This window comes from Panicum hallii, chromosome 5, assembly GCF_002211085.1.
Source record: "Panicum hallii strain FIL2 chromosome 5, PHallii_v3.1, whole genome shotgun sequence".
Classification (NCBI taxonomy): Eukaryota; Viridiplantae; Streptophyta; class Magnoliopsida; order Poales; family Poaceae; genus Panicum; species Panicum hallii.
This window is the reverse complement of record NC_038046.1, coordinates 58,836,360-58,973,603: the sequence shown is the minus strand read 5'-3', so window position 1 is coordinate 58,973,603 and position 137,244 is coordinate 58,836,360. Positions and strand designations below refer to the sequence as shown.

Here is a 137,244-nt window from a genome sequence, read left to right as displayed (position 1 = left end):
GGGATGGTGAACGGAGACTCTTAGTGAGCGCCCTCGTCTTGGTGACTTGGGAGGTGACAATACTCTTTGTGAGTGTCACAACGTGGATTAGGGGTGTGTGCCAACACATCGATACCACGGGAAAAAATCCGGTTGTCCCTTGTCCACTTTACTTTTTCAAGCATTATCTTTCATGCAATTCATTCATGTGCTTGATTTAGGAATCACTAGTTAGCTCTACCTTGCTAGGCTTTATCTCTTTTCATCTTAACTAGCTTGTGTAGGTTGTTTAGTTATCCGGTTGGTGAATTGGAGCCTTTCTAGTTCTTGCATAGGTTAAGGTTGTTTTATCTTGTTTTAGAAATTGAAAAAGGCCTAATTCACCCCCCCTCTTGGTCCATCGATCCTTTCAATTGGTATCAGAGCCAGGTTGCTCATTTGGATCATTAGGCTTCACCGCCTAGAGCTATGGCCAAGATGGGTGATTCGCCGCCTCACTTCGAGGGCAAGAACTTTGCCTATTGGAAAGTTCGCATGGCCGCATACCTTAATGCGATTGCCCCTGAAGTGTGGTTGGCAACTAAAGTCGGGTTCACCGGAGATCCCACCCCCGACCAATTAAAATGGAATGCTAGAGCTAGAAATGCAATTTTCGAAGCTATTAGTGAGGAGGTCTTTGCTAGAGTTAATGGCATGGACCTAGCAAGTGATATTTGGAAGGAGCTCATTGAGATTCATGAAGGTTCCACCAAAGTTCGTGAACAAAAATATCACTTGTTTAGAGCTAAGTATGATTCCTTCAAAATGCTAGCTCATGAAAATTGCAATGATATGTATTCTCGCTTGAATGTCATTGTCAAGGACATTAATGCACTTGAAATATCCAAAATTGACAGTGCATCCATCAATCGCAAGATCCTCATGCTACTCCCGAAGCCCAAGTATAACATTATCAATGCTATGCTTCAAAAGGAGGATCTCGCCACAATGGAAGTTGGAGAACTTGTGGGCGAAATTCGCGCTCATGAAATGAGCATTCTTGGTATGACCGAAGAGCCAACATCAAGCAAGTCGATTGCTCTAAAGACCAAGACAAACAAATCCCGCAAGTTCAAGATGGTCAAACAAGACTCAAGCTCAAGCAATGAAGAAGATGATCCTCATGAGAGCTCATCCGATGTTGAAGATGATGGAGAACTTGCTCTCATGATGAGAAAGTTCACACGCTTGAATGAGAAGATCAATAAGAAGGGCTTCAACTTTGACTCCAAGAAGGGAATGTTCCGGCCAATGGATGTCAAGAACAAGATTTGCTACAATTGTGGCGAAAAAGGACACATCCGTCCAAATTGCCCCAAGCCGGACAAAAGAAGCAAGGACAACAAGAGTAAGCATCGCCATGATTCAAGCGATGATGAAGAAGAGGAGAGGAAGAACAAAAACAAGAGATTTGGGAAGAAGAAGACCCATGACAAGAAGACCAAGCTCTTCCCAAAGAAGAAAGGGCATACCAAGAAAAGTTTCTTGGTGGAGAAACAAGAGTGGGTGACCGATGTCTCATCAAGCGAAGACTCAAGTGATGAAGAAGACATTGTCACCATCGCCCTCACTAATGAAGAACCTTCTCTACCTCCGCCTCCTATGTGCCTCATGGCAAAAGGTAACACCAAGGTATGTGAGGTAGATAGTGAAGATGATAGTGATGAAGAGCTTGATCCTAATGAATTTACTAACCTCATCAATGAGTATACATCCGTCATCAAGAGGGAAAAGGGCAAAGTCAAAACTCTTGAGAGCACTCATGCCAAGTTAGAGCTTGCCCACTCCGACTTACTTAGTAAGTACAATGACTTGCTCAAACGGCACAATGAGTCACTTGTACTTGCTAAGCAAGTTGAAGAGAGCCACAAAAAGCTCAAACAAGAGCATAGGGAGTTGGCTCACAAGTATCAAGAACTTGAATTTGCTTATGAAGTAATTGACCCAAGTCTTGAGAAAGATGTTCATGAAAGGGTCAATGCTTCTACTTCATGTGATGACCTACTCATTGATGCATATGCCACTAATGTTGTGCCCAAGCTTGCCTCTTCTAGGGAAAAGGAATTGATGGATCAAGTGGCAAGCCTCAAGAGTAGTGTGGAGAAACTCTCAAGGGGACAATACATCCACAAGGAGATTCTCTTTAACAATGCCCGTGACTATGGTAAGAGAGGTCTTGGTTCTTTTCCGGAGCCAAACATGGCCACAACTCCTTCTCCGGAGATCAAGACAAGCTTCATCAAGGAAGTTGGCTCATATTGCCAACATTGCCAAGTCACCGGGCACCACACTAGGGAGTGCACTTTACCATCACGTCCTCTTCCTAAATTACCCAAGAATTACTCATCAATGTTCCAAAATAATCATTTTCTCTTGAGTAAAGTGAAGGGCAAGGTGAAGGCCAAGTTCATTGGCAAAATTGCTAAGGAGTCGAAGAAGAAGCTCCCCAAGCAACTTTGGGTCCCAAAACCTCTTGTCACACATGTGCAAGGCCCAAAGCTTGTTTGGGTTCCGAAAACTCAAAAATAAATTCTCATGTGTGTAGGTGAACTACAAAGCCGGTGGAAAACATTGGGTACTTGATAGCGGTTGCTCTCAACATATGACCGGCAATGATAGCATGTTCACCTCACTTGAAGACCCCGGCGATCATGAACATGTCACCTATGGTGATAACTCAAAAGGGAAAGTCTTAGGTTTGGGTAGAATTGCAATTTCAAAAGATTTATCCATTTCAAATGTTTTGTTTGTAGAAGCACTTAGTTTTAACCTCATTTCTATTGCACAATTGTGTGATCTTGGACTAACGTGTGCCTTTGACAAGAATGGTGTTGTAGTGACTCATGAAAAAGACAAGTCATTGGTATTCACGGGGTTTAGGCATGGCAATATCTATTTGGTGGATTTCTCTTCAAAGCAAACAAGCACCATGACTTGCCTCTTCACCAAGTCGTCTCTTGGGTGGCTTTGGCATAGAAGAATTGCTCATATTGGCATGAGCAACCTCAAGAAAGCCCACAAGAGAGGGATGATCACCGGCATAAAGGACGTCATTTTTGACAAGAACAAGCTATGCAAAGCATGTCAAGCCGGGAAGCAAGTTGCAACTCATCATCCTATCAAGACGATGTTGTCTACCTCCAAGCCGCTCGAGCTACTACACATGGATCTCTTTGGTCCAACTTCATACAAAAGCATTGGTGGTAACCTCTATTGTCTAGTAATCGTTGATGATTTTTCACGTTACACTTGGGTCATGTTTCTAGGCGATAAGGGTGAAACTCCGGAAATCTTCAAGTCATTTGCAAGAAAAGCTCAAAGAGAATACAATTCCCCAATCGTGAAGATCCGGAGTGACAACGGCACCGAGTTCAAAAATATGAAAATTGAAGAATGGTGCGATGAAGGAGTCAAACATGAGTTTTCCGCCACCTACACGCCTCAACAAAATGGCGTGGTGGAAAGAAAGAACAAGACACTCATCACCCTAGCAAGAGCAATGTTGGATGATTATGGCACGTCCGAGAAGTTTTGGGCGGAAGCAATCAACACGGCGTGTCATGCATCCAACCGTGTGTATCCTCACCGACTCCTCAAGAAAACTCCATATGAGCTCATCACCGGGAAGAAACCAAATATATCATACTTTCGGGTCTTTGGTTGCAAATGCTTCATTTATAAGAAGAAAAGGCTCGGTAAGTTTGAAAGTAGATGTGATGAAGGTTTCTTTCTTGGTTATGCATCAAACTCCAAAGCATATAGAGTATTCAACCAAACCTCCGGGTTAGTTGAAGAAACATATGATGTGGAGTTTGATGAATCTAATGGCTCCCAAGAGGAGGTTGTTGGCTATGAAAATGTAGGGGATGAAGAGATTGAAGAAGCCTTAAAGAAGATGTCCATTGGGGATATCAAGCCGGAAGAGGTGCATGAAGACAATGATCAAGGGGGAGGAACTTCCTCATCTTTGCCAAACACCTCCACGGCACCCCAAGTGAATGAAGATCAAGATAAAGTTGATCCACTACCCCAAGAAAATGTGTCAACGCCAACACCCCAAGTTCAAGAACAAGAAGAGCAAAATGTTCCACCACAAGCACAAGTCACTCATGATCCACCCCAACAAGCATCCACGCAAATACCGCTAGTGAAGCATGGTCGCATCTCCAAGGATCATCCAATTGGTCAAATCATTGGTAGTCCTTCCAAAGGAGTAAGAACTCGCTCTAAGTATGCTTCATTTTGCGAACATCACTCGTTTGTTTCTTGTATTGAACCCACTAGCATAGAGGAAGCACTTGAGGACTCGGATTGGGTGATGGCCATGCAAGAAGAGTTGAGCAATTTCACCCGCAATGAAGTATGGGTCCTCGAAGCTCCTCCGAAAGATAAGAACATCATCGGCACAAAGTGGGTCTTTCGAAACAAGCAAGATGAGCATGGGGTGGTGGTACGCAACAAAGCAAGACTTGTAGCAAAAGGGTTTTCTCAAGTCGAAGGTTTGGATTTTGGTGAAACTTTTGCTCCGGTCGCAAGACTTGAAGCTATCCGCATTCTACTTGCTTACTCTTCACATCATAATATCAAGTTATATCAAATGGATGTGAAAAGTGCTTTCTTAAATGGCTTTATTAACGAACTTGTTTATGTTGAGCAACCTCCCGGGTTTGTAGACCCGAGGAATCCTAACCATGTTTATAGGTTGCACAAGGCACTCTATGGACTCAAACAAGCACCAAGGGCTTGGTATGAGAGGCTTCGTGACTTCCTAATCATGCAAGGTTTCAAGATCGGGAGGGTGGACACCACCTTGTTCACAAAAGACGTCAACGGGGATCTTTTCATTTGTCAAATTTATGTTGACGATATTATCTTTGGCTCAACTAATGATTTACTAAGCCATGAGTTTGCTACCATGATGTCTAGGGAATTCGAGATGTCCATGATTGGTGAATTGACTTTCTTCCTTGGTTTTCAAGTCAAACAAATGAAGGAAGGGACATTCATCTATCAAGAAAAATATACTAGAGATATCCTAAAGAAGTTCAAGATGGATGAATGTAAGCCAATTAAGACTCCTATGGCTACAAATGGGCATCTCGACTTGGATGTGGACGGTAAACCTGTTGATCAATCCCTCTATCGTTCAATGATAGGGTCTTTGCTTTACCTTACCGCATCTAGGCCCGATATAATGTTTAGCGTGTGCTTATGTGCCCGTTTTCAAGCTAACCCTAAGGAATCACATCTTTCGGCTGTGAATAGGATCCTTCGGTATCTCAAGCACACCCCTAGCATAGGCTTGTGGTACCCCAAAGGCGCTAGCTTAGATCTCTTGGGATACTCGGATTCGGATTTTGCCGGAAGCCGTGTCGATCGTAAGAGTACCTCCGGGGGTTGCCACTTGCTTGGGCGTTCTCTAGTTTCTTGGTCGAGTAAGAAGCAAAATTTCGTGGCTTTGTCCACCGCGGAAGCGGAATATATAGCTGCCGGTGCATGTTGTGCCCAAATTCTATATATGAAGCAAACCCTTTTGGACTTTGGTGTGAAACTAGGAAGAATACCACTCCTTTGTGACAATGAAAGTGCCGTAAAAATTGCCAAGAATCCAGTTCAACACTCTCGCACAAAGCACATTGATATTCGCCATCACTTCTTGCGTGATCACGAAGCCAAGGGGGACATTTCCCTTCAAGGTGTGAGATCTGAGGAGCAATTGGCGGATATTTTCACAAAACCTTTAGACGAGAGTACCTTTGTTAGGCTAAGAAATGAGCTAAATGTGTTAGATGCGGCAAACGTCATGTAAGTTGCCATGTCATATAGAAAAATGCATACATATAGAACACTTGTCTAACCATGGTAAGATAGTGATGAGCAAGGGTTTAGCTAGAGGTGGTGGTCCACTTGTTTTCCTCTAGGCTTGTAGAAAGGCTCATCATGATGAAGCTTTCCGTGGGATCAAACTTGACAAGTAGATCTTAAAATTCTCGCTATGCATTACTTGTCATATAGTTGTGCATCTCATGTTTACCTTTCTTTCGCATGTGTTTGTAATTTGCATCATCACTGCATGCGTAAAGGTCACAAAAGAGATCACTTGATGAAAATGAGACTTGTTTTACGTGCAAGATCTTAATTCATGAGAAGTGAAAAGAGTAAAGTGTTAGGTGCGTTATTGCCTAGTGAGCAATGTCATGGTGAGTTTGAAGTTTTCCTCCTTCAATATTCCTATGACATGGCTCATACATTTTAATTTGGCGCTTTGTCTCTCTTGCGACTTATCCTTGATTTTGAAAAGAAAAACTATTTAAGTTATTAAGCTATCCTATTTTGAGGGGTAAGGTCGCCTATGCAAGTCCATTAAACTTGAGTTTAGTTGAATCTTATAAGTTCATTGGACTTAGCATAGAAAAGTGAGCTGAGAGAGGGTTTTTGGGTTCACCGGTTAAACCGACGTTCAATGGATCTATACCCATCGGTTTAACCGGAGTTACTAAGTGTCAGCCACAGCTCAGTCATTTCAGGCGTTCAACCGGCGTATACAAAATTTGCAGCATCGGATCAACCGATGAACAGAGCACAATTTTGACCTGAAAATCAACTGTTATTTGCATCGTTCAACCAACGAGTTCATTTTTCAGATCATCGGTTCAACCGGCGTACAGATACAGATTTGGCAGTGTTTCTGGTAAACTACACCGACGCAATCAACCGGTGCTCAAAACCTAAGCGTCGGATCAACCGGCGATAAGAAATTCTGCGGGGTCCACATGTCATATGACTTTCTCTCCCACTCGCTACCGCATACTCATCGTCATCGACCCCTCGCCTTCGCCGCTTTCGCGCCCACCGTCGTTGTGCCACACCGCCGCCGCCGCCGCCCGCCGCATTCCCGCGCCGGCCGTCGTCGCACCCGCACACCTTGCGCGCCGCCGCCGCCGACCGCCGCCCGCGCGCAGCCGCATTCTGCACCCGCGCACCTTCCGCGCCGTCCGCCGCCCGCGCCGCCGCCGTCTGCCGCTCGGCCCCAGCCGTGCCCGCGTCTTGCGTTGCTCCACGCGCTCAGCAGTGCCCGAGCACCGCCTGCATTGCGACCGCGCCGCCGCCATTCACCACTAGTGCGGCACCGCGTCTTCTGCCGCACACACTCGCCGCCGCATTACACCGCACTCACGCCGCGCTTCCTTTCGCTTGCCCTAGTTCGCAGCCCCGCGTCGTGTGTGATCGAGATGGGTCGTGACAAGAGGAAGGGGAAGGAGATAGTGGTTGAGGAGCCCGCGCGCAAGCGGACTCGCGCAGCGAGAGAGGCCGAGAGGGCCGAGATGGTGGCTAAGGCCGCCGAGGAGCAGGCATCCGGCCGTGCTCGTCCGTTTGCGATCAGAGATTCGCCCGCCAGGGGCAGAGGCAGAGGCAGAGGCAGAGGGATGGGCAGAGTCCGAGGTGCCAGGGCCACCAGAGCCGTGACAGCAGCAGCAGCAGAGTCTGAGTCAGCGCAGTCACTCTCAGCGGCAGAGTCCGATTCAGATTCAGAGACAGAGCAGTCTGAGCAGTCTCAGGGGCAGGACACACAGCAGTCACCAGCTCTACGACATTCTGGCCGCACTCGGCAGACGTCCCCCGCAGAGGAGACTTCACCTGCGACCGAGCGTCGCACCGGACCTAGGACGCGAGGAGGACACCAGCCACAGGAGCCTCGCAGGTCCACCGCAGCAGCAGCAGCAGCTCGACGAGCCGAGGCCCTAGCGGCCGAGTGCGCAGTGTTCCGCATGGACACTGTCGTGCGTCTGGAGCCAGGTGTGCTGCTCCAGAACTTGACCAAGGCCAATGCGGCGAAGGTCAAGAGGCTCAGGTGGAGTGTGCAGGAGGAGTGGTTCCCGGTGACACGAGACAGCAGGGTCGATCGCAGATTCTGGACGCTTCTTCAGGCCAGTTTCTACGAGACCTATCAGAGGCGGGGCCACAGGATCTTTCCTCACAGAGTTCTTGATTGGGTTTCTTTGAGGACAGCTGCAGGGGGAGCCGATGTTAGGGAACATTTTGATCACTTCAGGGGTCTGCCCAGGTTGCTCTCGATTGAGAGGAACAGGTATATTGAGGACTGGGTCAGAGTCTTTTACGCCACAGCATGGATTGCCCCAGAGCGCAGAGCTGTTCACTTCATGTTTGGGGGGCAGGTGTTTGGTTTGTCCAGAGCGACACTCGCAGGGATTCTAGGAGTTGACTTGGTTGACGTCTCCCTGCACGAGATGGTATATGGTGATGCAGATCCACCGCGCAGAGCCATGATTGGCGGAATAGCACCTTCTCACGAGGCTATCTCACAGTGCTTCCGCCAGCCCTTCCCGGCTTCCTACGCCAGAGTACCGAGCTTGCTGACCCCCGAGGCCTACGCTGTTCACATGGCACTCCGGAGGACGTTGCTCCCGAGGAGTGGCTACCCTGAGGGGTTCACAGGTCTGCAGCAGCTGCTACTGCTTCACATTCTCACTCACGAGCCGTTCGATATTGTTGATTTTATTCTGGCAGAGATTGAGGATGTCATCACTGATGGGATGGGAGTCGTGCGTCAGTTCCCATATGCTCACTGGATCAGTTTTATCTGCTCTATGATTGTGCCAGCTGAGTCACCAGTCAGTGCTGTATACCGGCAGGACGAGGTCCCCTGGTTTCCAGTCTACCGACCGACTGCACCCTCAGACAGGAGGAGAGGGAGACAGGCAGATCGTGCTGCCATGGCACGATTGTCACCCGAGGTACAGGCCCGAGTGGCCCAGGAGGATGAGGCACTGCTTGCCGCAGAGGCACAGCTTCCCGGAGGAGATGATGAGATTCATTGGTCAGACCTAGAGTCAGACTCCTCCGAGGACGAGGAGTATTTCCCTACACCTGCTCCAGCGAGTCATGATCATGAGGCAGGAGGTTCCGGAGACCCAGCTCCAGTGTCAGCTGCTGCAGCTACCACAGTTTCCGAGTCTCAGGTGTCTCAGCCGTCTGAACTCACCGCTCTTTTGCAGCAGCTGGTCACACAGCAGAGGGAGGATCGCCGTGCTCAGGAGGAGGCCAGGAGAGCCCATGAGGCCCAGCTTGCTGAGATTCAGAGGGAGGCCGCCCGAGAGCGAGCCGCTACAGAGGAGCGTTTTGTCGGCCTCATTGACCGAGTATCTCAGAGGACAGACGCTCAGTTTCAGCAGATGCAGCAGGGCATGATGGCGATGTTCGGGATGATTTCACAGTTATATTCTCACACCGGACTCGCCCCTCAGCAGCCAGCACAGTCAGGCCTTCAGGGCGCCGGAGCACCACCACTTGCAGTTACACCTGCTCCGGCCTCCACTGCTCCAGCTTCTTCTGCGACCCCGGAGATCATGTTCTCACTGTCAGCATTACTTGGGTCTGCGAGTCGTCCCCTCTTCTCTCCGCTGCCTGCGACCTCACTCTTCCAGGAGTCACCCTCAGCAGTGCAGTCTGCCGGCCTCCCCGTCGTTCCACAGACACTACCTTCAGGGGGAGGAGGAGAGGTCTCTTTGGTTCAGCAGTCGTCACAGCCGGCAGCATCAGCACTCACTACTTCAGATGTTGACACATCCTCTGCTGAGCCGGCTACTACTTCGACGGACCTTCCTCCAGGCAGCGCCAGCACACGAGCCTCCACGACAGCTACTCCTCCGGTCAGCTCAGCACCTGCCGGCAGCTCAGATCAGCAGCTTCCTTCTGTCACCGAGGATCCTCCGTCTGACGACGACGATGATGATGACCCGGATCGCTTCCTCGCCGTCCCTCGTCACCCGGATCAGTAGCTTTCCTTTTTGTGCTTTGATGCCAAAGGGGGAGAGGGAGTGAGAGTCAGGGGGAGGGTAGCATTAGAGAGAGCTCGATCAGGACTTTGTTGTTTCTTATTGTATTATATATTGTATCATATTTGGTTTTAGTTCATGGATATGTACATTTGTCATTTGAGCATGCTGAGCTTTTGAGACATATCTATGGATTTCGTTTGAGTCTTTGAGCTCTTTGGTTCTTTTCTTTCGAGTTTGCTTGTGTTTATTCGTGCCACATCTTTCTTGCTCTCTTGTTATCTATGTCTGTATTGTCATCAATCACCAAAAAGGGGGAGATTGTAAGCATCTAGGCCCTCAAGGTATGTTTCGGTGATTAATGACAACCATTATTGTGACTAATGAGTTTGTGCAGCTTTACAGATCATTATCGCTCATTTGGTTATATGTCAAAAGAGGCCCCTAATTTTCATTATTCAAAAAGGCGATCTCGGCATTCAACTTAATAATATGTCAAGACTAAGGATCCTTCTAGTCCTAAGTGTCATAAGGCTGAGAAGGACACTTAGGTTAGCATAGGTTTTATAGTTTTGTAGTGATCGCACTATTAAGAGGGGTTTAGGCTTAGTAACTTGAGCATGGACATGGTCATTTGAAAATGGATGCACACAATGGTCACTCAGGTTTCTAGAAGCTCAAATAAGTGGTTCTCAACTTATATCTCAAGAATATTTGGATTTCATTCAAGACTCAAGTCAGAAAAGGCAAAATCAGAAAAATCCTTAACACCGGTTTAACCGACGCCTAAAGTTTTCTATACGTCGGTTAAACGAGGTCAGCAGGTCTGGACAAGTCCATACACCGGTTAAACCGACGTTATTTGAAATTGGACGTCGGTGCAGTTGTCCAGAGACTCGGTTTTCAGTTGATCAGTGGACAACTACACTCACCGGTTAAACCGATGCTATTTGAAATTTGACGTCGGTGCAGTTGTCCAGGGACTTGGTTTTTCAGCTGTTCAATGGACGATTACATTCACCGGTTAAACCGATGCAACGACGGTTAATCTTTCCAAACAGTAACGGCTAGTTTTCAAAAAGGGGAGTTTACATTCACCGGTTAAACCGACGATGACTATTGGAGGGACGTCGGATTAACCGGCGCTACGCAGTTTTCTGGCAGCTTTTTCTCCAACGACTCTATTCGTGTGAGCTGCCCATATATACCCCTCCAATGGGTCATTCTACCACTCTTGACACCAGGCAACATCCAAACACACATACTATAGTCAAGAGCCACCTTGAGCTTCAACATTTCATACACTTGTTCATTCAATCATTCAAGAAGCAAGATTAAGGATTTGAGTAGAGAGAAGCTTGTGTGCATCCATTCTTGGTGATTGGTTCTTGCTCAAGTGAAGGCCTTAGCTTGTTACTCTTGGTGATTGGCATCACCTAGGCGATCTTGGTGATCGAGGTGATTCTCGCGGAGCTTGCCAAGGATTGTGGAAGCCCGGAGAAGAGATTTGTACGTGGCTTGATCTCCACCACACCGGGATGGTGAACGGAGACTCTTAGTGAGCGCCCTCGTCTTGGTGACTTGGGAGGTGACAATACTCTTTGTGAGTGTCACAACGTGGATTAGGGGTGTGTGCCAACACATCGATACCACGGGAAAAAATCCGGTTGTCCCTTGTCCACTTTACTTTTTCAAGCATTATCTTTCATGCAATTCATTCATGTGCTTGATTTAGGAATCACTAGTTAGCTCTACCTTGCTAGGCTTTATCTCTTTTCATCTTAACTAGCTTGTGTAGGTTGTTTAGTTATCCGGTTGGTGAATTGGAGCCTTTCTAGTTCTTGCATAGGTTAAAGTTGTTTTATCTTGTTTTAGAAATTGAAAAAGGCCCAATTCACCCCCCCTCTTGGTCCATCGATCCTTTCAGCAGCAGCAATGAATGAGGGGGGTGAGAGGGTATAAATACCCCACCCTCCTCAAGTGACCGTTATGTGTATTTCTGAGGGGTACCGGATCATCCGGCCTATAGTCGGATCATCCGACCCAGCACTCACTTTAAGCATGAAAAGCTCTCCAGAATTCCTAGGGCCGGATCATCCGGCCAAGGGTCGGATCATCCGACAGGTAACAGAAGGTTTCAGGCTTATAGGTCGGATCATCCGACCCAGGGCAGAGGGGAACAGCCAGGCAGACCGGATCATCCGGCCTGGGGCAGAGGATATTTGCTGGCAGGCCGGATCATCCGGCCTAGGGCCAGATCATCCGACCCAGATGAATTTGGAAGGAAGGTTTTCTCAACAAAGAATTTTATCTCAAATTGAAGCACTTTGACAACCTGGATCAATCGACAGCATCCCCCTTTGTAGTACGGTGGTCCTATACTCAAATTCAAAATGAAAATCTGAATTAAATCACCAATGAACTCCACCACCATACATATTTGAATTAGGGACCTTCTTTTCATCTTCTTCTCAATTCTTTCATTTTATTCCTGCACACAACTTCATCAAAGCATCATATCCCAAATTGTGATTGTCAAGAATCACCAAAATCAATTAGTGGCCTAGATGCACTTTCATCCGTTGTATTGGAGTGAGACAGGTGAAAGTCAGCTGTTCGGGCCTGAGATCATTAAAGAGGCTGAAAGACAGGTACAGATTGTTCGTGAGAACTTGAAGGTGGCTCAGTCGAGGCAGAAAAGCTATGCAAATACTCGACGACGAGAGTTGACCTTTGAGGAAGGAGACTATGTGTATCTGAAGGTGTCGCCTATCAGAGGTTTGCGCAGATTCAAGGTCCAAGGGAAGCTGTCGCCTCGTTACATTGGTCCGTTCAAGATCCTAGAACGGAAAGGCGAGGTGGCTTACCAACTAGAGTTACCTGCACGGTTGTTAGACGTTCACACTGTGTTCCATATCTCATAGTTGAAGAAATGTTTGAGGGTACCCGAGGAGCAGTTGCCACTGGAGGAACTGGATGTGCAGGAGGACTTGACTTATGAGGAGCACCCGGAGTAAGAGAATACGGATGTGCAGGGTTCAGTGGAGTCACCATGCAGAGGATGAGGCTACTTGGGAACGAGAGGACGAGTTACAGGCAGAATTTCCCCATCTCTTTACTAGCCCAATCGAATCTCGAGGACGAGATTCCTTTTAAGGGGAGTAGGTTTGTAGCACCCTAAATTTCAAACCAGCAGTTTAAAATAAACTTGGTTAGATGTTATTTAGAAATCACAATATTTAATTCAAATTCTTTTGAATTTAGAATGGTTTCATTACATTATTTTGTTCTGTTTATATTGACTGGTGTACTGTTTTTTATTATTTGCACTTGTTTGCTTGTATGTGCTTGTGTACGACGATAGACGATACGTAGTTTGAGGGTCCACAAGAGCCGAGCTTTGAAGAATTTCCTGAGCAGCAGTAGTTTGCTAACGAAGGCAAGTGGTCCTTGAACATGTTTCAGTCCTATTAATATTACAATTACACCTTTACTTTATATACATGCATGTGTCGAAAATATGATGGATCCCAAATTAAGGACATGCCTAGTTTCAATTGAACTTCCTTGATTAAACCTGGGTATTTATATTCATGTTGTAGCTACGCTAATCGCTTCTACATAGATTTTGGTGGGATAACCTGGATATCATGATAATGTTTTATTTATATTCTAGAATATTGATTGGTGATAAATGAGATTATTTAAATTAATTGGAACATGGAGAACCACCCAGGAAAACAGTGCAACCACAATACTATATGGCTCTGGTCTTGGCTAATTAATTAGAAACCTTAGCTTGTAAAGGTCTTACCGAAAGGGCAAGAGGGGAGTGCGTTGATGGGGTATAGCTCGGTCCTCTTGAGGTGTAGATATGATCCTGGGTAAGGCGTCTTCCTCATTAGGGAGGGTTATGACCACTGCGGCCTGAAACCTTAGCGGACCAATGCAAGTTAGGGAATCTTTGTAAAGCCCTCGTAGTGAATCCCTGCCACTCACCTTGGAAGTGTTTAAGGGCCTTGCGAACCCGGGCATCAAGGGAAACACGAGTTGTGGGTAAAGTGTACAACCTCTGCATAGTGAAAACTGATATATCAGCCGTGCTCATAGTTAAGAGCGGCTTGGACCCTCACATGATGATTAAACTTAAAGATGATCTAAATCGCTGGTTCTGTTTATTTATCTCTGTGTTGTGGATTGATTCACCTCAGATAGTTTATTTAAGGGTTGGTATATACTTATACTTAGCTAATGCTTGCCTAATTAAAACTTGACCAACTAAAAATGCGTATCGCAGTCAAACCATGTCAACTTTTCCTTGATCATAGCCTTGCATGTCATATAATTTACTTCACTTGCTGAGTACCAACCATAAGTGTACTCACACTTGCTTTATTAAAAACAATACTGCTCAGACCAAGATAATTGCCCGATGTTTCCCGAAGATATTGAAGAATACTAGGCGTATGTCTCCCAGTCAACTGCCTGTGAAGTTGAAGTCCGCTGCTATTCATCGACGTTTACTTATTCGCTTAAGCTTAAGACTGTCGGTCATGTAATAAAGTACTATTATACTCTATTTCGTTAATGCATTGTTTCGGATATTCGCTTGTGACGTCTACTGTATGTGCGGAACTTGATCCTGGCGCACATATGGGATGCATTCGTTTACCTTTTATAAACCGGGTGTGACAAAAGACCATATTGCCCTTTTGAAGTGAGCATAGACCCTTCTCAGTTCTCACCCGTGCGTCCGTCCGCTCCCCTGATTCCCCATCAAAACCCTAGATCGAGTCAGGGGCTAGGCGGCGCGGCACCCCTGCGCGGCCCCCGCGTGACGAGCGGGGGCGCACGCGCGACCCCCGCGCGGTGGCCGGCGGCGCAAGTGTGGCTCCCCCCTCCCCCGCCCCCCACGACATGGGCCAAGCAGCGCGGCACCCCTGCGCGGCCCACGCGCGACGGGCGGCGGTGCAGGCACGGCTATAGATGTCCAAACGTGCCGCACGACACTACATGGCACGGGCACGGCACTATCTGGCACGACACAACTAGGCACTAAGCCTTAGTCGTGCCGTGCCGGTGCCGGCACTATGTGCTGGTCACCTGGCCCAGGCACGACACTAGGCATTTAGCCGTGCCGTGCCGGCCCGGCGGCACGTGCAGTACGCAGTGATAGTGCCGGCCCAAGCACTACAAGCAAAAATAGGCTCAAACATCCCAGAATAGAAAGAACACTTCAAATTTTTCATTCAAACATAATTTTTTCACAACACAATGGCAGATAGAATAGATACAACACATCAGCACAAGAAAAAATAGACAAAATAGATAGACACACAAATTTTCCAAGTTTGAGCTAGTGCAGAGCGGCCAAAGAGCTCTTCCTGCCCCGGAAGCAAGTCCTCTTCGTCATCCCCGACCCCCACCATCATCCGAATCTCCTCGTTGATGGAGTGCTCGATGTTGTCCTCATCCTCCATCACCGGCTTTTGATTCCTCACGGACCTGAGAAACAAAGGAAGAAGATTGGATCAGTAAGACAGAAAGAAAGGAAACAAGAAAAGAAGAACGAGTAGCACCGGTGAGGTAGACAATAATGCTTACCCTGAGATCTGGAGCACCGGATTCGTCGGCGAGGTAGACGACGACGCACTAGGCTAGGGTTAGGGTTAGGGTTTGGGACGAATTCGAGGAGGCCGGAGATGGGTGAGGTGGATGAGACTAGGAGAGGAAGAATTCGTGCGGTAGTGCCGTGCCAGGGTGCAGGCCAACAGCGGCGGCGCGGCGCAGGTTCGTCGGCCGGACCACGGAGCCGATCTAGATCGGTCACCCGAGGAAGAGGACTATAGGAGATAGGGGGAGTCAAGGAGGAGAGGCGCAAGTGCAAGGGTGGAGCACAGGATGATGACCATCGGCGGCTGGCGGCGGAGATCCAGCGACCGGAGTCGGTAGAGGCGAAAGGCAGGGAGGCGACGGGCCGAGGTGTCTGGGGCAGAGAGGGCAAGCGGGCAAGATGCGAGTGGCGGCCAGGCGGGGTAGAGGAGTGGATTAGAGTTAGGGTTTGGGAGGGGCCGGCGACGGGCGCGGCTTATATATGCAAGCTCCTTGGGGTGGGCCGTTAGCAGGCCGAGACCGTGCCAGGCCCGTGCCGGCCTGTTAGCCGTGTCGTGCCCGTGCCGACATTGTGGGCCGGTGTTTCGGCCCATGCATGACACGGTGGCCGTGCCGGGCTGGCACGGGCACAATATGGGTTGTGTCAGGCCGTGTTTGGGCCGTGCTTTTTCGTGTCGTGCCCAGTGCGGCCTATTTGACACAGCCCGTTTGGCCATCTATAGGCACGGCACCCCCGCGCGGCCCCTGCGCGGCAGCTTGTGTTTTTTTATCGCTTCCTTAGTTTCTTTTGAACAATATGTATGCATGCTCCTTATATAATGTTTCAAATGGATGGATGTATCTGGATATGTGATGTGTGTGGACAACTTGAAATGGATGTATCTGGACCTATGATGTGTGCGGACAGCTAGGTATTATATATGTTTGAACCTATTGTGTGAACCTTATCAAGTAAGTGCTTGTCTGGTTGTTAATTTATATTTCAACTATTCTGTCATTTTGATGTATTGCAAGCATGATTTTGCCTGATCGTTAATTTATACCTGATTAAGCATGGTAAACAGCAAAAATCATGCCGAAATTATTATCAGATCGACAAAACAAGAGCCCCAAAAGATGATTGAATTATAAATACGTAAACCAACCTGCTGATTTTTTCTTTAAATTTCAGGGGCAAAATGGTCTTTTCATGCCCAATTTAACACCACGAACAGTTAAAACACACAGTAATACCAGATAGGGAATCAAATTTGGATTTAGGATTAAATAGGGAAGAAAAAAGTTTTGAGAGCCAAGGAAGGAATAAGCAACTTTCGTAGTGTCATGTAAGGAATTTTCTCAATAATAAAGCTGCCGCCTTTCCATGCTCGCTGCTCTAGTTGACGCGCCATTTCGCAGCACACACAGCAGCTGAAATCATGGATGCAATGCAAGAGCAGCTGTTTACTTGTGGCCCAGGTCCACTGATTTGCAAACAACCACTACTGACTAGGACAGATCATATCATAGGTGGTCTACGAGTGGTGTGAACTAGTGCCCTCAAACCAAAAGGAATGCCCTTGCAAGGTATGAGTGAATAGACCAGGGGGGACAAATTGAAACACATGACGAAAAGCACAACCCTGTTGGAGACGAACTGCACACAGCAACCCTGACTGTGTGGACTCGTTGCACATGGGATGGACCAGATCAAAAACAATGTCAACAAACACCCAACAGATGACAGATCCACCTCCCTCTACAGGTAGGAGGGACCCCCCACTACCGTTGCCATGCTCATACAACAACAACCAGCGTCAGCGACAGGACATCACTGAAATCAGTGGTTCAAAACAGTAACTCCACCAAAACTAAGGTCCTACATGGTCATTGCTTTATAACAAAGGTTTTTTTTTAAAAAAAAGACCTTATCAGGGATTCCAACACTTCAGTGTGTATTTTTACAACAGGCTGAACCGCAGACCTCACTCTGCCTGCATCTCTACGGGCAAGGGGATTGACGAGCAGCAATGGTAGTACCCGCTTTCGTCAAAATTGAACCTCTGAGAGAGATGGACCTCAGGAATGTGGTATTCGCCCCACTCCTCTTTCCCGTATTTCCTGAATATATCCCGGGCGTCAAAAGAATCGTTCCACCGGTTCCGTTTCTTGCTGCAGTCAGAACAAGACAGACACAATGTAAGTGAATGGTACAGCATTACCGAAGTCAAAGGTCCAACACAAAAGGTTTTTGCTTTCACCTCTTTCTGTGCCGCACGTTCATTATGGTCGCGTGCAACTGCAATAGCAAAGGGACAAGACTATGATTAGCTCAACAAAAAAGGAGTCATACTGTATAATGGTGTATTCAGTTTAAGTATGAATTATTTATGCAAATGCAAGCACAATGAAATACAAACAGGCATACCAAAAAAAAGTAATATATATGTACTGCCAAGTACTATACATTGCCAAAAATGAAAATCTGAAGAATAAAATGAAACTACTTAACCATCTAATTACATACCTTCAATTCTTGTCTCGCATCCCTTTCGAGGACTAGGCCTGACTTGACAAAGGCATCAATTATGACTTCTGATGAAGTGCAAGTTAGTCAAGAGAAACATATGCATAAGATGGTTTGATTGATCATAGCAATGAAGTAAAAAAGGAATACAGACAATGACATCTAACAGTAAACACACAGATTGCTTCTTACAAAAATCTAAATGATTAACAGTAAATAGACACTCTGCTTAAATAGTTATCACTTCATCAGAAGATCCAAAGGATACTGCAAGCACGTGCTAGGCGTCCTTCCCCACCAACTTCCAACACTGGAGCATATACCACCCGGGCCTTCGCTGGAGAGCCTTTCATGCATGTCTGAATTTCAGTGAAACTTTGAATCGTCAAAAAAAGGCTGTGGGAAAACTACCAAAAATATCTTGAACTAAGGGCAAGTATCATAGCACTCTGTCATGAAGTTTCCCTATGGCAAAACTGAAAGAGAATACTGTGAGCTGTGAAAAGGTGTCCAGAAATGAATGTGGTGTTCTTTAGCTCAGATTCTCAACTCAAATTTTATTCTTCCAGTAATGCATAAATAAGCTTCCAGTGCTGATAAGTGATAACATGAGAGTTTTTCATGCATGTCTGATTTTAATTGAAACTTTAAGTCATCACAAAATCTGTTGTAAAGACTAGAAGCAAGCAACAAATGTCCCTTTGGTATTTAGCTCAGATTCTTGACTCTCTTTTTTTTGTTCCAAGTATTCATGTACAATTAAGTTAGGAGTGCTGATAGCCTGAATATTCAAGAATCATATACTTTCAGATCCAAAGGAGACTCACCAGGCCTCTAAGCTGTATGGAGATAGGTCGGTTTTCCAAAGCTTCATTTACTTGGCTAGATATTGACTGCATCCAGGAAATAGTGCTTTAAATTTCTTACTGTTGTGCCAGCCATACATTCCTTACTACAGTTCAGTGGATCATTGCAATACCTGGAGCACATCCGAAGCCTTAGCTATACGATCCTTGTTCCACAACTTCAACATAACAATAGTAAGGTGAAATGTTTTGGGTTTGATAAATATTGACTTGTCAATGCCAAAATCTACAGGCGACAAATAAGTATTAACTCAAAGCCTGAAGGGAACATAAAATTGTAACTTGGAAATGCATAGAACAACAGGAATAATTATGTTTAAAATGCTAATAACAAGGACAGGAAAATTTCTAGAGATTTCATCTGAGGTAATGTTTTGTGCTCATGGGACATCCGAAGTTCCAAACTAAGCAACAGCATAAGTTCTAAACATGCATCTTTTAGGTAGAGACAACACACCATTACATAAAAGCATTGAAGTTCCATAGCAAAGTTGTCGGTATTAACTCTAGGAATAACTCCAACAAGGAATGCAAGGCAATTATGTAAACTAGAAAAGCTTTTAAACCTGATCCGGAGCCTTTGCTATCAATGTTCACTTCAACAGACTTTTCTTGAACTTGAAGGTTGATGGAAACACTTGAGCCATCTGCTTGCTTGTGGTCATGATACATTTCATCAATAGAACCTTCACTTCGGCTCTCATCTTTATCACTTTCTTCATTACAAGTAGAAGCCCCAAGTATTGAGCTCTGGAAGTAGTTGAGCTTGTCAACAAGATCGGGGTGGATAGCCAATGGAAGTGATATGAAATGGGAGTAGTCCAGCATTCGACTTTGGACAGCCTGAAACATAGGAGAAGCACAGAGTAATCATGATGACCCAGTAAATAAACAAGATCAGGAAATGAGAAAACAAGTAGTTGCAGACTTGAAGTCACAGCTGGTGCACAGTAGCAATTTTAAGTTGGTTTGATAATTCACTATGTACAGAGCCGTGTTAGTTTCACACTAAGCTTTGGTACATTATGGACTTAGCGTAGCATTAAGCTTCTATACTTAATGATGGACAGTATGGATAAGAACAAGGTTGTCAATATCAAAAACTTCACATTTAAAACCAAACATAGCACATTACTATTCCCCTCATTATTGTAAAAAAGATAAATTAACATGACAAATGATTCAATGAGCAATGCAAACATATGCTAACCATCTATTGAAGTAGTACATTGGATATCTACCTCTTCAAGAACATTTGCAATCATCTGCGTTGCTTTTCTAATACTTTCAGAACTTGTACCTTCAAGGACTGAAAAATATTCCATGAATCATTATATAGTACCTTCAATTAGATCAGGAAATAACTAGAAGCTTATTATACCAAAACCAATTTTAAATAGAAGCATGAGCATATATATACCAACAGAAGTCTCGTCCTTTGATGATGGGAAGATAATTTTCACTCCAGTATCCTCTTCAATCTTCTTCTGCATAGACCCACTACATACCAGATAATACACATTAAGATCATAAATAAAGTCCAAGCATTATCCGCAGGGTACACATGTGAAACAGATCAAGAGAACAATACCCCTTTCCCTTCACAAAGCGCATCAAAGGAACATCTACCTGAAACAGAACGACTGAATCTATTAATACTGTTCAGATACTGTAAAGCAAGGTAGAGAGAAAAAAAAACTAAAAGTGGTTAGTGAAAAAATCAGGTTACTTAAACGCATCTGAATGGCATACCTCAATAGAGGAGGAATACGTCTCAGAGAAATTGGACCCATCAAGATCTTTATTAAAGCCTGATACCTCCAAATTGTCTTCTATGACTACTTTAGTTGAACTGGATTCCAAACTTAAATTATTTTTTGACAATGATGCATCGTTGGTGGTAACTTCAATAACAACATTAGTAGCTCCATCCAACACCAGATTATCACTAGAAGTTATGCGGTCTTCTACAACTTGTCTGCTTCCAGAATTTGATGTCTCATTAACAGCATCTGCATCATGTGGTATTATAAGATAGTTCAGAAATCAGAAATGGCACAAATGTACCACACACACTAGAAGGTTAAAAGGGATAGGAACCAAAGTAATACAAGAAATTAATGATAGGTTATAAGGGAAAACAAAGGGCTATAAGAAAGGTACCATCTTCAGTAACAAGGGAAATTAGCTTTCAAAACTACTTTTGAAGTTTTATGCATCAACAACAATTACTTATTACTTATCAGAAAGGACGGTTAGGAGCATTGCCAATGGATTGGGATCTTAAAGGCGATGTCATAACAGAAAGCCATGGAAGTTGAGTACATTGAAAGTAAATAGTGTCACTTCAGACTAGCAGGTAAGCAATGTTATTCAAGAATTGCATTAATTTGCTGAAACCATTTATGTGATATTACTTCCTATTAATTTCAGTAACTTAATATTTATCCTCAACAGCTTAAAAATGTGCCAACAATCTAGGAAATTACTTGTGTGAATAATTACGGATACCATTTTAAGATGAGAAAGCATCCTTTCAACTTTCAAGAACAGAATTTCCTGGATTCCTACCAAATCCAGATAGACTTAAACATTTACCCTACCCTATCACCAATGCCCAACATGTCAGTATCACAAACTTTTAACTGGTTCCTGCACGCTATGGTCTTTCTTGTTTTAACTACTACACAATATTTACTTTTGTTCTTGATTTTTCTTTTCTCAAGGTGAACCCTCCATAAATTCTGTAAACTATTCATGCCCTTCCCAAATATAGGAAAATGGAAATCCAAAGAATACAGCTTCTGAAGTTACATAATTTAAGCTCTGTATTATTAAAAAGGACATAAAGGGGCAGATGGAGCTCTCGCACCTTTCTGGGGAACTGCTTCTGTTGAGATTGGCCTCCATCTCTGCACAGGAGACTTTCTTTTCTTGTGTTTTGCCAGATTACCTGATCCTCCTTGTGCCCCTTCCATCACAAATGATGCCAACTTATTTTGACCTACTGATCCCTGCAATGTACAAAGAACTGATTTAGCGAAACATCACATTGTTGGATATAGTTCTGAAGCATAAAGTGAGAAAAATATGAAGGACGAGAACTTGTGGCCAGAGCATATAAACCACCAAAGGATAAGGTGAGGTGCTAGAACAATCCAGTGCAGAGACACAAGATTTTTCAGGTGGTTGCTGTGTAGGTAGGCACTCATAATTCTGCTACTTAAACTGGCATGCCCAACAAATCCACTGCCAACCCAACCCCAAGTAAACAGTCTGGCAGCAGTGAAATCGTCACTGTCTGCTCGGAACAACAGATTACAGCCATGACGAGTGTCAGCGAGACCTCGCTATTACAAAACCGGTACAGAAATTAAAAAGAAAAGAAATTGGAAGCGGAGCGGTTAACCTGGTGGAAGTAACGAAGCGGCGGTCCGGCGGCGCAGGGAATTAGAGGCCGAGTAAGCCGACTAGCCCTAACGCAGAACAAAAGAAGAGAAAAGAGAAATCAAACCGTGGAGATTCTAACTGAAGGTGATTTGAGCTTTGGCCGGTAGTACGGGAGGGAACAAGAATGCGTCGGGGAGGAAGGGAGAGGGAGAGAGGGGAGGGGGCGTACCTTGCGAGCAGAGACCTACAGGCGAACATGGATGGGAGGAGTCGAGCCGTGAAAAGATTTGGGCGAGCTTGATACGGGCGGACGGACACGCGGTTGGATTGGGCGCGGCGGCGAGGCGATGTGCTGGTACTCCGGTTAACCGGTGCACGCGGGTAGGAGGGTGAGATTGGGTCATTGGAAGATAGACCGGTGCGAGCAGAGGTCGCCACGGCGGCAGGTGCTTGTTGGCTGCTCCGGCGCCGGCGTGGAAAATATTTACAATATGCCCCCTTATTTGGATCGCGATCCAAAGTAGGGGTGTTTTTGTAAAATATTGGATCGCAATTTTTCAAGAAATCCCTGATTTTGATCGCGATCCAATCTAGGGGTCCTTTTGTAAAAGTTGGGATCGGGTATTTTCATTAAGGCCCCTGTTTCGGATCGCGATTGTTTTGGGGGTGTTTTTGTAAAGTTTCTAACCGTATATTTGCGTAAAGCTCCCTGGATCGGACTGTTCCGCCTCCGGCACCGACGGCGGCCGCCGGCCCCAGGTAACGTCCGGAAGTGCGGAAGTGCATAGGCTCTTCCCTATCAAACTACCACGAGAGCTTCACTCCTCTGGTCTGCTTCGTCAGCAAGCCGCGCAGGCACAGGCATCGAAGCCGCACGCTTGAGCAGTTGAGCTCACGCGGCCGGACAATGGCGACCTGGCAATCTCGTCTCCTCCTAGAAACACGGCAGAATACGCGACCATCGGTGTCTGTTCTTTGGAGTCAGTCCACATCCGCGCGCGAGTCCGGGGCCGCGACCCGCGATGGTGGCTGTTGCTGAGAGGCGCAAGACACAGCCTTTTCTCTCTAGGAAATGGATCTTCTTTTTACTGGAAGCTAGGCCGAGGGGAGGAATGTCCTATATACGGCGAAGTGTTCTGAAGCGTCTGCAACTTTTGAAGGATGGTTTGATTTGGAGGGTTGTTAATGGCAAGATAATTAATATTTGGAAGGATCCATGGATTCCCCGAGGGGATACAAGAAGGGTCATCACGCCAAAAGGTGCCTCCATCCTCCAGAAAGTTGAAGAGTTGATTAATCCGGTCACTGAAGATTGGGATGAACAGCTAGTGCGAGATACATTCTATGAAGAAGATGCGAATATCATATTGTCACTACCGATCTCTGTTGGGACAGAAGATTTCTTGGCTTGGCACCCAGATCCTAATGCTAAATTTTCTGTTAAATCTGCGTATGTTCTAGGAACAAAGAGGAGGGATCACCAAAATAGCCGTGACACATCCACCTCATATGTAGAAGGAAGGGATTTTGATTGGAGCAAAATATGGAAATTGAATGTGCAAAACAAAATCAAAATGTTTGTCCGGCGGATGGCTCATAATGCTTTGCAGGTGAAATTAAACATTGCAAGAAGAGGCGTGGATCTTGACACGCGGTGTCCGATGTGCCTAAGGTCTGATGAAGATTCAGATCATCTATTTTTTAAGTGTAAGGCGGTAAAGTTGTGCTGGCGCTTGTTGAATATGGAGGACATAAGAATCATGCTGAAGGCAGAAAATTCACCCAAGATAGTGTTGGAGAAAATTTGGGGTTTTAACACACATAACCAATGTAAAATAATTTTATTTATGTGGTGTTGGTGGTCTGCACGTAATAAGACAAACTCAGGTGAAAGAAAGAAGTCTGCTCATGAAGTGATTAATGACTTTTATTTCCATTTTCAGGTGTGGAGAGATACAACACACATGAGGAAGGCTTTAACCTCAAATAGCAAGCCAAAATGGAAAGTCCCACGAGAAGATGTTTACAAGATCAATTGTGATGGAGCTTTTATCCTCTGGATAAATAAAGCTGGATGGGGTTTTGTCATTAGAGATCACACTGGCATGGCGATAGCTGCTGGTGCCGGCTCAGCTAATTTCCTAATGAGAGCTTGTTTGAAAGGTATGGAGTGTGCTGCTGGTTTAAGAATGAGGCGTATTATTTTGGAGACTGATACAGGTTTTGTGGTCAAGGTTTTATCTGCTCCAGGGGTGGACAGATCTATCTTAGGCACATTATTAGATGATATCAAGGCTTTAATGTATGAGGAATTCTCTGAATGTATTATATTTCATATATCCCGAGATTGTAATACAGTGGCTGATGCTCTAGCGGCTATGGGCTTAAAGTGTATGAACGGTCCTTTGCTGTGGCAAAGCTGTATACCAGAGTTTGTAACTTTGTTGGTGTCTGGTGATAAGCCTGACTAATGGAACTTGTTATCCATTTCAAAAAAAAAAATGGATCTTCTTCTTCTTCCTCCCGCCGTGTGTTAGCCGACACTACAATTGGAGAAATTTTGAGTTAAAACTTGGATCTTCTTTGTTTGCAAGGCTGAATTCCACACGGAATCGAGCTGTTTTCTCCGTAAATGAAGGAGAAAAAGAAATCAGTCCAGATTTCTTGGCTAGTTGGCTTTATCAGACTAGATTGAAGTTCCAATTTCTGCGATTAGCAGACAAATTTACAGCACAAACATTTCCCACAACCCACGATTCTGCCTCGTCGATCGATATTTACAAGGCGTTGTTCATGCTATCACGGCGGACCAGCATCTCCGTGATGCCCTGAACCCACTTGTGCTGATCATACTTGTTCCTGCACTCGAACTCGATCACCCTTTCAACCGTCCTGATCCCAAAGTATCCTCGCTTATGACTCCCATCCTCGAGCTCCCTGCCTGCCCATGCCGGTATCTCAGAGCAAACATCGAGGACCACACCTGGAATGCAGCGTCATAGACCTGACAATGAGTTGGATACATGTTAAGAGTGACAGATAAATCTGCTAAATGTTTGTAATCTTACACTTTTTTGTTTTGATGAATGTGCCAGCCATATGTGCACTCTGCATCTTGAGAACCACCTGCAAAAAAAAAAAAATCATGTCGTGTTTGGTCGGCATCAGCATCCATTGATCGATCCATGGTGGCAAAGAGCACTGTCTTTTTTGTCAGCGCTGAACCTCTGTTCGTACTACCTGGAAGCTGGAGTTGATGTACACGGTGACGAGCTTCCAGTGGAGGATGCCCTGCCTGGTGCGTTTGAGAAGCTCGCCGCCCCTGGACACGAAGACCAGCGGCGAGATGTCTCTCTCCGGCTCCCTGCCGTCGCCGGGCAAAGCCGTTGCCTGGATCTCCTTGTGGAGCCTCGCCCTCAGCATTGCAGCCCCGCGCAAAGCTGCAAACAACAATGCCATCATGTCTGATGCGAGATGTCTCGCTCAAACTCTGCCATAATATGCTCAGTTTTGGGGGTCGTCGTGCGTACCCGTTGCCGCGCCGGCGGTGAGCGCCATGACGTCGCCGCTGGTCTGCGTGTTCACGGCCGAGTGGATGGCGGCCAGGATCTGGTCGTGGCTGGCGCCGATCGCCTGCGCCATCTCCACGCAGTGCGACGCCACCAGCGCGGCCGCGGACGCCACGGCCGCCGCGGTCTTGGTGGCGTTGCTCGCGCCCCCGTTCTTGGGCCGCTGCTCCGGCGGGGGCGCCGAGAAGACCGCGCCGGCCACCAGCGCCGCAACCGCCGCGGCCACCCCTGCCACGGACGTCGCCGCGTACGCCTGCGCGTTGCGGGACCGGGCCTCGGCGCGCTTCTTCTCCCGCTGCTCCTTGATCCACGCGCCCACCGTCTTCCCCCTCCCCGCGGCGGCACGAAGCAGCTGCAGAAGCAAGCGGCGAACGAGTAAGAACACGGCGGTTCAAATTCACCTTCGGACTCCAACAGGACGCATGCAGTCGTGTTCCGCACCTTGACGTCCAGGTTGGCCCTGGGAGAGACGGGCGGGCTCATCACGCCGCCGGCTTCACCGGCCTGCGCCGCCGGGGCAGCCATCGCCGCGTCTGCTCTCTGCAGCAGACACCCATATATAAGAGCATGTTTACGTCCGTGCAAGATCGCCGATCATTTGATCGGATATGTGGCCGTTACCTGATGGCGGTGATCACTCTCGAGTGGTGGTGTTGGCCTCTGCTCCGTCGTAGTGACCGCAGCAGGAGAATCGGAAGCGGCCTTGCCGCAGCTGAGGACCTTGAGGGCCTTGGAGATCTCCGCTGCTGACAGGCTCCAGGACCTTGCTAGGAACTCCATCGTCTCCGTCGGGGTCTCCGGTGCCCGGACCGACGTCGGAGCCCACTCGTCGGCCGGGCTGCCTTCTTCCTCGATGCCCTCGAGCCTCGGAAGCTGCGCATTGTGGTCAGTGCATTGCTCCATCGCCTGACAAGAATCGAAGGTTAATTGGTGCTGAATCGCTGATTTAAAAAACTAAATTACTTGCATGTACAAACTAGAAGATTTGTGTCAGTCTGAAGGTTATAGCTTTACAGTAGAAACCAGTAAAGCAAGAAGGATGTGAGAGCAGGAGAGTTACATGAATGTTAGCACGTACACACGCTTATTGAGAGGATGTCAGAGAGGGATCCTGTAGACTGAGAATCTGAGATTCTTGTTTGATGCTAGGATGGGGCTCAATGACATGGACTCTTCTCCTGTCGGAGGAATCAGTTGAAGACAAGTACAGAGCACCACGGAGGAGGAAGTTGCTGTCAGGTTTGTCCTATTTATGCTTAGGAATGATGCATCTAGCAGGTGCGAGCTAGTTCTATATTCTTCTACAGTTACATCCTGGCTTTCTGCAGCTAATGCCTATTTAATTATCTCCACAGTCCTTATCATCAATAAACAATGATTTTCAAATCCATTTGCTCTTCCACTCAAGTCTAATCAAATGGCATTTCTTCGACTCCCAAGGCCTCCCATAAAAAGAGCTCAAAATTCGCTTTTCAAAGTAAAACGGCGTAGTGGCCAGCATCTTTATGCGCCGTGCACTTCCATGGAGCCTATGGAGTCTGGTGCGTGCCTTTGGATTTAGGAACTGATCAGTCTTGTTTCACTCTTACAGGTTCAATCGAGCAAGACAGTATGATCGTGCAGCGTTCGGTACGGAGGCGAATGAAGCCTCTCTGACAGGACAGTGACAGAACTACGACTAAACCAGTTTGATTCTGGAGGCGTTTGCAGTGTTGGCATCTGAAAGACTTAACTCGAGTTACTGAACCCATGAACTATTGAATTTTTTCTCTCGAAAGCCTAGAACTGCACATCATTATATTAACAAGAAAGAAGGGGTACCCCTAAAGGGTTAAAGATATGAAGGGACTGTAACACTCCCTAGAAGTACAAATTGTCTCTCTCTCTCTTAAAGAAAAAACACCAAGACCAGAACTAGACCATGGACTATTGAACTGAACATCATTCTCAATGAGGAATAGAGCAGAGGAAGAGAAACATGTTCAATTTTCAGGCAGAGCGTGATCATTAGATGCGAGATGATTTATAGTGTTCATCATATACTATGCAATGTAATTGGGTGATGATGTGGTTACGTGCGCGTGATCTGAATCATTTGGTCAGCAACGAAACAAAGTGCAGCACTACTGTCCATGCCATGGGATCTAGAAGTACTTGAGAGCGACAAAGTGTTTGGCATCAACTTGTGAGCAAATTGAATCACAGGAAAGGAAACCAACAGCAAGGGAATATGCCTTGCCATTAGCATTAGCATCCTGATGAAGCTGGTGATTAAAGTGACTCTCTTTCGCATTTTCATCAGATATCCTGACGGGGCTTATCTCTCCTTTGTCTGCTTTAATGGTCCGTATGATTGGGTGCTTACGGAAAGAGAATGATTCAGGGGTTACCCCTTTTCATGTTGGAGAGAATGATGCGACCTGCAATCCGTGTTTCCCGCAGCTCGTGCGAAGAATTTTTGCAATCTCATTGTGCATTTGAGACACGAAACTGAGGATCAACATTGTAAAATAAAAAGATCTGGTATGATCGTGCAAGAAGAATCGTTCTCCTTCATTCTGTTATTTTATTTATTACCATGGCTGGTAAGACAAAGGTCGATTAATCTCGGAGAACAAAGGATATATCAGTTTTTTTGTTTCAATTTTGCAGGTACATTCGAACGAGATCTTCTGGTACCATCTCAAAAATGAAAACGTCCAGAGCTGTTCTGCTATTGTCCCTGTTCTTCTTTCCTTTTCCATAATTTCTTCATTAGCCCGTACATGTTTCTTCTCCAAGCTAAAGCTTCTCGAACAGAACAGAAAGCAAAGTGAGCGATATTGTTTGCTGATGCCCCCACACATCATGATGTACATATATATCGAGCTTGTCCTTATTAGTGCTTAGTGACATCAAGATGAAGAGGCATAAGGCAAAAACTTGTTTCCTATTAGTAAGTTTTTGTTGGCTTTCCCTAGAAAATATAACCCCAAGCAATTGACAAGCTTTGTTTTGCTTTGCTTACTTTTCCCCCTCCTGCATGCCAAAAGAAATACTAGATGCTTGAGAAAGCAAGAATCTCATCATCGCCGTTCGTGCAGGGAAAGAAAGTGCTGTTCGTTCGCTCGACAAGACCCAAAATTTTGGGGGCACCAACTCCCAGTGCCCAACCAAAGCAACCTTACCGATGCCTTAAGTACAGTACAGAGGGCACTAATTAGCATAGGAAAGCTGCGTTTTTTTAATCCAGCAAAGGATATGCATAGACGGATGCAACTTATTATAAAACATGACATGGTAGAAAGATAACAGGCAGTAAAGGAAATGGCGGAACAGCATAGATACACAGTGCTATCTGGCGGCCAGTAGCACCAACCTTACAAAATTCAAATGATAACCTTGCACCAACATAATCAGCGAAGGGTTGGGGGATAACACTGTACTCATCAGTAGCTAAACTTTCTAGGGTCTTCCCTTTACTATGAATGAATAATACGGCAGGAGAACTGCCCATCCAGTAAGTAAGAGAGCAGCAGAGTTCAAAATTTTGGGAGATCACATACCTCATGGCCTCTCCCAGCTTTCAACCAGGTCGCATCTTAATTTACACGATCAAGTCAATAGATGAACCTATCAGGCAGTGTGCAAATGAAGGAAGAGTGCACATACAAACTGACTGGATCTTGTCAGGAGAAGGTAATAAGCAATCGACAATTCAACATTGCTTGATGCAGCACATAGCGCTGGCCGCAAGGCATTCAAGAGAAGCACTTGATAAATTACATTGGAACAGAAGTCCCCAGATGCGTGTTCTTAAATTTATTTTCCTTACAATGCATCAGCTCGTTTTCAACTTTGCAATCACTACCAATCACAAATATACACCAAAAATTATTCGGAACACACATCGTAACAATAAAACTACTGGACATCGAATATGTTACATAGCACTAGAAGGAACTTTACTCCATACCTATGGTTGTCGGGATGGATGATACAAAACTACAACCAGGCACGTAACACTGTCATGACAACTCCCATGGCTCGACATTGCCAGTACAACGGTGACATGGAAACCTGTAGAACCAGAAAATTCATTATCTATCAATAGTCAAGTTTTCTGCAAGCGAACTGGTGCAAATGTGGAGTTTGTTGGACCATGGAATAGGAAAGGATAATCAAAGCTTTGAAATGATAAAAGATAATAGCAATATTGCAGAAAGAATGGTAGAGGTTCTGTTATGATTGTAGCAAATATTTGGCCCTACATGTTGCCGAATGTACCCAATATTTTAGCTAAAGAGGAGGTGTTTATGTCAAAGAGAAGGACAAACAAACTGACTGGAAGTCCCTCCAAAGATAAAAAATTAGTTATTAGTTCTGATAAAAATATATTCCATAAAACTAGACGCTTTAACAAAAGCCAAGTTATCCAAAGCCTTCACAAGAAGGGTAGTGTCAGAAACATTGCCAGAGAAAGACTGATAAGAAACTGTAGCACCTTCCATGACTCGACTTACTACATCTCCATTCATACCTTTTATTTTAAAAAATATGTCTACTTGAACGATTCCACATCGAACTGATGACATCAGAAGATATACAGCTGATTTCCACGGCGTGATAGCATCAATCTGCAATAAATATGAAACACATATATAAGCAAGACGACACTTCATTTGTAGAGTAAAATTCGTGAAGATAAATTTTCACCAATTGTGCATCACCTGCTAAAGATGCGTAAGTCCCAATGTAGATAGATTCAACTTAAGAATGGCATACTATCCCCTGTTCAGTTGAGCCTCTGCAGTACCTAATGCTAAAACATTTCAGATGACAAAGCTAACTTCAATAAATAATCATGTTGCAACATGTGCAATTTAATTGACAGCAGAAAAGTGCACAAATCCAGATCATCGTTATTTGCAATATGCTCAAACCATACATCTATTAACATGTAACCAATTTACAAGGTATCCAGGACTACGACAATGAAATGTTTAAGCAGTTGGACTGCCCAAGCATTAATCACAACAGCGAGCAAACCTTCCATAATTAGCAGGCATCATCATCATCAAATGCATCAGTAGCCACCTCACTAACACACATTAAACATCAAGTCTACATTGACTGTTCGATACTTGACTCTGAACCACCTCGAAGGAACAGGGGCATCCTCTAACTCTTTGCATTTCCTCTTTGCTCCACCAGATATGATCTATATAGGAAAATGAATTCATTAAGGATGCTAGAAGTAAGAACAATAGACAAATACAATCATTGGACTAATCTTACAGATTTAACTGTCACTTTGCCGGTGCATTGCGCTGGAATGTAGGAGGCCAGCTGTTAGATGAGCCAGTTATGTTTACAAAACCCTGAGTATGGTGAACAGCATCAAATTGTCCTTTTTGTCTTGAATCACCATCATCTTTCCACAGGGAACTAGGAAGTGGGACAGACGTCATCTGCACTTTTCCATCATCCACATCTTGTCTCTGAAATGGTCAACCATCTTATTAGATATCATAGAACTGCTGAAGGAACCAAAGTTATAATAGGAGGAAACCCTCGTTAGCATGAAACGAGCTGTTCTTCAAGAAGGGCAAAGTCATTTTCCTCAAACAGAGTTATCATAAAGCACTGTCATTTTTCTATATATGATACTAATTCAGGGGAGACAAACTCAAATTGCACTCTCATGTTGCTAACTCAGCACAAAAGTTGAACAGGAAACTCCAACAAGAAAAGAAGACCAATCAGATTCAAACTTTTTGTTCCTATCCAGTACTAGTTAATAGGAAACCAAAAAGGTACTGCAGAAGAATTGGACCTTGGGAAAGTAAATGCATTCGATGTTCTTGGTCACAAGAAGAAAGTAGGCATGTTAAACTGATCTGTAGAACTTACAAGTTTCACAGTATGCTGCATGCTGGAATTCCAATCTTTATCGGTTGCCTGTTTGCCTCGAGATTCTGCAGCTTGCCATGTTGGATGGCTTGTCTCTACATGCTCCCGGGCTTCACTATGAAAAATACCATTTACACCTGTTAACCATAAAGCCACCAATATATATCAAACTATAACCAAACTTTAGCAAAGATGAAGTACGATTCCTAATGTTCTAATCTGATGTACTACAACCAGATTTAAAAGTAATACAAGTAGAAGTTGGATCCCAAACATAAATGTCATATATAGATGGTGGATAAACCATGACATTTTTTTTTTGGCATAGAAGCCAAAATACCTCTTGTCCAACTATATATCAGCTAATAAGCTCAATCTACACTGCAACAAAATAATAATGAAATTATAGAGTTCTATCAAGGCATATGGTCTATCCCATCAATCATCTACCAATACTATAATACACTGCAAAAATAAATAAAATAACTAGAAAATACAAGATAACATTCCAGTCCATCTAACCAATCAAGTCTGCATCCTAATAACAGACTGAAACAGTGAACAGACATGAAAATTTGGTCGGTCATCTTAATCATCTCTCACTCCTATGGATACAGCAACAATAACATAACCAACCCAAACAGTAACCAAACTACAAGATTTGATTTATCTCATCAAATCATCTCTAACTCCTAAGAAATGCTGAAATAATAAATAAAATGACAGACAATTCTGTGTAAGATATTTTGTTGACCTCAGTAATCACCATCCACGCCATGAAATGATGATCACACATGTACTAATATGTAGCTGAGTACCAAAAGGTGCATAGCCTCTATTACCTGCTTGTTTCTGTACATCTTCTTGAATTGGTCGAGCTGGCGCCCCAGGACTTCGCTGCAAGTAGAAGAGAATTTGTTAAGCAGCCATCATAGTTGCACTTGCATCATCGCCCAAATTAGTAACTGTCACGAGCGGCCAAAGGTTTTGTGGAATGCTTCCTAAATAAAATTATTGGCTAAACCCTTTTCTGGACAAGAAAGTTCTACACAATATAAAATTGGATTTTTCAGGCGCAAACAAAACTAAGGTAAATGTTTTATAAAGCAGAGTTGCAGACATATGGGCATAAAAAGTGAATGCCATATTTAGCCCAGCAACAGTCTTGCTCTTAACAAAACATCACCACAAGAGATAACTGGAGCTTTATTACTTCGAGAAGATGGTTCAGGGATTGTTTTACGATTTTGCAGAATACATTCAATTCTAGAAGTTATATAACAACTAACAGAGTCAACCACATGGAATAACTCTAGAATACAACAGCACGAGCACATGCCTGAAGTTGCAACGTTATAGAGGTATAAACAATAGTCACCATCAGCCCCATCACCCCAAAGGAAAAAGACGCACAGAAAGAAATCAGGCATACCTTTTGTTTTTGGCCTTGTTTGTATTTCAAAACTGTCCAGTCAAAGACATAATCAAATTCGTATCCTGTTGAAAAGTGAGTAAAATGTTGGTTTTAGAACAACAGGAGAATAACAAACCTAGAGATACCATGCATAGTATTACTTATTAATCAGGGGAATACCTTGGCGGGTAAACAAGTCACGAAAAAGTCGCTTCACAAATGCATAGTCAGGTCGCTGATCAAATGTCAATGAATGGCAGTAATGGAAGTAAGATGCGAATTCGACGGGACAGGATTTGCACAAGACCTGACCACAAATTTTCTTGATCAGCAATAAATACAGACATACACACACCAAAAAAAGGTCTAATACGATTATGGGATAACCTCGATAGGAGTTGATATCTTTTTCTCACATATTTTGTCATACTTCTGTGTCTTTGTTGCAGCTTTTAGTCCCTGCCAAGGAAGGCTTCACACAGCAATATATAACAGAGTAGTTAAGAGTTAGCAACTTATCATGAATTGGTGTCAAAGATGTTGACACTTGGAAAGTATGAAAGCTCTGATTTTGGACCTAACATAAACGAAGGTGGACATCAAGCTCTAGTACCTACATGTGTGTCACATAGGTGAACAGTTCGGTAACCTTGGAAGTAGAACTTCAGTGGAATATGTGCATTTGCATAAATATGTTACAAAAAAAAAATGGACAAGTGCCTCAGATTAGAATATGTAACTCGCATATTTTAAGGGTAGTTCTTAGAAGATACGCTTTCTACACCACAACCCTTCTCAAATAGTTGTCAACTGTTAGTGCTAACCTATTTTTATTGAAAGTGATATGCAGTTTTATGAAATTAAGTTGCCAAAGTTGCTAGTTGTAAAAGCAGGCTAATAGAGTTTTCTGGTACCCATTTTTCAGATACCGCACCACATTGCACCCACCGTCTAACACACTTCCAAAAAAAAAAAGCAACATCACAGCATGTGCTACTGCACAGCATAAAAGATAAACTTACCTTCCTCGGAGAAAATACAAAAGGACATAGCCAAGAGATTCCAAATCATCCCTGCGGCTTTGTTCTGCCAATAAAATCAAACAATAATTGTCAAAATTGAATTCAGATGGTGATACACAGGTATTCAGAAAGTTACAACTTACCAATTCCAAGGTGGGTGTTGCAACTTGCATAGCGTGCTGTGCCAGTCAAGTTCTTATTTTCTCTACAGAAAAACGGCTTAGCAAGCAAAGCTCACAGATGAACAAGATTAGCTAAATGCCTAAACCATTCAGGAAAATAGATAAAATGCGCTCTTGTAAATATAATCGTACCTGTAAGGAATATGACGATTCGTCGTAGAATCCCGGTATCTTTTGGCAAGCCCAAAATCAATTATGTATACCTGATAACCACAAGTGGAGTTGTTGGTAAGCCAGTTCAGTACATTGGCATCCTAATTGGGAACTTGGATGACATCACAGCCAGCACCTGATTTGCTTTCCGACCAAGACCCATCAGAAAGTTGTCAGGTTTTATATCTCTGTGTAAGTACCCTTTGGAATGCATAAACTCGATTCTTGTAATCTGCCGCAATTGTTTATCAAAAAGTTGCTCTAGTCAATACAGAGAGGTGATTTTGTGGAACTAGTGAACAATGTAAATAATCAACAATGAGAATATGAGATGGAAGCAAGGTTTGAAAGTCTGCAGACATATTATTGAAAACAATTTACCAAGTCTGATTTCTAAGCATTCTAAATTCTTTTGCAATGTCCACTTATCATGCATGAGATGCTGCACGGAAATGAAAAGGCATTGCCTAGTTTTTAATTACCATCTGATCAGCCAGCAATAGGACAGTCTTGAGTGTGAATTTCCTGCCGCAATAGACGAGGAGGTCCTCCAAACTTGGTCCCAGCAGGTCAATGACGAGAACATTTTCTTCCCCGTCCACGCCGCACCACTTGACGTTTGCAATGCCACCTGGGTTCCAGAACATTCCTCCTGTAAGCTCATGATGTCTTATCTTCAAAAGAAAACTATTGCAGAGTGGTATGACGGCACATACTTCCTCCTTGGAGAGTGTTGTAGAGCTTTGCCTCGTAAAACAACTGGGGGTGCTTCGTCTTGCTGCTCTCCTGTAGGGAGGTGGTTGCCAAGGTTAGTTTCTCCAGTGCGTCAGTCCAATTATATGAGCCACGTAAGAATTAAGTCTTTAAAAGAAACAAGGCAGCAGGCAGCAGGATGGTAGCTATTACTTAACACGCAAGTACTAGGTGTATGTACTTGCGGCTCTCAGCCCTGCTGTCCTAATCATAGCATTTGCGGAAGGAGCAGCCACAATTTGGCTATGAGAGAGCTTAATCATGGCCAACAACCACCAGAACGTTGAAAATCAGTCAAACACTATCATCACAGCAAAACTAAAAAGAAAAATACATAGAGCGATGGGAGCGTTTGGAGCGAAATCATTGGTTGCATTTTTGGTGAAAATAATCCTCTGTTCTGATGAAGAGAAGTAGGAACATCATGGGACATTTGAACAGAGCACTCAGTCATCGTAATCCACCCGACGAGAATGAATCCTCCGCTCAACGGGCCAACACGTCAGAGCAAGCCACTGAATCGCGGCAGGGAAACGAAACGAATAGAAGAGGAGGCAAGTGAGGAGATAATCGAAGGGACTCACAATCTTGACGGCGACGATCTCGTAGGTGTCGATGTGCGTGGCTGAAACAGGGGGGCAAGACCAACAGCATCATCGGCGCGGTGGGGCACAGTGATAATTAATCAATATAAGCAAACGCTGAAACGCGGGAGGAATTCGGAATTGGGAGCGGAATCGGCTCACCGAGGTAGATCTCGCCGAAGGAGCCGCAGCCGATCTTCCGCCCGAGCCTGAACTTGCCGCCGACGATGCGGTCCATGCGCGAGGCGAAATCGCTTCCGCGGGCTATTGGTTGGATGCCTGGGCTGTTCCGGGTTCCTTGGCGGCGACGTCGCCGCTGCAGCAGCGGGCGCGGGTGGTGGGGTTTTGCTTGCAGCGGCGCCGAAGCCGAGTGGGGACTGGGGAAGGGAAGACACCTCTTCGAGCCTAATAAGCTGAGGTGGCACTCTGGGCGGGGCCCGCACGAATTCCTCGTGTGTGGCCGCCGATTCCGTGTCGGTGGAGGGATTCATGGACATGGGCTGCGCTATTCTCGGTGGGCTGGCCTGGGCCTTGCGAACTCGGGACGTGAATTCAGCCCCAACATGGATGGACAAAGCACGAAACCAAGCAGATGGCAAACAAAACTAGTCATTCTCCCATCAGAAAAAAAAAATGCAACAGGTTTCCGCTTGGAAAAAAAATGCATGACTCAATTAAAATGCTCTGACATTTCTTAATTTACATAGCAGGTCAGGCAATAGGCTAGCTAATTAGTAATCTGTAGCAGGCTCTGCTCTCCTCCGATCCTCCGTCATTTCCCACAGTGGTAGCTAGGTGCTGCATGATGCTTCGCCCATGCGCATCTGACCAAACTGTGTTTCAGATCGTCGCTCAGCCTATGTAGTAGTACATAGGACCAACCCCCCAACCCAGAACAAATTAAGCTAACTAAATCGCTGCAGGCAGAGGCAGCAGCAGCTGCTTAATGAGCTGCTACAATCTGAGCTCCAGGTCGAGCTCCTCCGCGCTGCCGTGGCTGGACCTGGACCCGTCGCTCGCGCTGCTCATCAAGCAGTACTGCTGCAGCGGCGGCTGCCCCAGCCTGTGGCCGGAGGAATCCCTGACGCCGTGCGCGAACAGCGACGGCGGCGGCGGGCTCGACCCGTACGGCAGGTGGTGGTGGCCGTCGTAGTACTGCTGCACCCGCACGGGCACGATGCCCCGCTCCGTCTCCTCGAAGCAGTTCTGGATGAAAGTTGAATGATCATCAGACACGGGTAGCCAATAAGAGAGATGCGCGCGGGGCGTTGTCTGTCAGGTGCGTGCGTACCGTGAAGTAGGGCTGGAACGAGGAGGCGCCGGCGGGCACCGGAGCGGCGAACGGCGCCTGCTGCGCAGCCGTGGCGGCCGGGTGCAGGCCTCCGCCGGCTGAGCGGTAGGCGGCCATCATCTGGTTGTGGAGTCGGATCTTCTCGAGCTGCGCGACGCCCAGGCCGCGCTGCGGCTGCCTGTTGGCCTTGTGTTCCGCCGCCGCCTGCTTCTTGGCCCCGCGCCTCCCCGCCGGGCGGCTGCCCTCCATGCACATCTCGCCGCCGGGGAAGCTGCTGCCCATCAACCGTACCAGCCAGCCAGCAAGGCCGCGCGCGGTGGGTGGGTGTGTATGTGTTATGTTAATAATCTGAACGGCAGATAGCGACTGGTTGCGCAGTGGTTATATAGAGGCGCGAGGCACGGCCTAAACTAGGGGGCCGGAGGGAGCGGATCTGCCTTTGCTAGCTGTACGGGATCCGGAGAAAGATTGAGGGCGATCTGGCTCCCGGTTTTCTATGCATGCTTGCCACCTTCGTCGTCCTCCAGCGCCAGGCCACCTTCCAAGAAGGATCCGATGGCTCGCTAGCTAGCCCCCGTTCGTTTCGGCGGATTAGTTTTGCTAGGTACATGGACACGGTGTATATCTAGATGTATAGCAAAATCTATGATTGTTTCTTGCAAGCTGGAGGGAGGATCGGAATAGGATAAGGGGCCACGCATCCCGTGCGCGCGTCCTAATTAATAAATCCTTAGCAAAACGCCCCACGCATGTCGCGCGCCTGGCAATTTGCACGATGGTACGAGCACTGGCACACCAGCGTGGCATGGATCGTGGATCCATTAATTAATTACTGCATGCATTGGTTCGTTCGTTGATCCCATCACGCATCATACAAAAATGCTACTTGGCGTACAGCATGCAGGAGCTGGCCATCATGCATGGCCATAAACAAAGCCGGGAGCAGGGAGAGGGGGAGAGGGGAATCGCATCAAGATCCTACGGGCTGTGCTGATGACTTGTTGTAGATACGCGCGCGGCCTGCAATGTGCTTGGGGTTTTGCAGCCATCACAAGCTAGCATCGATCCATCAGACTTGGATGGAGAAGCAAGTTTTCGACGGGTCCGGGGTTCAAATGGCATCGGCGCACGCGCCTAGTTGCTAACTCCCATGCTGTCGCAACTTGCCGGTTTGTCAGATAGATCCGGGCCGGGGTGATCATCGCCGTGCAGTGAGATCTGCGCAGATCGCAGCTGATATGATCTGCGCGGGTTTTTCAAACATCAGGCGTTGTGCGGCTCCAGATGTGATCTTTCTGGGAGTGAGAGCTAGGCAACTAGGCCCGTTAGCTCGCTGTGATATATAAGCGCTTGTTAATCGCGTCCACCACTGCACCTCTCGTGATCAACTGGGTTGGATTCTTAAGCAAGGAAGTTGGGTTAGTTGGAGCTCAACCAGAATGTTGAGAAATTGGATTCGAGAATCAGCTCCATCGTAGATCTACCCAGCTCAAAGATTGCGGCATCTGCATATCTTTTATCTGTTGAGCAGCTCATCTCGTCGCCTACAGGTTGGAGTAGAAGGAAAATCTAGCTTGAAATGTGGGTACCGTAGCACCTTGGAGAATGGGGATACAACGCCTGAATCTCGTGTGACTAGCTCGACAAAATTAAGGTTCGCGTGAATTATCTATGTATTTTTCCCTTTGAATGCCGTCACTTTGTCGCCACTGCTCTTACTGGAACAAAATTAAGGCCGGAGGCCGGAGCTCTATGCTTGTCATGCCTTCTAAAATTGTGATGTAAACAAGAGAGAACAGTGTTATAAAAAAAAAGGAAATCAACCGGGTGCTCAGCCATGTACTCGTAACGGGTGGCCTAGCTAACATATTATCACTACTGGAACATTCGGCGCGCCCTATCATTTCAACGATCAAATATAAGTATTAGATAGCTAAATTTGTATAGGTGAAAGGAGTCAATGAAAGGCAACAATCACTTGTTCTATCTATTTCAGATGATAGATGCATTTACACAAAAAATCAATCACGAAATCATAGCATCAGTAATACTTGTTCTATCCATTAGGAGTCTTGTTCGGCATCTCAATCATAAAACACCCGATGAACAAACTATCTATCGTCAAACACCTATTGCCGAATATAAAGTGGGCATATACCTGGACAACAAATACCAGGTGACTGCGTCCCTTGAGGTTTAGGACTCCGGCGTGCTGGGAGCAGCACGGTCTTCCGACCGTCGATCATCTAGCTGATGTTGCCGTTGGCCACCGCCGTCGTCACCCACCACGGTCCTGACGAGCGCCCTCAAGAAGTAGAGCAAAGGGATGATGGGTGGTGCTAGCTCGAGCGGTGACGGGTGGCACGACGACCTGTTCCTAAGCGTGGCACCCTCCGTTGCCCACAATGAATCTGCGCAGCGATATAAATTCGAGTGATGGGAAAGAGTAGAAAGAGAGAGCAGCCGGGCGACAGGGAAACGGAGGAGAAGGCGATGGACGGGAAGAGATAAAGTGGGGCCTACCACATGCCTCCTGACGTGCAGGCCAGCAGCTGCAGCCCCGCCCTTCCTAGGGGACTTCTATTCTTAGCCTCCACGATTGGCTGCTATGCTATCACAGAGCATGTGTCCCGCCACTATTGCATGCACATCCCATGTACTGCAGGAGCAACTAGTGTCTAAAATATAAATATTATTTGAAAATAAATAACAATTTTCAACAGAAAAAAATGTTCCGAATGTATTCCATAAAAAATAGAAGTTGGTTCGAAAATAAAAAGTTTTCCAGAACAAGATATAATATTTCAAAAATAAAGTTATTTTGAAACAAATAAAAACGTTCGCCCTCAAATAGAGGTGAGCGTGCATGCGTATATATGAGCGTCTGTACTTTGTTTCGAGAAAAGGAAAAATATTAGTCAGGAAATTGATAATTAGTTCCTTGCTCAAGAGTCAATATTGATAAAAATAGGCAAGTGTGGTCTAGTTTTAAAGATCTCAATATAAGAAATGCAATGGTGCAATCGAAATTTAATTTGGATAACTGGTTTGTGAAATAGAGTATTTTTTTTGTTTGGACGTATGAGGTGCATGGGTGAGCTGCAGCAAATCCCTCTCCAACGCTCTCTCGCGGCCACCCTCACGCGCTGATGGATATGTGTCCATTTCTATCCCGTGAAGGGTGGTGAGGAGAGGAAAACCAGAGCATTTTTTAATCACTCCGATGCAAAGCCAGGTTCTTAACAGATTTACATAGCATAACCCGCCCATTAATTGACTTAACCGCCTACTGGGCTGAGTACAAGGTGTTCAATACCACCTCATGATAGCCCATCAGTTTGCTATCCACTTATTACTTTACAACTAAAATTAGTCATTCATGATTCTATTTGAAAGAGCTTCTGATAATGTTTATTTAATTTGCATTGGTGCTCCGTGAACATAAATGTATTAAAATCACAAGGCTTATTATCGTACAATTATTACTAGGTTAGGTGACCAGATGAGCGCATTGACATGTGAATTGAAAACAATTGCTTCTGAGCGAGGTCTAAAACATTATAGACAAATAAACCCAATGTTTCCAGAGACGATGGGAGCTCCCAAGCAAAGGAGGCTGCTACAAGGCTCATCTTCCCCCGTTGGTGCACTATCTATAACCATCATCCTCTTCAGATCCACACTAAAAAGGTGCTGGTTTAGGATGGGTTACTAGGGTAGACGAGCGCAAGCACAAGCCTCTCCTACGGCAACCCAGTGGCGGTGTAGCTCTGATCTTTCTAGATGAGGACGACGAAGGGCACCTCAAAGTCCATTGTCCATCTTCCGGCGTGCAGATCATGGAGCGTCCACAGTTTGATTACCGGTCATGATGAGGTGCGTCTTGTTATCGCTACTAACCGTAGCTTCCTGCAACAAAGATTGACGCAACGATCCTTCACGAGACCTTGGCGACGGCGCTGCTCATTGCCCTTCGCTAGCATGAAGTAGGATGAGTTACTATTGACATCCTAATTTAATGTTGATTGACTCGTAGACTGCAAATCGATCTATGCACACTACTCAGGGTACATGAGACATCGAGAATGATCTTATGTGTTGATATCTTCATTTCATAAGCACTTCTTAATCGCATCCAACACCTCGCGGGATCAAACTGGGTTGTTGAGGTGGACCTCATCAACTGGAATCTTGAGAGATGGATTCGAGAATCATCTCGGAAGACAGGGTAGATCAACCTCAAACTTTATTTCCACATTTTGCATAGGAGGGACATGGCCTAGTCGAACGCATTCAGATCAAGCCCAATACCATGGCAAGATGCATTGACACATTTAAGTGATCACTCATAGCATGTCCAGATCTGAATATAAACTACTTCCTCCATTCAAAATTACAGATCATTTTGATATCATATATTACATACCGTATATACATATATATATATATATATATATATATATATATATATATATATATATATATATATATATATATATATATCTTGATATTTTTAATATTTTTTATGAATTTTTTTGTGCCATACATATAATTTTCAAAATTAGTCTAATCTGACAAAACTGTAATTTCAAAACTGTAAAGACACATGTGTATTTTTTAAAAAAAACAAAACGGATTCATCTTCATTTGTTCTATCACTATAAAAAGGTCATACGACTGTTTGAAACTAACGCTCCTAAATACTTGATGGGCATTATATCAGCAACTCTAGCCTGCAACGCAACACATAAATGGTTAAACCCTTCCAGTACATGAAACATCCTTGCGGCGTTGATGTGATGGTTAAACCCAGATGGCTGCCCGAAAAAGATTCGGTGTGGCCGTCGGGTTGCGAGTGGTTTTCAAGAGCGGGGGGCCACTGACGAGCGGTGGCTCCCTCATCTCCGAGTCCTTCTCGGGACTGGCTTGAAGGTGCAGTACTGTGCGGGAGTACTCTTCGTTGAAGTCCGAGTAGATGTCGAAAACGGGGCCCCCCGGCCAGCGGTGGCGCCCACATCCTTGATCTTGAGCAGGAGATCCAAATCCTCCTCCAAGTTGGAGAGGGATTTAGAACGTGTGGTCTCTTCAGATCGGTTTGAATCCGACCCAACTAGATCTGGTGCGTCACGAGTAGAAGTCGCGTTGAAAACGGATATCTTTTCGATCTGCTGGGCGAGATCAGGAAGCAACAGATCGTCGAGGTTGTCGATGAACTCGTTGAGATCGTTGTTTGGAGTTGATGAAGAGGCTTGATGAAGAGGCCTCCGGTTCCTTGGAGTTGGCTAGGTGGCTCTTAAAGCCACCCAAACTGTTGGCGACGCAGATCCAAGAGCCGAAGATGAAAGTTGTGCTCTCGTCGAGCACAGCGCTGGTGAAGTTAAAGGATGCCATCGAATTCTCCGGTGGATGCTCGATGAACACCCCTACCTAGCGCGCCAGCTGTCGGTGTTTTACTGCCACGCCCACCGAGTGATACCCCCAAGGTGGTGAGTTCGTAGGTAGGGTGTCGCTGAAATCAGGAACTCGAAGGTGCAAAGGAACATAACACAGGTTCGTGCGCCGAGAGCGTAATACCATACGTCCTGTGTGGTTTGTATTGTCTTTGATGGTGATTGTCCCCGAGGGGGGTCCCTGTCACCCTTATATAGTCTAGGGGGATAGGTTTACATGGAAGTCCTAGTTAGGTACAAGCGCAGGAGTCCTACCCGAGTACTTCTCGGGTAGTTTCCTACCGTGTCCGGCTAGTTTTGAGTAGTCATACTACACTATGAGTAGTTACAAGGGCGTCGCATCCCGTATCTTAAGAGAAGTATGCCACGTGTACAGTCCCGTGTATCCGGATCTGACAAGCTATATAATGACTCGAAAGAGAAATTAGGAACCCATTAGGTAAAACATGTTGTATTGGTAGGAAAGGATAATATTACCTAGCTATTAAGAGTTTATGTGTGGCTTAATGTCCTGATATTCATATAGGTGGCCTACATGATGAAAATATCGAAATGGAACGGCCGAACAGGGTCAGGAGACAAGGAAGGGGAACCCCAAGGGAGATATTTCATGAAGCACGGAATACTAACTTTCAAGGGAGATATTTCATCAATAAAGTTTGAAATATCTCCTCCGCAGCTGATCTATTTGCTGCTGCGTTTTGGGTTTCCACGTGAATATGTGATTTATTTTAATTTTATTACTTTTTTGGTGTCTGAACAAGAGCAATGTTGTTCAGATTTCAGCTGATCTATTTTATTACTTTTTTGGTGTCTGAAAAAAAAATAAGATCACTGTTGGAGGAAGAGATATTTCCTACGCACAATTTTTTTTGGAAGTTCCTAATCAAGGGTTATTGGAACTAAATTTATTAGGTACTCTTGGAGATGCTCTAACAACCCATTAAAGCCCCCAGCTTACGGCCCAAACAGCAAGAGGCGAGACTCAGGCAGAACCGCAGAAGGAAAGAAGCAGGTGCTTGGTACGTGGTGCTGCCGACAGTGGAGGGAGGTTCATCCCTGGCCCTGCGTGGTATCTTTTTTTTGTTGTTCATATTTCATTATATTTTTTCTACTATAATCTTTGTAATAGTATATTCAACATTTTGGTCAAACTAATTTAACCATTTTAAAAAACTAATTCAACACTTTAGAAAAACTAATTCAATATTTTTTAAAAATGTTGAAATAGTATATTACAAATGTTTAAATGATATATTGAAAATGCCGAACAAGTATTTTGAAATGTTGAAATGCTAAAATAAAAAAATAAAAAATATCATATTGGATCTCATTTCGTGGCATTAGTTCCAACGAATATAATGGTTCGGACGGATTTTAAATTAGATGAATGATTTAATTAAAAGAAAAGATCAATTGAAGTTCGAAATTGATTTAGCTTCCCGTCCTCTATCTCTAATCTCATCGCGACACGTGTCCGCCCTATGGGATAGCTTCCCACCCCCGCGCGCTGCTAGCTTGCTGCTGTCGTATGCTGCTCGGAGCGATCCTTACCGTTGACAAGGATGGTACGAATCTTAAACAGTGGAAGAAGAAGGTACGTAGCTTAAAAATGTAAGCGGAAGATGTATAGGATTTCCGCTGTCGTGAGGCCGGCGTCGAGCCAAAAAGAGAAAGCCTGGTTGTAGAAAGGCTGGAAAGCCTGATGAGCCCAGCCGCCTCTTGGGAAGAACAACTTCAGAGGCCCGGCCTGGTTCATCCTTGGCAATTGGTCGTCCGATGTTGTGAGTGACGAGTGTGCACAGTCAGTGCAAGCCGGAATGATGACGCGTCCTATCTGCCCCGACAAAGGTTCTTTTTATATTTTTGGTTGCTTCTCCTTTTGCTCAACTCTACTAATTCCATCCACCGCCATCATCACCATCACCATCACCGTCATGATCATCGTCGTCGTCGTCGTCATCATCCACGCAAATGAATGGCCCACACTACTACTGGTACTAGCAGTTGCAGTTGAGAATGGCCGGCCGGCCTGGATAGCAATGGAGGGAATGTTGCTGCTGGCTGCAAGAGAGAAGAAGAGAGGAATCTCGATCTGACGCGTGCATCCGACGCTTGCTTTGCTTCATTATCCTGCTTTGACCGACCGAGCGACCATACAGCAGCCCAGACTGGCGTGTGGATATATACATCGTATCCATCGATGGAGATGTGGCGTCGTCATATGGAAACTTATTAGCTTTGAAATTTATGAGCTCTGAGATCGATATTTTTTACATTAATATAGATGGGTAATTTATTAAATAAAAACTAGTTTTAAACCGGCCATACGTTTCTGCGTCCGCACGGTGCCTGCATCTGCCCACGACCCACCAATTCATTCCTCTCCCATCCTCTCTCTCACCCCATCCCTCTTCACCTCCCCTATCGGCCCTCCACCGCCCCTAGCCACCTCCCGCGCCGCCCCTCCCCCGCCCCGTCGTGCCTCCCCTCCCGCATTGCCCCTCCCTTGCCGCGCCTCCCCTCCCCGCCTCCCTTCCATTGTGGCGTGCAGGGCTGCGGCGGCGGCGTGCGGCGTGAGGGGCTGCAACGGCGGACGAGGCTTCCACACCTCCTAAGCCCCACCCTCCTTGCTGGATTTGGCCATACGCAACTCCGCACCAAGAGGAGTGGCAGTAGTGCTCGCGCAACTATGCTGAGCTCTACCGAGAGAGCTTTCTATCTTTCTAAGGAGAAAGAAAGGAGCTCAATGACCATGGTGGCTAATGAGATCTCCACACCACCGGCCCTTACGAAAGGGTGAGGGCCTCTCCTCTTCATCCCGTGGCCCTACTTAGCACTCCCCGTTAGATTTCCTATGGATGCTCTCCAATCTCCATCATCGAGGTGAGAGGCTAGAGATCTATAGCTAGGCAATTTAGTATATGCGTGCCAAGCATTTTATATCAAATTTACAAGCAATTTTTATATCCAATATGATTCTCCTCCCATGATTTTAGCATGAAGCATTAATATACTAAACTTTGAGTTATTTTCAACGTGTCAGCATGCTTATTAGCTTCCTAGTTTATTTGTACATTTGATTTTTGCCACCTCATTAGAAACTGACAAAGCGATTAGTGTCTGATTGGTTTCAGTTACCTCATTCAGAACTGACAAAACAAATATTTTTAGGTGAGATTGACAATCTGCATTAGTTAGGATTTTTTTTAACAAACGCAGGAGAGCTGTGTGTCATTTCATTAAAGAGAAAAAACAATACAACAAGGGGGAATAACAAATGTCCCCCCTCAACACAAGGCCAGTCAGGGCAGAGCCATGACTAGGCCAAACACACCCCAGCTACTTAGTACAACACTGGCAGCACTACTAGGGATGACCAAGAAACTATTCTACAGATAGGTGCGGTGAGAGCAGGCCCCTAAGGGCAGAAGCTCCAGCCCAGCACCAAGCGCTACCTTCCTTAAAAACAGCCACCACAACACTTTGAACACAAGGCCTGACCCCTGCAAACACACACAGATTACGATGTTTCCATATTTCCTAAGCGACCAATATGATTAGGGAGTTGAAACCTTTTCTAGAACTTTTTTCAATATTTTTTAAACCCTGGCACCACCAGCTTGAAAAACGGAAGCTTCCAGGTTGAGGAGCCAAAGCATCCAGGCCCATCCTAATAAGGATTAAGGTCCAAACTTGGCGGGCAAAAACACATGAGATGAGTATGTGTTGGATGGTTTCATCTGCTTGATCACAAAGAGGACAAGTTGCTGGGTGAGACAACCCTCTCTTGGCCAATCTATCTGCTGTCCAGACCTTGTTTTTAAGCGCCAACCAGATAAAGAATTTGCACCTCAAAGGAGCCCATGTCTTCCAAATCCTCTTCCATGGGGCAAAGGTTATAGATCCTGTGAAGAATGCCTGATATGCAGACTTACTGGAGTAGTTGCCCAGATTAGAGAGTCTCCATACATGTTGATCAGCCGTGTCAGGGCGAATCTCCACTTCTTCAATCAGATTCCAGAGGTGGAGATATTATACTAGCACTTGAAAAGTCAGGGCTCCTTTAATATCTGAAACCCATTTGTGGTCAGCAAGTCCTTGTGCAACTGTCCTTTGTTTAGAGACCCTTTTGGAGATCAAATTGATTAGATTAGGGCAGTGTTCAGCAATAGTCTTTCCTTGCAGCCAACGGTCAGACCAAAATTTTATCGATTCTCCATTGCTAAGCACTAACACAACAGCAAACTGGAATAGGGCCTTTGCATTCTGGTGAACCTGAATAGGGAGACCAGCCCAAGGTCTTGATGCATCTATTTTTTGGAGCCACAGCCAACGGATCCGTAAGGCCCAACTCAAGATTTCGAGGTTGAGAATGCCTAAGCCACCAAATTTGAACGGTCGCTGTATAGTTTCCCATGAAACAAGACAGTTTTCACCATTTGCATTGTCCTGCCCTTTCCATAAGAAACCCCTTCTTTTCTTATCAATTGCCTTTAGAACCCATTTTGGAAGATCCAATGCAACCATGAGATAGATAGGGATAGAGGACAACACAGATTTGACCAAAACAAGGCGTCCAGCTCTACTCAATAGTGTGGCTTTCCAACCTGGAAGTTTATTAGCCACTTTATCAATTAGTGGTAGGAAGTCGGTTTTGGTGAGCTTATGGACTGAAAGAGGAAGCCCAAGATAGCTGCAGGGGAAATTTTTCATTTTGCAAGGCAGCAAGTCCTCGATGGTGGCCAAATCTTGATCTCCACAATGAATAGGAGTGACTGAACTTTTAGAGATATTGGTTTTCAGACCTGAAGCGTGCCCAAAAATGTCCTGCATGCTGATGATAGTTGATATATCTTGAGTAGATGGCCGGAGAAACAATATCACATCATCAGCATAAAAGGAGATACGATGTTTTGCTTGTTGACATGCGATTGGCTGCAATAGTCGTACCCTCTCAACATATTTGCACATAGCATTTAGAGCTTCCATCGCTAGGATGAACAACATGGGGGACAAAGGATCTCCCTGCCGAAGACCCCTATGATGAAAAATAAAATCTCCAGGTTCTCCATTGATTAAAATCCTAGTGGAGGAGGTGGACAATAAAAGGCTAATTAGATTGCACCATGCTCAACCAAAACCCAAGTGTTGTAGCAGTTCAAGCAAGAAGGACCAAGACACAGAATCAAAGGCCTTAGAGATATCCAACTTCAAGAGAATGTGAGGTTTTTTTTTGTGATGTAAGGCTCTAGCCAGCTGCTGGACCATCAAAAAATTATCCTAAATGCTCCTTCCTTTGACAAAAGCGCTTTGATTGATAGAGACAAATTCAATAAGGCCGGGGGGCATACCTGACCAGTTAGGATTTAAACAGCAAAGGACATGTGACATGTATGAATTGGTAAAATATTATACAGAAATCAAAAGTGCCGAAGTTTGAGCCTTTTAGTGCATTGTACACATGCACATTATCTCGCTTGGGCTATCTACTTATTTTCCCAAACTGTGAAAAAAATAATTTAAATCATAGTTAGCCTTATTGAATTTGTCCACTGATGCACATGATATTGTTTAAAGTTGATTTTCTGCTACAAAAATATCATCCATAGTTTACAAACTCCATAATTATTTCAGCAGCAAATTTATTAGCAATTGATATTGAGTTTCTTTGTCTTGTTTTGTCCTTATATTTGCTTATTTGAATTTTTTTCAGATCAGCAATAAGGTAGTGTAGGTGATTAAGCACAACCATTCAGGGGATTTTTCCGATTTGGTAAGTCGAGTTTTCTTTGTTTAAAATTGTGAAAGAAGCATAAGATATTAGACATTATAGTTTACACACTCCATAATTATTTTAGCATCTCAACAAACTTATTAGCAAATGATACTGAATTTCTTTGTCTTGTTTTGTCCTTATATTTGCTTGTTTTGAATTTTTTAGGATCAGCAATAACATAGTGTAGTTGATTAAGCACAACCATTTAGGGGATTTTGCCAATTTAGTAAGTCGAGTTTTCTTTGTTTGAAATTGTGAAAGAAGTATCAGATATTAGACGTTATTAGGATTGGGATCACATATTAGACCACATCACTCCTTGCTGATTCTTCATACCGTTTATTGATTATTCAGTAACAATTTAGAAATTCGGTGTAGGTACTAATATTGTATTTATTAGGCAATAACATAGTTTATTGATTAACCATTTGGTTTACTGGAATTCATTTGTAGGTTGCCTATGCTAAAGCAACAAGCACATTGTGCATTTTAGTCTAGCATTGTGTGGTATGGAAAATATTATCACTAATGATATGATATGTAGTAAATATTTGTGAAAAGCACTAACTCTGCATAATATACAGGTGAACCTAATCGTAGTAGTTTTGTTATGTGTTTTGATCTTGGTGAAGTTGTTTTGGTGCGGACAAGCCCACCATTTTGCTATATCTTTGTCTTAGAGCTATGCTGGTGTAACTAGTCCAATTTTTCAAAAACAATTCAGTAGGCAATAATATGGTTCTGATTATACAATTTTATAGTTACGACACGACTAGGCAAAACAATGTACTTTGTTACGCAAAATTAGGGTTGTAGCTAGGCATTAATATGGGAGAGAATTAGGAAATATTATGGTTCTAGATTATACAAATCAATATATACTTAACTATGCAATAAATTACTTAGAATGGACATCTTAAATGTTAACTGATATCATTAAAATACTCACTAAATGTTAATCTAAATGCTTACATCATACACCAGGATGCTAAGAGAGGGAGAATCCTAGGCTACATCCCATCAGCGCACATCGACTCCAACGATGACTGCAGATTGGCTCTATTTTAAAGGGCCATCTTTATGTTCACCAATCTTGCTTGAAATTGTAATGGGCAAAGTATCGTTATTAGTTAGGTAAAGTATTTTAGCATTTGGTGAATTGCCTTCATCCTAGTAGAATGAAGATCTAGCTTGTGCTATAAAGCCAGGCTCAGCAGAAGATCCAGCATTGATGATTTTTTATTTTTGGGAGGGTCTCCGTTGATTATTAGGATACACAAGCTAGTTCTTCACCTTAGTCCAACTTATTTTTTTGCTATACAAACTGATTTTATCTTCTTTTTCTTATTGTATGACAGGTCAAAAAAGGAGCTCATCAATTATGCAAGTACGAAGTATAATATGCATTTGTGATAATATGCTTGTGAAATGCCTGTGTAGTTCCATGAATAAACATGCCGTTCAGTTTTGCTTGTGATGTTGTATTATTGGATTTAGCATAAGATGGAGGTAAATCTGTTTTTCTATAATTGTTATTATATACCCTAATTTTAGCATATTAGGTTGATGTATTTGAACACGAGGCGATCTGGATTTTTATTTTTTTCTTCGTGGGCCGTTCAGTTTGTGCACCCCTTCGAAAAAAGTATATTAGGAGACAAAACCTGCCTGCTGGATCACTACAGTAAAAAAAGAAAGCACCTTTATTTTTCTAATCATTGTATTTCCTAAAACGGTGTGGTCGTACGATCATCCAACCATATTTTAGTTGCCTTCAATTTATTATAGGGTATAGATTGTGGTTACTTTATGTTATTTTTAATAATGGTAGAGGTGTATATAATCTAGATGCAAAATTAAGAAAATAGAAGTATATAAGGCAAAGACAAATAATGCATAATTTAGCGTCCCTTTGACATGCAGCAGACTCATTAAATTATGATATGCTGTATGCACTTATTAATCCATTCTCCGATGTTAGTAGTTGACTAGTATGCTGTCGATCGGAGAAGCCCCTTAATGATATTGATGCATGGGTGGATTCCATCAGTGGCTGCTAGCTGGGGTTTGGCGGCGAATGCATAATTGAGCTAGCCACAAGCTAGGTTCCTTACATTATATTCCGGCCCATATCATGGCAAATAAATAAACTTGCACTGGGGCCCAAATCCTGATAATCTTGTGCCAGATAGCCAGATGATGTCTCTGTCGATCTTTTGCACGCAATTAATGATGCTAACCGCCTGCTGCAATTGCTAAACAGTAGTAGTAGACGTCAATATCTACCAGCAGGATCGCCACGGGAAACTTAGCAACCTAGAGCATCTTCATCCGTCTCTATTTCCACAATAAACTAACAATATTAGAAAAAAAATATACTCAAGCAGTTCCCAAAACCTCTCTTTTAGTTGTATTAGGATAACATTATTGGGGAACTGTAAAAGTATCTTTTTCAATAATCTATAAATATTTTATTAGAAAACTACTGGAGATGCTCTTACTATTTTTTTTAACAGAGCAACTTACTACTTGGATGTAGGCCAAGAAAGAAAGATTTCACATGCAATTCGTACAGGACCACCCCTTGATTTGTATAGACTCAGATCTGTCCATGCATGTAAAATTGTCTGTAAAATCTCTGCGTTCCAAACAATAAAACTGGATGCTCGCTCAAAGATTCATCATATATCTTTGTCGCTTGCGAGCTACTACTCCCTCCGTTTGAAATTAAATTAGTAATCAGCAAACATAGAGAGATGGGGAAGAAAGAGAAAACAGAGAGAAGATAGGCGAAGGTAACATGTGAGCCCCACACGTCAGGTCCACGTCGACGCACAGTTAGCAGCCACACAGGTGGTTTAACAGATGTAACGGTGATTTGGACCTCACGTAAAATGATTAGCAAGTTTAGGGATGGCAGGTCTGCAGTTTAGGAGTTTAGGGATATGATTGACACTCCGTAACAAGTTTAAGGATTTATGATGCATTTTACTCTATAATGATTAATAATTTAGGAGGGAGTAGAAATTAGAGACTTAAAGTGGGGCTTTTATTTGTACAAGATTGAGATGATCTTGTAAAACCGATCGAAAGCGGACAGCAAGGATGGATGGGAGCAAATCCATCCAGGAATCAGCTTTATTTCACCTAAAGCGGCTTTCACCTAAAGTACAATCGACCGCTGCACCCAATAAAGAGGCGCCAAATGGTTGATTGTATCTGTCGATAGCATATATAGCAGCTCTTCTCTCTCGTCGATCCATCGATGATCGATTGCCTTCTGACTTGACAAGAAAGTAAAAATCATTGCTCCACCTGCAACTGCACGTACGCACCTCATCAACAAGCAAAAAAAAAAATCTACTTAACAACCATGCATAACAAAAGTCGACCATGCATGCATGAGTCAAACGGCACATAACAGTTATATGTATTCCATTCTATTATTTTAACAGATTGATGATCATCTTTATCTATTTTTTTTAAAAAAAATATAAATTAAATCACCCTACAATCTTAGAACAAAATTAAATAGTAGGTCATATATATGAGACACGCAACGAACTTAACACGGTAACATATCCTCCGATCCCACTGAGAGTAAATCCAAAGGACATGGATAGGGATATATTCGGAAATAAGCCAAGGTAGTAGTTGTCTTCACTGATACTAGCTAGCAATCAACTGTACTTAGTTTATTTTATTGTAGTTGAAAGTTAGCATAAGCACCAATTAACAAATAGCACCCTCTGCACAAACCACTCCTTTTAGCCTGAAATCGTGTGTCACACAACGTACCTTTCCGCCACCACTTTTTATTGATAAAGCAAAAGTGGGGGCATGGGGAGAAAAAGGGTAAAATAAGCATACTAGAAAAACAAAGACAGAATTGCAAGGCAAAGTTCAGAAACAAAGGAGTAGTGTAGAAAAAGGAACCAGGGGAATACAAAACAAAAGCTGTTGTTTTCTCTCTCTAGAGACCCCATCTCTAGAAAGAGAAAGCAGGAGGAGGAGGACAAGCAAAGCTACCGGCCGGCCAGACCCTAAAGATTGACCTGATCGAGATTGCATAATAAGAGAATTTGCAGCAAGATATGGCTGCTGGATCCTAGAGGTTCTGTTTGTGTGCTCAAGCCAAGCATGATGGGTGGAGGGGAATTCAAGAGCTCTTTGCTGCAGCAGATGATGTGGAGTGGTGGTACAGACAGCAAGAATATGATGAGTAGTTTGATGCCTTGTGCCGAGGAGCAAGAAGCCTCCAACAAGATACCTCCCTGCTTATCTTCTTCTTCTTCCGTGCTCCTCCCCCAGCACCTCCTTCAAATCTCTTCTGGTCAGCTGCCTCCTGAGGTGAACAGCACTACAACTTCTCTGGCAACCAGCAGTGATCTGCATGATGGGCGGGAGAGCAACATGCCGGAGTCATGGAGCCAGCTGCTTCTGTAAACACCTATCTCTGCTATCTCCACCCTTCTTCTCTCGGTTCTCTTAATTTGTTTGGTTCTGTCATGGCAGCATACTATGGGAGTCTTTGATTCATGCAAATTTGTATAAATTTGTGCTAATTTGTATAAATTTGCAGTGGGAGATTAGTTGGAGATCATGAGAGATACAGCGCTGCCACAGCTCTACTGTCCAAAAGATTAGAGGAAGCCGGACCTATGCCTCAGGCTGCAGCAGCAGCTTACAATCTCTATGGCCATGGTGGTGGTGAGGAGATCCAGCAGACATCGGGGACCAATAAATCTCAGGTGAGCCAGCAGACGCTCTTGGCGTCCTCTCCTAGGTCATGCATCACCACAAGCCTCGGCAGCAACAGGCTAGACTTCTCAAACAGCACATCAGTGCAGGCACCGGAGGTGAAGAATCATCACTCTGATAACTCTTCTGAGGTAAGCGGTAAAATTCCTCATAAGAAAATTATTAATTAATTGCGTCTGGAGCGAGTGCACATATTAAGTTCATTTTCTCTTTGATAAAAAGCCATATATATGCGCCCCTTGGAGAAAATTGCTTCTGTCTGTTTGCTGGGTATATGCATGTGTAAGGTCTACCTTAATTCTGAAACTCATGTTCCAAATAAAGTTTTCATGATTCTTGGATCTTGCTTCATGATCTTTCTGCGAAGGGTGTAATAAGATCCACTTCGTACAAGGCGTGCATGCTTCATGTTAATTTTTGCATAATAATGTTCGATGTGCAACTGACTCCATGATTGATATTGCTGTGTATTCATTTGGTCTTTATTTTTTAAAAAAATGTTTCAGGGCAACAGCACTGCAAGTGGTTCAGCTCCAAAGAAGGCTAGGGTTCAAACCTCTTCTTCAGCACAATCTACTCTTAAGGTTTCTTCATCTGTCTGGAGTGTATATATTTGCCCATCATTTGTTCATGCAATCTTGGAATCCGGCTCTGAGGCTCTCACTACTGATGATGACCTCCTCTAGCTTAGACATATACACAGCCATGTGAACCTTATGTTGATCAAATATGCTCCAAAGAAGTCAGCAATAATCATGCATGCCAGGTTTCATGTAAAAAGCAGCACGCAGCAACAGTTAACCATAGATTCACTCTCTTCAAGGAAGTATAAACATATACGAATTAACAACGATTTACCAAGTACATTATCCATTGTGTTTTCACATTTTTTTGGTAAAAAAAAGCGTGATGACATACACACAAGTAATGGGATATATATAATCCTTTGTTTGTTTCAGGTAAGAAAGGAGAGGCTTGGGGATAGGATAACAGCGCTTCACCAGATCGTATCCCCATTTGGCAAGGTACAGCAGCTTACTAATTAGCCACATCAATAGTACACCATAGTAGTACAAGCCAGGTAAAGCTGCATGCATGTTGAGAGAGAGAAATGCATGCAACTTAAAAGTAGAAGAGCTCTCTGTAGTAGCTAGCTATACCTCGTCAGTCAGACATGCGTGTCTTGTCCTAGCAGATGGTTTTAACGGTTCTGCAAATGTGGTTTTGCCCATGCTCCGTCCTGTTTTGTTTTCAGCTGCAGCCTGCAGCTTCTCTTTCACTTTATTAGGAGCAGTGTGATCAGTGAAAGTAAAATGAATCCCTGACATGCATACGTGTTCCTTTCTGCAGACTGACACTGCCTCCGTACTACAGGAGACTATTTGCTACATTAGGTTCCTCCTGAGTCAAATTGAGGTCCAATTCCTTTCGTTAATCATATCTATTTATAGTTCTCTTCATCATATTCAGTTCTCAAAATGTCATCAGATCAGCTTTTGCAGATGCTCAGTATGACGCGGTAACCCTAAAGTATGCACCCGAAAGTAGGAGATTTCAATGAATCAAGTTCATGATCTAGCCAAACCTCATATATAGTAAACTTAGAGGGTATTTAGTTTCGGAGGCAAAAACTTTACCCCTATCATATCAAAGAGAATCTTATTATTTAGGAGCATTAAATAAAATCTAATTATAAAATTAATTGCAGAACCCCTAGGCTAATTCGCAAGATAAATCTAATGAGGCATATTAATCCATGACTAGCGGTTGGTTACTGTAGCATCACTGTAGCAAATCATGGATTAATTAGTCTCATTAAATTCGTCTCACGAATTAGCACCCATCCGTGCAAAAAAATTTGTAAAAAAAATTATTTAATACTTCTAAATAGTAAAATTCTCTTTAATGTGACAGGACTAAACTTTAGCCCTCCAGAACCAAACGGAGCCTTAACTAGCATTTTAAGAACAAATGTGCTGTTTGTTAATAAGTTAGCATAACTTAATAATCATGTTTTTTCATGCATGCAATTACACAATTTAGTAATTACTTGAAGTACTAAGTAATTTTCTCAATGGGGATTTATAAATATATCAATAAAATTTGAGCAGAATTAGGACTGTTGGTAATGTACCGTCCAATGCATGGGGGCAGGAAAATTTACGTGTACATGCTGTAACTAAATAAGAGTGGCCTGAGTGAGATGCGAGCACAAGTGGGGGAAAAAACAAAGGAGCGGGGACGACGTGTGGGGCCGGGTGTAAGAGCACGCCGTTAAAGTGTGTGCATGTATGCATGGCTGCTTGCAGTACATCGCGTGCTGTCGTGTTCTGCCGTGTGTTTCATTCAGGCACTATGCGACATGCGTGCATGTCTCTCTCTTCTTCTTCTTCCTCCTCTCTTGTTTGTGTCTCATGCTCATGACAAGGTAATATGGTATTGCAGGCTCTCAGCTTCCCCTACTTGGGAGGCCATGGCAACGGGAACTCCATGCAACAACACACCGTAGCTACTGTGAGTCCTCTCTCTCTCTCTCTCTCTCTCTCTCTCTCTCTCTCTCTCTCTCTCTCTCTCTCTCACACACACACACACACACATTGTATAGGCGGTACGTCGTACGTGTGCAGGAGCTAGCTAGCTAGGCACGTGCAAAGGTGTCCTTAAAATCAAAATTTTGACATACGCACTTTGATCAACTACTTTAGCTTCCTGCAGAGATGATAGGGTTAGAAAAGATAGCTTTAGCAAAGCCAGGCACTGTATGTTCAGATCATGAGATAAGTAGTGTGGGGGAATTTTGAAGCTTTTTAGAGCGTCCTCTCTGTAAGAGTACCATGCATTAGTTTGTTTGGAAATGGAACTCGCTCCCATCTGACTCCAAAAGGGGGCTGATTCGTATATATTATATTAGATATTATTATTATTATTATTACCAACTAGACACAATCAGGTAGCCTACAATGCTACATTAGGCATCTCTAAACCTTGAGCAGGCGTGTCAGAGCTGCATTCCAACACTATATATATTTATATATATATATATGCAGTAAGTTTCGCCATTTCATTTCCTGAAAAAAAATAACAGATCGAATTGACACCGCACGTTTTATTAGAAGGAATATAATTATGGAAACTTTATACTAGCTAGTAGATACATACATAACGACTCTTTTATATATTTAATTCTAAAGTGACACCTGCAAAGTGAATGGATGGTAAGGGACCAACTTCACTGAAATTGATGCATGTACTACTAGCATACAGGTCAGAAAGAGTAACTATATTAGTAATTGTAGATCCCTAAGTGAGCAAGCTAAGTGCATATGATGATTATATATATATATATATGTATAGTGTTTTGTTACAACGTATATGAGTGTATTTTGTACAAAAAAAATGCACCCATCTTTTCAGTTGCGACTGTGGCCGTTCTAGTTGCAACTGGACACAATCCAGTTGCAACCAGAACCAGCTGAGAGGGTAGGTTCAGTGCTAGCATAACAGTTGCAACCGGATCGGTTTGAGTTGCAATCGGTCCGCATCCAGTTGCAACCGGTTCGTGCCCAGTTGCAACCGGTTTGCGTCCACGGGTCGGTTTGAGTTGCAACTGGTTACAGTTGCAATTGATATATATTGATGCATAACTTGCTATATATAGCTGACTATTAGTTGTTGCCAATTAAAGTGACACTGAGCTCATCGATCGATCGCATGCATGCGGGGACAAGTATGGCTGGCCGGGGCCGAGCCCCAGCTTATTAGCCGCTGCAGATCATCAGAGCGCCCGCATGTGATTCAATGATAGTATATTCCACGTCCGTCAGATGGTTTCGGCTCACCTTTTTGCACGCCTATCGTACGTGCAATGCAAGCTGACAGGTCGATATGCAGCCAGCCGTAAGCTGCACCGCATGCTCTCGCTCGCTGAGGTTGTGGGACCGGCGCCACTTGCAGAGAGAGAGAGAGGGAGAGTACTGCTGAATCAATACTGCTACTTGTACTAGTGATTAAGTTTTCTCACAATATCTGCGTGCTGACGTGCACGGTTAGTTGCGCATACATATGCAGTTGCTAAACCATAGCACTAGCAATGGTATGGTAGAAACTAACTGATGCCTCGACCAAGCGGGTAAATTTTTATTTGTAAAAGTCTACCATTACTATGCATAGTTTTCCTTTTTTTTTAAGCCCAACTTGGTACTCAGGGCCTGTTTGGATCTGCAAAGGCTAATTGTTAGTTGGCTAATGGCTAGAACTAATTATTAGAATGGATGTTTGGATACGTGGGCTAATTTAAAGTTAGCTGGAGTCCTGGCAAAAGTCCATTTGCCCTTAGTTTTGAGGATGTGTGTGTCCTGGCAAAAGGATTTTCTTTTTCCTGAACATATGGTAAGCAATCAAAGAGGTGAAACAGGTTTATTTTTACCACGTGGAATTTTATTGTGATGTAATATCATGTGAAGGATTTGTAGTCTTGGTCTCTTCTCTCTTGGATATACATGCATATATACTATATTCTGCCCGGGCGGTGCATGCAGGAGGAGGTAAATGGCGGCGGCGGTGACGATGAGGGCTCCAGCAAGGATTTGAGGAGCAGAGGGCTGTGCCTGGTGCCGGTGTCCTGCACGTCGCACCTCGCCGGCGACGACAGCGGCGCCTCCGACTTCTGGGCGGTGGCCGCGGCGCCACCACCTCCGCCGCCGCTCGGCGGCATCATCTGGCGATAGGGGACGACCATGCATGCATATGCATCGATCTCCATTTCATGCATATATATATATATATACCGCGTAGATATTATATATTACTTTCTTTCTGCTCGCTGGTGTCCGGCCGGTTGCTACTTGCTAGCTTCATCTCTAGCTAGCTACCATGAGTTGTTAGTATTCACCATGGACTACAATGGAGCTAGCTAGCGAGCAGCTACCAGCTGGCTGTATCGTTGATGATGATGGAGCACGAGCACATATCATCAGGAGCCGTCATTCTGTCGCATGCATCAGCTAGTAGGATGATTGCTCTTGATGCTATGATGCATATATACCTTTAATTCTTGAGAGATATTTTATATAGTACATATAATGTGTATATGTGTGGGCTGTTACACGACTATGTCCCTGCTATGTACCCTTTAATGATATATAATATGTACGCATCGAGGAATTAATTTTTATACTATTTAATTTATTCTCTGTGCAGCATCGCCTTTTAATCTTGGTGTTTAAGTTTTCGATCGGCTGACCACCCGGGTTTAAGTTTTCGATTCGGCACGAATGCTCGCATTTTTCTAAATTTATTCCAGAATTTAACCGGTACCATTATATTATTTTAGTTCAGTGGTAGACGACGTTTCTATTAACAGCGAAGCGTCCGTGGTGATTTCGTCTACATCTGTACTGTACTGTGTTTCGTAAAAGAAAAAAAATATACCCGCACTTGTTAGGCGTTGTGAGATACCAGCATATACACGAAGGCATAGCCCCCGCGAATGCTCAGGGTCGTGCGCGCGAGTGCCAGAAGCGTTGGCCGCCTCCAATTTTTAGCAGCCCATTGGTGATTGCCATTGCATGACTCTCGATAGCTAGCGTTCGAGACGAGTAGGTCACATCGTGTATGTGTTAGTTATGATCCGGTGGTGATGAGAAAACACGAGATCTGTGAGATCACATCATGCTTACTTCCTCATAAACAGCAAGCTTACACTAGCTAACAACCTCTTGCTTTCACCAAAATATGTATACATTGCGCCACGACTCACACGAGCGCGTTATTCTATTGATTGCAACTAGCAAAGACAACCAGTTGACGCTGGGAGGCCGGATTATTATTCATTCGTTGCTGGCCTGGCCTGCTACTTGGATTGGAGCAACAACCTAGCTGCGTGCTGCTGCTGCTAGCCACTCCGGTCAGATCGCGATCGGCAGCGAGACATGGCAGCTGCTGCTCTAGTCGTCATCGTTCGGCCGCATCAGGCCGTGGCTATGGTGATGGTCATAATAACCATGGCCACACGCTGCTGGCCATGGCGGCGACGCCGGCGGCGGGGTTCATCTCGACCAAGACGTGGCGCGCCGTCCGGCGGGCGAACCGGCTGGGCGGCCCCTTCGTGGGGCTGGTCTGGTGGTGCCCAACGCCTACGAAATGGACCCCGTCCTCAAATCCCCCAGCTTCAAGCCCGCCAGCGATGGCATCCCCCGCCCCCCCCCCCCCCCCCCCCACCCACACACATCCTGGACGTCCAAGGTAGCTTATTAGCTAGCAGGTTTCCAGTTGCATGCATCTCCGTTCATTCCATGCATGCCGTACGTCCATGCATCTCCTCTAATTTCATCCGATCATCAATTCGTTGCATTGCATGCATGCCAGGGCGAAGGTTTCGGTTCGGAACCATCGGAGGCCAACGCGTCGTCATGGTCATGACAGGGCTCAGCATGCTCAACGCCGGGCTCACCACCCAGCTGCTGCTCTGTGCACTGGGGCATCGCCGGCAACGCCAACGAGGACCTCCAGATCGGCGACGTCACCATCCCCCAGCACTGGGCCCACCTCTCCCTCTGGAACTGGCAGCGCCACGGCCACGGCCCGGCGAACGAGCTCCAGCTCGAGGCCGCCGGCGACTACACCAGGCAGTTCGGCTTCCTCAACTTCTCCAACTACACCGTCGTCGGGCACGGGTCGTCCGCGACGAACACGCTCAACAGCATATGGTACCAGCCGGAGGAGATCTTCCCCGCCTCCGGCACGACGGCCGGAGCAGCGCCAGCACGCATTCTGGGTCCCCGTCAGCAAGCGCTGCTACGACCTCGCCGGGAAGCTCGAGGGCCTGGAGCTGCCGGCGTGCCTGCCCCGCCCGCCCAAGGTGGCGCGGGTGCCCAGGGGCTGCAGCGCCAACGTGTACACCGACGACGCCAGCTACCGGCAGTTCCTCCGGGCCCATTTCGGGTGCACCCCCGTGGAGATGGAGAGCGCCGCGTGGCGCTGGTGGCGCACCAGCTGGGCGTGCCCTTCCTCACCATCCGCTCGCTCTCCGACCTGGCCGGCGGCGGATCCTCGCTCAGCAACGAGGCCGCCACGTTCCTCGCCATCGCGGCGCAGAACGCCGTGGACGTCATGCTCAAGTTCGTGCCCCTCCTCGCCGCCGCCGGCGAGAACGCCCGCCTGCTGCCCGAGGACGTGTAATAATTGAGGCGAGGCAGACACGTACCGATCGACTGGTGTCACCTGTCACGTCATGGATTCGGAAAATATTTGGGAGCTTTTCTGTTGCTGTGAACTTGAGTTTCGTCGGTGGAATAAAAACTGGTCGTTTCAACTGCGATGCTGCAAAGGCGGTAAGTGTGCTATGTTTCCCAAAAAAAAAAGATTGTGTGCTGGATTTGGCTGGGCACTAGGCACACATTGTTCTGGGCTTTCGTGGAAGGCCTAGTTCAACGAGACATGGGCCAAGTGCAGCTGACCTGCCCAACCGGCCTGATTCTCCTCAATCCTAGGCCTCTTTGCTTATCTTGGCCAGGACCAGGTAACTGGCCCAAGATACTTTGAAGCAGACCAAGTCACAGGTCCAAGAAGATGATTAGATTAATTAACGCTGATGTTTAAACTACTTGGTTTTATCCTATACAAAATTTAAATCCTTAATGAAACTTGGAGCTAGAGTTGTGCCAAGCAAACATCAAAGCATGAGACACATCAAGTTCAACTAGAGACCCATAATCCAATCAATCTGCAACATCCACTGTTACAATCTTATGTCAGCCAAAACATTGTGGCATCGCCATGAGTAGCAGCTGATGGACTAACCAGGACCTAACCACTACGAAGAAAAGCGCCATCAGAATTTCAGAACCCCTTATTAACAGTTCCGCAAGTGGAGACTGTAAACTAGCCCTGGAACAAGTCTTCTATGCTATACCAGAATCGTGCCTCTAGCTCAGGCCTGAGCGCCAAGTTCCAACAGCAGGGTGTGATTGACAGCGTCGGCTCCAGAGCCAGTAAACTGGATGGGTCCTGTGTTAAGAGAAAGATCGTCATATTAGGTCGTTGTTAGCTCAGTCGTTGACGAGTGTGTTTGTCATCTGGCAAGAACTCAGTGCTGCATACCAGGGCTGATGTAGCGGTTCTTCAGGCCCCATTCATCTCGCACGGATGCAAATTTTTTAAATGGAGCTCCTGAATTTCATGGTACAGGAATTCAGAAATTGATATGAGTTAATTCTGGGGGCATCGTTAACAATGAGATATAAAGGTAAATTACTAAAAGCTTTTCCTGTACTCTGTATTGGCCATATGGTCAATCTTTTCGAGTAATGCAATAGGTGGGGCTCCACACATCCCGACATTCTCAAAAAAATTAATATAAAGTAAGTTACTGCGTACCGTCAAGTTCCACCATTGCTTTCTTGATCACTGGCTTGAATTTGCCTATGTGTTTTTTTTAGAAAACGTGCGATTGAGCAGGCCGAAGTTAGAGATAGAAGAATAAATGCTTCAAGCAATTAATGAACTATCGAAACAATGCATTGTAACCAAAGATACAAAGTAAAATATGGTAAAGGCAATGATATCAAATCATTGTACCATACCTACCAAAAATTCTTCAAGTTCAAATAAATAATCAGAATTTTTTTTTCGACTTTTCCAAAGAAACTTGACATAACATAAAAGAAAAGGTAAAGAGAGCATGATGGCTGCCGAAAATTACCGTGTCTCCTCTCAACATCCATCAGTGATGTCAATGCAGTCCCACCGACAGTCCATTCGGCCACAGGGGCAGCAAGATTACCAACCTGAGTTGACAAAACAAAGGTACATATATACCATTACAAATTATAAAAAAACAAAGCGGTGAAGCAGATAATCACCATCATATACTTTGCATACGGCAGTTGTCAGACTATTATGTACTATCATAGAAAATGAGATGAGGCCAAACATGTGAGAGGATTTGAACCTTTCACTATGTATGACCACAGACACATAAAAAATTTAGCACAATATAAAAACCAGAAATTAATCAAACAATATCTTATGAAGTTAAATTAACATACTGAAGATATAAGGCCTGTCTTCCCAGACTGGAGAAGAGCCCCTGCACCATAACCTAACGCATAGCAATAGCTGGCATCAAAATTAGTTGGAAGGCCACACCTTCCTTCGTATCTGAAAAATGACGTTGAGAAGATCATTAGATGATGTTTCACTTTATATCTTGTACATGAAACCAGAGTCAATTATTTTAAAACAGATACAGGAATGTAGACTCACCCAAAGAAGTGGGATTGGCCAATAAAGGTGCCCTTGTACTTTCCTTCTGCTTTTCTTTTCTCTAATTCTGTTTCAACCATTGCGATCAGCATTTTTTCTGTTTCAATTTTGGCAACCTGAAAAAAAATATGGATGTCACGAACAGATTTCAGGATAAAAGGAGCACTGTCAGTTTGCAAGGTATTGTGTGGTAAACTGAAAAAATGTCTTACTTGAACATTTCCATGTGGATCTCTTTCCAGCAAAAGCTGCTCCTGGATGGATGGGGGTAAAAATTCAAATAATTTCTTGGATTCTGGTTCAAGTTTGTTTTTCCAGACACCCGCTTCATCAACAGTATCATGTGCCAGTATTTCATTTAACTCTGCAATAAGTTTCTGAACCTGGAAAAACGAAGGGAAAATACAATTAATAGGGTAAAGAATGAAGAATTATGCGCAATGCAGAAAAACAGGTACAGTCAAGTCTCAGAGATCAAGGAGATCTCTGTAGCCTAACTGAACACAGAGGTGTCCTTTTGCATAAAGATTTAGTGACTATTGAGGGCTAGTTTATAACCTCTGGGATGAAATCAATTAGGCCCTCTGGTATAAGGATGACACCGTAGTTGTAACCAAGTTCGGCACGCTTACAGACAATATCAGTCATGTAGTCTGTAACATTTTTTAGGGTCTGCTTCTTTTCGGCAACCTGGATGAAGGTGAAAATAATTTTTTTTTTGTGCATCAAACAGCAGCAACATATCGAAAATAGAAAAACAGTCCATTGCAATCATTTCCATAAATAAATGAACCTGCTTACATTATTTAATCAGCTGTTTCAATATAATTCATAGACAAGTGCCTTTAGAATATAACATAGAAACATAGATAGAGAAGTTTGAGCAGAAGAAAATATATAAAAGTAATGTATGAGGGATGGTAACTGAAGTTTTGTTAGGAACCAAACAAATGCCTGTTGCTGAATGGTATAGGAATAACATGTTAACTTTAGGTACACCATCCATGTGATTCTCACTGTACATAGTCACAGCTAAGCTATAAACAGGCACTGAATAACCTAGAAATAGGAAACAAATGCATCACAAATAAATCTCCAAAAGAAGAGTATTGACCTCTTCACCAATAAGAGCGATGTTTGGGTGTGTTTGTAAGGCACACTCCAGAGTAATGTGAGAAGCAGCACGTCCCATAAGTCTTACAACTGCAATAAGGTATCAAGCAATTGTTAATGTGGTTAATCGCAATTGGTTAGCAAACAGACATTTAGTAATGCAGTTATGCAAGTTAACTATCCTTGGAAAGAGAGATGGTTCTGATTTTGTTTCTGCTGTAGTCTATGAATAGAAAGTAATGGCTCAAAAGTGGCTTAGTGACACTTTAGAAAAAAATATCCTTAGCTAGATCCTAATAAACCTTAAGGTCGTAACATACAATCCATGTATCATGGATGACTAATCTACTAATCTGTAGCAGCTAATTAATGAGGTAGATAATACAAACAAATATTGTTTATGTTTATGCAAGCGGTTCCTTTTATTAGGAAATAAAAGCAGTCCAAATGTGCAAAAATTTTATAACAAAACCATATAAGTGTAGAAGCTTACAGTGGTAGTATTTCCCTGATGATCGTGCGTCAGTCATCACATTTCCAATCATTTCAGAGTAAATCTGCAAAACATAATATACCATTCACATGACATGTCTGTTAGCGCTCCGTGTTTTAAATCAATGTCAAAAAGCGAGTGTAGAAAGGTTGCTTATGACATTCTGTAACTTAAAAAGGATTGCAGAATCTGATACTAACTACAAAAACTTGTGTATAAAAAAAAAACATGGTACCTTGCAAGCAGTGTCAAATCCAAAACTTGTTGGGACCTCCTTGCATTTTAGATCTCCATCAATAGTCTTGGGACACCCAATAACACGAGTCTTTAGGTTCTTTGACCTACATAAAGATGCTTTTGACTAAGCAAGAGTCTCATTTTTATTAACTTTACTTGCCAAGAAGCAGACATGACTGCATGCTAGTAGTTGTATGTTAATTACACAATTGTCATAAACAATACCGTCAGCACATAATAATTCAGTGTGGCATTGTATAAGAAAAAATGGGCACAAAATATTTTAATTTTGAAGCCTAAGTACAAAGCTTGTTTCATAGCAATAAAATGATAAACAAAGAACATTATTGTGAATGCATGGGGAAGCAAAATGATTTGCATTCTTAGAAACCAACCTGAAGTATTCAGCAATAAGGCATGCATTAGTATTTGAATCATCACCTCCAATAACAACAAGTCCATCCAACTCAAGTTTGTTGGCTGTATCTTCAGCTTGCTTAAACTAGACAATCCCAAGATCGATGTTTAATGTAGCGACGAGCAGGGTGATATTTTGACCACAGTTGAGAAATAGTTCAGTATACAAAGAAAAAAAAAGGTAGTTCACAATCATATATAAGCAAGACGAAACATGGAAATGAAGGAGAGCATACCTGCTCTGGTGTTTCAATCTTGTCCCTCCCACTGCAGATCATATCAAATCCACCCTGTTGGAAATAGAAGAAAACTACTCTTAGCTCGTGGTAGCATTGAGGTGAGATCATTAAGAAAGTGTGGATATATAACCTGGTTTCTGTAGGGGTAGACAAAATCGGTGTTGAGTTCGACGTACTTGCACTTCATCACCCCTGCTGGGCCTCCCTTGAATCCATACATCGTGCTTCCCTTTGCACGATGCTGCAAGAAATCTAAACCGGCAGACACACTATATTAGCGAGAGGGTATCATGCATAATAACTGCACATGCTTACACTTGATCATTCTTAAGCCACTTTAGATAGCTAGCTCTGTCGTCAATGGTAGGATCAAAGAGCTAGCTAGCCCTCACCGAAGATACCGCAGATGACATTGTGTCCACCGGGTGCCTGTCCGCCGGAGAGAACCACCCCGACCTTGAGCGGCTTCCCCTCCACAGCCTCCTTGCCCGGCACCAGCGCCGCCGACGGCTGCCCGAACAGGTTGGGGAAAAGCTTCGCGATCTCATCTGCGCGAAGGGATCAGATCAGATCAAAACCGAAGGTAATAAGGCAGAATCGTAACGAGCCCGATGGATCGGATGACCGAGGAGCGAGGCGAGATCAAGGGGGCCGGGGTGCAGTGCAGGTCGTCGACCGTTATATTACCTGGGTTTCCAGTAGCCGAGCTGGGCGGCCCGTCGACGAGGGAGAATTGGGAGCTGAGGACGGAGGGGAGCTGGAGCGCGTGATGGAGGCGACTCGTCTGCACCTCGCTGTAAACGGACGCCAGCCTCCCCGGTGATGGGCCGTTCGCCGCCGCCATTGTCTGATCTTCCTTCGTCTTGGATTGGTGGTCGAGTCGATGCGGGAGAAGGGGAGGTGGGGCGTCCGTGGCGGGGGGATTCTATGCGATGGTACGGTGCACCCACCACTAGATCTATCCGCCACGCGTCCGCGCAAACCGCAGGTTCCGTCGCGGGGGCTGCATGCGTCCAGAGGTGGTAGAAGGTCCTACATTTTATCATATCATAGATAATGTAAGAGCTGGAGGGCTGGACTTTAGATTCCTTACCACGCTGTAAACATGATGCGTTGGTATTCCTACATTTTATTTAATTTTAAGAGTTGAATGAATTGCGAAGAAAATAGTAGAGCTATGATCCATTACCACCCTACGGCATGTCTACCTGTCTTACAATTAGTCTGGCTAAACAAACAGCATTGCATCCCTCCAAATCAAATCATCTTCTTTTCAAACCGTACAGGTGAAAGCTCTGGTAATCCTGTAGCACATCGGGACTGAGAGCAGGGGGGATGAATCAGACGAAGAGGAGCGGTCCTGACTCTTTCGATCTCGGGGCTGTAGCTGGAACAGCAGGCTGCAGGCGAGGGGAACAGAAGGGAGCAGCCAAGAGCAGGACAAGCTAGCTGTGCTAATCAGACCCCTAGAGACACCACATCGAACCTAGCTAGTACCAGTTGGGGTTGCATGTCGTGTCGACGAGCAATTTCAGAGGCGGAACGTTGACAAGGATACGTCACAAATTTTGCTTCATTATATAAAGGGTGTGTTCGATTTCCTCCCCTTTAAAGTTTAGACCCGTCACATCAAAGAGAATCTTGCTATTTAGAAGTATTAAATAAAATCTGTTTATAAAATTTTTTGCACAGATAGGTGCTAATTCACGAGACAAATTTAATGAGCCTAATTAATCCATAATTTGCCACAGCGGTGCTACAGTAATCATCCGCTAATCATGGACTAATATACCTCATTAGATTCGTCTCGCGAATTAGCCCTGGGGTTCTGCAATTAGTTTTGTAATTAGACTTTATTAAATACTTCTAAATGATAAAATTCTTTTTGATGTGACACCTCTAAACTTTAGAAAACGAACACACCCAAAATTTACCATTCGCTTGGCCTTTAGCTTTTGTTTGGGAAGCCTTGCTCTATTGCCAAGTGCTGACGATCACCCAAATCTACCCTCGGCCCCTTGAAAGATTCTTTTCTTTTTCCTATCTAGTCTAGAATTAAAAAAGCAAGTGCAATGTATGAATCCCAATCCTCATGATCATGGACACAGTTACAGGATTTGACTTGCTCATCACCGCCATGGCGATCGAGCTGCTCCCCGTCCGTCTCTCTCCACGCGTCACGCCGCCGCGTTGCCGGCCGTTGCCGGCCGGGAACCCGGTCAGTCTCCTCTCCCGCCCTAGTTTAAACCCGGCAGAGCATAAAATGCCCGTCCTACCCCCAGCGGCCACCAGTCTCCCGTGCCTATTTCGGTCATTTTGCGCCTCGCGTGGCACCGCTTGCCAAGTCCAACCGACGCACCAAGATGCTCAAAACAAACCCGTCCCCGTCGCCGTGCGCCCGCAGTCGCAGCCAGCAGTGATCGCTCGCCGCGGGGGCGCGCAGCGCGATGGCCGGCCCGGCGCCGACGTACTCTGCAATCATCGCGCACACCGCCGCGTTCCTCGCCGAGCTCGTCGCCGACCCGCTCCTCCGGCGCCACCTCCTGTCGGCCGCGGCGGCCTCGGACGGCGCCGGCGGGCAGCAGCAGCACCCGGCGGCCACGCTCCAGGCGCTGTCCCTCGTGTCGGACGCGCTCGACACCGCCGCCTCGGCCTCGCCGTCCCCGTCGTCACTCCGCGCCGCGGAGCGCCTGCTGCAGTCGCTCCCGACCGCCACGCCGCTCTCCTGCCTCCTCCTCGCGCTGGCGTGCGCCGCGCGCCGCCGCGGCGGGGCGCCGGCCGCGGCCGCTGTGCTCGACCTCTTCGCGCTGGACCCCGCGCTGGCGCGCCACGAGCTCGCGCCCGCGGCCTTCGAGGCGCTCTTCGCGCCGCGGCTCCTCCCCGTCATGCGCCACTTCGCCGCGCGCCGCGCCTCCGCCACCGCTGCGGCCGCGGCCGCGGCCGCGGGGAACGGGGACGAGGACAGCAGGTCCGACGAGGCAACGGCGCTGTCGGCGATGCGGGTCCTGTCGATGATGAGCGGCGCCCAGGCGCAGGAGATGAGGGCGCTGGAGCGGGAGTACGAGATGGTGCTCGACGCCAACTGCAGAGCGTACGCGCTCTACCTCAGGAAGATCCTCGAGGCCGGCGAGGCGTCGACGGTGTCGTCACCACCGCATCCTCCTGAGCTCGTGTTCGGCGTCGGAGCCGACGAGGACGATCGCGGCGACGACGAGGACGCGCCGGACAACGACGAGTCTGCCAGCTCGCAGAACGGCTTCCGGTACAATGTAATAACGCGACACGCTCCGTTCTTCTCAAGAGTGCTAGTAAATCAGGTCTTCCTTCTCATTGCCGGTGAATTTTGATTTGCAGCCGATGTGGGCGGAGACGGAGGAGCAGGGCGATCTTTACCCGCGGCGGCAGGGCAGCGTCAAGGGCCGGAGGGACCTCATGAGGCCGCCGAGCCTGTACCCGCAGCGCGTGCCGCCACACCTCATCGTGCAGCAGCAGCAGCGGTCGCCGCCTGTGGGCAGAGGAAGCCCGGTGTCAAGGCTCCGAGCGGAGCACTCGCAGTCGCCGGCGGCGCCCTCAGACGACAGCATGGAGGAGTCTTCCTCCGAGCTCGGCGCCGGCAAAGAGGTGCGTGCTCTGTAACTTAGCTAATGTGTTTGGTCCATGCATGCTCGCGTCAGTCAACATACAATTAATCCAGAAAAGATTAGCATCTCAGTTCATGATTAGAAACGCATGCCTTTTTTTTAACGAAATTTAAAAGAATAGGGAAGAATAAGAAGGAAGTGTCTTTAAAAAAAAAGAATGAGGAGGAAATGACTGCCAGCTTGCCAGGTACCAGAGTGAAATTATGCTGCGGTAATTCTCGTACTTCCTCCGTCCAAAATACAAGTCCTTTTAGAGGTATACAATAGTGTCATTTTGCGACCTAAATATACATTTTAGTGATGGAAAACCGTATAACAGTCGTTTTTACCGAATTGTATAGGCAATTATTAAATACACTAACTACGTGTAGCTAAATATTCCATCGGGTCACAAATAGTCTATGCTTTGACCTAGATCTGGTCAAACATTTGAACCTTTGATCATCAAAAGCTATCGAAATATTTAGTTTAAAAACATACAAGTATACGTGTAGGTTTGTTTAAAAAACACCCTCTCATAATTCCAACAATTTATGAGGGAGTATCACAATGTTAGGTATATATTTTTGTACATGTGGGGATGCATGTGTATAAGAAAGTCCCAAGATGACAATAACACTAGCTTATTCAGTTCTAGGTTACTCCCTCCGTTCCGTTCCAAATTTTATATATATATATATTATGTCTAGGTAATAAATTTAAAACGAATGGAGTAGCAACGTATTACGAAGCTGCCATTTGCGGCAAGGCTTTCTTACTGGAAGCTGAAATCTCTGGACAGTCTTGGAGCATATGTGGCTGAATTAGTCAATCGGAACATGCGTTCAGAATGAAATTAGGATAATCGGCCTCATGGGAAAGGACACGTCCATTTGGTTTCTCTGGCTGATCAAACCAATGCCGAGCCTGAGGACAGCATGCTTCCAGAGACGTTTTGAGTTACCAATGCCGTTGCCTTGTCTCTTAGGAAAAGCGCGCGGCGTCGCCACCGTCGTCCGAGCCACGCCCGCACGCCGACGACGCCCTGCTGTCTCCGGACCCCGCGAGGTAAGCCGCCCGCCGCCCATAAGCCTCGCATTGTCTTCCCTCCCTCCATCCCTGACATCACGCGGCGCAACACGATCGATTTCCATACAGCTCCCCGGCGCGCGGCGACGCCGACCCGCCGCAGCCGCTGCCGACGCCCAAGGACTTCGTGTGCCCCATCACCAGCCAGGTGTTCGACGACCCCGTCACGCTCGAGACCGGGCAGACCTACGAGCGCCGCGCCATCCAGGAGTGGCTCCACCGCGGCAACGCCACCTGCCCCATCACCCGCCAGCGCCTCCACGGCGCGCACCTGCCCAAGACCAACTACGTCCTCAAGCGCCTCATCGCCGCCTGGCGCGACCAGAGCCAGCAGCACCCTTCCACGCCGACGGCCCCGGCCGCGGGGACCATGGACAGCCCCGCGCCGCCGTTCAAGACCAGCTCGCCGTCCCCGGACACCAGCGCCAGCCACGCCAGCGCGCCCTCGCCCACCAGCGTCATCGCGCAGGCCACCCTCGAGACCGCCGTCGGCGAGCTCCGCGCCGCCGTGTCCTGCCTCTGCACGTCCGAGGACCTGGCCGAGTCCGAGAAGTCGGTGCTCAAGATCGACCGCCTCTGGCGGGAGGCCGGCGCCGAGCAGGCCGTCCTCGCCGCGCTCGCCAGGCCCGCCGTCATCAACGGCTTCGTGGAGATCCTCTTCAACTCGGTGAGCGCGCAGGTGCTGCAGGTCGCCGTCTTCCTCCTCGCCGAGCTCGCCTCCCGGGACGACGCCGTCGTGCAGACGCTCACCAGGGTGGACTCCGACGTCGACTGCCTGGTGGCCCTGTTCAAGAAGGGCCTGGTGGAGGCCGTGGTGCTCATCTGCCTCCTGTCGCCCACGCCGGAGCAGCTCGTCGAGATGGACATGGCCGAGGCCCTCGTGTCCACCATCCGGCGCGGCGACGAGGACCCGCTCAAGATGTGCATCAAGCCCAAGGCCGCCTCGGTGATCCTCCTCAGCCAGGTCCTCATCGAGGGCGGCACGGACAGCTCCACGTCGCCGGTGCCGAGGTCCGCGCTCCTGTCAGAGAGGTTCATACGGAGCGTCGCCGCGAGCCTGGAAGCCGGGCAGGTGGAGGAGAGGCTGGCCGCCATGCGCATCCTGCTCCGGTGCATCTGGGAGGACGGTCACTGCCGGAGCAGCATCGCCGAGAAGTCATCGCTGGGCGCCGTCCTCGACGCCTTCCACGCCGTCGGCGACGCGGACAAGTTCGACATCGTGCGCTTCCTCTACGAGCTGCTCAAGCTGAAAAAGTCCGTACTCCCTTAATTACATTGAAGAATTAGTAACTCAATGTGCTCATTTGTCGCCGGTTCCATCGTTCTTCAGGCGATCGGCGGCGGAGCGTGTTCTCCGGGCTATCAAGGACGGCGGCTCCTTCAGCATGATGCACACGCTTCTCGTGCACCTGCAGTCCGCGCCGCCGGAGCACAGCCCTGTCGTTGCAGGACTACTTCTTCAGCTCGATCTGTTGGTTAGCACGACTCTGAAACTTGTTCGACTAGTTCAGAAATCTGAACACCCCAACAAGTTCTGATGAACAGCGCTTTCATTTTCCATGGCACTGGCACAGTTGGAGCCGAGGAAGCTAAGCATGTACCGAGAGGAAGCGGTGGACTGCCTCATCCAGTGCCTGAAGAACGCCGACTTCCCTCGGAGCCAGCTCCTCGCCGCCGAGACCATCATGTGCCTCCCGGGGAAGTTCTCGTCGTCGGGGCGGCCGCTCGCCCGATCGACGCTGCTGAAGCTGGCCAGGGTGAAAGAGAGGCACCGGCAGTCGCAGGATCTGAGCGTCGTTCGTGCCGACGGCGGCGAAGACGAAATGGTAGGCGACGCTGATACGCACGCTCACTGAATTTTCAAGCATGTCTGAAGTGAACGAACTCTGCGCAGGAAGAAGAGAAGGCCGCCTCTGAATGGGAGAGGAAGACGGCGTACGCGCTGGTGAGCCACGAGTTCGGGCTGGTGTTCGAGGCCCTGTCGGAGTGCCTCAAGAGCAAGAACGCCGAGCTGTTCACGACGAGCCTCGTGTGCGCCACATGGCTCGTGTACATGCTCTCCCTCCTCCCCGACACCGGCGTGCTCGGGGCGGCCAGGGTCTGCCTGCTACGGCAGTTCGTGATCGTCCTCCGGTCCGCCAAGCACGGCAGCGACAGGGTCCTCGCCATGGTGGCGCTGAGGAGCTTCATGAACGACCGGGGTTGGTTGATGACCATGCATTTTTTTTCTCTTTCTTGTGCACACAAACTATGGTGAATGTTACCATTTCTCTGATCCTCCAAACGAACAAATTTTCAGAGGGGATGCACGACATCACGACGTACATCAAGGACGTGCTCAAGACCCTGAGGGAGCTGAAGAAATCGTCCGGCCTCGCATTCGAGATGCTCAAGCTGCTATCAGACGGCCAGGAATCCAGCGTTGTAATGCTCAGCTTTCTATCAAAGTACCAAGTGCATTTTCATTTTTTTTTTCTGCGCAACCTTCAGATTTACTGAAAGAACATTCTTTCCATTGCAGGACATGTGGAACCATAAGGAGATCAACCTTGTGGACTGCAGCTCAAATGGTGAAGTAACATCAATTGTTTACCTGAAGAACCACATATTCTCTGGCCACTCTGATGGAACACTGAAGGTTTCTCTTTCGAAATTCCCAATTCATAGCTTATCAAAACCTCTTTGCAGTTTCTGAATTCGTCAAACTGTTCCACAGGTCTGGGAGGGAAGTGAAAACATCCTTCGCCTTGTGCACGAGGCCCAAGAACACACGAAAGCAATCACCAGCTTGTCAGTCCTGCACTCGGAGGAGAAGTTCTACAGTGGATCATTGGACAGGACAATTAGAGTATGTTTCTTGCAGGAGTCTTCAGGAGATAGTGTCATACAGGATAGGATGGACTCAATTCAGAGTATGACCCGTGACCCTTTCCGGTGCAGGTGTGGCAGTTCCGGGATGGCGTCCTCCGGTGCGTGGAGATCCATGACACGAGAGACCCCGTGCAGAACCTTGCCGTCGCCAACGCCATGGCCTGCTTCGTGCCGCAAGGCGCAGGCGTTAAGGTGACCGACAAGATCCTTCAGTTTCAGTAGTAGCTGCTGCCACTCTAGAACATGGAGACATGTTCAGAACTTCAGAATGCTGAACGCCCTGCGCTTTGTTGTGTCCTTCCTTCCAGTTGCTCAGCTGGAACGGCGGCTCCAAGCTCCTGAATCCCAGCAAGTACGTGAGGTCCATGGCGCTGGTGCACGGCAAGCTTTTCTGCGGCTGCAACGACAGCAGCATTCAGGTATCTGATGGACATGGACTGCTGCTGAAATCTTCAGAAACCTGAATCTGAATGTGATCTATGATGACAGGAAATCGACCTGGCGAGTGGCACGCTGGGCGTAATCCAGTCCGGCAACAAGAGGATCCTGGGCAAGGCGAACCCTATATACTCCCTACAAGTTCATGACGGATTGCTGTACACCGGAAGCACTCCATCTATGGACGGCGCGTCAGTCAAGGTATTATACTACTGAAACGAACGAACTGAACAATTGCGTGAACTCAATCCTCAGTTTCTGACGGCTGCTGCGGCATGCAGGTGTGGAACTGCGCCAACTACAACCTCGTCGGCTCGATGCCGTCGTCGATGGAGGCGCGGTCGCTGGTGGTCAGCGCGGACCTCATCTACCTTGGCTCCAGGAACGGCGCCGTGGAGATCTGGTCCAGGGAGAAGCTCACCAGGATCGGCACGCTGCAGGCGGGCGGCCCTAGCTGCCGCGTCCAGTGCATGGCCGTCGACGGCGATGGCGACGTCCTTGTCGTCGGGACATCGGACGGCAGGATTCAGGTCACATGCTGCTTCTCTGATTTCTGCTGAAAGGGTTGCCAAGATCTGAACTTCTTATGTACGGCATCTCAGTACTCACGTTGGGATTTCACTTCTTATTGCAGGCGTGGGGATTGACTTGAGCAGATGCAGAGGAGGCATAGAGTCGTCAAGGAATGGTGAATAAAATGTGGAAATATGAGTGGCGTAATGCTGTTTGTTCTATTTCTTTTTTATCCTGGCACGATCTTGCAAGATCTGTAAAGTGTAAATATCGATCAAGTTCATAGTACTGAACTTGTGATTGTTTCATTCATCACGGTCAGCTGCTCACAGAGTCAATGCCATGCTTGCCGGAGCCTGTGGAGAAGAAGAGCAAAGATTGACTTGCTCGCCACCACTGACCGATCACAAATCAAATCCATCCGCCTCATTAGATCAGAAACCCGAGAGCAAAAAAGAAAACATTTCATGGCGGAGGTAGCAGCTAGCCGCACCAGAGACGCGCACGGTTACGGGAGGAGCCGCCGCCGCCGGGACCGCCTACCTGAGTTCATGCGAATCGGGCGTCTTGCTGCCGGATCAGAGCAGAGGAGTGGAGATCTCGTGATAGGGAGGGGCCAAGCGAAGGATTGCTTTTGCGATTCCAGTTGAAAGGGAACGTGGGGAGAACGGCGGCGACAGCGATCGCCGGTGGACGGGTCGGAGCTGAAGCCGTACGAGAGCGCAGGGGGCTAGCCGAAAATACATATTGCAAAATTTACAAACGGACCCCTAATTTGGATCGCGACTACTAATCGCGATCCGAATCAGGGGGGTTTCCGAAACATATTCGATCAGGTATTTGCATAAAGCCCCTGGTTTGGAGGGGGTATTTTGTAAATATCCTTGGGCTGCCGCCGGAGCAGCGGGCTCGTCTCCGGCGACCTCCGCTGGCCCCAGGGTCATCCATTCCGGGATCCCCCGTCGAGATTCTCTGCCTAGCCGGTGCCCCTGTTCCCCGCACCTTCGCCACTCGTGCTCCCTGCTGCGGTGATCCTCCTCAGTCAGATCCTCGTCGACGGCGGCACGGGCAGCTCCATGTCGCCGGTGCCGAGCTCCGCGCTGCTGTCAGAGAGGTTCATACGGAGAGTCGCCGCGAGCCTGGAAGCCGAGCAGGTGGACGAGAGGCTGGCCGCCATGCGCATCCTGCTCCGGTGCATCTGGGAGGACCGCCACTGCCGGAGAGCTGCGTCACCAGAGAAGTCGTCCCTGGGCGCCGTCCTCGACGCCTTCCACGCCGTCGGCGACGCGGACAAGTTCGACATCGGTGTCGCACTCTGCATAATAAGCCGGTCATTTATCCCGTTTTCACTTTTCAGAGTGTGAAAACCAGAGCGCGGCAAATTCCTGGAACCGTAAAACTTGTCATTTTCAATCGATTCCACAATGAAACTGCAACTTTCATTGATAGTTCGTTACAAAAATATGATTTACGGGCTAACGAGTGGGAAATCTTTCTCCTGTTCTACAAATCAAATATTTCATTTATCCTGGAAAAAAAAACATGTACTGTCTGGAACCATTGTCATGAGCGTAGTATTGCTTTCGACCGTTTTCATCCTTGACGGCCATTGGGATCTTGGTCCACGGTTCACCACAACGAGAGCCCAGCACAGCTAGCCATTGCAGCAGAGAGCAACAACAATGCACAAGAACAGAGCTACAACAATGCACAAGAACAGAGCTAACTTGTTTGGCCCCCAAGGCAGAAAAAAATCCAACATAATTGCCGGAGAAATCAAGAGACCAGACATATCTCCTGTGTAAGTTGTAACACCAATCAATCTATGTAACTGTAACTCACCCGGCAGTTTCCTTGAGCCGAGCTCACAGCTGCTAGTTTAGTAACTCAACACCCGTTTCAGGGTCAGGCAGAGATGATAGATGAGGCGTCAGATCTTGCTCCGAGACCCTCTAGGCCTGGACGCTGTCATCCACTGCCTCCCGATCGCCACCAGCTCGCCGGACTCCTTCTTCCGGATCTCCACCGTCACCGCCGTCATCCTCCCTTTTTGCTCCACCACCCTGCCGTCCATCTCAACTTCCTCCTGGACATTTTGGACACGTTTTTATTCAGTCAGTCCTTACGAACATATACATTTCTGAAAGTTTTCAGAATGTATGCAGCCGTCAGATATCTGGCACAAAGGTCAGTGTCGTATCTGACTATGCATATATTCAGAATAGAGATTTGGCACCTAACCTATCTAGACTTTGGAAAAAAAACGAGAACAAATAAAAGCTTGCTGAGTCACTACTAACAGAAAATGATTCTGGAATGCTCAGTTTGGGCCCTGCTGAGTCAGAATATGTTCTCAAAGTATAATGTGCTGCAACTACAAATGTTTCTGTCTTAACTTTGATTTTATGCTTTTGAGAATCTCCCTTTCAGGGAAACATAACCAGTACCCTATTGTTCTGGGGTAACACGGTTGCTTCTGGGAACAAACTTCAGAAAGAAGCATGTCTGCAGGTGACAGAATGGACACTTTGCATTCTAGAGCTGAAAAATAGCCAAAAGTTGCCTGGGCAGAGTGGCTACAAATAAAACTAGGCACCATTGGTCAAGAATCGTCAGGAAAGGTCTCTTGCCCAACCCCTAGATGAAAAAATGCTGAAGGAAATAGAAAAGGTGCCCAACAGTCTGCCCCATCTTTCCAAAGCAAAGCACATCATCAGGAAAGAAAATATTTTTGCTAACCAAATGCTCGGTGCTCAGCTTTAGTTGAAGGAGCAGAGCAGCAGGCGATTGACTTCCTCGCCATTTACGAATCAGGGACCGGAGAGGAAAAAGGAAACATTTCTTGGAGGAGGTAGCATCCACCGTCGCGGCACCAGAGACGCGCACAGTTGCAGCACCGGCATAGACGGAGGCCGCATAGGCTGCCCTGTTCCGGGAGGAGACGCCGCCGCCGGGACCTGGGACTGCCTGCCTATGCTCATGCGAATCGCGCGTCTCGCTGCGAATCTCGTGATAGGGAGGGGCCCCAGCGACGGATGGATTCTGCGCTTCCGGCTAGAAGGGAACGTGGGTAGGACGGCGGCGGCGGCGGCCACCGGTGGACGGGTCGCAGCCGAACCCGTACGAGTCAGGGGTCTAGCCGAAAATGTATATTGAAAGATCTAGAAATGCACCCCTAATCTGGATCGCGACTATTAATCGCGATCCATATTAGGGGGTTTTCCGAAAAATACTCGACCAGGTATTTACATAAACACCCCTAGTTTGGATCGCGATTAATAATCGCGATCAAAACCAGGGAGCATTTTGTAAATATTTTGGGGCGGCCCCGGAGCAGCGGGATCGTCTCCGGCGACCTCCGCTAGCATAGCATGTCGATTCTCGAGGAGGAAAGAGGAAATCGGAGGGATCAGAGATGGTAGGTAGGGAACGCACATGGAGCTTGGCCGGTGCGAAGTAGGAGATGTCGTAGTGGACGGAGACCTTGATGATACCCTCGACGGACATGATGGCGGCGGCGCAGACGTCGTCCGTCGCCGCGGCGATAGCGCCCGTGTGCCAGTTCCCCTCCGCGTCCTGCACCCACGCGCCACGAGCGGGGGATTGCGCCATTTATTTTACGAAGGCGAAAGCAGAAAGAAAAAAGAGTAAACCACCGGCGGGGCAAAGGAACTCACGGTGAGGTGCGCCGGCACGCGGAGCGAGCAGACGGCGCGGCCCCGCTCGGCGAGGGACACGCGCACGCCGGAGAGCGGCAGCGCGTTGAAGGCCCGGTCGGGGCCGCCCTCCACCGTGGCGCCGGCGTCCTCCAGCCATCTGCGGGCGGCGTCCGCCATCCATGCGTCGGAGCCCATGGTGGGGATCGGTGGCGGTGGGCTCTGACGGCACGACGAGGCTACCTGCCTCTGCCTAGTTTGACTGGACGGGGCTTGCTCAGCGTCAGCGCTGTCTGCCTCGCCGAGCTTCCCTTTTTAATACTCCGTCGTGTCAGTAGTGCCACCGCCATCGCGTGGGCGGCTTTCTGAAACTCTGAGAAGCTGACTCTTGAGTTGCAGCTTCAGCTTCATGCTCTGCTCTACCAGCAGCTGAGCTTCTCACTACGCTACTCATGACTCACCAGCCATCAGTATTCAGTACAGGCTACTCTTCCCTCTCCCCTACCGCCGTGGATTCGACGCCTGCTGGTACTACTACTGTCTGTCATCAGTTCACCACCAGTCCACCAGGTTGCTACTTGTCTACCACAGGCTGCTTCACTCGGGTCTGAATGTCCTTCCCAACCACGGGGGAACCTGCATGCCCCTACTCTTGACAAGAGCAGCCTCCAAGAATATTTGCACCTTCAGACAAACACGGTGAACGGAATCAAACAGCTGAGAAGCATAACTTATCCAATGTTCGGCCATTCCCTTCTTTTAAGACTTTACCACAGCAATTTGATGCTTTACAACACTCACACTCACAGCCACAGACACGATCACACAACCAGTTGATCTAGCTTAAACATCGCACAACCACAGCAACATTTAACGGTGTACAACCCCACTATGGTACTTACAAAACAGGCAAAAACATTCTATGGCCACAACCTTTAATGTTCCTCTTGTACACAACAAAATAAGTTTATTGGGGGGTTTCCCACAGCGACCTGATATCAGCTCTTCGCCTACTATACATTCACCTGGCAATGGTGTCTGTTGCTTCTCCATCCAGTAAGCAGCGAATCCAGACCTGCACGCACAGTCTCACGAAAGTAAGAAAATATTCGTTTTTTTTTTCATCACCTGGCAAAACAAAAGGGGGAGGGAGGGAGGGAGGGAGGGAGCATCTTTTACCTTGCAAAAGTTTCGGCAAAACCTTCCTCTACCAATGACAATCCGCTTGACATTGACAAGGTCAAAGTATGAAACTAAATGTCCTCAGCTATCCACACCCCTCTAGCCTCAAAGGTTTATCATATACTCATTCTTGTCACTAATTACTGTAAAATCAGCTGGGTTTCTGTTAGTCTGACAGATATCCTTTTTGACGAGCTTATCCAGCGGATGAACCGACTTCCCAGTGCCACCAGTCCAAGGTTGAGTTACACCATACCTTGGCAATGGACGTTCTGGATTCGCAACAGAGGTAACAGAACCCAATTGCAGGGCATTCCATCCTGCTGAGAACATTCCAGAGTTCAAGGTCTCATAATTTCCTTTTCCGTTTATATCAAATGATGATGTCCCTTTAGACACACCTAGTCTGTACCCAGACTGTGTCCCACAGTTCTCAGACCAGTTCGCAATGTCCTTCTGCAGCAATGAACCAAGCACGCCAACTCGAGGATGAGGGCGCAAAGGTCTGTGAAAATTTTTCTCAACCTGATGCCGTGCCAAGTCTTGCAGCCTCAATGGAACCTTTTCAGTTAGGTGACTTCCATATGATGTGCTGGGTGATACATTGTAGTGATTATGCTGCGCATACTGTGAACCGAGATTTTGTGTTTCGAGTTCCATCTGGCGCCTGCTAGCTCTTTGATAGCCTGTGAAGCCTCGTGCAGTTGATGAATCCATCAGTCCCAGAAGATGTGTGGCAGCCATGGGCTCCTTTGGGTAAAGGCCTGACTGTCCAGCAATACTTTGATCGTACAGCCTACCAACCTCCATTGCTAATGCTGTGCTTGGAACACTTCTTGGATGGACCTGGTTAACTGCTTCCTTTGTGTACTGGTCTACAGCCGCAGTTACTGGCTGGTGAGTTGCATAGTCATTAGAAGCTCCATACACAGGAATTGGAGTAGGATCAACTTCTCGAACTCTATTTCTGAATTGAAATCCATATGTTGGTGTTGGTGAATTCCTTGAAGCTGTCTTGAAAGAATCCCACATTAACTTCTTTTCCCTCTTATTACTCCAGCTCTGAGTGGGTACTTCAGCAATATGTTGATGATGTGAAAATATTGGTGAGGTACACGCAATGGTGACTTCTTCATCCCTGCAGAAATGAGTCTGTTGTTCCTGCGTACACTCTAAAATGTCTGGGACGCGTAGCTTTGGAGGGTACACATTGAAAGACCCTGTAATGGGTAATGCATGAACCTGTAACGAATTCTGCATATGTGGTTCCGGACGATGACCGTTGGGAATCTCGGTGCTGGATGCTGCATGACCCTGTGATGACTTCTGTGTATGTAAATCCTGCAGATGCACAGTGGCAGCCACAGTGCTGGATGATGCACTACCCTGTAAAGATTTCCTCTTACTTTCTGATGCCAAAGACTTCTGGAAATTAGTGTCAAGCACTGTTGATGCATCAATGGGACCGTCCTTGGCGGAAATTTCAGCACAATCAACTTCAGCTATCTTAGGTTGAGTATGACGGTTTTCCAAAGAATCAGTATCAGTCATCAGCTGTCTCGCATGCTGATTTCTGGCAAGAAGTTCAACAATGTCCATGGGGATGTCATCTATCACATTCTGTTTCTCATGCGCCTTCAGCCTTCGTTTCTTCTTATTCTTGGGTATATTCTGCTTGTGGAAAGCAGACCCAGGGATCTGACGCTTACCAAGAGAAACCTGAGGCAATGAATAAAATAAATGTGAATATTTCATAATATCCACGAATCCAGAACAGTATAAGAGGGAACAATATTTCCAGAGCAGTAGGATAAATTTTCAGTATGGATTTTCCATTGCTTGCACCAGTAAAATATATCATACTAGTTTACAAAGAGAGTGCAGGTCATTTTGAATTCACTAATTTACTCGCTAACCATCCCAAACAAACTATTTGTCAGGAAAAAAAATGGTTAGTTCAAATAGCACACAGGCAAAGTGGCGTGGGCCCAGATGCCATAAAACAATTCCAGTGGTGTACACAGAACTAGTATAGATGGCATGCGAGCAAAGTGGTACTCACAAATGCCACAAAAACGAAGGCTATACTGGACAAAGTTTGCCTACTCAGGTCAGCAAAACTAGGTAAAGCAGGTAAAAATAATGCAATTATCTAATTACATATTATGTAACAATTCTAAAGAATTTTTCTTCCTTCTGATAAATTTCAGTTCATCTACTTACATAGAAGAAATGCCTAAAAATTGAGAATGAAGAATAAAGTCAAGAACATATCTGAAAGCAAGAAATTATTCTTGATCGTACCTTTGCCAGACATCTCTGCACAGTGCCTTCAGACTCCATTCGACGCAAATCATCTGTCCTGAGCATGCTTCTCTTTATAGAACTGTTCTCAGTGTTATCATCACAGGAAGTGGCAGGTAAAAGTACTTTCCTCTTTAGCAAAATCGTTGATTTTCCGTTTGACAAGAACCTCTGTTTCAAGTTCTCTGATTCATTTTGGCACAGGTCATCTGCCTTCTGCATATTTTGCTCCAGGCTATTTTTCTGTGTGTTTTCATTCCCATGATTGGCACTGGTAGTAGATAGAACCTTTTCCTGTGCCAGGTCACCAACTGGTAGAGAACCATCCTGCATGTCACTGGAAGCAGGTATATCTGGATTAGAGTTTGAAACAGCAGAAGAATCACAATTCTTGTGCCCTGAGCCCCTTTTCTCTTTTCTAACTTTCTTATGAGTTTTTCTCAGCCAGTTCATTAGAGAAGATCCATCATCAACGTTGTCTGCTCCTCTGAGTTTTGCCTTGTTTTTGACAGCCATTGATTGGAATTCACACACTTTCTGATTGCTAACAGGAGTGTCATCATCCTTTCCAACCTCAAGTGGCATTTTGCTTTTATGACTCTCACAGATATCACCAGTTTTTACATGGTCAGTTTCAATGGCATCTGCACAACCCCCAATCTGACTGTCGATGAGTTCCGATATTAGCCTGGTCTTTTTTGGCTTTCTTTGAGAAAATTTGAGATCTGAAATATCAGCCAAGCCAGTGGATTTGTTCTTTTTCTTCTTACCATCGGATCCAACATTTCTTTTTAGAGCTGCTCTTCGTGGACCCTGGTTGCGAACTTGGTTGCTTTTTTGCCCAGATAATTGTTTAGAGCCTTCGTGACCAGATATTGATTTATGAACACTGGACTCGTTGCAGTCAACATCAGGAACATCTTGAACTGTTCTGTTTTCATCTTCATTTGGCCCTTCACACGGTTTTGGACTGCATTGACTCTGTGTGCCATTTCCTTCTTTGCTTGATATCATCTGAGGAACATCAGGCAAATCAGTAACATCCATGGACACAGCATTCAAGATATTTTCCGGTACATCAAGATTATTGGGGGAGCCCTGCAAATCTGAGGATATAGCATCATATTAGCTTATTGTATACAAAGAAAAGTAATAGTAGTTAGGAATTCACTGAGCACAGCCATACCTTGTGTGGCTGGAACACTTTTTTCGACGAATGTGTCTGGAACACTTTTTTCAGTGGATGTGGCTGGAACATTCTCTGCAGTAACTGCTTTGTTGTCAGAAGGAGAACTGCATTTCGAATTGCATTCTTGGACACTCTTTGAAACAGTTGACTGATCAGCATCATTCCCTTGAGATGATTGTTGTGTGCCAGAAAACAGTCTTCTGGAACCAACATTATATGGCAAAGTTTGAATAATTGAAATGGAGCAACCATCTCCATCCTGCTGCATAGAAACAGTTTCAGATGTAGTTCTGTGACCTGAATTTTTTACTCTATCCAAGCAACTTGAGCAATTCCATCGTTGATACTTTGCCACCAAAAGTGGGGATGAGTTGTTATGGTGTTCATCATATTGTTGCTGGTTACGGAAAATCTGAAGAGACCGCAGTTTTGGATCCTTCTTCTGACGCAGAGCAACATACCCCCTGCCAAAAGTATAAATCATCAATAAAACTCATGATATATGCATATATAAAACAACAATCGTTTGTGATAAGAAGGGGATATAACAGCTTCAAAATCCAATAGCACTACTCTATTAAAAGCTGCGCAAAGGCAGTCTCACTCATGGCTTGAACACAAATCCTGTAGTCCAAAAAAGGGCCCTTATTAACATGCACATTTGTGAGGCAAGCAAGACACTAGAAAGTATCCTATACTGTTATGCTAGTAACCAATGCAAACATGCATAAAAGATAAGAGAATTTTCCCATAAACCAAACATGCATATCCTCTCATTTTCTGAGTGTCTAATACATAAAGAATGAAACATTGACATTCATTTCTACTTGGCCGGTATTAAACTGAACAGAGGACTCATAAAGCTAGAATCATCAAATATAATGCGAGACATGTGCTGCACTGTCTACTAAAGCAACATTTTACAGTCTGTTCTGACTTCTGAATAAATCTCAAACTAACAAGTGAACAATATGCTGCTGCATTTGGTAACTTCAATCGAAGGAAAACTAGCACTCTTAGTAAACATACTGCATTGCTACAACTCAATTCTTAACAAAAAAAAAGCTTTTAAAAAAATCATGGCAGGACTAACCACTTAGGGCTAAGAATTGCCCTATTTACGCTGTTAGCCTGTTAGAACTGTGAGTTCAATCTACATCAATTTGACAAGGGGTATTAGAGTTAAATCCAGCTGGGAAAACTCTCCAAGAGAGAGAGAGAGAAAGATGTTGGCCCAAATGGATTTTCATTAACTCTCTCAAAGAGGCCCAAAGGGCAGTCTTAATACATATATAGACTCCAAACAACTAGACCCTTAATACCCTTACTAGACTCTTAAGACACCTTAAGACACCGATACAAACATATTCCAGTGAATATGCTATAACATGACACAGACTTAAATAGAAAAGTGGTGCTTTAACATGGGCATCAGCCTTCTTCTATCAAAAGAAAAGAAGGCAGATCGTTTAATCCTTCTCATTCGACAACAGATGAAACGCTGAACACCTAATATAAATGGACACACCATTGTGTGTGTCCCACTCTCTCTATGTGATGCGTGCGTGTGTGTGTTGTGGTGGGTGGGTGGCAAAAGCAATATGCGTAGCTAAGACACAATACATGCATATGGTAAATGAAGATAGACACAAGGAAAATCAAAATAAATAACATAAACTATGTGCATCCAAATCAATGGATCTACTGACAAATCGAACCAAATGTTCCTATGGATATTGATCAGTGTGTAACCGTGTCCATGTATATGAACCAAATGTTCCTAATGGATGATTAACTTTGCTCAGCCATAAACAGTGCTGTACTGCTAGAGATGCATGGCATGCCAGTCAATGAAAGAAATGCAGGCATCTGAATATAGAAAAGATTACCTCATGGAGAAATGGTCACATTCGAGCTCTGTTGGTCTGTCATCAGGTTCAGCCACTGTAGGTAGACGCCCTAGCTCCTCCACTGCTTCATTTCCAATAGTCTGAGCAACAGCTTCCATTGCTACAACTTTGTCACGTCAGTTCTGTGATGTTGGAACAAAACGAAACACCAGGCACATTCCTGCACAAACAGCAAGCATTGCATGACCTGTCATACATATCTTGGTTCACCGAGACTGCAGAAAGATATAACTGATACAAACATGTACAGGAAGAAGGAAACAGCACGTCAAACTGTATACAACCCAACATAACACAGACTGTATATGTATCTTCGTCCATGGGATATAGCACAGCATAACGAACCATGTATATATACATCCCAACAAAGGAAAGAAATGAATGCAACCAAGATCTCAGATTAATTCATTCCCAAACTGTAAAACTAAACAAACAAAGTTAATTAGCCAGTAAGGCAGAGATAGATATATGTGATTAACTTCCATGCATGGCTATGCAAACAAAATTGCCCTCTCCATATTAACTCTGACACGGTAGCCCACTCCCATCTGCAAGAATCCACGCAAGGCCCGCATTTTTCGCGACATGAAATATAGGCAGCCACGGCTTCCATGCGGGCGCAATAAGCTACGGCTCGGGTCCCAAAGAGGGCCCACACACAGGCACAGCTGGCCCCTGGCAAAGCCGAAGCCCCCCACACGAAGCAAAGCGAGCGACTGACCGGGCAAGCAAGGGAAACAGTAGCACAGCGACGGCGCGGACCCCGAAGCTTTGCAGGGAACGCACCACTGATCGGACCTAACGAGCGCGTCGCGAGATCCATGAAATGATAGCTGCCGAACCTGACGAAAGTTGCGACCTTTTTCTCCGCCGGATCGGCGGATAGGCGACGGAGGAGCAGATCTCCGTCGCGAGAAAAACTTGCTGGACCACCCACCAAACCCCCATGCGCGCATAGGAAGAACAGATCTTTCTCCGCGGAATCGATAACCCAGGAACGGACGAGCGTAATCGACCAGAAAAGAGGTTAGCTGGAGCGAGAAAAGGTATAATTTTTTTTTCTCATCGGAGTAATAAATCTACCGCAACTAGTATTAGTACCTACTGGACTGCAGCCGAAGAAACCGATGCGATTTGGTACGAGAAAGGGCCACCGAGATTTGGGGACGAAACGATGGAAACTCCGCCGAAAAAAAAACCCAAACGGATCGAGGAAAATGGGAGCAGACGGATCAAATCAAACCAAACCAGGAAGGGGAAAACGAAAGCAAGCGAAGAAAAGGACAGCAATCACCGCTGCGACGTACCCGATGTTGCACGGCAGGAGGCGTCGCGAGCGCCGGCGACCAGATCGCGGCGAGGCTGGGGCGGAGGAGGCGGCTCCCGGTCGACGCGGTGGCGGCTCCGGCCGGAATTTGGGGGTGGGGAGAGGGGAAAGGCGTAAGCTTTAGGGTTTTCTGGGGGGGGGGGGGGGGGGAGGGAGACAGGGAGGAGGGGGGAGAGAGAAGGGATGAGAAAAAGAAATGCGGGAGGGGGATGGTAATCAACTGCGGAGGGCTGCTGGTGTGGACATCGATATTTCTGCCCTTGGGAGGTGTGCGGCCGGCGCCCCACGCCGCCACGTCAGCGGCTGCCCATGCTGCAGGGTTGAGATAAAATCAGGGCTAGTCTACTGTGATCAACAGCGCCGGTTGCTGCTGTAAATGTTAATAACCGTGGAAATATATAGAACCAAAGAAAATTTCTTTTTTGAAATAAAAAACCGAAGCAGATTTTCTACATATGCTTTCAAACACATAGGCTACCGTGACCGTTCATTTTGTATCGAACGGTTAGATGGATCATGGGTAGGTAGACGACGACTCAGGGGTAGTAGGTGAGAGAAGCAACGGCTATTTCCATCCTAAATTCGAAATCGTTTGAACTTAGAGTATACATGGTATTTATCACGTGTTCGTATGAGTTGGTGAAACAATCACTATTTTTTTTAAAAAAACAATAGGAAACTCATAAAGATGTATGATGTAATGCGCTGGACACAAACCAAGTGATATAATGCAAGTTTTGATGTTTACGGTTTGCACACAACCGACAAACAGCTATAATACCATATTGATTGTGTGGTTTTTTATCTGGACAAAGCTGGAAAAGTATTTGTTAACCACATCGACCGTGTGGTTTATTGTCTGGATGCAGCTGGCAAACAACCTATCGATTGTGTGGTTTCTTATATGGACACTATCGATCATGTGGTTTCTTATATGGACACTGCTGGCAGATAGCTCATTGGTCGCGTGGTTTCTTATCTGGATACTGTTGGTAAACAGTTCATTGACCGCATGGTTTCTTATCTGGACATTATTGTTGGCAAACGACTATTTTACCACATCAACCACGTGGTTTCTTATCTAGACATAGTTGGCAACATTAGCTGTGTGGTTTCTTATCTTGACACAAGTGACTAACAGCTGCTATACCACATCGACTGCGTGGTTTTTTATTTGATACCCTAGCAAGCTCATGATTGGACGACCCAGCCGGCGAACATCGCATCAACCTTGTGGTTTCTCATCAGGACACAATTGGTGATATATGGGTTAGATCTAGACCAAATGTATAATTGTACGCTAGAAAAGCCTTATGGTACGGTTCACCCACTCGATCCAACTTGCAGATGACACACTTAGAGAGGCCTTATAATTTGAAATTATAGATGACATAGACCGACCGATCAAGCAAGGAAGTTTTTAAACCAACTATCTCCTTCCATGTCTTATTGTGTTAAATTTAGATTGTTATAGTTAGATAAATGTTAATCCAAGCTATTTCCACCCTAAATTTGAAATTGCTTGAATCCAAGGCATACATAAATATTTATCATTGTGATCATATGCGTTGGTGATATGGTCATTTTTTTTTGAAACTATAGGTAACTCTTAAAAATATGTATGACGCAAAGAGCCGCTAGATCCAAACCAAGTGGCATTATAGAAGTTTCGTGTTCTATTATTATGACACGACTATTCTACCATGCTGACCTAAATTTGAAATCGCTTGGACCAAGGACATACATGTATTTATCATGTTATCATGCAAGTTGGTGAAACAATCATATCACTATATTTTTGAAACTCATAAAGATGTATGACACAATAGAAGCTATGTGGTTTATTACCTGGATACAAGCTTTGTGGTTTATTACCTGGATACATGTGGAGACAGCTATTCTACCACAGTGACCTCATGGTTTTCATGTTTTTCTCCTCATCGTGCCGAAGTCATAGGCAATCTATTAATGTTATTCCTCATCATGCATACCTCAATTTTATCATGCATCGATAAGGTGGATATCAATATTACGTGTTGTGAAACATTGGGGAAAGATCAAGCTTGATACTCATTATTTATTTCAGTATATATATATGGCTTATGTTGCCTAGTAGATAAATAATAAATAAAGAAAAATCTGACAAAGTTACCAAATAATAACTCACTTTAACACAAATTCTTTCCCTGACGAAAAATAGTATTCCATATGAAAGGGAAAGGTATACATGGAGTGAAGTTTTTAAGACCGCATCATGTCAAAGTTCCTAGCACACTATGCATGGACGCACGCAATCGTATGTGCGTGGCGGCACAGGCGATATCACAGAAATCGAGAGCGCAGAGAATCTAGGAGCAGAAATGGGTGGGGGAGAGGCGCATCAGATGCCACACCACCCAATCCATCCTCCATCCATACACACCCATCGCACTATCTTTTCTTTACTCCATCCACGCAGCAGCAGGCACGCCCACACGCCACACATGACCACCCTACGCCACGCTACGCAGACCAAAAGGAAACCCTAACCCTAACCCTAACCGCTAACCACAGTGGGTTAACCGGACGCAACCATGGCTAACCTGAGGAGGTGGGGCCGGCAAATGAAAGTGCCGTGCCCTGTGGGGCTTTGGAGCACTCAAAGGAGTCGGGACTGTGTCAAGCAAAAGGACAAAATAATGGTGGTGGTTTGCTGCTGTGCTGTGATGGCTTTATGTTTTTTTTTCTAAGGTATTGCAAGGCGCACAACACCGGTGCACCAAGGAGATATACTAGCAACATGCACCACACCACCACATTAATTAATAGAAAGCAAAATTACCCTGCAAAAAATATTAGCAGAAGCCAAAAGGAGGAAGGAATTAACAATGAGAAACATATATATAGTCTTTACTTTTTCCAGGTCCACCAAAATTTCAAAATATATATTATACCAACAAAAAACAGTTAGGGTTAACGGATTTTGGATTTGGTAGATGAGTTTGTGGTTGGGGCTTTACCTAAATTAAGCCGTTTCGAGCGATTTATATGTCATTGAGGGAAATCGGGTGAGGGCGCCTGACCAATATCTCATCAATGATGGGTTAGCTGGCAGCAATAATAGGTTGTTGGATCTAAGGTTGGATCTTCCAAATAAAGATTAATAGAAACTCAAAATAATTTAATTTTTTGTATCAATCTGCAAACATGGAAAGTTTAGGTTTAGGTGTGAATTTATCTAAATATAGTGGCTTTAGCGTATCATTGAGGAGGCATGCAGCTGGCTTGGCGCTGGATGATGTTGGTGATGACCGGTATTGATAGATACGACAATACAGGTGGAGGACAACCGGTTAAAGAAAAAAAGAGGTGCATAGGAGCGTCATTACGAGTTTGGAGCATCGATGAGAGGCGACGCATCAGGTGACGTGGGTGGCGGCGGTGTTGGAAGAGAGGTCTAAATAGACAAGAAATTTAAAGAAGGAAGTTAGAGGATAGAGAAGGAGGCCTTTAGTTAAATGAAATGAGTTTCTCCGGACGGCTAGATTTAGATCCAACCACTAAAAGGGGATTATATGCAACCAAAAAATTAGATAGAAACAAAATAAATTTTACTCCCTCCGTTCCAAATTCTAGTTTGTTTTGGCAAATCTAGCTAGATATATATAATTTTTGCTATGTATCTAGACATAGACATAGTGTATATCTAAATGCGTAGCAAAATTTATGTATCTAGATTTGCCAAAACGATCTACAATTTGGAATGGAGGGTTTGCCAACAAGGTCGTATTATATGTAAGGAGTAATAGACCGCTTTATAAGAATAATGACCTCCCTAGCTAGTTTCTGGTGGTAATTCAAGATGAAAACCAACATCATCTTGAATAGAGAAAAGTAAGGTCCGGGTTTTCTTTTCTGCAAAAGGAATATCAGATTGTTTGAACAATATTTTCAATTCATTCGAGTTTTCTAGCTTCTGTTTTAAAACTTGAAGTGTTTTTTCTAACCAGCTAAACCAAAGTAGGCGCACTCCTATAGTTAAGCAATTTTCACTCTTCCCCCATGTATCCCTTTGTCGCGCACACAGCCTATATATTCACCCCCCCCCCCCCCCCCACCCCCTTATCTCATGCGTCCACACACCTGGTTTAATTTCCCCACTGCTGTGGTGCGGCTGCTGGATCCTATCCATGACACAACTACTCCAGGCAAGGTATATTTTGAACGAAGGCCCTGTTCTTTTCCGAAACCTGCCTTTCTACTTTTCATCTTTACCCTTTTTGGCTTAGTTGATACATGCGTACTCTCTGTTCAGGGCTATCGTAGCCATTAAGGATCCAAAACTGATTCCCTTAATCAATGGTATTGTCATCCATGTTAGGATCGGAATAATGCAACGATTCATGCATGTGTACTATGATCATTTTTAGCATGCATGCTGCAACTAACATATATACTACTTGCTTGGTTTGACATATCATATCTACATGTTACATTGTTGTTTCACCGATTTATTAGCAAGGATCCATTTCCACCACAGGTTCATACATAATTTTCTTTTCTACTACTGATGCGCATCTCTAAATTTTTTTTATTTTTTTTCTGTAAGAATGGACATATGTATAATATGTAACCATATCACTCTTGTGCTGTTATGCCAGTATTTAACTAGCTACTCCGTTCCAAATTATTAGTAAGTTAAAATTTTGTAACTTTGACCAAAGTTGTAGAGAAAATGTACCAACATCTACACAATAAAATTAGTTTCATTAAATCCACCATAAATATGTCTTAAAAGTGCATTTATATGGTGTTAATATAGTGCATTTAATGCTGTAGATGTTGATGCATTAGTGCATTTAATATATAGCATAAACCTAATAATATAAGTATTCTTTATATAAAACAAAGGAACAAAGTCGACTATCGTTTTGGAATTGCACAACATATACATCTTCCTGCAGGCTCTATCACTACGTCAACGCTGCCAAGTTGTGTTGTCATCATATTGATCTTTTATAACGGCATATATATATAATTAAGTAGCTATATTGCGTCACACTGCAGACTGTACTACTCAGTGGACACACATTCCCGTCGGACACTAGTTGTACAGTACATCAATTCATGCTAGTTAGACTGTCTCCAGCGGGGAACTGTAGAGGGTTCTGTACTCTATATATAGAGGAAGATTCCGTTCTCTATTGCTTCAGCAGTGTTCTCTAAATGGTCCTCTAAAATAAAGAACGCTACAGGTTTCCTCTATATATAGAGATTCTCTCTCCTCTTCTCTATTTTTCTTTACGTTTCAAACACTGAATTAAATAAAAATAAAATATGTCCATAGTGTTTGAGGTATGATAAATACGTACGTACAAAAATTTGAAATAAAATACGTTTCTAATATAGGGTTTAATGTATAGAGAACGAGATTTAGAGAACGTTGTTGGAGAGAAATGAGATATAGAGGAGAGAATCTTGTAGAGAATTCTGTAAATGAAGGATGTAGAGGATGGGATTTGGAGGATATCGCTGGAGACAGCCTTAGTTGCGACCAGTTGTGGAGTCCAAGCCCAAGTTTTTGCTACCATATATATACCTAAATAGAACTGTGATGAAGTTTCATCCATATATAGGTACGTACAATGTCTGGTACGTAAAGCATTACTCTAGTCCCTTGCTGGAAAAACCTAGGAATCAAATAACTGCGACGTCCCATCGATAAGACTGGGGAAAATAGAATAGGGTTCTCAGATCTTAGCTGGAGTTATTCGTGGACCCAAAGATTAGCGTCGAGACAAGAATGATCTAGAACCACACAGCTGTTTAGAGAAAAAATGTAAGATTACATATGTAATTAATAAGAGTTGCTCAGCACGAATACTTGGTCACTGGCTCACTGCTAGGTAGTATATAGCAAATAAAGTAAGGATGACAAAAGTTAAATATGCCAGAGAGAGAGAGAGAGGGGTTGATGCAAGCTGGAGTAATAATTTAGAGTCTCATTTGACGTCATGATAAGAACTAATTATATGGTCAAGGAAGGTATCATGGTTCGCACACGCTTAATTATATAAGCCGCAGGCCATGCAATTAAGCAAATTATTAAGTAGCAAACGCTTAGCTGCAGCCGGCCGGCCAGACGCATGACGTTAGCTGGTCTGAGCCAGCAGGCAGCAGGAGCAGGTGATGGGTATTGGTTTTTGTTTGGTCCATGGGCAGGCATACACGCAGATATTTTCAGTGTGTGTACTTGGGAATCTAGCCTAGCTGCTACTCCTTTCATCCCAAATTACAATTCATTTTACTTTATTAGATATATAGGTTTTATTATGTATCTAGACATAATGTATATATATCTAGATGTATAGTAGAATATATGTATCTTAAAAGTTAAAATAAATTGTAATTTAGGATGGAGGTAGTAGCATGCGTATATGTCAGGCCGGGAAGAAAAGTATAGGAACATGAGCTAGGAATCATCTCTTTCTCATGTATAGCCAAAACTATGCTAGCGACGAAGCTTTGTGTCGAGTATATTAACCTGTCCTTTTCGCTGTAATGTTCCCATCTCATCTAGTAACCAGTAAGCTAATTTCGTTGCCGAGCGAGTCACAATTTTGGGGTTCAATTAAGTTGCGCCAAATTGAAATCACATGCTGTGCAATCGAAAAGGTGAGATGAACAACTTGTTAGCTAGCTAGATAGATGAACAACTCTCTACTGCATGCATGCATGCATGATAAAGATTTAATTTGATTCACGATGCATCCTGGAGATGATGCGATGCGACCTAGCTACTTAAAATTAAACTTTTTTCAATACGGTGAGGTTTAAAACTAGCTAGGATTAATATTCTAGTTGTGAGAACTATAAACCACAAGCATTACGGAGCGATGAAAGCATTAGTTTGGGGGTAAACCGTACCCTAGGTTTCTGTATGAACACATGCCAGCCAGCTGGCACCAGCAAGGCTACAACATTTCCATTTAGGTCGGCGTGTCAAGCGCGCGTTTCATTCATTTCATTTCGTCATATATAATTCAATGCGGGTATAATAGCTAGTTCATGCATCCATTCGGTGATTTCGGTCTACAGCTCTTGAATTGATGCGTGTGATTTGGACATGGTCTATGTATAAGGTAAAACTTTCACCAACAATTTGTACCCAAAATATGAATTTAGAAAAGAATGTTAATTAAATGATTTTTTTAAAATACTCGTCATGATAAATCTGGCAACAGTTATCATAAATTGTTGGTCCACGTAATTTTTCATATATGAATAGCCAAAATTTAGAAAAGTTTGATGAAAGAGAACATATACTAAGAATGATGTGTATTCAAATCAAAGGGGTAGTAATACCGTCGGTTCCGAAAATGGCCGGCAGCTAATCTTACTCGAAATGTGTATCGTGCGTCGTGATTGGAGGTGGACTAGCACATAATGACTCAAGATTTATACTTGTTCAGGCAAATATGCCCTACGTCCAGTTGGGGGTTGGCCGGATGTATTGCTTCAGTCCAGGTGCTCGTGAGAGTTGGGGAGTTATAAGCTTGCGAGTGGAGGGTGAATCTCTTGGATCCCGGTCTGATCCCCTTTCTAGACGGCTGACCCTCCCTTTTATAGTTAAGGGGGTCCTCCTTACAGGGGGACTAAGTGTATAGAAAGAGGGATAGAGAGAGAGAGAGAGTTTCTTACCCGTTGATCGGGGTCGTCAACTCTATCAGCCGGAATCCTCGGGTGGCCACCGTCCAGGTCCTATATCACGGATTGGCCATCTTGTTCTATTCCTGTGCGTCGTACTTCGCCAGCCGGAGGGGTAGGCGTGCGCTGATAAGCGCAATATGGCAGTCACGCTCCATCCTCAATGTTACGTCATCATTCCGCCATGATGGAGGTGTGCCCGCCGCATCGTGATGATGTCGTTGTGTTCCATCCATTCATAAGGACGGTCAGGTGAAACAGTACCTCCCCGCTGTGGCAGGGAGGGGCACTGCAACCCCGTGGGGGGAGTGGTTGGGTTGTACGGCAAGTTGACTCCGGCGCCACACTTGCTCCCGGAGCCCGCTAGTACGCAGGGTCCGGCTGTCCTCGGCCTCGCCAGTTGGGGATAGCGACACGCGTAAGGTGGAGCCTAGTCAGGGGACCTCAGTCGGAGCCGTGGTACACATCCAGTCCCCGATCATCTCCTACGTTAGGAACGCAAGTTATGCTTTTCCCGACCAGCCGGTCGATTAGGATCATGGGCCTGGGCGGCATAGACGAAGCCGCGGCCCGGGAAGATGGACGTTCGTTCTGGATGCTGTATTTAGACTAGTTTGAATGTCAGCGGGAGGCAGGTCCGCTAGGGACCCCAGATCCCTGGACCGTCAAATACTTATGTAGAGGGGAAGATAACCCAAGTGGTCACTAGGCCAGTCATCCAAATAGGCAGACGACCTAGGTTTGAATCCCTGTAATAACATCCTTGTGCGCTAGAATTTCGAGAGCATCGGGAGCGGAAGGAGACCCAGAGGTTAGCTGCTCCAGCTTTACAGTAAGCAACCTAGGTTCGAATCTCGTCAGACGCGCTTTCGCTAGAGTGGAGGGCGGTCTGGCCGGTGGCAACCCGGTGCCTAGCGTCCGATGATGCGTGGAGAATTTCGAGAGCATGCATTAGCCAAGCATATCATAGCTTAGAGGGAAATTGGTTCAGGTACAGCTGGCTGCGTCGTCGACGTCGTGCCGGTACATTTACATTTCTAAAAAGGGATAGAGGGGCCGGGTTGGCTTGCTCATACTCCCTTTATTTTGACGTAGAATATGCAATGCAGGAACAAAATCAAACCATAAAGATAGTTCTTCCTTTCAGATAGTATATATACTACTTTCATATGAAATATTGCATCTTGTAGGCAAATTGCTGGTTTCAAATTAAATGTGGGAGGTTTTTGATAAACCTTGAAGGTTCAACTGACCACATCCAACTGACATTTCTCCGGTCACACTAGCGAATTTTTTAGCCTGTGGTGTTCATTTTTCGATTGCTGAGTGCTAGTCAAAAAACCAGAAAATTAAAAATTGTCACACCTTACTGGAAGAAATATGAATCCAAAAATCTGTAGCCGTATGCAAAGGTGAAATTCTAAATCGTTAGAATGAAACTTTGGCCAACACAATCACTTCAATAATATTTCATTTTTGTGATATAAAATTATAATCGTAAGTAAGTTTTAATATGAATCTAAGATTATCAATCAATTTCGTGTCATGTATTAATAGAGCAATTATCTCTTAAAAAATTATCCAAACCAAATGAAATATGCATCAACTAATCTCAAACATACTTGTACTCTATAGCATCGTCACGTGCTACACACTTTAATTCCTCAATAGGAAACTCATTAATCTTGAAGAAGAAGAAGAAGAAGAAAAAAAAGAGCCCCTGGACGTGGTCGTTGCTGAGTCTTAAGGCCTTGTCCAACGGCAGGTGCTGTCGCTCTCTCTCGCTGAGGTGGCGGAGAGAGGAACGACGGAAATCCTTGCGCTAGCTCTTGGTGCACTTTCCCAGACGCGGAGTGTGGCAGCGTGCAAACCAAGAAGCGCATGAATTCGCTTTTGTTTTGTGTTTTGTATTGTTTTTCGGTTCCACGTCCGCTGACGAAATCGTCAACAAGACAGGCTCAGTAGTCGGTGCACTGCAACGGGGCAGTCACCGTGCTCGTGCCATCCTGCACCCACCAGTGCCCACTGCCATGTGCGGCCTATCCTTCCCAAGAGAAACGTACGTGTAAATAACCACAACATGGACGCCTCACCTTGACACGATGCACAGGAACACAATACGGACCCATGCACCGCTCACAAACATGAACACCAACTCACACTTTAAGAATGTATCATGGACGAAGTACATCGCAATCGACAAGCTAGCATACATCACCAGACACTGAATAAATAGCCACATTAATAAAATAATACCAATTTATAAATGATGGTGCATTTTTACTCTTTTCTATTTTAAAAATCATACATTAAAAAAGAGAGATAATATTCCCCTCGAATACAGCAAAAAAAAAAAGAGTACGTACTGCACTGCACACCTCTTTATTGAATCATCATCATTTACCAGCGCTTCCTCTTCAGCGTGAACGGTACGTGCACATGGTATAATGAATCCAATGGAATCAATATATGATCACAGCGTGAAAAGAAAAACCAAAAGCTTATACATTCAAATAATGTTACAAGTGTATGATCATCAAACATGAGAAAATCGCAAAAATAGGGGAGACAATAGATTAGACCGCCCGCGCTCTCGCTCATTCTCTCATGAAGCTTTCTTCGTCTTGGCAATGCTAAGTAGGTCCCCAAAAAGCTTGTCTTCAGGCTTTGTCGGCCGCATAGGTTGCCCCGTGGAGGGTGCAGGGGAGGGTGCCGTCTGGTAGGACGAGCTCATCCCCATGTACGAGTTGTCCTGCACTGAGAGGCCATACATCCTCTGAGACAGGTCGTTCGCACCAGGGTACCCATACATTCCCGACGTTCCCTGGTTGTAGTAGTGTGCAGCAGCCACCGCGGGATGCTGCATGTACCCCGCCAACCGGCCACCATACATGGGTTGCTGTTGAGCCATTGCTCCGTACTGTGCCCCTGGCATCTGTTGTGGGTGCATCATGGCTGGCTGCGATCCGCCATACATTTGTGGATGTTGCATGCCGGGGAATTGCATGCCTGGCATAGAGGCTGGAGGTAGCAAACCAAACTGCTGGTTCCCGAAGCCTGGCTGCATCTGTGCTACGGCAGCTTGGCCAGGTTGCATCGCTCGAGACAATGTGACTCCTTGTTGGTTGTTGTACATTGGCTGGTTTTGTGGGACTCCAATGTGGTTCATCTGTGGTTGCTGCATGCTGCCGATCTGGCCTGCTGGCAGAGCCGGTAGAGGTTGCATACCTGCCCCCAAGTGGCCATTTGGCAATTCATTGCTTGCTGCTGACTGAGCTTCCCAAGGAGGTGGTGGAAGGGATCCACTTTGATCATCTACAAAATTTGGATGCGATAGTTGTGTTTTCTTCAGACGGAACAAAGATGAAATACAATATGGGGAGGAACAGATATGATACAGAAAAAAAAAGGAAAAGGTCTGCATGACTTGCCATACCATAGCTCTGTGCTTGCTGTGGTGGGGGTGCCAAAGGACTGGCAACTTGACCATTCCAACCAGAACTCGTGTTATTAAACTGGGGTGCCTGCTCGTAAGATGTCCCAGCATTCACAGCACCCCCGTTTGGATAGAGCGGTGCTGCCTGCTGAGGCTGTTGTGACTGTAAAGGATGCTGCGCTGGAGTATTGTATGGCTGTGATCCAGGAATAGTGGAGTTTGAACTGAGACCAAAGGGATCGGCTGGATGAGCGTTGCTGTTAACAGTGTTGTTTTGTGAAAATGTGTCGACAATTGCTAGTGCATTTTGATTTGATGGAGTAGAGTCAGCAAGAGGATCAGTGACTGGAACAAGTGCAAGCGGATTTTCTGCTGTAGTAGGGGTATCATCCCAGCTGAGAAGATCAATGCCAAGATCAGATTTTGGTGCAGAGGTTGCTGTGCCATTTGACACTGGTGGCGCTGGAAGCGCTAATTGCTCAAAAGGAGATTGGTCACTTGTACTGTTACAAGATAATGCAAAGAGAGGGTAGTAATTAGAGCAGTCATATGGAAAAACTAATAAAATAGCAAGAAAACAAAACTATGGAATTTGCCAATACTAGCATGATTAGTTCAGAACATAGAATGCCTAGCTATGAAGGTTATTGAATCAAAAAATGAGCCAACACTAGTTTGAACTTGCTTTCAGCATTTATGCACAAAATCACACAGCACGTGTAAACATTATGAAGAATTAAGAATTTGCAGATGTGATAGGAGCAAACCTTTGATTTGGCTCATTTTTGGAATCTTGGCTTGTGGGGTCCTCAATATCAATGAGTCCTTTTTCTTTTTCTTTGTCTTTGTTAGCGTCCTGGTTGGCAGAGTCCTCAGTATCAACAAGTGCTTGCAGAGATTTTGGTTTTTTCTCCACTCTAACTGCAATGCCTGCTGCTATTGCATCATGCTTCGCAAGAACACGCTGCAAATCATCATTCAGTGCAAGCCCCTGCGACATAAGTTCCTCGTCCCTGCAGAATGTGGCAAGCAACATTCTAGTATAAGCACAATTGTTGTCTGGTGTATACACATGATGTTGCTCGTTGGACCAAGAAACCATGATGGTTTTAGAAATGTCATTCACTGCCATAAGATATACTGCAAATTCAGAGAAAAGTCCACTCACGTGGAAGTATTAACTAGCTGCACCACTCTCTGCTTGTAAGTGCGACATTGATCCACAAGCTCCACAATTACCTCCTGCCTTAGTCCCTGTGCATAGCATGTTAAAAATATAATCAATAAGCCTTAACAGATCAGAGGAGATTGATAGGCATATAGCTGGGGCATTATTGGTTGAGTACAGCATAAATATTGGAAGTAAACCATGCAATTGTATTTTTAATTAGAGATCACTGTTTTACTTCTACATGGAATTTTCATTCATACCACAGTTGAGGGACACTTTTCATCTATACAATATGGCTAGTCAATGCCATGTGGAGTCAGGTCCAACAAGTTAACTGAGACAGGGTGGTGTTATAAGTAAAAAGAAAATATTCCTACTTCTGTTTAGTACAATCTATATGGTAAAAGTGATTAGCTAAAGTACAAGAGCGCCCAACATTAAGATAGGCATGCTACAATTATTTTATATGCTTCAGTACCAGCCCTACCACATTACCTATAAACTCTGTGCTTCAGTATGTCAAGTGAGATCCAATAAATAAAAATGCAAATGTTCCAAAGTGGTAATCTTTAAGACTAAGCTGGTTGGCACATATTTCTAAAAACAAAGCAAGATGGAAAATTCCTTTATATATACAAACACAGAAGCAATTATCATATTTTTTCCCTCGAACACGCAGGATAGTGGCACCATCAGTATACTAAGAAGAGAAACAATAAATTATAATGACATGCTCCACCGTTGGTTGTAACTTTACACAGGAAAGAAGTCATTTTTCTGTAGGGCAAGCATCAATTAAAAAAGGAGGCATGCTTAGGGTACTCTGGTACCTCTCTGTTTCCTGGGTCTAAAGCATTCAGCATCTCTGCTAGCACATCCATGATACCACGAGCATTCTGAATCTCTGACATGCTGCAAATATAAGCATTCATTCAGTATAAAATACAAATGCATTCAAAAGAACAGGATGCATTATTCTCATGGAAATTTGTGAGCCATTGGAAATTTGCTGCTTTGCTCATGCTGTATCCCAAACTCACTACTTGTGTCATTGTGTCTATGCAACTGGAATATGTGTGTGTGCCAATTGCCGCCCAGCGGACTTTATGTGTGCACCACCACGCAGTGGCACACAAATAAACAAGTCTGGCATACACACAAACATGCATATTCTCAAGAAGTCAAGATGTCCACTAGACACACTACTAGAGGGGAAAAGACTAGGTATGGTGTCTTGCGATCAGATTATGCCAAGAAGATTATCTGGTTATACCGAAATGATACCCTCTTTTAATGATCTACTACTATTAACAGTTTCTAGTTTTTTACATGAAAGATCATTCTATATGAGCACATGAAAAGTCAATGATAAGTCAAAATAACAAGTACATACTAGAAAAAGATGATAATAATAGCAGGCAGTTTGCTAGATTTCATTCAGCTTTACCTCAATCAGACCACAATCTCAGTAAAAAAATATTTAGCAAAAGAATTTTATAAAAACATTTATCCAAATCTAGTATGCATTGTGGAACCATTATTTGGGTTAGATTAAGAGAGAATAGCGAACCATATCAATTGCGAAGCTCTTTAAGTGAAAGAAGAGAATGAATAGAAAAAGACCTACCAACGCAGAAAATGAAAAGTGAAAGTAAAAGAGCATACCTCAAAGCAGGAAAGTCATTGGCAGCAGAAGATTCAGCTTCATCTTGTTGATCAGGACTACGCATATTCCTTGCTGCTTGAGACTGACCATTAAACAAAGGTGCAGGTTTCTCGGATCTCTTGGGAAATTCAGCTCCAGCTCGCTGCAAGGCAAAAATATAAGATCATAATCGTGTCAAATACACCACAGACCAATTGAGTCAAGTGAAGGTTTTGAACCGGTAAATAGAATCAGGCTTCAAAAACATACCACCAACTCATGGTACACCGCATAGTATTGCGGATATCTTGCACGTGGTCCCCCAAAAGCTTCCTGCCATGTATCTATTAGCACCAATACCTTCTCTTTGACACGAGGATCAGACTGTAACATGAAAAGAAAATGCCATCAGAAGTTGTGGATCATTAGAATAATTATTGTAGTTTTTAGTGGATCATTAGAATAACTATTATAGTTTTACAAGCATGAAGCACACTGAACCTTCTTCTTCACAATCTTCACCATCTCATGCAATATATCTCTCTCTGCAACATGCATGTGGAGTATATCACCACAGTTCTTGATAACAGTTTCCAACAGCTGAAACAGAGAAATATTATCAGAAAGATAATGATGATATTTTGCAACACATACTGCAAAAGGTAGTCCTGCACCAGCTAGATATCCTGGATCTCCAGAAACCATAAATAAATAACAGATTTCTTTAATTTGAAACAATAAAAATAATTGGGCATTGATTATTTATTGGTGGATTGAACAAGGAAATCAAAATGTACAAGTTAGAACTGAATAAAATTAACAGGGTTCAAAGGCAAGAAAAAATAGTGCAACCATGTTCAGCAAGATCTTCACTATGCTTAATTATGCTGATGGTATTGCAGGATGCATGAGTATGTGATTACATGAGAGTAACTGGATAGCCATGAAACACAGGACAAAGGCTGGAAATATAAAGTGCAACATAACTGAACACAGAAGAAAAATGCAAATGTATGACAGCAGAGAAACAGGGGTTTGATTTTATGGAAGCAGCATATAAAAACAAAATATCTTAAAATAACAGTTACCAATAGCCCAGTGCACTTTGGAGTAGATGACAAGGTGAAGATAGACTTACGGTCAGAGCAAGGAGTTGGACTTTTGGATTTTTGTGCCCAATTCGTTTTTTTAGCGCCTTCACAACATCTTTTGATTGCCTGTTATAGAAAAGGATATGAAGCATCAATAACTAACTGATAGTAAAATGACGACAGAAATAAATGAAATATATTCTTCTAATGAGAAAAAAAATGTACATGTATGTAAGCTAAAATCCTACATGCCAACAGATTATTTGTTCTTGTCCCGTGCATTATTTGATACCAAGTAACAGTAGTTGACTACGAAGCAAATAAAACAAATTACGCTCATATGTCTAAACCGCTTGGCAGCAGATTCGTATTTCGGACCGAACAATTTGACTTCTCCAGGATCCCCAATGGTTTCCTGGCTAGCGACAATCACTAGATAATTACTGAAACTTCGCTCATTGTAAAAATGGCATTGTGGTTCGTTTTCCTGCCAATACATGACCAGTAGACGAGGGATAACAACGAGTCAATTTATATACCGGTCTGGCAAATCAAAGCAATTACATACATAGGACAAAGAATGAAGCATCAAGGAGCAGCGACAGGCAATTCTCCAATTATCATTGAACCATGACACAGGAGAAACTCCTCTAACCGTCTCCTCGGGGGGTGGAATCAGAACGGTAACTGATCGTAGAATTAAACCAGATTCAGCGCTCGCAACCCATGATCCTGGCAGGTAGCTGGCCTATTTCGATGAAAACCGAAGCATTCAGCAGTCTGGCATCATCCCGCTCAAATTAACCTGCCACCATTTCCGGAATCACGCCGTTTGACGACATAAATTCACATTTCACGACGAAACCAGGTCCACGGCACCGAATCTGGCAGGGCAGCACCGAATCCTCGGCCGCGACGGGCGGAATCTGGGTGGGGATCGGGGTGAGAGAAGAGAGACGGGAGCGGGGGTTACCCGGGGTCGCGGTTGCAGATGTCGCAGATCTCCATGTTCTTGGCCCAGTCCGGGCCGATGAGCATGTCGCTGGTGGCCCGGTCCACCATGGAGCCCGCCATGGCGGGGGCGGCCCTGGCTCCGACGGTGGCGTTGGCGGGTGGCAGCAGCGGCCGCTGGCCGGGTCGGCGGTAGCGGCTCCCTGCCCTGGAGGCTGCCGGGAACCACCACCGCAGCAGCAGCAGCAGGACCAGATTGGGCGCGTTCCTTTCGTGGGTGGTGGGCGGGGCGGCCCGCCCCTTTTTTACCCTGCTTTTGTTTTATTTTTTTTCCTTCTTTTCTTTTTTTTTTGCCCCCCTTTTCTTCTCCCTTCTGTTTCTACGCGTGTGACGGAGAAGGAACGTGGTGTGATGCCAGCGCTAGCTTTGAAGAAGGCTGGCCAACCCAACAAACAAACTGTGCTGATGAGAAAGGGGGGCGATGCACATGCCTGGTCGTCCAGCTCAGCTTGCTCGGCCTGAGCTGAGCTCCATGGAATCTTCTGCTTGCAGTTGGTTGCAGAGGAGCCATGGAGCCGAGAGATGCTGCGTATCCTTGAAGAACTGGAGGAGAGCCCAACCACCAGCGAAATGGACCCAGTCCGCGAAATCTCTCATCACGGCCCACGCGGCCTGCACCGCGAGCCCGCAAAAACCCCAAACAAAGGAAAACCCAACGCTCCCCTCTCCTCCCTCCCTTCCCCGCGCCGCAGCCGCCGCACTCCCCGAACCCTAACCCCCCCCCCCCTCCCTCCCCCCACCATGGCGGCCGCCTACGACCGGGAGGACGGCCTGGCGCCGGCGCCTCCGCCGCACGCGGCGGACGCCTACGACCCCAACTACGTCCCGGACTCCGTCAAGACCTTCGTCGTGCACCTCTACCGCCACATCCGCGACAAGAACGTCTACGAGATCCACCAGATGTACGAGGGCGGCTTCCAGCGCCTCTCCGACCGCCTCTTCCGCGACGCGCCCTGGCCCTCCGCGGAGGCCGTCGCCCCCTACTGCGACGGCGACCACGTCTTCCTCCTCCTCTACAGGGAGCTCTGGTACCGCCACGCCCACGCGCGCCTCTCCCCGCTCACGGCCGCCCACCGCGCCGAGTCCTGGACCAACTACTGCGACCTCTTCAGCGTCGTGCTCCACGGCGTCGTCAACATGCAGCTGCCCAACCAGTGGCTGTGGGACATGGTCGACGAGTTCGTATACCAGTTCCAGAGCTTCTGCCAGTACCGCGCCAAGCTCAAGAACAAGACGGAGGACGAGCTGCAGCAGCTCAAGCAGTTTGACAAGGTCACACTTCTTCTTGTTTGCAATTCTATTGTTTGTGTCACACTTTCTTTCTTTCTTGCCCCTGACAGACGAATGCGTGCTTAATGATGCTGAAATGAAATGTGCAGGCGTGGAATGTGTATGGTGTCCTCAACTACCTCCAGGCGCTGGTCGAGAAGTCCATGATCACGCAGATCCTCGAGAGGGAGAAGGAGGGCCTCGAGCAGTTCACCGCCACCGACGGCTATGATTACGAGGGAGGGAGCAATGTGCTCAAGGTGCTCGGCTACTACAGTATGATTGGCCTGCTCAGGATACACTGCCTCCTCGGGGATTACCACACTGGGCTCAAGTGCCTCGCACCCATTGACCTCAACCAGCAAGGGGTCTACACCATTGTCATTGGCAGCCACATCTCCACCATCTACCACTACGGCTTCGCAAACCTTATGATGCGCAGGTGCACAAACTCTGCTTGCCTCACCATTCTTGATCCATGGGTACTTGTAAACCTAGTGCAGTGAGTTGGGCATATTACTTGCTATCCTTGCTGCAAATGCTGAGCATCCTTGTTGGTTCATTTTGGTCTAACTTTATATATATATATATATATATATGTTTTACAAATACAAATTGGTAGGTGTGCTGAGGATTATCTGAGGGATGATTAGATATTTATCTTGAACATAATTTTTTGGTTGAAACATTCACTTGTCCGTTCAGATGAGCCTTACCAAATTCATTTTTTGTGCATTTACGCCTAATACCAGGGGTTTGGTTTAGCATATGATTAGGTTGCAAAATTTTGGATATTGTACAACTCTTTCAGTAGTCTTATATGCTGTTCTTAGGGATAACATCATCGGCTAATTTTGTTCTTGTGCCTTACTAGCTAAGCAATGCTAAATGCTCTATGGCCGTAGCTACCAGGTAGGCAACTGGGCATTTGAATCATTTCATTTAACTGGATCCAATATTTCAACACTCATTCTTGTATTGGGAAGCCAAAATCTGCATTCCTTTTTGCTGCTCTATGATGAAATTGTCCAAGTTTTGAGTTCTCTTAGCTGATATACAATGTTTCTTGATAAATCTAGGTATGTTGATGCCACACGTGAATTCAACAAAATTCTGCTGTATATCCTCAAGTACAAGCAGTACCACCAGAAGTCTCCTCAATATGATCAGATACTAAAGAAAAACGAGCAGATGTATGCATTGTTGGCAATTTGCCTGTCTTTGTGCCCACAGAACAAGCTTATAGATGAAAATGTTAGCACCCAACTGAAAGAAAAGTATAATGACAAGATGACAAAGATGCAGAGGTACGATGATGAAGCATATGCTGCCTATGATGAACTATTCTCGTATGCTTGCCCCAAGTTCATTACTCCATCACCACCAGTTCTGGATCAGCCGCTTACAAACTATAACCAGGTACTGATTCTGGTCAAAATGTATTACTGTAATTCTTGCCTTGGGAGTATATTTTAGCTTTAGGGCGTTTCTGGTTCTTTGGTGCACATATACTTTAGCCGCATGGCCTACTTGAGTTGTTACATCATATTAGTTTTCTTGAATGAGATGCAAGCTCTTGGCCCCCTTTTACTGTTATTATTACTACTTAAACACTATTACTACCTAGTCTTTTCTATGCTCTGACCTGGTATTTGTCTGGTTTCATCTAACCTGATGGCACTGATAGACTTTGTTGTTGTCTTTGACAGGATGCATATCGTCTTCAGTTGAAGCTATTCCTCTATGAAGTAAAGCAGCAGCAGTTGCTTTCTGGGATACGGAGTTATCTGAAACTATATTCAACAATAACCATTGGTAAACTTGCCCAATACATGGAAGTGGACGAGGCAACACTAAGGTCTGTATGATCAGTAATTTACACTTCTGTTTACTGATTCTTTTTGGTGATTTGTGCGTGATGAATTAGCTCAAATGTTTGGACAGGTCAATCCTGATGACATACAAGCACAAAATGCATGCAGTTGACAGTGATGGCAAGATAGTATCCAGTGCAGACTTTGATTTCTATATTGTTGAGGTAATGCTTTATAATGTTTGTTTTTGCCCCTGCCACTTGTTTATGTACTTGGTGTACCACTGTTAATTTGTGGACGTTTTGTCTTCAGAATTCTAACCTTGGTGTGGTACTAAATCGTTTTTCTTTTTGGCGATCAAATCTGCACCAAGTGACTAATTATTTGTGCTGGTACATTTAGCTGCTGCGAGCTTTTCCCATGGGGATGGCTTGAATGTAACCTTTTGTGATGTAACTTGTTTGTGCACGATCTTGTAACCTCGTTTGTCTGCACCTAATAAAAGTGCAAACCTCTTGTTGGCATATGTACAGCACATAATACTATACAAATTTGTATGACTAATTACTTCACTGTTTTCATGGTGCAGGATGTTATTCATGTTGTGGAGTCCAAATCTACAAAGAGTCATGGTGATTACTTTTTGCGACAAATTTTGAAGGTATTGGCCCATCCCAGTTTGTCAAATTTAACCTCTAACAGACCTACCCTCTGTTCCCATTTTTTGAATGTTTTATTTTGTTGCTGACATATGATCTGATTTCTATGTCCACAGTTTGAGGAAATGATTGGTGAACTGGAGAAAGTACAGTTTGACTGAGCCTTGTAGTGATCATGGAGGGAAATGTCATTGCTTCCTTTTTGCTAATATAGGAAAAGGCGTTTATGATGGCTGGTATTAGCGAGTTATGTTTGTGCCTTTTGTACTCCATGTGACTTAGTTGAGACCTGGTCATTTTGTACTTTCTTTTTTTGCTGAAATCTACTTTGCATCTCGTCCAGGCTCTATTAGTTGAATTGTGATACTTATATGGGTATTCCATTGCCTGGATGTGCATATCAACATGCAAGAATGATCTCGTTGTTGATTACTTTATTATTGAGAAGCTATAGACCCCCTAGCGTGGACGAAACGTCCAGGACTCGAGGTTCAATTTGTGTCTGGCCTGCATCTGTTTGCAAAATGAAATCCTGACTTGGTGTCAGTGCGCACGATCAGGCTAGCATGGATGCAACTGACGTCATTACGCGTCAGATCCTGACTTGACTAAGCCTGGGCAGTGCACAAAAAGGGTACTGTTTGATCACTAGGGTTCGGTCAGATCAACTTTGGTGCCGTGATACGCAAAAAAGAAATTGCAGACAAATTTGCCAGTATTGCTCATGATGCAATATGAAACTTTGAATTTTTTTTATTACAAAGTACAAAATCTTCCGAACACAGGTGCATTTGGGTATGAAGGTACATGGAAATATTTGTGACCTCCCGGTATACAAAACAAAATTGGTTAAATAACTGAATGTAAATAGATATGCACACAGGCGGAGTATACCAGGACAGCACTGACTGGTTCTGTGGTTCAGGTTGGCCTGGGCTCTGGAGCCTGCACCTGCATGTGCGATGTGAAGATTGAAGTGCCAAGAAACGCCTCCAATGCAAACTACCACTATTAACCAATAGCAAATTAAAATTGAATGATACATAAGTTAACAGTCCACTGATACTGCCGCCTTTGGGAAGCTAGTTTCCGGGCTGAGACTGTACGCTGAAGTAACGGTAACAACTGACAATACACAGTAACGAATGAGAACAATGAGCTCTAGGAACATGCATGTACATACGGCTAATGTATTATTGGGACATATCTGGTGTATCTCTCACAAGTCTACCTATCGAAAACTTCTCAGGTTTGGGGAGGAAAGAATCGGTGAGCTAACGGATCTTCCGAGACAGCTGCCAAGTCTCTTATCTGCTGCCTTTGCAGGTGTGGAATATTCGTCGAAATCCAGGACTCGCGCCTCGGCCTGCAATATTAACTGGAATTAGAATGTTTGATCTTTAAAGATAAAGCAATATCATACTGATAGTTGCTCCCACACTATGACTTGAAATTGCTAAACATAGTTGTGACAGGATAATTCAGACAAATAGCTATGCACATTAATTTATGGGGAATCAATATTATATCATATTGATAGCTGCAATCACAGCTCCCATACTATGATAAAAAAAAATTGCTATACATACTAGTGATAGTTATGCAAAGAATCACTGAAAATTGACGAGGTTAGGCCATTGTTTCCTAGAGAGATTGTTCATGATAGTCAATTTACTATTAAGCAGTTGATGATTACGCACCATGATTTTGGTCTGTGATTTTCTTGTCCCTGGCTCCTTGTCATCTCTATTCTCCTTGTTTTCTTTATCAGAGATTCTGCTGCCGCTTGCTAGCACCTCACAGGCCTCCACTGCAGCAGCAGCACTTTGCTTACTTATCTGCTTCACTAATCCTAACGCGTCATAAGTTCTGTCTGCTGGGCTGACAAAACCCTGGGTGGAGCATATGGGCACAAATAAATATGTTAACCAAAACAAACAAACAGAACAAGCAGTATTCACTAGTTGCAAGTGCTGACAGTGTGAGTAATTAATCACAAAAGACACTTCTCTTGCACAATTCAAAACTAATAAACATGGTAACTCTTAGGAATTACTTCAAGGTTGAACTAAACCCTAGAGATAATCCCCCTATCAAATCAAGCCCTTAGAATCAGTAACATGGTCCACCAGATTATATGCTGATTGCAAAAAGTTTTTCTATTTATGGCACAAAACGCCTGTACGAAAATAAAAGTAAAGAAATTAAGAATGAATTTTACCTGAAAGTGCATGTGCATATCTATATACCAAGGAGACTTCCATGCAGAAGGAGATTCCAGTCCTCTTTTGACACCTGGGGTATCAGCCAATCTAGCAAAAGCAGCAATTCAGAATAAAGTTTGACAATAAGAACAAATGGCCAAAAGGCAGTGTTCTTCAGACTTCAATGGTAGTGCATCTCTATACCTGTACTGTCCTAAATGAAGTTTTCACTAGAAACAAATGACTTACGGAAAAAAAAAAAGAACAGAACGCCAGAAGGCAGTGTTCTTCGATATTTGAAATAATTCCATTACATGGGTCAGTAGCTAAATGACCCATGATAACTTTTGACAACTATGAAAGCTATCACGGAGTCTTCTGATTTCCTAAATAGAATTGACACCATTTTTCTCCACTAATGGACAAAACTAAACACAATCAATTTCTTAATCTTTTCCATGACCCGATTTCTTATTAAGGGGGGACTTTGCAACTCTACAAAGTATGCAAGGTAATAATTCATCACATTGACGCTTTCTAGCAAGCAAACGAGGGAATCATCATTCACTAATTGCTAACTGTTGTGAAGCCTGCTACAACTTAGTTTTCACATATTCTGAAGCCCGAACTGATTAACTAACAAAAGAAACAGATAATTAAACAAGTGAGACCTGTGGGGCATCTTACAAGTTCACATATTCATAATCCGCATTGATGCATGGTGATGACTTCTCAACAACTAGTTCCGCAGGCTTTGGTTTTGAACTAACTGCTTCCTTGCAGAATGACAAAGATTCAGGCTTTGCACCATGATCAGCGGCAGTGATGTCATTGCAGTTGTGCTCAACAAGAATACCGACAGGTTGCTGCATTAAACAATATCAGTAAGAAGAAAATCAAGTGCAAAAGTTATTTAGCTAGTTGGGATGCCATCAAGATTCATTTCTGAAGGCCCCATTGCAGTTGGAACTCAGAAATTATATGGCTGCTATATTTTTCTTCTAAAGGAGTATAGTACTACAAACTGGCTAGGTACCATCAAAGAATTTGTTTAAATGTACTTACTAAATTGTCTGGCAGATCAGTGTTAGGATTGGCGACATTTAGTGAGGAACATTGTTGCCCTCCTTGTTCGTTTCCTCCATTTTGCGGATCTCTGGCCTGTTCAGGTGCTCCATTGAAATTTTCCTTCTCATCTAGATGTTTAAAAGAAGAATATTGTTCAGCACACGCAGCTGATTCAGGAGCAGTTGCTTCATCTTTGGTTGCATTCATGGAACATGTGGCTGCAATCATATAGGAGATGTCTGTCATCTCCTTTGCAATCCCAGATTTCTTCTCAATTCTTTTATCTGGAGTAGGAGATAATAGACCTCTCTGTCTTTTCTTCATTATTGATGGTGCGCATGGGAAGCTTTCGGCAGCACTCTTTAGCACACCTGGGCTTTCATCATGTGTCGGGGATCCCCATAATCTTAAAGGAGTGGGGACATTCATGGTTGACCTCATCCACTGCCGAATCCCAAGGGGACTAAATTCTTGCATATCAGCAGAGGTTACAAGATCGCAACTGATAAATGGGACATCCAAACCTGGGAACCGAGGAGGTTCATAAAATAGAGCTCCCTCACCCTTCTTTTCATCTGGCACAGTATCCATGTCTTTCGGTAACCGTTCTTTCGCTGTACTGGCCACAGGTTCTTCGGCATCTGTCGACTGTTGGCTCCTGCAGTTTGTAATGCTCTCAGTCATTGTGAAAGCCCCAGGTCTGTCATCGCTGCTCCCAGGTTTAGCAGATTGCTCAGCATCACAAAAAGAATTGTTTGAGCATGTGATCATCTCTGCTTCAGAATCTGGCATTTCTATTGGCTCAGATCTATTTTCGGGTGCATCAGGTAAACTATGTAAACATATAGAAGAGGGAGATATTGTCTCCAGTGTACTCTGTTCGTACACAGTTTCCATCACACTGGACGGATTTGATGTGTGTAATGGGTACGGCTGTGCCAAAAAGTTGGTGTCCGTTTCAGAAGTATCTGGCAGTTGATTTAGTCCTGAAGAAGAATCACCATCAATTGTATCTCCTGAAATTAATATTTGCAAGGACACATCTTTCCAAAGTTCAGATTTCAGACTATCAGCATCAGAGATTAAATGCAGTGTCTGCTCAGCTTCAGAAACACTTGATAGCACAGAGACAGGCATTTCCTGCACAACACCATATGGTACCATGGACTTTTCTTGATTTGATGTGCTACAAAGAGTTTGGTCATCTGCAAACACAGAATTACCTGACCCTTCATTTACATCCATCTGCAGGTCCGTTCTTTGAGAAAAAGATGAAGAAAGATGGTGATGTCCATCAGGCAAAGCAGATCCTACAGCCTCTATGGAAGTATAGCATGCCCCCTGACACATGGAAGAGTGAGAGTCGTGTGCTTCTCCCTTGTTGGCATCTACGTTTACTTGTAATTCACAGTTCAAGGCTACATTAGTGTTATGAGCATTGCAACCACTATCTCCATTGTTCTGTAAGTTCATAGCAGATAAAGAGTTGCATTGTGCAGGGCATTCGATCACTGGGAGGCACGGGGCTTGTGAAAGCAAGCCAGAAGATATGTATGAATCAACTTTTTTCTTTACTGAACTGTTCCAATGATTTTTTATCGCATTATCCGTCCTGTAGGGGAAATAGAAATTACTGATTCAATGATTTTGGTAGTCTAGAATAGTTCATTTCCTAACAATGAGAATTATTATGCAATAGTAACATATATCTCAATTACATTTGGCTGTAAACAGTGAGTGGACACTTGTGTTATCAAAATGGCAGGAAAGCGTAAACAGATCATAATATGTATGCCATTTATCAGAGATAAAACAGCTTCCTTGGCTGATATTAAGGAAAACATATAGTTACCTTCCAGGTAAAAACTTCGTCAGTTCAGCCCATTTATTTCCATACATCCGATGAGCATGAATGAGAGTAATCTCCTCTTCTTGCGTCCATGCCTCCTTGTTTATGGCTGGATTAAGATGATTGTGCCACCTGAATCATACAAGGTAGTCAACTACAGTTATCAGCATCAATTAAGGTATTCGGATACATATTTAGAATACCAAAAATCGAGTGAGTTTACAAAGGCATATTGTATAATGCCTAGACCTCAGTTAGTTAACAAGACATGCTCGCAATATCAAAAGCTGATATTGCTAATTACTGCACTTTTACACACTTTTGAATGTTAATATTTAATAATGCTACTACTGCAGCTAGCACCAATACTCCTGTGCAAAAGCAAAACTCCATGAACTAACATTTGCAGTTCATTTATTTAATATGAAGTTTTATACTATGGTTGTGAAGGGAAAAATCTTTACTTAGATACAAGCTTAATGAAACTTGAAGTAAACAAGAAACTTCCTGTGACATACCGTTCCCGGCATTGCTTTCCTATGCGCCCAGGCAAAGCTTGAGCAATGGTCGACCATTTCTTTGGCCCATATTTGTTTACCATCTGAACTATGATTTCATCTTCCTATAAACAGAAATACAACAGATAAATGTTAATAGATCGTGTTGAAACAGTGATCATGAGACACCTAATCAACAACAACAACAACCAATTCCCTTTTGTCACAAAGAAAGTTGGGCCGTCTAATGATTCATCAATAGTAATAGAAATAAAGCCAATGTAAAAGAAATCAAAGAGGGTGCTTACTTCTTTCGACCATGGCCCTTTGACCAATTCAGGATTTAGAACCTTTTGCCACCTGTGCAAACATTGTACATCGGTTCTGTCTGGAAAACATTCCGCTGGAAAAGTAGAAGGCATTTTGTCAAGGCTGGGACTTTGGACAAGAGGCAGCAAGGGGTTCTTGTTTTCAGAAACAGAAGAACGAATGGTAGAGAGCATAAGTTAATGAAGCAAGGCAATGCTCTCTTTTGCATGAATATATAGAAGTAAGATTTGAAGAATACGCAGCTTGGTACATGTCGCCCATTGCGCTAGATAATAGGATAAACATAGTGACATATCACAGTGTTGAGAATCATTGGAGAACAGTCAGATTGAAATGCATTAAATCTCCTGAATAACTACAATGCAACTACCAAACTGTTCCTGTGACAAGCATTATTCTGAATGTTCCCTAATGATAAAGCATGTTTTGTAACCAGAAAGCAAACATGAACAGAAGAACAGGAAAGTTAAAAGGAAATTAAAATCATGGTAGAAAATGCAGTTCTACAGAGAGATCAAAGCATCACACAGATGCACATGGATATTGTAGAATGGCCAGCTTGCTGACAACTAGTGTCCGTCTAATCTAAAAATTGTCTGATTCTAACCTGCTGCCTACACTTTGGCTTACTGTTTCTCTGAAGAGCCAAAGAGATAGAAGTTCGATAGTGCAAATGAAGAAATAACATTACATGACAGATTTTTTACGAAAATGAGTTGAGCAAATTTAATACTTTGTCTTGAGCATATAGCATGGTCCATAGAATGTACCTATTTTTTTCCAGTTTTTTCCTTGGTATGTCTGAACTGCGCGGGACAATATAGCATCCTACATTTTAATAGAAAACACACACAATATTAGATTCAAAAAATTAACCAAGAAAAAAAATTGTACACACAGCCATTGAGGGTTGTATGGCATACCTCTTCAGGTGTCCAATTTCCTTTGGTAGAACGCCGAGTCGGACCAGTGGTCCTCCTAAAGATAAAGGGGCAGATAGCCACAAGGAAATTTAGTACAATATACTGTCCATGCTTATATGGAAAAGTTTCCGAATCTTTTACCCGTTGAGTGACCGTTGCCTCTGTGGCTCATGGCTGTTTTCCCCTTCGCGAGGAGCTGGCGGAAGTCCAGGATCCTCTCCACCCTTCTTTGCGACTTTTGCTTTGTCACTTGCCATGATTACTGCAAGAACATTGCATTTAGAATGAAATAATTTATCATCATATTGTGGATTATCAAATAATCTCTAGGAAGGAAAGAACAATCCGAAGCAAAATCACCTCAGGCATCATGAATCTAATCCCTCATTTTAACAACACACAACCCACCCACAACCTTCCCAATAGCATTGCAACCACTATCTCCGTGCAACCGTGGCCAAAGATGATGATGACCACGAGCTGATGCATCCTCTACCGCCCCAAGAGCATTACAACCACTAATCAAACGCGCAGCCTTGACCGTGATAATCCAGAGGCACATCGCCTCAAGATCCTTATCTCTCATTTCAACAACCCACCCATCCCCTTCCTTGAAGCATGCTGCCTTCACCAACCATGCCGGCCACTCGCTGATACACGGTGGCTTACTGATGGCTCCAAGCCAGCACTGAGACACTAAGGCAAAGAAGTTCTTGATTCAGATTCCGCCCAAATCTCAACCAAGCGCGACTACGGAAAAAGGAACCTCCAGGTTCTCCGAGCTCTAAGCCACGAGATCTCGCCTCTCCGTCCAATCCACCTCCACCACCCACATCTCATACCAGTATTTCAAAGATCGCAACAAGAAAAGACTCACTTGAGAAACTCTCATCATCACCGGATTCCCCCAGAGTACAGATACACAACAAAATAAGGGGGATCCCACGAGTCCGCAATCATAGGATGAATTCGCGACTGCCCCGAGCCGAAAAGTCCCTAGTTTCCCCAACTCATCCACCAAATTCATCCTAGTAAAACCGAAAACGCTGGGAGATCTCATCTCACCGAGTCACCGTGCCTCCGTGACCGACGCGAGCAGCGAGCACCTCCGGCGACCGAGCCGCGCCGCATCCAATCCCGCGCCCGCGCGCGTCTCCTTGGCCGCTCCAACCTCGCCGCGAGAGAGCCAACGGAGAGGGAGAGATGCCGACGCCTTCGTCTCGTCTCACGTCCGCCTCGGAGGTTTCAAATTTGGGGAGGATGCTTCGAAATCAACCCTACTGCCGCTGGACATGTTGGGTGGGCGGGTGCTCTCAAGTGAGTGACGGGGAAGGGGACGGGGTGGGAGATGGACGGTGGGAGATGGTTACCGGCGGGAGCGGCCGCATCTGGGCCGTCCGTGCCGCTGACTCGCGTGCCGCGTCAGCAATATTTGAATGCCAACGGGTGGGATACCGGCTGGGACGGGTGTCAAGCGTGAATTTAACGGGCGTTACCGGTTCTTTTGGTTTTTGGAATCTGGAAACGGCGGTATTTATGCGCTGTAAAGGGTATTAATAAACCAAAAAATGTAGAGAAATTAAAATGAAAAGCTAGTATGTCAATGTAAATTTATGTGTTTTGATATGGTTTAAAAAATTAGTTAATAAATGTATACTTTGTGTTTTTATCTGCATTTTTCTACTGGTAAGAGAGATATGTAGCACCTTAAAGAAGCTAAATGGATTTTCAGTTATATTTTTTTATCAATGCAAGTCAAATTCATATATTGTACATCCATTAGATTGGCATAAAAATGAATGCCGGTATAGTCTTTTGTTTTTTCTTTTCTCCTGTGGGTAATAAGTTGTTGGCTAATATGTCCGTAGATAAATCACCCTCTAAGTCACACATGATTGGCTCTGAGTAGAGAAAAAAATAAGTATCATATAAATAGATGGATGCTAACTATTCTCTGCGGAGAATTCGTTTTCATAGAGATAATGTGGAAAAAAAAAGGCTTGATGTTTATAGGCATGCAACTTTGATTATATATGAACTACAAAAAAAATTTACCACAAGGTAGAAAGCAATCTAGGCGATGAATTGAGATGTTGCGTTTGTAAGGGTAAAGGATTGCATGTGCATCAATTCAGTGGTAACGTTTTTTTAACTCCATGCATGTAGTGGTAGCGTTAAATTTTAACTCCATGCATTTGGTAGCACCTTTTTTTCACAACAGTAGCGCATACGCATCGGTGGTGACAGATCATGGTGCGCTCTTTTCATAATCCAATCTGACCTTTTAGTTCAAAATTGTATAATAAAATTAGGATCCGGCTCTTAGATTAATATCTAGGCTAAAATTTAAGATCCTTTATCACCTCTATCACTACAAGGTTCATGATTTTTGTCTAGAGTTGTTTCAAGTGAATGGCTGACGGTTGATCAGTCATCATTACATGCACTAGGAGGCAGTTTGTCGTGAATTCACTGCTACAAAAATGAGCTTTTGTCCCTTTAGTTAGTACCGGTTAAATTTTCATCCGGTTCTAAAGTTGTTCCGGAGCTATTTCAGTATCAGGTTCAAATTTGAAAGCCCCCAGAGCTATTTTAGTATCAGGCAAAGACACCAGCCGGAACTAAATTTCGTATTTTAGTACCAGGTGGTGTTTTGGCTCGGTACTAAAATGGTGCGGCCATTTAGTACCGTTCAATGACACCATCCGGTACTAAATGGTGGCATTTAGTACCATCTGCTATCTTGGTCTAGTATTGGTTCTCCACGGGTTACTTCAAAAGAAATGCATCTCCCACCCGGTTACATGCGATGCATAGGTGAGATGGTAAGAAAGCTATGCGCGAGGTTAGAGGTCGTGGGTTTGAATTCTCACGACCGCGCACACACATTTACACATGAAAAATTCGCGTTACTTATGACTTGTTTCGTAATATTTTTTTTTCATTTTTCCTAAGCTGAACGCGTTTAGTACGGATCATAAACGGTCCTCCATTTAGTCCTGTACCGGTCGGCTTGACCAGTACTAATCATATCATATGCCTTTCGCCCGGTACTTAATGCTTGCAAGCTTGCTCTCAGCAATAGCTCTTGAGATTCTTAATTACCCTCGGCCATTAGACAAGATTGGTACTTAGATATGAATAACCGTCGGCCACTTACGTATAACACTCAGCTTATGGTTGGAATTCTATAGTTGTGTATGTGCATGTGCATGGGATCTTGATCGTCCTGGTGACCGAAGATAGCAATTCATGGTGCATGGAGCACGATCTTAGTAGCTAGGGACAGATATATTGAAGACCGGTACATCAATCTATCAGTACAGGACCATGTGTGGTGTACGTACATGGGAGGCTCGTGATCTGATCGGGATAGATATAGCCGCGCGCAGGATGCGTATGTATAGATATGCTCTGAGATTCGGTACTAAGGTCGAGGGGTGTTTGGTTTGGTTACAGAGACCCAAGTTTAGTCGTTGTCATATCAAATCTTCGGATGCTAACTAGAAGGACTAAATATAAGGTAATTATAAAACTAATTACATAGAGAAAGGCTAATTCACGAGACAAATAATTAAACTAAATTAATTCATCATTAGCACATATTTACTATAGCACCATATTGTCAAAATCATGGACTAATCAAGCTTAATAGATCTGTCTCGCAAATTAGTCTTAATTTGTACAATTAGTTTTGTAATTAGTCGATATTTAATACTTGTCCAAGAGAAGGGGAACTCCTTTCGTCGGTAACTATTGCCTATCTAACACTGGAGTGAAGCGGAACGTTCAACGGGAAACCGTGTGGTCGGTTATCCAATTCTCCTCCTTTCTTCTGTTTCGACGAAGAAAACATTTAGGTATCGGTAATGAGATTTCCCACTATGATTTGAAGAAAAAGATAGATTCTATTCTATAATACCCACAAATAATATATAGAATTAATAAAAAATCGATGTGATAGAGATTAAAGTTTAATCCCTCTAATCAAACATCCCCTGAGAGAGAGACAGACGTTGTTGCTCTTAATTCATGCACGGCTGCTGCCTGCTGGTGGTCCGGATCGGAGTACTGTCCTGTCTGTGCATGCAGCAGAGCAGCAGTGCCCGCATCAGGTCGTCCATCCATCCCCTTCAGTATGATCAACTAGTACCATTTCCCGCGCTAATAGCGCGGATGCAATAAGTTTTCAACCACAACAAATCAACATCATTTGTTTCACAACGCGATGTTTGCTTGTGAAGACGACTCGCTCCTTCTTTCTTCTCTGTTTTAGGTATTTTCTTTCAAACCCTGTTACACTTGATGAACATTGTGCTGAAGACACTTGTTGTCCATACACCTAATGTTGCCATGAGCCAAGAATCTCACCTGCAGTGCCTAATTTGCATGGCCATTTTATTGGCTGTTTTGTTATTATTATGTCGATCACATGTGTGTCAAACCGTCTATATACCCCGGCTATTTTATTGATCCCTAGCTACCACCGTCTGGACACCTAACTTGTGATCTCTCCATCCTAGATCATCTTACCGACCTCAATCAGTTCGTTGTGCCCTCTTTTGCTCCATTGAACAATTTCCTTGGTTCTAGACTCTGGAGGAGATTAAGCCCCGTCCTTGTCCAATGTTGTGCTCACTAACACACCTCTCTCTAAATTTAGCGCTGATTTGAGGGTAGAGGTCACGCTGACCCTTCCTGTCCTAGTCCGCTCATATTTACAACATCATGTATGCCATTCTACTTTACACCCAGTCCGCCTCTTCTCCCTTCGTGTCCTTGCTCATAAGGCGACGACAATATATATACATATATAGAGAGAGAGGGGGATATAAGGGTACACGTATAGTAAGTTTATATAAAATGGGTGGAAACACATATAAGGGGAGGGGAAAAAAATCTTCAAGCAGAAATCCTGCCAACCAGCAGAAGTGTTTGGTTTGGTTTGATCAAACGGAGGAGATGGAATGGAAAAGAAAAAGCTTGTGGTATTTACTAATCATATTTAGCATGGACTCTTTGCTCGTGTCGTAATTTTTCTTATATTTTAATTCTAAAAATTAACTATTTACCAATCGAATTTGATAGGGATTCTTTGACATGGACTCTTTAGGCTAGTTTAGACCATTAGATCTTCACAAAATTCGACAGTGTAAATCCTTCTTTTTTAGATTGATATGAGAATTTCTAGATCATCTCAGCAAACGTGATGATTTCTTTTAACACTCTTTTATTAATATAATAAAAGAAACGATCATAATCCGCCCGCCCTAATACAACGAAGTTGAGATCGTGCAAGTATTACACTCTTATGCCCGAAGAAACCCGGAGCCTCCCAAGCCATCAAATTACTGTGCACAAATGAGGGTGCGCCACGTGCCTCCAAGGCAGTCGGCGGTGTCCAGTTAGGAAATCGAGTGCAGCGTACAGTGACACATGCCCTCTGCCGTGTCCCCAACGGTGAAACCGAGCCAGAGGTAGAAAAAGAAACATGTGCCTCCTCGCCTCCTCCGTCAAAGTCCACCTCGTGCACTGCCTCATGAAACGTCCGTGGCTTTTGCTCTCGGAGCGCTGCTCTTCAGTTCGGTTCTAGTGCGCTACGCCAAACCAGCGATGGCGCTCCGTATCCGGCCTCCTCCACGAGCATGCCCAGGCCCAGCTGCGCCTGGTCGTGAACTCGTGATTGGCCTCGATAATCTTGCCGGCCCCAAAAACAATTGGATCGCATGCGTCGTCGTCGATGCCCAGCCCGGCAGCCACGTCAGTGAGATAGTCGCCTGCAGCTGTCGAGTTGCCTAACATTGCCATCCTCGACTAGGTTAGCGTGCTCAGCTTGCTGGTCCTTACCCTACATAAAGGTAACTGGTTCCTCAATCAAATAATCATTTCCCCACTTGTAATATTTATTGTGCTATACTTTATATATTCAACTTTTATTTGTTAAATAGGTTCATTCTACCTCATGTGGCCTTCTTGCATGTGATCTTTTTGTGGCGAGCACCATACCATTAGTCCATTACTACAAGATGGCCTTGAGGTTGCTCCATGAAGCAGCCAGATCTTAACAGCACCAAAGTAAAAAAAAAAAATGATTCAAAGGTAAGCGTAGGTTTCTATTGGTGTTGTCTGAGCTTTTCTTTCAAACAGTGGTTCAGTATTATTTATCCAATCCTATACGAAAACAGTACTTTTTTATTAGAAGAAAACGGTGCTTGAACTAATAGTAGAATATCTTTATTTTCTCCATTATAGCCTCCTGGAGCCCTGAAGTTATAAAATATAGATTGTTTTGATGGCTTTCTTCTAAGTTTTAATTTCCCTTTCAAATTATATGGTTGTCCCTTTATCATATAAATCTCTTTATAGCTGAATGTTTCAAGTTTTTTTACCAAAATTTTATTATGTCCATTCGTCAGGCAAAGCCCTTTGTTCGTTTTTTTCAGCTACATGCTTCCAGATGATTATCAGAACCAGAAGCTTTATCTTTCTGGCCCGTGATCTCAATATTGTACTTTAGTTCTATTTCTTACAGTTCCCTACGCAGAATAATTCTTCCCTTCAGAATAACAACGCAGCATGGCAACAGCATTTGTCTTCGTTCTTTAAAAAAGAAATTTGTCTTCGCAGTTAATAAGGATATCTATCTTACATCCCGTGTGAATCATACTTAGTTAAATGCTTACTTCTGGGCTTAGTATTGTTTATCATTCAATATTTCAATTTAGAATATCCTTCGGTTGACGACAGTGGGTTACTGAGTGGCACACATTCTGCAAAATTGTTCCAATCTTCATGGGCTCGTCACCTAGTTGAACTGTCATGTAGTTATGTTTATTGTGACATCTTACAACTCTACAAAACTCTGGCCTCTCAAGACTTCATTTCTGAATTCTGTAGGGAAGTTGTTAATGTTGTCTAATAAATCTACCAAATAAACCATTGCTGATGTCAACAACATGAAGGGTCGTGCTCTCCGGCGCGTGGACTATATATATAGCGCAGCTGAGCACGGCATATAGCGATTCGGCTAACCACAGCAGCATGGTACTGCACGGACGGATAACAACGCGGCGAGCACACTGCGCCGCCGTCGGTCGGTGATTGTGTCTGCTTCTACCTGGGCCGGCCTGCTACGAATGGGCTGGAACCTGGACCGAAGCGGGCTGCTGGGTTTTCTTTCTTTCTTTCTTTTTTTGAGGGAATTGCAGAAGCAAAACCACCGCTGGCCTGCTAGGCTGGTACTGTGCATTATTCCATGGCATGGCATGTATGTAGTTCAGAACAGAATGTATGTGTGTGTATACACACACACACATACGACGAACAAGTTGCATTATCTGTACAAAAGTTGCAACTGAGATACTACACTGATTGCAACTAGGAGAATAGATTAATTGCAACTGGATGAATTGATTGCAACTCGACACGAAGCAGTTGCAACCGGAAGCAAACCAGTTGCAACTGGACGCAAACCAGTTCCAACTCAGACCGATCCGGTTGCAACCGGGATGTAACACCCGGTTTAAAAAAAACTCTTTCGCAGCCGGCCCATCTCTCCCTCTCTCCTCCTCTCTCTGCTAACGCCCCGGGCCCGTCCGTCAGCTCCTTCTCCCACCTCCAGCCACTCCGCCTTCCCCTACCGTCGTCGCTCTCTCCGACCGTTTCTCCCGCGCCCCTTGCTCTCCCGTCTACCCCGGCCCGCCTTGAAGGCCGCCATCAATGGCCGCCATCGTCCCCTTGCCTCCCCTTCCGTTTCCCCTCCCCTCTCCCGCCACTAACGGCCGCCTGCTATTGATGGCTATCACGGCAACCACTACGCCCCGGCCGCCACCACCCCGCCCCCTCTCTTCCCTCCCTCCCTCCCTCCCTCTATAAAACGCACGCCTGAACCCGTGCTCCCCTCTTCCAGCTCCCCCTCGCTCCACGCCTCGTCCCGCTGCTCCTCCTCGATGACCAGCCGCCGTCAGGGTTTCCTCACATGGCGAGGAAGCTTCCGGGCCCTTTTTCCCTCTCTCTCCGACACCAGCATCTCGGCGATTGCTCGCCGGAGCACCGTGGCCGCCCCTCACCGACGGCTCCGCGTCGGCTACGCCCCTACCCCCTCGACACCACCGCCGCCTTCGCCATCGCCCCGTCGTCCTCACCGGTCTCTCCGCGCGCAAAACTGAGGCCGGGCGCTCATTTTCAGCCTGCTCCAGTGAGGCCCGCTGCCGCGTGCCACCATCCGCTGTCCACGGGAGCCACCAGCACCGCTAAGCCGCGCAGTCGAGTTGAGCCGCCACCCCACCAGTCATCCGCTTCGCCGCCCGAGCCGTCGCCGAGCTGAGCCGCCCCAACCGCTCTCCACCGTCGGATTTGATCCGACAGCCAAGTTATGGGTCAGCTTTGGCAGTTTTGCAAAAAGGCCCTTCAGTTTCTAAGAAATCAACCTGCAATCCATCTGGTTCAAATATATTTACAGTTATACCCTTTTCTTATATTTTAGACCCTGTATCTTTCAAAATTCTCACAAATAAGTCCATGGAACCTTGTTTTACCTATATCTTCTCGTTCTAACTCCGATTTCAGCGATTTTCATGCTCATGCGATCCTTGCATCATGCTCAACATCTTTATCACCTTATTCTGTTCTGTTTGTGCTATTTATTATATTATTTCTTATTTGTTGTATGTTTTGCTTGTGTGATCGCGTAGATAATGTGCCATTCGAGAAAGAACACGAGCCGCAGTACGAGGAAGAGTTTCAGCAGTTTGGCGAGGAAGGAAAATGGATTTCTTCCCCTGCATATTCTATTTGGTCCCAATAATAGCATGATAAACCACTTTATTTAATGTTGCATTGCATTAAATTGATGGGATGCTTATTAAGGACTTACCTAGTCTTTTATTCCTGAAACCTTGAACACCGGATTTTAATTTAATATGTTGGGTAGAAATGCTTAGATGCTTTATCTTCGGATAGTTACGTTATAATCTTTGGAACATTAAACATGACTTTATATGTTGTTATATTCTAATTAATTACAAGAACACTATATTTAATTGGAACATGGAGAACCACCAAAAAAATATCCATAATGTCACATGGCTCTAAGCCTAGCTTATTAATTAGATGCGTAAGTAACCAGTGGCCTTACCGAAAGGGCAAGGAGGGGGTCGGTGATGGGGTATAGCCCGGTCCTCTTGGGGGTAGCAGTCTTTACTAAGGTGCTGACCATTAGGAAGCGTTATGGACCACACTGCTGCTGAAACTCTAGCGGGCTATTAGTTTCTCTGCGTGTCTTTATAAAGGCTTTGTGAATCCCTTGCCCTCATCTTGAAAGTGTTTGAGAGGCTGGCTACCTTGGGCAAATCGGGAGACATGAATCGTGATGAAAGTGTACAACCTCTGCAGAGTATCTAAAACTGATATATCAGTCGTGCTCACGCTTACAAGCAGCTTGGACCCTCACATGATAATTAAACTTAAAGAATGAATTAAATTATGGTTCTTGGGTTTGGGATAATGTTGGGGGTGGTATAAACTTATACTTAGATAAATAGGTGCTCGCTAATAAAATTTGACCAATTAAAATGCTAACCGCTATAAGCCTTTTAGCCTCCCTTGCTGGCTTTGCATTTTTAGCCCACTTGTTGAGTACCAACCATAACTATAAGTGTACTCACCCTTGCCTAACTGCTGTTCAGAAGAGAACATTGAAGTGGAGAACTACAACAATTTCGAAGAGTTCTAGACGTGCGTTCACCGGTCAACTGCCCGTGGAAGAAGACGTTGCCGAAGACTTCATTTAGGTTAACGGTGGAACATTTATAATATTCGGAGTGTAATAATGTTATTATTCCCTTTTGTTTACGCTTTTGAACATTATCTTTGATATAATACACTCTCTATGTCAACATATGTGTGAGAACGGATCCTGACACATATATGCTATGCATTCGGTTTTACTTCCAAAATCGGGTGTGACACTGGACAAAATCCGGTTGCAACTAGAACTGTCACAGTTGCATTCTACACCTAGGTAAATTATAACAAAACAATATATATATATATAATCGGTACAGTATCACAGTGCGTGTGCTGAGTTAGTGTCGGCGGGGGCTCCCTCTTTGTATTGTGTGTTGTGTACTCGTCGATCGATCGAGGAGACGAAGCTACCTACCGCATCGACTATCATTCGACGCTGCCGTGTCTTTGTCAACACTTGAAGCGGAGCGAGCGACGTGCCGGCATCGATCAGAGTCAGTCGTCAGTCGTCGCTGCAGCCTGCATCCTGGATCCGAAATTCTTGCGGCGCAGCACATGCCTCAGTCAGCTGCTTATTACTCCTTTGACCATACTGTACGCGCCTAGCAGCTAGCTCTCTGTCTGTTGGACCAGTCTGGATTGAGAGCATGGAGGAACTTGGCGGCAACTCTGAGCATCCCTCGTCTTTAATTGATTGGCGGCAACTCCTACTACTTGCTTTGGCCTGTGGTCCGCCCTGCCGTACTTGCTTGTACCCTTCATTCACAATTTCAGGTACGGCAGAGTATGACACCCTGGTCCCACTCCCACATAACAAGCTGGAGGTGAATCATGAATCCATCATCGTCGTCATCACCACAAGCCCGGTCAAAGTAAATGAACCCACCACTGCGGTCTGCGGCTTGGCTGATGAGCTGCCCCTCTTCCTCTCCCCTCTCCGGCTCGGAATCTGACGTCGCCGCCGATATGTGGGCCCGCCAGTCCTCCGGCTCCGGCTCTCCCCCAAGTCGGACGGACAGTCTCCCCTCCCCATGACCACCCATCCCATCAAAAGACGGACTCCACGGGCAGGGTTGAGCTTTCGCGGCCGCTACCACTGTATCTGCCCTAGTCACAGCGGCGCCAGCACCAAGAGGCAAAGAGACTCCCGTATGGATGGTATTGGTATGTGTGTCGCTGTAGGAAGCCCACAAGCAGTTGCAGTAGCACTGGGCTAGGTGTAGGTGGTAGCCTCCCTCTCTCTACTTCTCCCTTGCCGCCCTCATTGGCCTCCCTGCTTCTCCCTCTCCCACAGATCTTGGGCTTTCTTCTTGTCCTGCCTCCACAACCACCCGCAGGCCAGGCAGCAACCTCGGAGAGAGACGCAGGGGCTGCAGGCTTGCAGTTTCATTCCAAGAGGTAAAAGGTGCCATTTCCCCCCCTTCCCTTCGTTTTACTTCTGTTTTGTTTTTGCAGTTCGGGGGTTGGGAACCCACCCGTTCGGCCTTCTGAATTCTGCCCCTCTTTCTTCTTGCGACTGTTTTGGTAAATTCTCTTGTCTGTTTAGCGTAGCTTGTTTTGGAATTCTCCGGTTGGGCATGGTGTGTCAGCAAGGATGCGCAAGGAGGCTCTGTTTATTCAGACCTGAGGGATTCAGAGAAGCCCGCCAAGAAATGTGCAGTTTTGTTGCGATTAATTTTCAGGTATTTAGTTGTCAAATGTAGGAATAGGAAAGCTTGGTACTACAATCCCGTGCATTTGCGGGAATGGAGAGCCGTGCTTGGTTTAGGATCTGTCCAATCTGATATCACCACAGTTTCTTCACCTTTCTTTGTCTAGATGAGGAGACCGATGGCCTCTATCCGCCACTCTCCTTCCTGCATCTTGGTTTACTCCCTTTTCGTTTTTTGCCTTCCCGTGACACAAAAGTAGGCACTGCTTGTGAGCTGCTCATCTTTGACACGACCCATGTGAGTTCAGAGCAACCATGGATCGGTAAAAGCCCAGGTGGCCAGTGAGTGAATGCACAGATATTCCGTGGAGAGATAAAGAAAAAGTACCCATTGCTTTCCTGGAGCCAATTCCCAAACTGCTTCCTATCCTTGCCTATTTAATTATTTCAGCAGTCGCTGTTTCGTGCAAAACATAGATGTTTTGCAGGATATTATAGTCAAATCAGACGACATACGAAATTCTTATATCTGCTTCTTGCTCTGGAACTTTTCTCTCTTTTTTTAATAAAAATTGGGTAGCTTATCTTCTCCCTCTGAAACTAAGAAATAGATTTCTTCTTACTTGCAGTTTCCTCTTGACTTCGTGTCCTCATCAAGGTTTCAGAGCTCAGACAGACGCCATTGCCTGAAGCAAACAAGCTTCTAAGTTGGCATCTCCTGCCCCTTGCAAAAATTGTGTTGTCTCAACATAATGTAAGTTTGCACCTTCTTATTTGACCAATATGCCATTTCTTTAATTTCTTTTTCGTTTCCTCAAGAGACAAGATCATGTTTGCTTACAAGAAATATTTTGTGTTTATAGATAATCTGGCCATCTAAGTTTATCTATTCCTCCATCTCTGTTTCTTCCAGAAAAAAATACAATATGCATCAAGACAGTTTCAGATCAGTGGTTTGCAGATCCCTTTCGAAGAGCCTTCCCCCCAGAAGCAAAGATGGCAGCTATCCTGAAACAGTCCAATGCGATCTCCCTTGTGTTGTTACACTGCAACCTTCGGTTTGTCGAAACTACCAAGGCCGGGAACGGAGCACATCGCGAAGCTACCGGGAGGAAAGATCCATGTCATTCCATGGGGACTGTCTTATGGCGCCTTCACTATCCAAGCATTTTGCCGAAGACCTCCTAAGAGGCGCCATGGATCTCCAGGAGTCCCTTGTGATGCTTGAGAAATTCCAAACTGCATCACAGAGCATGAGATTATCCAACAAGAAGAGAAGACCAGAAACTGGTGAAAAATCTCCAGAAATAGATACCATAATCCGTGAAGTCCTCCTGAGACCGTCAAATGCTAAGCAGGCACTACCAAGAACTGCTAACAATGGATTGCATGTGCAGCTAAACAATTCTACTGATGAGTTGAAGAATGTGGTCAAGGATAGTTTCTGCAGGAAGAACCTCCTGTCAGTCTCCACCAATAATGACCAGGCCTCTTTGAGCCAGTCAGCACGGTACTTGCCGAACAATTATTTGATGTCCAATACTTCTCAGCAGAAGAAAGTGTCACCGAGATCATTTCCATCTTGTGCAGCAGTGCAACCTGACAAGTCTAAAGCCCCAAGTTTGGTAGCCAAGCTCATGGGCCTTGATGGATTGCCCTCACAAAAAGACAACTCTAAAATGAAAGACGAGAAGATTAAGACAGTGAGTTCACCAAGAGCACGGTTTGATATTGAGATGCCCAAGTCACAAAGGCTACAGACACAATTATTTGGAGAGGAGTCTGGTTCTGATGCGGAGATGCCTAGGTCAGAAAAGCTAGCACCAGAACATCACAATGTTCGGATGTATTATACTAATTCACAGAAGGGCATCGCTCCTTCATATAATACTGTAGTGCCTAATGAGATCAGACCAATGAAATCAAGTCACAGAGAGAGAAACATTGAGCAGGCTCGACCGAAATCCCCAAAAGAAGTCAAGATTGCTGCACCTACAAGCAGAAAGCAGCAGATCAAGGAGACAACTGAGGTCAATAGGAGAACCAGGGAGAAACAAAAATCTAATTCAACTTCACGAAACAGAGGAGGGAGAGAGGATGCAAAGGCTAAAACAGTAGCAGCATCTCGTAATGCTAAAGTGGTGAAAAATTCTGATAAGAAATCAGTATCAAGTAGCAGTCGCTCTTGTGACTTAGTGAAGCCTGTCTTACAGAGAACACATAATAACTCCAGAGCGAAGACAGTATCCAGGAGAAATGTCAAGAGTTCAATTATTGATGAGTTAGTGGTATGCACCCTTGTTTACAGGCATATAGCATGGCATGGAATTTTCCATTTAATATTGCATATAAAACAACTTTAAAGAACGACCACAAACTAAGAAATTATTAAAACTGAAATACAAGTAATTGACCTTACTCTTGAACTTAGAAGCTTTAGCTAACTCATTAAAAAAAAGGCCTAGTAAGTTGATAGATGTGTGCATATATACTTTTTATTTACACCTCAGTCATTTTTTTGCTCCTAATATAGGCATATGAGATACAAAGGGAGATCTTTCATGTACTAGATCAGATTGACGGTCCATCCACTGAACATAGTGCAACACCTAGCAATGAAAGCTATCCAAATGCCGATTGGGAGGCAGAATCTTCCGTGGACGGTAAGGAACTGCAGATTTTCATCATTTCTCCTTTCGGTTTTATTATTTGCTTTCATGTCTTAGAAACTTAGATGATTTCGCACTAAACAACCCCTTTGTGTTACAGATATTCAGAAAGACTTTTGGGAATCCAATGAAGTTTTGCTATCTACCAGAGATGCTGAAAGAATCAGTTCAACTGATGGAGATGCTACTCACCCATCATCAACAGACATAACACCTATAATGGAAGCTGAGATAAAAGATGAGATCATTTTGCTTCTCCTAAGTGATAAGTCTTTCCTCAGCAGAGCAGGCAAACTCATAGGCATCGATGTGTATGAGCATCCGAGCAACCAACATGATGGAATTTCCGAGGTTGAAATGAAAACCCATAGGATCTATTTGGACACAGCAGTAGAGCAGCTGGAACGAAAACATCAGCAGCAAAATAGTCTGTGTTGCACTGGATTTCAGGGCCAGAAATGCAGAGCAACAGCATATTTCTCATTGGAGGAATTGCTAAGAGAGATCAGCAACGGGATTACGAAGCTGAATAGCTATTCCGACAGAGACGACGCGGGTGGCACGAAAGATTGCCTGGACATGAAGCTGGAGAGAGATCTCAGGTTCTCAGATGAGTCGATCAATGGTGTGTGGGACATGGGCTGGCAGAATTTTATCTGCACGGAAGAAACAGAGTGCTTCATCAGAGATGCTGGGGAGGACATTCTGTCGTTGCTTATTGAGGAAGTTGCTTTGGACATGTGCATTCACTGACCTGAAAACATACAGCAGCGAAGCGCTCTTACCACCATGAAGATCTAACGTGTAACTTGAGTCTGAACTAGTTGTGTTTTGTGTTAGGCTTGAAGTAATTCCACCCGTGTAATCGCCCGTATAAGGATCTAAGAACCGGTGAAGTAGGCTGTAACTACTTTCCATTTTCTGAAGAAACATATTTGGTGAAGTTGTGTTTTCAGTCTTCACCAAAAAAACGACTGTATTTCATGCAAAATCAATAGGGAGGAAATGACATGGTTCTACGGCTGATGAACCTGGACAACTGCGAGCGACAGTTCAGTTATCTCCAAAAAGAGTATATTGGTCGTTAGTTCCTATCTGAAAAGGGCAGGATCATTCAACTTCAGGCTGAAGAATTGCTGAATTTTACCAGACTGACTCGAGTGAAGGGAACGGCGACTTCTACGCTAGAGGCCGATCGTCATTGACCAGAGGTTGAGCATGGTCTTTCAATTCGCTCGAAATCTACTCGATTTTGAGACGAACGCCCCACCTACTGTCATTCATATAAATTATGGTTCAAAGAAGATTATTTTTTCCAAAGAAAATAAGAAAAGAAACTGGCCGGCTGCGGCCGGCCGGCATCTCGCCACACCTAAACCACACGATGCTCTCCTCGTCTCTAGGCTAGTGGTTTGTCTGCCACTGCCGCGTCACCACCTGGTATCGTTTCCCACCCACACCCGCCGCCGCCTCCACCTGTTCTGTTCCCCCTCCTCTCCCTCCTGCCCGCCCGGCGGCAGAGATGGAGTCCCTGGGCGTGCTGCTTCTCCACCCCATGAACGCGTACCTGGAGCAGGAGCTGGACCGCCGCTGCCGCCTGCACCGCTTCTGGGAGGCTCCGCCGGGGGCGCCGCGCGACGAGTTCCTCCGCGCGCACGCGGGCTCCATCCGCGCCGTCGTCGGCAACGCCTCCTACGGCGCCGACGCCGCGCTCATCGACGCGCTCCCGGCGCTCGAGATCGTCGCCTCCTTCTCCGTCGGCATCGACCGCGTCGACCTCGCCAAGTGCCGCGAGCGCGGGATCCGGGTCACCAACACCCCCGACGTCCTCACCGATGACGTCGCAGACCTCGCCGTCGGCCTCGCCATCGCCGTGCTCCGCAGGATCCCGCAGGCCGACCGCTACGTCCGCGCCGGCCAGTGGAAGGCCAAGGGCGACTACGCACTCACCACACGGGTTCGTCGGTTTGTTTCCCCTTCTTAAGACCAAACCTTCTCTTACTTCCTGCAGATAGCTCTTTCTTGTTGATCCTTTTGCTGAATATGGTATGATTAGTCATTAGCTGGTACTTCGGCACTGTTCCATTACTTGTGTTCTATTTAGCCTCTAATTTAGTTTACTTGAAGTGAGGATAAGTACTCCTTCTCCTTGATGGCGAGGTTTATTTGACAGCGCGCAGTTCAGGGAATACAACTGAATGAAAGGAGGAACTACAAATAGGGATCATGATCAGGGGCGCAAATTTTTAAGAGAATCAAGGAAAAGACCTTGATTTTGTTTTGCATCATTTGTTGTCTTTCTCAAATTTGGTTGCCTCTCTTGAACAGAAGGTGGTTTCTTTCAGCAAATTAAACAGTCACATTTTCAGAACTAGCCTAGCCCTGGGGGATTTGTTTTGTCTGTAGAATCTGGATTCTATGTGACGGAAAGCTCAGACTTTGTTGAGGAGGTCTTGACCTTCTTAATAGCCAGAAATGTAGCTTCCTCTTCCTGTAATAAGGTTAGTATTTTGTCAAACGTAAGCAAGTTTCGTCATCCTGCTTGTTGCGGCTTAGATCGGTATTGCTTTCTCACTTCAACTATGCTAATGTTGAGGTAATAATCAGATTAGTGAATAATTTGCCCCATCATATGAACTATATTTTCGGCTGTTAATCTATTTTAACCAATCTGTCATGAGTTGCTTGCCACATTATGATGCTGCTACTCTCTTCATTAGCACCAGATTGTGTACAAAGACTGAAGTAAGGTTTGTTAGAACAGAAAACGAAAATGACTCTGCTTATTTTCCTGCAGTTAAGTGGCAAGAGAGTTGCTATTCTGGGGCTTGGCAGGATAGGCTTAGCTGTAGCGAAAAGAGCTGAGGCATTTGGTTGCTCGATCAGCTATCATTCAAGATCAGAGAAGCCATTTCCAAACTACAAATTCTACGCGAATGTTGTTGATCTGGCAGCCAACTGCGATGCACTTATCGTGGCATGCTCGCTTAACGCGGAGACCTATCACATTGTTAATCGTGATGTCATCAACGCACTTGGACCAGAGGGTGTGCTCATAAACATTGGCCGTGGAGCACACGTGGATGAACCTGAGCTCGTGTCAGCACTTGTTGAGAAACGCTTGGGAGGAGCAGGCGTTGATGTGTATGAGAACGAGCCCTTTGCTCCAGAGCAGCTCTTTGGTTTGGATAATGTTGTCTTAGTTCCTCATGTGGGCAGTGACACAGAAGAAACATGCAGGGCGATGGCTGATCTAGTGCTAGCAAATTTAGTGGCACATGCATCGAATAAGCAAATAGTCACTCCAGTAATCTGATTATTGTTGCTGGTAGCCAGAGATTAGTAGAAGGATATCATGGTCTGATTTGTAATGCCAACTCTGCAGTTTGCTATTTTTAGTTTGCCAATCAACCATCGCTAGGGAAATGCTGTTCTCTTTTATTTTTTTTGTAAAGGATCATGTCAATCAGCCATGATAATTAAGAGTACCCCCTATGGATATTTCACTTTTTTTTTTACCATGGAGGCTTACCTTTTTCTCAGCCTTTTTTCATGTTATAAATCTGTTGATGTAGTACTGGAACAGCACTCTATTCTATTCAAGATGAAGAAACTCTCTTCTGACAGAATTTTGTGACTGCTTGCAGTTCAGCGGGAAGAGAGTGGGCATCATCGGGCTGGGCAGGATCGGTCTCGCCATCGCCAGGCGAGTGGAGGCCTTCGACTGCCCGGTGAACTACTACCAGAGGACGAAGCAGGCGTACCCCAACTACAGCTACTACCCGTCGGTGGTGGAGCTGGCCGCCAGCAGCGACGTCCTGGTGGTGGCCTGCCCGCTGAACGCGCAGACCCGGCACATCGTGAGCCGCGAGGTGATGGATGCTCTGGGGCCGAAGGGCGTGCTGATCAACATCGGTCGCGGCCCGCACGTTGACGAGCCGGAACTGGTGGCGGCGCTGGCGGAGGGGCGGCTGGGCGGCGCCGGGCTGGACGTGTTCGAGGAGGAGCCGCACGTGCCGGAGGCGCTGTTGGGCATGGACAACGTGGTGGTGGTGCCGCACGTGGGGAGCGGGACGTACGAGACCCGGAAGGCGATGGCGGACCTGGTGCTGGGCAACCTGGAGGCGCACGTCCTCGACAAGCCGCTGCTCACCCCGGTGGTCTGATGACTGATACGGTGTGTGCGTGTAGGATGAAGCTGGAGCGGATGTTTTCTGTTCCAGGATTTGTGATCGATCGACTCGTTCTGAATAACAAACAGCTTGGCTGCTTGAGCCTTGAGGTGCTGGATGTGCTTGGTTCTTTCTTGCGGAGGCGATGATGGATGATGGTTTGGTTTCTGCGTTGGCGCGCGCGCAGTGCTTGTTGATGCAGTGTCGGTGTTGCCTTGCCATCGTGGACACACGAGCGGGTGGGCTTGGCCCATTGGCAGTCAAAGCCACTGGACCTAGCTATCTACTGTATGGGCGGCCTAGCGATGCAATGCAAGGAGGTTTGCTTCTTCAGCAGCCAGAAGAGACTCCGGTGTGGTACGTGTACGTCTGTGGAATGGAATCTCACCAAGCGCTAGCTAGTAGGAGTATCGTTCAACGCCAATGGCAGCTGATATCGATAGGCTTCGTCTCTTCTTGTTCAGGAAAGACCGACAGACTGATGAAAAGCAGTGCATGCAATGCACAGCCAGCGCGAGTATGGCCGGCCTTTATGCCGCTTCGATCCATGGAGCCCATGTATGTACCCAAGTCTAGATGATCTGGTCTGGTCTGTGTAACATCCAGATTTTTACCTAGAATGTTAATGTTGCAAAAATCGTGAATTTCAAATACTTTCCGTGAAGGTGCTCTTAGTTAGGAACAAATGCAAGGATAATCTCTCATACCCCAAATTCCTAGCAAGTTTAACCAAAAATTGAACTAAGGGCAATATTGTTAGTGTGTAATTTGGAGTCTTTTGGATTTATTTGAAATCTACCTTGTTGAATTTGTTGTTGGATCTTATTTGAGTTGCTTCCAAATTATTTGATTCAATTGAGTGGAATTTGAATTTGAATGGACCATTCAAATTCAAATTCCTTTACTAACAACCTAAACCTACTTGGGCCAACGGCCCAAAGCCGGCCCACACGAGCACAGCCCGGCCCAACATCCTGTCTCCTTCTTCCCCGCAAAGCACAGCCCACGCGGGCACGGCCCACGACCACTCTGGCCTAGCCCGCCAACCGCCTCCACCGCATCCCTTCACCTTCCACCCGGGCAGCTGACAAGCGGGGCCCGCTTGTCAGCTTTCCCTTTCACCTCCAGCCGCTCCCCCGCGACGCTCCAGCTCCGCCCCGCGACAAAGCGACAAAACTGTTGCGCTCTCTTTCGCCTGCATCACCGCCGCGACCCCTCGCCTATGTCACCCCACGCCTCGCCTGTCCCTGCTCCGCGACACGGGAGCGAAACCGCCGGGCCTCCCGTGTCGGCCACCGAGCCCACACCACAAAACCCTAGCTGCGCCACGCCGTGCGATGGCGCCACACGTCCCTGCGCCACGGCCGTTCCATCGCCGCCCTCGACGTCCGGGCCCGCGCCGTGAACCCTAGCGCAGCCCCTTAAGAACCCCCGAGGCTGCGGCCAAGAACCCTAGCCGCCTCGGTGCCTTCCTTTTCCACCGCCACCGCAACTGAGAGGGAAGAGAAGGAAGGAGGGAGAAGGAAGGAGAAGGAGGGCACGGGAAGAAGGACGCCGCCGCCGGAGCGTCTTCACCGAGCTGGCGCCCCGATCGACTACATCGACGACCCCGCGCTGCCTGGCTCTGCTCCGCCTCGCCACGGCATCGCTTCTCCGCCGCCCCGAGTACCATCTCCCACAGCCTCGACCGGTGAGTGTCGCCGTTGCTTCCAATCTCCCTCGTGGTGCCGGTGCCGCCGATGAGCCTTCCTTAGCCCAGCTCTAGGACCCCTTTCCCCGTCCCGGCCTTCGTGCCGCCCTTGTTGCAGGAGCCCGTCGCACCGCTCGTCCTCCCCGCAACCGCCGTCGCCCCTCCGCCGCCGCGTCGTGTTGCGGGCCTGGGATGTCAGTATCCGACGCATGGCACGACCATGCCGCAGCCCTGGGATGCCAGGACTCGAGCACGTGCGTGCACACTCGAGCCGTCAACCAAGCTTGGGCCTTGGCCACGAGACCGCCGCCATGCTGCCTTACCGACGACGAGCCGCGACCCTGGGAGACCAGGACACTGCACGCGCACACACGCACAAACCCAACACGACCCATGTCTAGCCTTGCTACCAGCCGCTCCACCTTGCCACGCCTCCATCGCCACTGTCGTGCCGCGGCCACGGTGACTAAGCACGTCCCCGCGACGTCGCAGCCTGGCGCACGCGGGCGTCTCTACCCACAGAGCGCCTCGCGTGCGGCTGTGCGCACACAGCCACAACACCCACACATGCGCACACGCACCCCTGCCTGCCGCACCAAATCCAGGCACTGGAGCACCGGTTCCTACCGAGACCAACACGTGGGACCGCCCAGTCAGCGAGAAGGGGAGGAGAAGGAGGGGAGGCCGCCCAGCCCAACACGGCCCATGGAGCTACCGGGCCCGAAGACGCGTCAGCCGCGATGAAGCCGAAGCCGAAGCCAGCCTGCTGCACCCCGAGCCGGCCTGCCAGTCGTAACCGAGCCGGCCTGCGAGCCGAGCCGAGTTGATGGGCCAAATCGAGCCGGCCCATCACTTTCAACCCAAAAACGAAGCCGAGCCCCTTTACCCTTTTTCTTTTTCCCAGCCTAACCTGTGGACTCCATGTGTCAGCCTCAAGGTGAGGCTGACCAGTGGGTCCTCTGACCTGCTGACTCCGTTGACCGGTCAACATCGACGTCAGCAGGACCCACTGCTGATGTCAGCTAGTACTGACCCCCTGCTGACGTCAGCATACCATGTGGCGTGCTCTGGTGCTGCCACGTTCACTGCTATGTGATTTTCTTTCTCGAAATTCTTTTATTAATTTTAGAAATAAGTTTTTTTAAAAAAATTCATAATAAATCAACCGGACCTCTGAAAATTATGAATCAGTTCCATAATTCTTCTAGAATCATAAACTACTCGTTAGAGTAGGTTTTGTGGTGATTTGGGTCTTACTTGCCATCTTTTGTGCACTTTTACACTTTGATCCTTGCCCTTACTCATATTTATGAATAGGACCCAGCTACGAGGAGCTGATCGACGACCGAGACCACCCGGAAGCCTAGGAGGACTTTGAAGAACCGTCAGGTTCACGCCCATCTACGATCTGAATACCTATTAGGCATTGCTTGCTAGATATGCTACCGCTACATGATGTATTGCTATGAGATAAGCCTGCATAGCCTATTCATTTAACTGTACTCCATGCAATCCTATCACACTTGAATATTATATGAAATGCCTTGCTATGCTTTGCATATGTATGTGTGGGAATGGATGGATAATCTTGGCGTGGGTGGAGATACACTTTCCAGGAGTTGGTGAATAGAACTTTTAGCTGGGAGCGGGCGAACTTAACTCGATCGTGGATCGAGAGCTTGGGGTGTGTATTTTGGCACACCCTACGAAATACCTGTGGCGGGTACAACTTGTTGGATACTTGGTTAAGGTGTTGGGGGCACCCGTAATGGGTGCAGTTGCGGACCATTACGGTGGAGACGCATATGATGTAGATGCCTGCTTCAGCAATTGAGAACAGGGTGAAAACTATAAGTATATCTACGTCCTCGGTCATGGACAATCTGTGGCAGAACCACCTTGAATTACACCGGCTCAAGTGCACTAATCCTTTCTCGGAAGTCAGTAAAGGCTCAACTGCACTTCAAACGGTATAATTCCGTGGTCTGTCGGGTAAAGTCCCGATAAAACCACCTAACTCAGGATCAAAACAAGGTACCTCGCTCGAAGGCCAGTCCAGAGATACAAACACCAACCATTTTTATATCACAGGCATAAGATTACATTAGTATTCAAACATAGTATCAGCATACCTAACTAGTATAAATTTATACAAAACTATTAAGTCTTAAATATCTGCAGCGGAAAGTAGAACGCGACACTACCAAACGTCGCGCAACGGATGTTGAGCAAAGCCCAAGCTCAACATCACTCGGAGGGACCTGTGTTGGCCGGGGACGGATCCCACTCCACGGTCCAACCATCGGGGAGAGCACAGGACCATAGTACAGGCAGAGCAGAGTCCTCAGGGGGACTACCTGGAACAAAAGTTACATCGCAAGACTGAGTATTTTAATACTCAGCAAGGCTTACCCGTTTCATGGTATACTTAGCCACGTAACTAGACTATGAGAGCTGTAATGGTTTTGGGTATAGTTTTCAGCTAAAAAGCAACAAAGAGTAGATCCTTAATTTTAACTTTTAGTTTTCAAGTTCTAGTTGATTAGCAGTTCTAAATAAGCAACTATAGCTATTGAAGCATGGTAGAACTTTTTAGCAAACATCATCTTTGGTCATTATCAGGTTGCTCTTATTACTCTATGTGGTAAAGGGATGAAGCAATCTCAATCTCCGCGAGAAACGGATGATTCTGAATCGAATTTCCCAACCTTGCAAGGGCAAACCTAACTCACACGCTTGGAACATCCAATGATTGTTCCGAAGCAACCGTTTGCCTTTCATTCCGACTCGTGGATCAGTGCCACCACAAGTGACTGTAGGACCATACGTACATCCAATGTGCAGGATGTACGTCTGTAGCGCGACTACATGACCGTACTCCTGTCCGCTGTGTGGAATGTACTCCCACACGTCGGTGCGTGTGAAAAACCAAATTACGAATGGTGGGGGGTATGTCCACTCCTCGGGCCGATCGGTTACTAGGCTTACCGCTTACCATATTTCACGGCATGTGGCTAGTACTTTCAAACGCTTAATCACCGCTACCACACACTGCGACCTTATCAAGTTTTCATCAACACAGACGGGGTTTCTTACTAAGGTCATGAATCATAATCACAACCCCATCCGTCATCCTTATAGTGGTTGCAGAAATGTAAACATTGCAATTCCTATAAAGCTCGTGAGTGACAGGCAATCACTCGACTTCTACCGGTCCTATTAGCTTAGCAACTAGTCGGACTCCGGTTCTAGTATTCAGTACATAGATTTCTAGGAATATGCAACTAGGGTTTCAATACCATTCCTAAAAACGTAAATGCACAAGTACATATATATGAATATATAAATTGCAGTGTAGTAAAAATAGCGGTTTATGTCCGGGGCTTGCCTTCGTCGGTGGGGCTGGGGTCAGATATGTCAATATCTCCCGAACTTTGGTTCGGGGCTTCAGTTAATTCCTCGGTGACGTTCACTTGATCTTCCGAAATGCCCTGTTTGGGTTCCGGGATCAACTCGTAGGTTCCGTCAGCGAGTGTAGTCGAATCTACATGATATGCAGCGATTTGAAGCAATAGATATTGATTTAAGAACTCTACTTCACGATAAAGTTGCAATCCAACAATTGGATTTATACAATTTTTATAAAACAAGAAATTATAATTCAAACCTACTATTGTATCTTAGTTCAATTATTAGAATTACTTGGATTAATTGCATTAGGTTAACAAGTTCGATTTGAAATTCACAAAAACTATGGCCTTAAATTTTTGTGGGTAAGCTTATTTCTAACAGATGAGCTTACTATGAATTTTTCATAATTTTCTGAAAATAGACACTAAGGCATTTGAATTAAGTTTAACTTTCAAGTTTAAATTCAAATCCTAGGCAAAATAGAAAAATTTACTATGAACCATCCAAATATAGCACATCCTATGGTAAAAAGATCTAAGCATGAAAACCTTAGTAGCATGCTTGGATGAATTTAAACCATTTTAAGCTTGATTTGCATAAGTTTAATTTAATTCAAACTAGAGTTTAGTACTGTACTTGAAATTTTCACACAAGCTTACTCATAACCTAAACAGGCTACACATCAAAACTCACAAACACTGGAGCTAGCATGCACAAGTTATGCTCAAGATATCCTTTTGTTAAGTTTTAAAATAACTCAAAAAGTATTTGGTTTCAAACCAAACTCTAGTAAAAAAGTAAATTTACTTCAAGGATTCAAGTAAAACTGGTTTGGCATTTTTCTAAATTTTCTACAATTTTCTAAAAATCACCGATTTTGAATTGAGGGGAGGGACTGGAATCTTGCAGCCAGACCCTCGGAAAGATTTAAATCAAAGCAATTGGGTCCTTGGCTCGACGGGGATGAGAAGCCGAGGTGTGCCGGCCAAATTCCGGCGACGGCGGTCGCCGGCGGCGAGGGGGAATAGGCCAGGAAGGTTCAGGGGACTAAGGCGGTCCTAGCTAGGGGTGATGTGCAGGTCGGGGTTGGCCGGAGGGAGTAGAACGACGGTGAACCGAGGCGGCGCCGATGGAGCTCAACCATGGCGGCGGTGTTCTGGCGTAATGGCGCACCGGTGGTGGACCTTAGGTTGGGCAGGAGCTCAAGGAAAGCAAGATGGTTCGGTTAAGCACCTTGGTGAGGGTTGGGGTGGTCGGAAAAGTAGATCTCCACGGTAGACCGAGGTGGCGGCGGAGAGGTTGACGACGACGGCGGTGCTCCGGTGAACGACGGCGGTGCTCCGGGGATCAACAGTGGCAAAGGTCCTGCGTACAAGCGTCAGTGAGCTATGAGTGATGCACTGCAGCATTCAATCGAGGCTAACAGCTACGGGAAGGAGATGATCGACGGTGACCATGATGACGGCGGAAGAGAAGCTCACCGGCGATCGTCGGGACAGCTAAATTGGAGCTCAAGGAAGTCAATTGATGGGTGGGTGAGCTTCACAGGATCAATGCGAAGCTATTGCGAGGGCTGTCGGGGTCTGAGAAAGAGTGGGGCAAGCTGACGACGGGGTGGTGGTCGGCGGCAGAAGGTGGGCGCGGCGGTGATCCCGTGGGGAAGAAGTCAAGCAAAGCGAACGACGGCCGTGCGAGCGGGTATAAGTAGTCAAAGTGAGTTTCTGGGCACGCTGTGGAACTTAGGAAGAGGCGCGGCGAACAATAGCTGCTGCTGGCAGTCGGCGGCGCATCGTGGCGGCCGGGCGGCACTCGGGTAGAGGCGGGGCGGCGTGGCGCGCTCGGAAGAGAACCAGAGGGGAGGAGCTAGAGCGGTGGTCGGCCTAGAGACGACGCATAGGGGCTACCAGAGCAGGAGGTGGCGCCGGCAGCGTGGCAGTGACGGCGAGCAGCTGCGGCCTGCGGCGGCAGAGAGAAATCAGCTCGGGCGGACGGTAGGGCGGCGTGGTGTGCTCGGGGAGAGCCAGCAAAGAGAGGCTAAGGCGGCGGGCGAGCTCGGGGGCGACGCTTGGAGCGGCGCTGGAGCAGTGGTCAGCCTCGGGCGTGCGCGGCAATGGCAGCAGGCGGTGGCGCTGTCGCGCGGCAGAGGAGGCAGAGGAGGAAGAAGAAGAAGGGTGGGGGGGGGGGGGGGGGGGCACCAGGGGCTATTCTGCTGTTTCCGAAAATTCCAGGGACTTCTCTGTAAATCAAAATTCTCCACTGTTCTAAAGCTCAAATGAAGAGATGGTCAACATGAAAGTTGTATAACTTTTCAAACCCTACAATTTCTATTTAGGGTTCAACTTCAAAAAC

At 45.5% G+C, this 137,244-nt stretch overlaps 14 protein-coding genes and 2 pseudogenes across 37 annotated transcripts; 6 read left to right on the top strand and 10 right to left on the bottom strand.

Moving 5' to 3' along the window:
* Window positions 1–17,122: 17,122 nt before the first annotated feature.
* LOC112895547 (activating signal cointegrator 1 complex subunit 1) lies at window positions 17,123–22,676 on the bottom strand. 2 transcript variants are annotated; one of them, XM_025963511.1, is made up of 14 exons: window positions 22,420–22,676; window positions 22,210–22,276; window positions 21,673–21,814; window positions 20,553–20,812; window positions 20,392–20,429; window positions 20,221–20,300; window positions 20,042–20,109; window positions 19,367–19,643; window positions 18,914–19,026; window positions 18,762–18,827; window positions 18,203–18,293; window positions 17,935–18,002; window positions 17,669–17,706; window positions 17,123–17,579 (listed from the first exon to the last, which is right to left on the bottom strand). In XM_025963511.1, the coding sequence occupies exons 1-14, from the start codon at window positions 22,446–22,448 to the stop codon at window positions 17,393–17,395; spliced, it is 1,524 nt and encodes a 507-aa protein (XP_025819296.1). In that variant the 5' UTR covers window positions 22,449–22,676; the 3' UTR covers window positions 17,123–17,392. The 2 variants fall into 2 exon arrangements, with proteins under 2 accessions (XP_025819296.1, XP_025819297.1); XM_025963512.1 differs by lacking the exon at window positions 22,210–22,276.
* A 2,078-nt stretch (window positions 22,677–24,754) lies between these two features.
* On the bottom strand, window positions 24,755–26,974 carry LOC112894674 (VAN3-binding protein). Of its 3 annotated transcripts, none has more exons than XM_025962447.1 (7): window positions 26,838–26,974; window positions 26,381–26,665; window positions 26,201–26,299; window positions 25,721–26,111; window positions 25,431–25,630; window positions 25,259–25,316; window positions 24,755–25,173 (listed from the first exon to the last, which is right to left on the bottom strand). In XM_025962447.1, the coding sequence occupies exons 2-7, from the start codon at window positions 26,660–26,662 to the stop codon at window positions 24,968–24,970; spliced, it is 1,236 nt and encodes a 411-aa protein (XP_025818232.1). In that variant the 5' UTR covers window positions 26,663–26,665; window positions 26,838–26,974; the 3' UTR covers window positions 24,755–24,967. The 3 variants fall into 3 exon arrangements, with proteins under 3 accessions (XP_025818232.1, XP_025818233.1, XP_025818235.1); XM_025962448.1 differs by having other exon boundaries at window positions 26,820–26,951; XM_025962450.1 differs by lacking the exon at window positions 26,838–26,974 and having other exon boundaries at window positions 26,381–26,762.
* Window positions 26,975–29,485: 2,511 nt separating this feature from the next.
* On the bottom strand, window positions 29,486–36,134 carry LOC112893775 (casein kinase 1-like protein 4). Of its 9 annotated transcripts, none has more exons than XR_003228908.1 (18): window positions 35,922–36,134; window positions 35,760–35,800; window positions 35,139–35,208; window positions 34,905–35,053; window positions 34,559–34,654; window positions 34,402–34,472; window positions 34,231–34,292; window positions 34,088–34,151; window positions 33,453–33,537; window positions 33,246–33,372; window positions 33,084–33,148; window positions 32,494–32,548; window positions 31,652–31,788; window positions 31,037–31,239; window positions 30,788–30,959; window positions 30,469–30,560; window positions 30,279–30,375; window positions 29,486–29,818 (listed from the first exon to the last, which is right to left on the bottom strand). XR_003228908.1 is itself a non-coding variant. In XM_025961255.1 (15 exons), the coding sequence occupies exons 1-14, from the start codon at window positions 35,995–35,997 to the stop codon at window positions 31,048–31,050; spliced, it is 1,290 nt and encodes a 429-aa protein (XP_025817040.1). In that variant the 5' UTR covers window positions 35,998–36,134; the 3' UTR covers window positions 30,641–30,959; window positions 31,037–31,047. The 9 variants fall into 9 exon arrangements, 1 of the variants encoding a protein (XP_025817040.1); XR_003228907.1 differs by having other exon boundaries at window positions 30,469–30,554; XR_003228909.1 differs by having other exon boundaries at window positions 30,469–30,545.
* Window positions 36,135–36,352: 218 nt separating this feature from the next.
* LOC112895388 (protein SPEAR1-like) lies at window positions 36,353–37,385 on the bottom strand. Its single transcript, XM_025963339.1, has 2 exons — window positions 37,051–37,385; window positions 36,353–36,965 (listed from the first exon to the last, which is right to left on the bottom strand). Exons 1-2 carry the CDS (start codon window positions 37,330–37,332, stop codon window positions 36,714–36,716), a joined length of 534 nt encoding a protein of 177 aa, XP_025819124.1. The 5' UTR covers window positions 37,333–37,385; the 3' UTR covers window positions 36,353–36,713.
* A 14,799-nt stretch (window positions 37,386–52,184) lies between these two features.
* On the top strand, window positions 52,185–58,218 carry LOC112894591 (transcription factor bHLH68-like). 3 transcript variants are annotated; one of them, XM_025962351.1, is made up of 8 exons: window positions 52,187–52,721; window positions 52,862–53,030; window positions 53,130–53,171; window positions 53,547–53,624; window positions 54,000–54,065; window positions 54,391–54,456; window positions 55,486–55,554; window positions 57,579–58,218. In XM_025962351.1, the coding sequence occupies exons 1-8, from the start codon at window positions 52,420–52,422 to the stop codon at window positions 57,765–57,767; spliced, it is 981 nt and encodes a 326-aa protein (XP_025818136.1). In that variant the 5' UTR covers window positions 52,187–52,419; the 3' UTR covers window positions 57,768–58,218. The 3 variants fall into 3 exon arrangements, with proteins under 3 accessions (XP_025818135.1, XP_025818136.1, XP_025818133.1); XM_025962348.1 differs by having other exon boundaries at window positions 52,862–53,171; XM_025962350.1 differs by lacking the exon at window positions 54,391–54,456 and having other exon boundaries at window positions 52,185–52,721; window positions 52,862–53,171.
* LOC112892894 lies at window positions 57,943–60,219 on the top strand (annotated as a pseudogene).
* A 722-nt stretch (window positions 60,220–60,941) lies between these two features.
* LOC112895034 (pyrophosphate--fructose 6-phosphate 1-phosphotransferase subunit beta 1-like) lies at window positions 60,942–65,647 on the bottom strand. Its single transcript, XM_025962897.1, has 16 exons — window positions 65,491–65,647; window positions 65,196–65,351; window positions 64,934–65,055; window positions 64,801–64,854; window positions 64,543–64,649; window positions 64,146–64,251; window positions 63,911–63,974; window positions 63,419–63,507; window positions 62,863–62,994; window positions 62,517–62,681; window positions 62,305–62,420; window positions 62,088–62,199; window positions 61,742–61,826; window positions 61,417–61,461; window positions 61,141–61,209; window positions 60,942–61,047 (listed from the first exon to the last, which is right to left on the bottom strand). The coding sequence occupies exons 1-16, from the start codon at window positions 65,645–65,647 to the stop codon at window positions 60,971–60,973; spliced, it is 1,656 nt and encodes a 551-aa protein (XP_025818682.1). The 3' UTR covers window positions 60,942–60,970.
* A 1,603-nt stretch (window positions 65,648–67,250) lies between these two features.
* On the top strand, window positions 67,251–73,573 carry LOC112895687 (putative E3 ubiquitin-protein ligase LIN). Its single transcript, XM_025963674.1, has 15 exons — window positions 67,251–68,072; window positions 68,158–68,424; window positions 69,412–69,491; window positions 69,582–70,766; window positions 70,843–70,987; window positions 71,087–71,347; window positions 71,407–71,713; window positions 71,812–71,936; window positions 72,034–72,150; window positions 72,229–72,360; window positions 72,453–72,575; window positions 72,692–72,802; window positions 72,873–73,022; window positions 73,103–73,351; window positions 73,456–73,573. Exons 1-15 carry the CDS (start codon window positions 67,251–67,253, stop codon window positions 73,471–73,473), a joined length of 4,092 nt encoding a protein of 1,363 aa, XP_025819459.1. The 3' UTR covers window positions 73,474–73,573.
* A 492-nt stretch (window positions 73,574–74,065) lies between these two features.
* LOC112893396 (acyl-coenzyme A thioesterase 13-like) lies at window positions 74,066–77,566 on the bottom strand. 5 transcript variants are annotated; one of them, XR_003228786.1, is made up of 4 exons: window positions 77,012–77,566; window positions 76,770–76,910; window positions 75,177–75,420; window positions 74,066–74,719 (listed from the first exon to the last, which is right to left on the bottom strand). XR_003228786.1 is itself a non-coding variant. In XM_025960701.1 (3 exons), the coding sequence occupies exons 1-3, from the start codon at window positions 77,186–77,188 to the stop codon at window positions 75,265–75,267; spliced, it is 474 nt and encodes a 157-aa protein (XP_025816486.1). In that variant the 5' UTR covers window positions 77,189–77,566; the 3' UTR covers window positions 74,735–75,264. The 5 variants fall into 5 exon arrangements, 1 of the variants encoding a protein (XP_025816486.1); XR_003228785.1 differs by having other exon boundaries at window positions 74,066–74,649; XR_003228784.1 differs by lacking the exon at window positions 74,066–74,719 and adding an exon at window positions 74,735–75,032.
* Window positions 77,567–77,721: 155 nt separating this feature from the next.
* Window positions 77,722–85,033, bottom strand: LOC112893395. Its single transcript, XM_025960700.1, has 6 exons — window positions 84,883–85,033; window positions 83,555–83,735; window positions 81,663–82,129; window positions 80,477–81,582; window positions 78,170–79,891; window positions 77,722–78,065 (listed from the first exon to the last, which is right to left on the bottom strand). The coding sequence occupies exons 2-5, from the start codon at window positions 83,671–83,673 to the stop codon at window positions 78,278–78,280; spliced, it is 3,306 nt and encodes a 1,101-aa protein (XP_025816485.1). The 5' UTR covers window positions 83,674–83,735; window positions 84,883–85,033; the 3' UTR covers window positions 77,722–78,065; window positions 78,170–78,277.
* Window positions 85,034–94,951: 9,918 nt separating this feature from the next.
* Window positions 94,952–101,213, bottom strand: LOC112893627 (TOM1-like protein 9). Its single transcript, XM_025961053.1, has 10 exons — window positions 100,905–101,213; window positions 99,979–100,057; window positions 99,342–99,440; window positions 99,111–99,224; window positions 98,861–99,003; window positions 98,026–98,107; window positions 97,193–97,278; window positions 96,792–97,037; window positions 96,025–96,527; window positions 94,952–95,903 (listed from the first exon to the last, which is right to left on the bottom strand). The coding sequence occupies exons 1-10, from the start codon at window positions 101,003–101,005 to the stop codon at window positions 95,194–95,196; spliced, it is 2,163 nt and encodes a 720-aa protein (XP_025816838.1). The 5' UTR covers window positions 101,006–101,213; the 3' UTR covers window positions 94,952–95,193.
* A 402-nt stretch (window positions 101,214–101,615) lies between these two features.
* Window positions 101,616–105,121, top strand: LOC112894771 (eukaryotic translation initiation factor 3 subunit L-like). Its single transcript, XM_025962578.1, has 7 exons — window positions 101,616–102,214; window positions 102,322–102,653; window positions 103,291–103,630; window positions 103,921–104,069; window positions 104,156–104,249; window positions 104,615–104,686; window positions 104,801–105,121. Exons 1-7 carry the CDS (start codon window positions 101,684–101,686, stop codon window positions 104,843–104,845), a joined length of 1,563 nt encoding a protein of 520 aa, XP_025818363.1. The 5' UTR covers window positions 101,616–101,683; the 3' UTR covers window positions 104,846–105,121.
* Window positions 105,122–105,641: 520 nt separating this feature from the next.
* On the bottom strand, window positions 105,642–112,826 carry LOC112891963 (transcription factor MYB3R-1-like). The gene is made up of 13 exons (XM_025958980.1): window positions 112,621–112,826; window positions 111,697–111,817; window positions 111,556–111,610; window positions 111,403–111,460; window positions 110,611–110,705; window positions 110,324–110,427; window positions 109,809–109,937; window positions 107,954–109,568; window positions 107,576–107,754; window positions 106,906–106,996; window positions 106,385–106,576; window positions 105,916–106,050; window positions 105,642–105,809 (listed from the first exon to the last, which is right to left on the bottom strand). The coding sequence occupies exons 2-12, from the start codon at window positions 111,810–111,812 to the stop codon at window positions 105,916–105,918; spliced, it is 2,769 nt and encodes a 922-aa protein (XP_025814765.1). The 5' UTR covers window positions 111,813–111,817; window positions 112,621–112,826; the 3' UTR covers window positions 105,642–105,809.
* A 9,384-nt stretch (window positions 112,827–122,210) lies between these two features.
* Window positions 122,211–126,661, top strand: LOC112892044. 7 transcript variants are annotated; one of them, XM_025959100.1, is made up of 6 exons: window positions 122,211–122,466; window positions 122,597–122,700; window positions 123,583–123,707; window positions 123,867–125,241; window positions 125,487–125,616; window positions 125,723–126,661. In XM_025959100.1, the coding sequence occupies exons 4-6, from the start codon at window positions 123,880–123,882 to the stop codon at window positions 126,373–126,375; spliced, it is 2,145 nt and encodes a 714-aa protein (XP_025814885.1). In that variant the 5' UTR covers window positions 122,211–122,466; window positions 122,597–122,700; window positions 123,583–123,707; window positions 123,867–123,879; the 3' UTR covers window positions 126,376–126,661. The 7 variants fall into 7 exon arrangements, with proteins under 7 accessions (XP_025814885.1, XP_025814884.1, XP_025814882.1 ...); XM_025959099.1 differs by having other exon boundaries at window positions 122,597–122,707; XM_025959101.1 differs by lacking the exon at window positions 122,211–122,466 and adding an exon at window positions 122,854–122,984 and having other exon boundaries at window positions 122,477–122,700.
* Window positions 126,662–127,001: 340 nt separating this feature from the next.
* LOC112892046 (hydroxyphenylpyruvate reductase) lies at window positions 127,002–129,143 on the top strand. The gene is made up of 2 exons (XM_025959104.1): window positions 127,002–127,579; window positions 128,420–129,143. Exons 1-2 carry the CDS (start codon window positions 127,145–127,147, stop codon window positions 128,936–128,938), a joined length of 954 nt encoding a protein of 317 aa, XP_025814889.1. The 5' UTR covers window positions 127,002–127,144; the 3' UTR covers window positions 128,939–129,143.
* Window positions 129,144–129,221: 78 nt separating this feature from the next.
* Window positions 129,222–130,048, bottom strand: LOC112892892 (annotated as a pseudogene).
* Between the last annotated feature and the right edge of the window lie 7,196 nt (window positions 130,049–137,244).

Coding starts and splice junctions, on each gene's coding strand:
- LOC112893396 (XM_025960701.1), bottom strand. CDS start 77,188: ATGGGCTCCGACGCATGGATGGCGGACGCCGCCCGCAGATGGCTGGAG. Junction 76,911..77,011: donor GCGTGCCGGCGCACCTCACC/GTGAGTTCCTTT, acceptor GCGTGGGTGCAG/GACGCGGAGGGGAACTGGCA. Junction 75,421..76,769: donor TCGCACCGGCCAAGCTCCAT/GTGCGTTCCCTA, acceptor CAAAATGTCCAG/GAGGAAGTTGAGATGGACGG.
- LOC112893775 (XM_025961255.1), bottom strand. CDS start 35,997: ATGGACCGCATCGTCGGCGGCAAGTTCAGGCTCGGGCGGAAGATCGGC. Junction 34,655..34,904: donor TATTGCTGGCTGATCAGATG/GTAATTAAAAAC, acceptor CAATTGCGGCAG/ATTACAAGAATCGAGTTTAT. Junction 34,473..34,558: donor TTGGTCGGAAAGCAAATCAG/GTGCTGGCTGTG, acceptor TGTGGTTATCAG/GTATACATAATTGATTTTGG.
- LOC112894674 (XM_025962447.1), bottom strand. CDS start 26,662: ATGGAGCAATGCACTGACCACAATGCGCAGCTTCCGAGGCTCGAGGGC. Junction 26,300..26,380: donor AGAGTGATCACCGCCATCAG/GTAACGGCCACA, acceptor TGTCTGCTGCAG/AGAGCAGACGCGGCGATGGC. Junction 25,631..25,720: donor CACCGCCGGCGCGGCAACGG/GTACGCACGACG, acceptor TGTTGTTTGCAG/CTTTGCGCGGGGCTGCAATG.
- LOC112894591 (XM_025962348.1), top strand. CDS start 52,420: ATGATGGGTGGAGGGGAATTCAAGAGCTCTTTGCTGCAGCAGATGATG. Junction 53,172..53,546: donor ACTCTGATAACTCTTCTGAG/GTAAGCGGTAAA, acceptor AAAATGTTTCAG/GGCAACAGCACTGCAAGTGG. Junction 54,457..55,485: donor TCCTCCTGAGTCAAATTGAG/GTCCAATTCCTT, acceptor ATGGTATTGCAG/GCTCTCAGCTTCCCCTACTT.
- LOC112895034 (XM_025962897.1), bottom strand. CDS start 65,647: ATGGCGGCGGCGAACGGCCCATCACCGGGGAGGCTGGCGTCCGTTTAC. Junction 64,252..64,542: donor CTTATTGCTGAATACTTCAG/GTTGGTTTCTAA, acceptor ATCTTTATGTAG/GTCAAAGAACCTAAAGACTC. Junction 63,508..63,910: donor ATCAGGGAAATACTACCACT/GTAAGCTTCTAC, acceptor ACCTTATTGCAG/TTGTAAGACTTATGGGACGT.
- LOC112893627 (XM_025961053.1), bottom strand. CDS start 101,005: ATGGCGGGCTCCATGGTGGACCGGGCCACCAGCGACATGCTCATCGGC. Junction 98,108..98,860: donor AATGACTTTCCTGCTTTGAG/GTATGCTCTTTT, acceptor TTATATTTGCAG/CATGTCAGAGATTCAGAATG. Junction 97,038..97,192: donor CAGCTAGTTAATACTTCCAC/GTGAGTGGACTT, acceptor CACATTCTGCAG/GGACGAGGAACTTATGTCGC.
- LOC112891963 (XM_025958980.1), bottom strand. CDS start 111,812: ATGGCAAGTGACAAAGCAAAAGTCGCAAAGAAGGGTGGAGAGGATCCT. Junction 109,569..109,808: donor ACGAAGTTTTTACCTGGAAG/GTAACTATATGT, acceptor TTTCCCCTACAG/GACGGATAATGCGATAAAAA. Junction 106,051..106,384: donor AATCACAGACCAAAATCATG/GTGCGTAATCAT, acceptor TTAATATTGCAG/GCCGAGGCGCGAGTCCTGGA.
- LOC112895547 (XM_025963511.1), bottom strand. CDS start 22,448: ATGTTCGCCTGTAGGTCTCTGCTCGCAAG. Junction 21,815..22,209: donor CGCTTCGTTACTTCCACCAG/GTTAACCGCTCC, acceptor TGTACATTGCAG/GGATCAGTAGGTCAAAATAA. Junction 20,813..21,672: donor AGAAGCAGTTCCCCAGAAAG/GTGCGAGAGCTC, acceptor CACATGATGCAG/ATGCTGTTAATGAGACATCA.
- LOC112892044 (XM_025959100.1), top strand. CDS start 123,880: ATGCATCAAGACAGTTTCAGATCAGTGGTTTGCAGATCCCTTTCGAAG. Junction 125,242..125,486: donor CAATTATTGATGAGTTAGTG/GTATGCACCCTT, acceptor CTCCTAATATAG/GCATATGAGATACAAAGGGA. Junction 125,617..125,722: donor GGCAGAATCTTCCGTGGACG/GTAAGGAACTGC, acceptor TTTGTGTTACAG/ATATTCAGAAAGACTTTTGG.
- LOC112895388 (XM_025963339.1), bottom strand. CDS start 37,332: ATGGGCAGCAGCTTCCCCGGCGGCGAGATGTGCATGGAGGGCAGCCGC. Junction 36,966..37,050: donor CGTTCCAGCCCTACTTCACG/GTACGCACGCAC, acceptor ACTTTCATCCAG/AACTGCTTCGAGGAGACGGA.
- LOC112894771 (XM_025962578.1), top strand. CDS start 101,684: ATGGCGGCCGCCTACGACCGGGAGGACGGCCTGGCGCCGGCGCCTCCG. Junction 102,654..103,290: donor GCAAACCTTATGATGCGCAG/GTGCACAAACTC, acceptor TGATAAATCTAG/GTATGTTGATGCCACACGTG. Junction 104,687..104,800: donor TTTTGCGACAAATTTTGAAG/GTATTGGCCCAT, acceptor CTATGTCCACAG/TTTGAGGAAATGATTGGTGA.
- LOC112892046 (XM_025959104.1), top strand. CDS start 127,145: ATGGAGTCCCTGGGCGTGCTGCTTCTCCACCCCATGAACGCGTACCTG. Junction 127,580..128,419: donor ACTACGCACTCACCACACGG/GTTCGTCGGTTT, acceptor ATTTTCCTGCAG/TTAAGTGGCAAGAGAGTTGC.
- LOC112895687 (XM_025963674.1), top strand. CDS start 67,251: ATGGCCGGCCCGGCGCCGACGTACTCTGCAATCATCGCGCACACCGCC. Junction 68,425..69,411: donor AGCTCGGCGCCGGCAAAGAG/GTGCGTGCTCTG, acceptor CTTGTCTCTTAG/GAAAAGCGCGCGGCGTCGCC. Junction 70,767..70,842: donor GAGCTGCTCAAGCTGAAAAA/GTCCGTACTCCC, acceptor ATCGTTCTTCAG/GCGATCGGCGGCGGAGCGTG.
- LOC112893395 (XM_025960700.1), bottom strand. CDS start 83,673: ATGGAAGCTGTTGCTCAGACTATTGGAAATGAAGCAGTGGAGGAGCTA. Junction 82,130..83,554: donor TGTGACCATTTCTCCATGAG/GTAATCTTTTCT, acceptor TACTTTTGGCAG/GGGGTATGTTGCTCTGCGTC. Junction 79,892..80,476: donor TGCAGAGATGTCTGGCAAAG/GTACGATCAAGA, acceptor TCATTGCCTCAG/GTTTCTCTTGGTAAGCGTCA.